The sequence below is a fragment of the Chenopodium album genome, chromosome 20, assembly GCF_948465745.1.
Source record: "Chenopodium album chromosome 20, dcCheAlbu1.1, whole genome shotgun sequence".
In the NCBI taxonomy this organism is placed as follows: domain Eukaryota; kingdom Viridiplantae; phylum Streptophyta; class Magnoliopsida; order Caryophyllales; family Amaranthaceae; genus Chenopodium; species Chenopodium album.
The window spans coordinates 2,799,721-2,941,749 of NC_137853.1; the positions used below are offsets into that span (position 1 = coordinate 2,799,721).

Sequence of the window (142,029 nt, forward strand, 5' to 3'; positions counted from 1 at the left end):
TTGACCTTTTATCGCCCAGAAATAAAAATTACCGAGATGTTTAACATGGTCCCTAATATCCTCCGGGAGTCAAATTGGGTCGGTGGAACCATCCAATATGCCCTTAAACTGTCATTTTACCCGTTTACAACTTGAAGTGATTTCGTAAACTCAAACCTACCACGGACGTTTATGACAACATATAATGATCATATATGGTTTCAAACGACATTATGTAACCCCGAGATGTATCCCTTAGAGTTTCAAGGTTTTTCGCCACCGGGCCCGAAACCTCAAATTTTCCTCAAAAAATGTGGATTATAGCCTTCAATTTTTTGAACTTTTTTCACCCGGAAATAAAATTGACCGAGATGTTTACCATGGTCCCTAATGTCCTCCAGGAGTTAGATTGGGTCGATGGAACCATCCAATATGCCCTTAAACTGTCATTTTACCTGTTTACAATTTGAAGTGACTTCGTAAACTCAAACCTATCACGGACGTTTATGACAACATATAATGATCATATATGGTTTCAAACACCATTTTATAACCTCGATATGTATCCCTTAAGGTTTCAAGGCTTTTCGCCACTAGGCCCCGAAAACCTCAAAACTTCCTAAAAAAGCGTGGATAATAGCCTTTAATTTTGTAATTCTTTGACCTTTTTTCGCCGGGAAATAAAAATTGTAGAAATGTTTACCATGTTTCCTAATTTAATACCCTCCGGGAGTCAAATTGGGTCAATGGAACCGTCCAATATTCCCTTAAACGGTCATTTTACCCGTTCACAATTTAAAGTGATTTCGTAAACTCAAGCGTATCACGTGACAACATATAATGATCATATATGGTTTCAAACGGCATTATATGACTCCGAGATATATTCCCTAGGGTCTCAACACTTTTCGGCACCGGACCCTAAAACCTCAAAATTTCCTAAAAAAGCGTGGATTATATTATAGCCTTCAATATTATAATTTTTGACCTTTTTTGGCGCAGAAATAAAAATTGCTGAGATGTTTACCATGGTTTCTAATACCCTCCAAGAGTCCAATTAGATCGTTGGAACCAACCAATATGCCCTTAAACGGTCATTTTACGCGTTCACAACTTGCACTGATTTTGTAAACTTAAGCCTACCACGGACGTTTATGACAACATATAATAATCATTTATGGTTTCATACGGAATTATATATGACCCCGAAATGTATCCTTTAGGGTTTTAAGGCTTTTCACCACCGGGCCCTGAAACCTCAAAATTCCTCAAAAAACGTGGATTATTTCCTTTAATTTTGTAATTTTTTGACCTTTTTTCGCCCGGAAATGAAAATTACCAAAATGTTTACCATGGCCCCTAATACCCTCCGGGAGTCCAATTGGGACAGTGGAACCATCCAATATATATGCCCTTCAACGGTCATTTTACCCGTTCACAACTTGCAGTTATTTCGTAAACTCTAGCCTACCACGTACGTTAATGACAACATGTAATGATCATAAATAGTTTCAAACGACATTATATGATCCCGAGATGTATCCCTTAGGGTTTCAAGGCTTTTCGCCACCGAAACCTCAAAATTTCCTCAAAAAGCGTGGATTATAGCATTTAATTTTGTAATTTTTTGACCTTTTTTCGCCCGGAAATAAAAATTTCCGAGATGTTTATCGTGGACCATAATATCCTTCGCGAGTCAAATTGGGTCGGTGGAACTGTCCAATATGCCCTTAACGGTCATTTTACCCATTCACAACTTGTAGTGATTTCGTAAACTCAAGCCTACCATGGACGTTTATGACAACATATAATGATCATATAGGGTTTCAAACAGCATTATATGACTCCGAGATGTATCCCTCAGGGTTTCAAGACTTTTCACCACTATGCCCTGAAACCTCAAATTTTCCTCAAAAAGCGTGGATTATAGCCTTCAATTTTGTAATTTTTTGATCATTTTTTGCTCGGAAATTAAAATTGCCGAGATGTTAACCATGGTTTCTTATATTCTCTGAGTGTCAAATTGGGTCGGTGGAACCATAAAAAAAAGGTCAATTTATCGTTCATAACTTGAAGGTATTTTGTAAACTCAAGTCTATCAAGTACGTTTATGACAATATATAATGATCATATATGGTTTCAAACGACATTAAATGACACTGAGATATATACCCTAGAGATGTATCTCTTAGGGTCTCTAGGATTTTCGCTACATGCCCCGACCCTAAACCTTAAAATTTCCTTAAAAAGCATGGATTGCAAGTCTTCAATTTTGTATTTTTTTGACCTTTATTCGCCCGGTAATTAAAATTACCAAGATGTTTATCATGGTCCCTAATAGCCTCCGGGAGTCCAATTGGGTCGGTGGAACCATCTAATATGCCCTTAAACGATCATTTTCCCCGTTCAACTTGCACCGATTTCGTAAACTCAAGCCTATCACGTACGTTTATGACAACATATAATGATCATATATGGTTTCAAACGGCATTATATAACCCCGAGATGTATCCCTTAGGGTTTCAAGGCTTTTCGCCACTGGCCCCAAAACCTCAAAATTTCTTTAAAAAGCGTGGATTATAGCCTTCAATTTTCTAATTTTTTGATCTTTTTTCGTCTGAAAATAAAAATTGCCGAGATGTTTAACATGGTCCCTCATAGCCTCCGGGAGTCCAATTGGGTTGGTGGAACCATCCAATATGCCCTTAAATGGTCATTTTACCCGTTCGTAACTTGCACCGATTTCATAAACTCAAGCTTACCATGTACGTTTATGACAACATATAATGATCATATATGGTTTCAAACGGCATTATATGACCCCGAGATGTATCCTTTAAGGTCTCAAGGCTTTTTGCTACCGGGCCCCTAAACCTCAAAATTTCCTCAAAAAGTGTGGATTATAACAAGAGCTGTCAAAACTGACCCGACCCGATAGCCCGACCTTAACGGACAAAGATCTGAACCCACCTGTACTCGAACAATGGGGTGAAACTAGTGACTTGTAACCTGACCTGATCTTAACCGAAAACCCATTTGATCCAATACTTTATGACCTGAACCTGCCCCCGACCTGATAGTAACCGTCAACCGATTTAATCCGACCCGAAAACAATCCGATCATGAAATAGTACCCGACCCAATTAAAACATGAACCCGAGTCATGGAAAGTTTAATAAAATTTTATATACCTTTTATTTAGCTTATATACTAGTATAATTCTTTAAACCCTTAATCCGATTTAATAAAATCTTTTGTTCAGCTTATTTAACTTTTGTTCTCTATTCTCGTATTTAGGTTAAATAAAATCTTGATGATGCTTGATCAAATTATGGAAGGCGTAATTATATAGTTCAACTTGGCCGCATCGATATTTATTAGAATCTAACTTGAACCAGAACCCGACTCAACACTAACCTGAACCCAAATGTACCATCTTGTTAACCCATCCAAACTCGACTCAACACAACCCGAACCTGAAATTGAACCCGATCTGATTTTAACTCGAATAGGCTAGAACACAACTTATATCTGAAAAGTTGAACGATCCGTTATAACTTGAACTTAAATTGATCCAACCTGAACCTGATCTGAAGCTAGATTGACCCGACATAACCTGATCCTGATTGAATCCGAGATTTAATTTGACCCGACCCAACCCCGACTTGAATACCCGAATTGACAGCTCTAGCTATATCCCACTAATTTTTTCTTTTAAAAATCAAAATGTTTAAGATACTCCGTAGTTTCTTGTTGTAAGAATATATCCCCTGCGGATATGTCAAATTCGTTTCATTTCGTAATAGTTGTAATAATTTTGAGTTTTATATAGGAAATAATCCCTTGAGATTTCCATTATTGAAAGGTGTATAAATACAAAGGTTACACAAAACACTAAGCTATGATTAAGGAGTGTGAACAAACAATTAATAAATGCAAAGGGAGAAGGGGAGTGAACCTAGAGAATATACACCTAGAAAATACGCAAGTATTTACATAGTCTAATACACCCCCGCAGTCGTAGCGGGAGGTTTATGAACGCTTAGACTGTTACGGAAATCTTCGAAAAGAACCTGAGGGAGACCCTTGGTGAAGATGTCAGCAACTTGGTAACGTGAGGGAACATGAAGAACACGAACTTGACCAAGAGCAACTTTTTCGCGGACAAAGTGAATGTCCATCTCTATGTGCTTGGTTCGTTGATGTTGAACCGGGTTGCCGGAGAGATAAACGGCACTAACATTGTCACAATAAACAACCGTGGCTTTCTTGATGGGGCAATGAAGTTCAAGAAGAAGATTGCGTAGCCAACAAGACTCCGCAACAACATTAGCAACACCACGGTATTCGGCCTCCGCACTTGACTTGGAGAGAGTGGGTTGTCGCTTAGCCGACCATGAGATCAAGTTATCACCTAGAAACACGCAGTATCCCGAGGTTGAACGGCGAGTATCGGGGCAGCCACCCCAATCCGCGTCTGAGTAAGAAATGAGGCCGGAAATATGGGATGAGTACAAGTGCAGCCCGTGAGAGAGAGTGCCTTGGAGGTACCGTAATATGCGACGGAGAGCGTGCATATGTTCCTGTCGAGGGTCGTGCATATACAAGCAAATTTGCTGCACGGCATAGGAGATATCTGGGCGGGTGAAGGTGAGATATTGAAGGGCTCCGGCAAGGCTTCGGTATAGAGAAGGGTCGTCAACTGGGGGTCCGGATGTGGAGCTTAATTTTGCTTTAGTGTCGACCGGGGTGGCTGAAGATTTACATGAAGACATATTAGCACGAGAAATAATATCCGCAGCATAAGATTTTTGAGAAAGAAAGAGCCCTCCGGAATGGCGAGTCACCGAAATACCAAGGAAAGAACTTAATGGGCCGAGGTCGGTCATGGCAAATTCAGAGCCAAGCTTGGTCATGATGGACCGCCGAAGAGTGGCAGAAGAGGTGGTGAGTACAATGTCGTCGACATACAGTAGAATGTATGCAAAGTCCTTGCCATGAGAATAAATAAATAAGGAGTTGTCGGACTTGCTATGAGAAAATCCAATGGTAGCCATAAAAGAAGCAAACCGATGATACCATGCCCGAGGAGCCTGTTTGAGACCATAAAGAGCCCTTTTTAGAAGACAAACATGACCCGGATGATCGTTGTCACGAAGACCAGGAGGTTGGTGCATGTAAACTGTTTCCGAAATATCACCATTCAAGAAAGCATTTTTGACGTCCATTTGATGAATGGACCAAGACTTGGAGAGAGCTATGCTGAGGACGGTGCGAATGGTTGCCGGTTTGACAACCGGGCTAAATGTCTCATCACAGTCGATGCCAACCTGTTGATTCCTGCCATTAACCACAAGTCGGGCTTTGTGCCTCTCAAAAACACCATTAGCATTCTTTTTATGTTTAAAAAGCCACATACAAGGAATCACATTGACATTGGGGGGGCGGGGCACCAACTCCCATGTCTTAGTTTTAATAAGAGCGTTAAATTCATCCATCATGGCATTTTTCCAATTCGGGTCGGAAAGGGCAATTTTTGGATTTCGGGGCAAAGGGGAAGGAGTAGTTTGGCAATTTAAATCAAAGATGACTTTAGGCTTAAATATGCCACTAGAACTACGAGTTTGGACCTGCAAAGGTGGGGGAAGGGGCCTGCTTGGGCGTTGGGCCGCAGGGGAGATGGCGTAAGTGGGCTCAGAACTGGAGTGGGCCGAAGGAGATGGGCCGCTGGAGGGTGAGGTAGGAATAGAACCAAACATTAGGGGAGTTTGGTGGATTTGGTTGGGCCGATTTGGAGAGGAGCCCATTTGAGGAGAAGGAGGGGGTCTGTTTGGAGAGCCGAAAATGGGAGGTGTTTGGGCCGGCGTGGTGTGGGCCTCAGAGGTAGGAGAGAGAGTTTGAGTTTGGGCTGGAGGTTGAGAAGTGGGCTGACTGTAGATTTGATGGAGAAGAGAAGGGGAAAATCCATCCTTTAGAAAATCATAATCAGTGGGTTTTGGGGTGTGAATTTTGGCAAAGGGAAATTGAGTTTCGTCAAAAATCACATGACGAGAGATAATGATTTTTCGAGTAGAGATGTCGTAGCATTTGTATCCACGATGATTAGGGGGATATCCTAGGAAAACACATGGTGTAGACCGGGATTGGAGTTTGTTGATAGTAGTGGAGGGGAGAAGAGGGTAGCATAGACACCCAAAAACACGAAGGTGAGAGTAAGACGGATTTTGTTGGTAGAGAATTTTTGTTGGTGAGTCATATGCAAGAAGTTTGGTGGGTAGGATGTTATGGAGATATGTAGCCATTTGGAGAGCATGGTGCCAAAAGGAAGGAGGGACGGAGGAATGAGCAAGAAGAGTACGTATCATATTGTTGATAGTACGGATTTTTCTCTCGGCCTTCCCATTTTGAGGAGAAGTGTGAGGACAAGAGAAACGAAACACCATTCCATTTGAGGCACAAAATTTTCGAAAAGGATCATTATCATATTCACCACCATTGTCACATTGGAAACATTTCACATCACGTTCAAATTGAGTATGAGCAAATGCATTTAATTGTAGAAAGAGATTATGCACTTGAGATTTTCGAGCAATAGGAAAAGTCCAAAGAAAATTAGTGAAATCATCCAAGAAAAGCACATAATAATGATGGCCGGCACTACTAAGTTTAGGAGAAGTCCATATGTCACTATGCAAAATGTCAAATGGCAAAGTAGTGCATGAAGTAGAAGAATTAAAAGGAAGTTTCACATGTTTTCCAAAAATACAAGAAGAGCACACATTAGATTGTGAAATCCTATTACACTCAATAAAATTATTCTTCTTGAGGGAACTCAAAACTTGTGTCCCGGGGTGGCCAAGACGTTCATGCCACAAAGAGGAGGAGAGGGCGGCAAGGGCGGTGGGAGAGGAGTGAAGGTTGGCGGTGTTGTAGAAGGGGTAAAGTTCCCCCGAGCTATCACATCTCATACGGGTGGTCCCCGTCCGAAGGTCCTTCACACAAAAACCAAACGGATCAAATTCTATGGAAACATTATTATCACTAGTGAATTTTCGGACAGAAATTAGATTTTTTATGAGGTTAGGAGCATGAATGACATTTGTTAAGGTGAAGGGAGGGAGGGAAGCATGCCCATAGCCACGAATTGGAATACCACTACCATTGCCAACAATAATATTTTGATGATTTTTGCTCAAATTAAAATAAGACGAGAGGTTACCTTGGTGCGATGTCATGTGAGAGGTAGCCCCGGTGTCCATATACCAATTCTCATCGGGAGGAGTGAGAGTGAGAGTATGAAGGGCAGCTTCAACATCTGTGGGAGCATATCCAACTGAAGATGGGGCTTGAGCAGAGAAGGCTTGCTGCTGACCATGTTGGGGTCGAGGGCCAAGTATCCCACTTTGTTGAGGTCTGGGCCCAGCAGAAGGTCGAGCCCAAGGAGTAGTTGGGTAAGGGCAAGGAGGCATAGCCCAAGGAGGAGAAGCCCAACCACTCCAAGGGGGGGAAACTGCCAGGCAGGGGAGTTACCCCACTGCCAAGCCGACGGTGGCTGCTGTTGTTGCGGTTGATGCGAGCCGCGGCTGCCACCACGACCTTTCCCCTGGCGGCCACCATTGCCACGACCCCTGTTCTGACCACCGCGGCCACCACCGCGGTTGTTGTTTCTTGAATTGGTGCGCTGATTTTGAGAAGGAGAAGAGTGAGGATCGTGCATATGAGATGAATTTCCCGCAGCCATTAACGCAGAACCTACAGCATTTGCCTCGTTAGATGCTTGATTTGCTTGCCTCGATTCCTCTAACAGGAGCATAGAACGAGCTTTTTGAAAAGAAACAGGGGGGTCGGATTGTTGGAGAAGAGCAGCGATGTTATCGTAAGCCTTTGGAAGACCACGAACAAGGGTTATAACAAGGCGGTGATCGGAAACTTTAGCCCCAACATTGGCTAGTTGATCCGCAAGCATTTTAATATGTTGACAATAGGCAGACATATTAGAGAAATGGTTCAAATCGACTTGGGAGAATTCGATTTCGAGTTGGACAGCCCTGTTGGTTTGATTATCCTGAAAAACGTCCTTCAACCTTCCCCACGCAGCAGCAGCAGTTGAATCAGGGACGAGAATTGTGTTGAGCAAGTCATTGGATATAGTGCTATATATCCATTGGAGCACAATTGCGTCGAGGCGACGCCAAAGGTCGGGATCGGTGGACTCAAGAGCAGAGGCAGCACCTTCTTGATCAGAGGGGAGGATGTGTTCAAGAACTTGGTGTGCTCGAGCGTTGATCTTGAAAAGTTCAACCCAAGAAATGTATTGGGCACGATCCATTTGAAGGGTAATGGGGATAACACTTTTGATGTTGTTTACAGTGAAAGCGGGGTGGAAAGCGGAAGCTTTTGGAGCTTTGGGTGAGTCACCCATGGTGATCAATACACGGCTAGAGAGAGAGAGAAAGAGGGGAGAGAAGATAGAGGGACCTAGCCTGATACCATATAGGAAATAATCCCTTGAGATTTCCATTATTGAAAGGTGTATAAATACAAAGGTTACACAAAACACTAAGCTATGATTAAGGAGTGTGAACAAACAATTAATAAATGCAAAGGGAGAAGGGGAGTGAACCTAGAGAATATACACCTAGAAAATACGCAAGTATTTACATAGTCTAATATTTTACACTATTTTTCTCATCATTTGCTTACTTTGACCATACTTTATATCAATATATTAAAAAAAAAAATATTTCCATGTAAAATATTACACTCCATATTAATCTTTATAGTTCTTAATAATATGTAATTGCGAATATTAATAGTCAAAGTCATATATTAACATATGCCTCCGTCAAAATGCTACGATTATTCTCATTAACCAAAAAAAACGAGAATGTACCATCTATCTATATCTATACTTCTATACTTAGTATTTAAAAAAGCAAACCAAAAAAAATGTGTCATCATTCTATTACACTTCCCTATCTTCTTCTTCAACTCAACGTGCCACATGTCGACATGTCGTTTTACATTTTTTATTTTTGATTATACAATTTTTCTTAACTATTTCATTAAACACTTCATCTTCATCTCCCCTCTTTAATTCAACCTTTTTAATTTCTCTTTAGTCCCTCCATCTTCTTTCTATTAAGTCTCATTTCAATTAAAGTCCCAAAATTTTTATTTCTTTAATTATATTTTCTTTTTTTTTTTGTTGAAAGAATTTAATTATGTTTTCATTTACATATTACACTCATAATTATTTATTGGTATTTTCTCACTCATCTCTCAATGCAATTTTCTATGAACAAGCCGTGCATTGCACGGGCCAGAAGACTAGTTATTATAAAACGGTTATAGGTGCGATATGCAAATATTCCGTATTGAATATGCCAAAATAAAACCTAGTCGTAAAAAACAAATCATACAATTAACTCCCAAGTATATCAAGTACCCAAAGGATAATTCTACAAATACCCCTTGATATCCACCAAGTTTAGCAATTGACAAAACCTAAATTGGTAATTTAAAATTGCGCAAATAAATGCTTGCTTCTTTTGAGGAGGAAAGAAAATACAAGGGTTTATATTTTACAGTAGACCATTTTTCTGGATGAGCAATTTACCAAAAGACTGAATTTTTATCGGGCTTTGTAATAACGCTACAAAACCATTGTTAGATAGATAGTTTAGAGAGAGAAAAATCCCCTTTTTTCTGTGTCTTTCCTCTCTTTCAACAGGTACGCCACTCTTCTTCTTAACCCCCCATTTATTTTTGTATATAAAATTCAAGATTATATATTCTATTTGTTTGTTGGTCTATATATTTTAATTTCTTGTTGTTGGGCTTAATTTTATGATTATGGGGTTTTCTTGCTTTTTTAATTTATTGGGTATTTTTGATGATTTTGGGAATTGGTTTTTTTTGTTGTTGTTGTATGATTATTATGGTAGGTTTCTATGCAGCTGTGATTTGTTGAGGGTAACATTTTAGGCTTAAAGTTTCCTAAAATGGAAAGTGATGGAAAGATGGTAAAAACAAGTAAAACCCTAGTTCAGTTTGATCAGTCAACAACAATTATAAGCACTTCCTCAGTTGTTGAAAAGGAATCTTGTGGTTTGGATTTGACTAGTTCTTCTTTAATGGGTGCCCGTGTTTCAAAAAGTCAAGCCAATGGTTCTGGTGTTATTGGGGAAGAAAGTGTCCATGATAATAATTCGATTGATGGAGGTGCCGCTGTTGGCGGTGCCGGTCCCGGTGTTGGGGATGCTGTGAGTGTTGCCAATGAATCGTTGACGACGGATGTCTCTAGGGTCGGGATGATTGTGGATGGGGAGAATGGTGCTGATGGTTGTGTGATAGATAAGGGGATTACAGAATGCAAAATTGATGAAAAGGTGGATGGGAGTGTGATAGGGGATGTTGCGTCTGCTGATTCAAATAAAGTGTGTGGGAAGGGTTTTGGGGCGAAGTTTCAGGGTGGGAGAAGCAGTTCTGAGAGGAGACCTTTAGGTGATGTATCGAGTAGCATTGCGCAGAGGACGAGGAACAGGGCTGTGACTGGTAAAAAGGAGGACATTGGTGATGTGGTTGTTGGGCAAAAGGGGAGCGAGGTTGGTGATGAGGATGATGAAGAAAATGTTTTTCGTGTGGGGGATTTTGTTTGGGGAAAGGTTAAGAGTCATCCTTGGTGGCCTGGGAGGATTTATGATTCTTCAAACGCATCTGAGTTTGCGTTGAAATACAAGCATGAGGGGCGGATTCTGGTTGCGTATTTTGGGGATAGGACTTTTGCTTGGTGTGATCCTTCTCAACTGAAATCTTTTGAGGAGAATTTTGAAGAAATGTCAAAGCAAAGCAGCTTGAAGACCTTTGTTACTGCTGTAGAGGAAGCTCAGAATGAATTTGGTAGACTTGTAAAGCTACAAATGACTTGTTCCTGTGCAAGAGAAAGCCAAAGTTCTCTGCCGTTTGTAGTGAATGCAGGTGTCAAAGAAGGGGTTCATGTTCCTGAGAACGGAATTGCCAAGTTTTCGGTTGCTCAGCTTAATATGCCAGCAATGCTTGCTGATATCAGACGTATGGCCATATTTGATTTGCTAGAAGCACTTGAGATAACAGTGTTAAAGAGTCAATTATCGGCTTATTATCTTGCTAAGTTCGGCTACTCGCTACCGATATATTGTGATCCCATGGGAATTGAAGACCCTGTGAATGAGCAGGGTGTACCTAGGGAAACTTCATTTCGAGGTCCAGATGATGGGGACTGGTTTATAGGCTCTGAAGATCAGACGCTGGGACAAAATGACGTGCAGACGCCACCACATGATATGTCACATAGAAGAAGGAAGACGAAGAGCATTGCTGACCTGTTGGGAATGGACACAAAAGATGAGTTGGAGAGTAACATGGATGGAATAGAAGAAAATTCACAGATAGAAAAGTCGGTAGTGAAATCTGGGAAGAGGAAGAGGAAGGTTGCTGGTGAGGATCAGCCATCTATGCCTGTGGCAAATGGAGATGATGGTTTTTCTAAAGATGAGGAGCATTTAGGAAAGCAGGTTTCAATATCTAGTAGGAAAAAAAGGAAGACTGTTGATGACATACAAAAGCATGTAACAGATGATTCGATGATTACTCGATCAAGCTCAAGGAAAAAGAAAGAGGACACTGTAAAATCCCGATCAAGCTCAAGGAAAGCGAAAGAGGACTCTGTAAAATCCCAATCAAGCTCAGGGAAAACGAAAGAGGACTCTGTAAAGGCCCAATCAAGCTCAAAGAAAACGAAAGAGGATTCTGTAAAATCCCGATCAAGCTCAAGGAAAACGAAAGAGGATTCTGTAAAATCCCGATCAAGCTCAAGGAAAACGAAAGAGGACTCTGTAAAATCAACTACCTCTGACAAGAAAGCTTCAGGTGATAGTGGTCGTGAGGTAAAAAACAAGCAGAAAATGAATATTGTGCCTCAGGTGAGCATTAATGGTGGATCTATGGCTGAGGAGGGTTATGAGAGGATCTCTCCAAGAGAAAGGAAATTGAGCAAGTACTTGTCTCCTCCCTACACAAATTTGCTGCAGAGGCAAAGAAGTTCATTATCACAAACAAGTTCAGAAGCAAGAGGTCTTGAGCTCTCTGATGTTGCTAATATGGGCGAAAGGATGGCCAAGACAGCTGGCAAGTTAGTGGACTCTACTCCGTTAGTGAAATGCAGTGCTGAAACACTTCAGAAACCTTCTAAGGTATCGGGTTCCAAGCATGAGAAAATTGATCATCTAGATCAGAACAGAAGCAAGCCAGATCTGATTCCTGAGGAAAATGGTCCTGAGAAAAGTATTGATTCTTTGAACTGTGTCCTTCGTGAAATTCACTCAGCTGCTCTTGATCCACTATGTACAAGGAGGGACCAAAATTTTGATTCAATCAAGGGATTTGTATCTTCATATAGGAGCTCAAACTACAGAAATGGACCAAATTATAAAATCTATAAGAAAGGATTGGCTGATGATCAACGGAGAAAGAGAAAAAGAAATTCGTCTGGTACCATGCACAGGTCAGACTCAGAACATAAGGTTCTGAATGATGTTGATCAGCGGACCCCCAGGCGGAAACCTTCTAAAAGGAGTGCAACAAAGAAAGAACAGAAGTCGGAGTCAAAGCCTGATCATGAAGTATCGTGTGAGCCTTCATCATCAGCTATCCTTGTGATTACATTTCCGGCAGATTTCTCCTTGCCAACAAAGGAAGATATCACAGGAATGTGCTGTAAGTTTGGTGACTTGGACGAGTCAAAAACTGAGGTGATCTCAGAGTTATCCACAGCTAAGATAGTTTTTGTACAGAGTTCGTATGCTGAAGCTGCTATGGACAGTATGCAGAAGAGTCTTCCTTTTGGAACTGCGGAAGTTAGCTATAAAATTCAATATCGTGCAGCTGTGTCTTCTAAGGGTAAGCAAGCGAATGTGCAGAACAAGAAGAAAATGAAATCTACTGAGTCACCAGTAGCCAAATCACCTGACAAACAGCCTTCCGTGTCACCGAACTCACCCACACCCGAAGGTGAACCTTTGGCGGTCATCTTTATAAAGCAGAAGCTCGAGGCAATGACATCAATGTTGGGACAGACTGATGGTAAGATGTCAGAGGAGATAAAATCTAATCTGGAAAATGAGGTGAAGGAGCTTTTAAAGAAGGTGAAGAAGATGACTGCTACTTCGTCTTAGTTTAATACAGTACAAGTAATACTTAGTAGTCTTTTATGATATATTTATGATATAGAGAGGTTTTAGACTGTTTGTAAAGATTGCTATCTGTTTACTTTCTTCTCTGCATATAGTAGACCTTTTTCTTCTTTTTTTTTTTTGGAGTAGCACACTCAAATGCTGTGGCTAAATGGGTGTTCTTGTCAATGTTGTGGGACTTGAGATGTGAGAAATTACCTCTATTATCCGGTTATTCATTTTCACATGCTCTTTTATATGGTTTTCAATTTTCGTGCATCTTACTTTTAAGCAGCAAATTTCATTAGCATGAATATTTCTGCTGTGGGGTTTATAATTTTATTTCAGTAATAGGTAACTTTCTGACTAGCTCTTGCTCATCAATCTTTGACTTGCAGTAATTATCTGCAGTCTATTTTTTTCTTTTTTTAAAAAAAAAAGTAAAAATACTTGACAAAAGGCAATAGTTAGCAGTAGCAAGCTTACAGTACAGACTAACAGTCAAGTATCTACAAGCAGACTAGCAGGTTGTAATTGCAGATCTTAACAAATTACATAATTTTTTGTTGTATCACAGTTGGATTGGTATAATTCCTTGATTCTAGAATAATAGTATCAGATTTGCATATTAATGAGCTGAGATGAGACTAGAGTATGAGACCCACATAATGAAAAATGCAGCAACTAATTGTCAGTTCCTCAAATTCTTCCTGTTTCAGTTGAAACAAGAGCAGTAAGGCTCCCTTTTTTTCTTTTTTCTTTTTTTTTTTTTTCCTTCTCTCGAATTAATGTCTATCTATGCCAACATTCATTCACTTGTGGTTTGCTATACAATGCATAATCTGAGATGCATTTATGATGATGGAAGCAATAGAGACAAGGAGTTTTACTGGGAATAGATTTTACTAAGACAAAACAAAAGGCAGCCCTTAAAATCAAGCCCTTCATGACATTCCTGGCAGAGTGGCAGCCAAAGAAGAGATCCTCACATCTTAAGAGAGAGAGAGAGAGGAGGAGCAGCAGCAGCAGCAGCAGCATTTAAAGTTCATGAAAACCATTGTGTGACGTATGAATTGTATTTTGGAGATTGACAACAATGAAAAGTGAGATACATAATGCTCTTCCTAAGGCTTTCAAAGACAATAAAAATTCTGGCAGCCTACAGAAGGGCCAGTATATTACAAAACGTAAGGTAATATTAACAGCTTCTAGCTCTTAATTTAGGCTGTTAAAGCTGGGGAGGGGACCCTAGATTGTGCCCATGATACTATATCATCTCGGGTTGCAACAAAACAACCCACTCTATCATCACTAAGCCTAAATGGTGCGGCCAATTCTTCTATATGGGAAGCAAATGAGCTAGCTAGACCTTGAGAAAATTTGTGAGTTCCTGCACCAGTATAGGCGGAAAATAACTCTGGCAGTGCCTCTTCACGCTCTACAATATTCGATAGACTTGTCATCCACTCTTCTAGAGCAGTGTGAGCTGCACCCACAGATAGTGACCGCACATTCAAACTCCACTCACCTGCGGTTTTCTTGTGTAAACCTGGGTACAATCCAAAAATAGTTCCTAGATACAAAAGCTCATGAGCTCTTTCTTGCAAATTTCTTTTCCTGCAGATGTCAATCAGGCAATTACAGAAGGGTCTTCTAGATTCAAGTTGTGCATCAGTTAGTATAGCCTTGAACTCTCCCTTCAACGTCTCGAATTTAGTTCCCTCTTCAATTAGCAAACTGATGAAGGAAACCAATTTCGGGTTAGCTCTTCCCAAACAACCAAGAACCAAGTCAGCATCTTCAGTGTTGTCACAGAATGACATAACGGAAAGTAGGCAACCACAGAGTCTATCATCTGGCCTGATACCTCTCTTAATTGAGACCTCAAACACTCTAACCAAGTCATCAATTCTCTGACTCTTTCCTAAGCACTGAATCAGACAAGTTAATCCCATGACATTAAGATCAACACCTCTTTTCGACATTTCCTCAAACAACTCCATTGCCCTATCAACTTTCCTACCACTACCATACACGTTTAGCATTGCCGTGTAGCTAAAGCTATCTGGTCTACAATGCTGGGACTGTTTCATATCTTCAAACAGCCTCTCAGCCTCCTCTTCCAATCCAAGGTCTGCACACATACTCAGCAATGTGTTATACAGAATGAAGTCCATAGGCCATCCATTAGACCTCATTCGCTCCCACAACTCCAAAGCATCCTTACTCCACCTTGCCTTACCATAGACTTTGACAAGTGCTGTTAGGGTTTTCTCATTCGGGGTAACCCCCGATTCAACCATTTCCTCAAATAAACTCCGAGCCAAGCCAGGCTTTCCAGCCTTACCCATTGCCTCTAACAAAGTATTGTAAACTATCAAATTAGGCTGTACCTCAAGAGACTTCATCTCCTGCAATACAAACCTGATACCATCATAGTCCCCTGCCTCACCAAACATCTTACAAAGAACAGAAAAAGCTATATGATCAGGCTTCCACCCGCTCGCCCTCCCTCTTTCGTACAAACTCATGACCTCCTCAACCTTCCCTATCTTGGCATACACATCTAGAACAGCTGAATAAGTAACCTCATCAGGCATCACACCAGTTTTATACATCCTCTCAAACCACTCCACAGCTTTATCAAACAGATTACACCTCTTAGCACAAGTAATAATCGTTGAATATGTAATGTTATCGAGCTCGATACCATTATCAATCATCTCATTAGCAAGACCTTCTATAAGGCCAAACTGCCTGCCAAACCTCAAAGACTTCATAGTAACATTGTAATAAATAGTTTCCATAGGAAACAAATTCTGGGTTTTCACCCAATTGAAGAAAAGCAAAGCTTTTTCCCATGGTTTCAGAGAATTAAGCATCAAAAGAGCGTTTTCTTTAGTAACTGGATGTGGGATTTCTTCAAGAATTGAAAAGAAAGCTTCATCAGAAGTGTAATCAGAATCATTAAGCTTCTTGGCAAAAAACTTAAGGTCCCTAATTTGGGGATTAAATGAATAAGGAGAGCGTTTTTGGCGTTGCAGAGAAAGAACAGAAGGCTTAGGTTTAGTGGGATTGACCCAAGTAGATTTGGGCGGTTTAATGAGAAGTTGAGCTTGTTCTTTAGCGTTTTCTGATAAAATTGTTTTAGAAAGAGGCTTAAGTTGGTCAGAAAGTGAAGAATTTTTCTGGGGTTCTTCCAAATTTGGAGGGGATTTAGAAGAATTGCAGAAAATGGTGGATTTTCTAATTGGGTATCTGGAAATTTTGGGGAAGAAATTGGGGTGTTTGGGTTCAGAAATATTTGAAATATTCATATTATAATGAAGATCCATAGACATGGTGAGAGGAGCAGCCATTAAAATTGACAAAGAGAAAAAGAGAGAAAAAAGGGTGTATAAATGTAATACCTTATCCTATTGAAGGAAGCTTGATAAACCCTTCATTTTTGAGCCTTAAACCTTTGTTCTTTGTATTCTGAGTGCAGATAAGGAGTGAGAATGTAAGAGATAGACAGTAGTAGTATCGGCTGTATAACTGTATAGGGGCTGAAATTTGTAATAAGGCGGAATCCCACAAAATTTCTCAAAAAGCATGGATATTAGCCTTAAATTTTGGAATTTTTTTTACCTTTTTTCATCCGGAAATAAAAATTGCCGAAATGTTTACCATGGTCTCTAATACCCTCCGAGAGTCCAATTAGTTGGGTGGAACCTTCCAATTTGCCTTTAAACGGCCAATTTATCGGTTTACAACTTGCGCCAATTTCATGAACTCTAGCCTATCACAAACATTTATGACAACATATAATGATCATATATGGTTCCATATGGCATTATATAAACCCAGGATGTATCCCCTAAAATCTAAAGGCTTTCCAACACCAGGCTTCGAAACCTCCAAAATTTCTTAAAAAACATGGATATTAGTCTTAAATTTTGGAATTTTTTGACTTTTTTTCACCCGGAAATAAAAATTGACGAAATGTTTACCATGGTCCCTAATACCCTTGTCATTCCAATTGGGTGGGTGGAAACATACAACTTGCCATTAAAGGGCTAATTTACCGGTTTACAACTTGCACCGATTTCATTAACTCAAGCTACCACAAACATTTATGGCAACATATAATGATCATATATGGTTCCAAACGACATTATATGACCTCGAGATATATCCCCAAAAATATCAAGGTTTTTCGACACTAGGCCCCGAAACCTCCAAAAATTCTCAAAAATCGTGATATTAACCTTCAATTTTGGAATTTTTAAACTTTTTTCGCCCGTATATAAAATTGCCAAAATGTTTACCATGGTCCCTAAATACCCTCCGGGGGTCCAATTGGGTGGGTGTAATCATCCAATTTGCCTTTAAACGGCCAATTTACCGTTTTATATCTTGTACCGATTTCATTAACTCAAGCCTACCAAAACACACTTATGACGACATATAATGATCATATATGGTTCCAAACGGCATTTTATGACCCCGAGATTTATCCCCTATAATCTCAAGCCTTTTCGACACCGCGCCCCAAAACCTCAAAATTTTCTCAAAAAGCGTGGATATTAATTAACCTTCAATTTCAGAATTTTTTGACTTTTTTTCGCCCGAAAATAAAAATTGCCAAAATGTTTACCATGGTCTCTAATACCCTCCGGTAGTCCAATTGGGTGGGTGGAACCATCCAATTTGCCTTTAAACGGCCAATTTACCGGTTTACAACTTGCACTGATTTCATTAACTCAAGCCTACCACGAACATTTATGACAACATATAATGGTCATTTATGGTATCAAACGACATTATATGACCCCGAGATGTATTCCCAAAAATCTCATTTCTTATCGACACCAAGACCCGAAACCTTCGAAATTTCTTAAAAAGCGTGGATATTAGCCTTCAATTTTGGAATTTTTTGACTTTTTTCGCCCGGAAAGTTAATTGTCGAAATGTTTACCATGGTTTGTAATTCCTTCCGGGAGTCCAATTGGGTGGGTAGAACCATCCAATTTCCCTTTAAACAACCAATTTATCGGTTTACAACTTGCATCGATTTCATTAACTCATGCCTACCACGAACATTTATGACAAAAATAATGATCACATATGGTTCCAAACGAAATTATATGACCTCGAAATGTATTCTTTGGAATTTAGAGACTTTTAGACACCGGGCCCTGAAGACTCCAAAATTTCTCAAAAAGGTGGATATTAGTGTTCAATTTTTGAATTTTTTGACTTTTTATCGCCCGAAATAAAAATTGCCAAAATGTTTATCGTGGTCTCTAATACCCTCCGAGAGTCCAATTGGGTGGGTGGAACTATCCAATTTGCCTTTAAAAGATCAATTTACCGATTTACTACTTGCACCGATTTCATAAACTCAAGTCTACCACAAACATTTATGACAACATATAAAGATTATATATGAATCCAAACGACATTATATGACCCCGAGATGCATCCCTAAATTTTTAAGTCTTTTCGTTATCGGGCCTAGAAATCTCCAAAATTTCTCAAAAAGCGTGGATCTTTGCCTTTAATTTTGGAATTTTTTTAATTTTTTTTTCGCCCGTGAATAAAAATTTCCGAAATATTTACCATGGTCCCTAATACCCTCCAAAATCCAATTTGGTGGGTGGAACCATCAAATTTGCCTTTAAATGGCCAATTTACCGGTTAACAACTTGCACTGATTTTATTAATTCAAGCCTACCATGAACATTTATGACAACATATAATGATCATATATGGTTCTAAACGGCATTATATGTCCCCGAGATGTATCCCATAAAATCTTATTGGTTTTCGACAGCATGCCCCGAAACATTCGAAATGTCTAAAAAACATGGATATTAGCCTTTAATATTGGAAAATTTTGACTTTTTTTTTCGCTAGGAAATAAAAATTGTCGAAATGTTTACCATGATCCCTAATACCCTTCGGGGAGTTCAATTGGGTGGGTGGAACCATCCAATTCGTCTTTAAACGGCCAATTTACCGGTTTACAACTTGCACCGATTTAATTAACTCTAGCCTACCACGAACATTTATGACAACATATAATGATCATATATAGTTGCAAACGACATTATATGACCCCGAGATGAATCTCCTAAAAACTCAAGACTTTTCAACACCGGGCCCTGAAACCTCCAAAGTTTCTCAAAAAGCGTGGATAAAATCTTCAGTTTTAGAATTTTTAGACTTATTTTCGCCTGGAAATAAAAATTGCCGAAATGTTTACCATGGTCCCTAATACCCTCCGAGAGTCCAATTAGGTGATTTGAACTATCCAATTTGCTTTTAAACGACCAATTTACAGGGTTACAACTTGCACTGATTTCATTAACTCAAGCCTACCACGAACATTTATGACAACATACATATAATGATTAAAAATGATTCCAAACGGCATTATATGACCGCGAGATGTATCCCCTAGAATTTTAAGACTTTTCGACACAGGGTCCTGAAGCCTCCAAAATTTCGCAAAATGCGTGGATTTAATTTTGGAATTTGTTGAGTTTTTTTCGCCTGGAAATTAAAATTTATGAAATTTTTACTATGGTCCCTAATACCCTCCAGGAGTCGAATTGGATGGGTGGAACCATCCAATTTGTCTTTAAATGGCCAATTTACCAGTTTACAACTTGCACTGATTTCATCAACTCAAGCCTACCACGAACACTTATGACAAAAAAATAATGATTATATATGGTTCCAAATGACATTATATGACCCCGAGATGTATTCCCTAAAATTTCAAGACTTTTCAACACCGGCCTTGAAACCTCCAAAATTTCTCAAAAAGCGTGGATATTAGACTACAATTTTGGAATTTTTTGACTTTTTTTCGCCCGAAAATAAAAATTGCCGGAATATTTACTATGGTCCCAAATACTCTCCGGAAGTCCAATTAGGTGGGTGGAACCATCCAATTTGCCTTTAAATGGTCAATTTACCGATTTACAACTTGCACTGATTTCATTAACTTAAGCCTACCACGAACATTTATAACAACATATAATGATCATATATGGTTCCAAATGACATTATATGAACCCGAGATTTATCCCATAGAATTTCAAGACTTTTCGACACTGGGCCCCGAAACCTCCAAACCTTTGCAAAATGCGTGGATATTAGACTTCAATTTTGGCATATTTTGACTTTTTTTCGCCCAGAAATAAAATTTGCCGTAAAGTTTAGAATAGTCCCTAATACCCTCTGGGAGTCCACTTGGCTATGTGTAACCATCCATTTTGCCATTAAACAGCCGAGTTACCGGTTTACAATTTGCACCAATTTTATTCACTCAAGCTTACAACAAACATTTATTACAACAAATAATGACATATATGGTTCCAAACAACCTAATTGTCAATTTAGCCAATTACTGACACACGTCTCGTTGTTGACTTAAGGTCACCACAAGAATTTATGTATCTGTTTAATGAACGTGTAGAGTTGTGAATAATCTATTACTACGTATAATCCTAGATTGATGCATTCCTCACCATCATTTGAGTTTTCGACACCGCCTTGAAAACTACAAAATTGGTTCATTTTTATGTATTATAGCCTTCAACTTTAGCCTTCGAACAACATTTGTGCTCCAACAAGCTATTGCATTGAGGTACTTCTCATGATTCTCAAAAGTTTCTAGGACATTATATCTTCGAGCTCATGTCGTGTATTCATGCAATTATTAGTTAAAACTTTCCAACGAGTTTCAGTTTCCCAATTGTTAATACTAACTTTCTAACGAGTTTTAGTTTCCCAATTGTTAATACTATCTCCAATTCTTACTACTAACAAAAATAGAATATTGTTTTGTTTGTGTGATCGTAAAATTGCTTTGCAAGTTGCAGTTATGAATCAATTTGTTTGACTTATAATTAAGGTCATAGGACTTCCAAAAAGGTCCAAAAAATTGGGTTATAAGATCCACCGAAGTGGGTAGCCTTAACCGGATGTGTATGTTACAGGAAAGCCCGAAGGCCATTCCCGTCCCTGTCAGGGGAGATGCCAACCATCTCTCCTTTCTACGAACACAATCTTAGTTATCACTATCTCTTCTATATAAACTAATATTCTACCTTCTAATCTTCCGATGTGGTGCAAATCATTTGTTTTCTTAAAACAAACTTAAAAAACTAACCCACCCCTCTTCTTTCAACGAGATACATCCTCTTATACTCGCGCACACAATTAGCCCACCAAGTGTTCGACGAAATTCCCCAACCAAACAAACCAGGGAAAAACCCTTTCAAGAACCAGAGATGGGTAAACGAGGTAAAGGGAGAGAGAATGGCGCTTCTTCTTCATCTGGGTTTCACACATCTCTCACTCTTCGAGAAGAAGCTAGTGGAAAGAAACAATCCCACAATTCTAAAGCAGTTCAAAAACACAAACATTTACAGAGTTTGGCTCAATGGGCTTCTGGGTTAGGGCAAGGGAGAGGTAAAGATGAACCTTCAGTTGGTTATTTGGGTGCGTTTTTTGGTCGTCGTTTGGCTGAGTTTGGGGAGTCCCTGGGAATTGCCCCTGACCCTTCTCTCTTTTCTTGCCAAAGGTGATTCCTTTTTATTTGATTCTGTTTATTTGCTTTGTTAATTTTATGATTGTTGTGATCTGTGTTAGTGCTTTGTAATTTGTATTGCAATTTACAATATCGTTGCGGCCGGTTTTGTAGTCGGTAATTGATGATTGTAATGGTAATTGTATTGGAATTTTTGTGTAGTTTTGCTTGATTTTTTGCTTCAAGCAATCAATACTGGTTAACATTTTGGGTTACAAGAAGAGTTTAGTGAGTGGGAAGAACAATAAACATGTTTGGAATCCTTAGACTCCCATTGATTTCATTAGGATGTTTTATCTGCTTTGTATTTGTTTTTATTCAGATTGTGTCTACAATTCAAGAACTTTGAAGCTTTTGGTTGAGATGGTCCTTTAACATGGTATCAAGAGCCAGCGTGACACAAAGGTCAAGGGTTCGAATCTCATCCACCCCCCACATTCAAGTGGAATATTAAGCGCTGGGTATGAGGAAGGCCCATGCTGCATCCACACTTCTAGCCCAAATGGGCTCTCGTGTGAGGGGGCGTGATAGAGTATAAAAACATATTCCTGGGCCTCAACCATCAGTTTAAGCTTTTGGTTGAGATGATCCTCTAACATGGTATCAGAGCCAGCGTGATACAAAGGTCACGGGTTCGAATCTCATCCATCCCCACTTTCAAGTGGAATATTAAGCGCTAGGTATGAGGGAGGCCCATGCTGCATCCACACTTCTAGCCCAAACGGGCTCTCGTGTGAGGGGGCGTGATAGAGTATAAAACATATTCTTGGGCCTCAACCATCAGTTTAAGCTTTTGGTTGAGTTGGTCCTCTAACAGCTAGGATGTTAAATGCTAGAGTAGTTCATAGAACGCGCGTTTGAAGGTAGTGGCTATGCGTTGGCTAGGGAGTTTCTGTAAGTTATAAAGATTGTGTTTGAGTTGCTATTGTCAAGGGAATAGAAGGTAGGCTTGTTGTAAAGGTGAGGGGAAGGGATAAGTAATTTCCCATTTGGATGCAAAACATGAGGGAAGTAAATGTTTGAAAGGGAAGGGAATGAGTTCCTGATGTGATCGGAAATTCGGAATGGTTAGATTCTCAAAGCACCTATGATTTTCTGCTGGTGGGGAAACTCAGGTCAAGGAAAGAGTTGTGAAGCCAATGACTGTCGTCTTATGCCTGATACAATAACTATTTCATTGCCTTGTTCATATACCATATTAATGGAAAAGAAGATGGTGATGGGGCTGTTGTGGTTTATAGCCAACTTTGGAAGGATTTAGTTAAGGGGGAAAGTGGGACCTCTAATTCCCTTACTTTCCCAAAGTTAACCTGATAATCATCCAAATAATGGAATATAAGTCCCATACACCATATTTGTCATTTCTTCTATATTCTCTTATATATACATAGTGTATGGTTTGCTTTATTTAATTTTCACCTTGTTAAAGAGTTAGCTCATATTATTTTGAAGCAAAACCAAGTAAAAATGACTAATTGTCTATTTACATCTTTTTAAGTGGTTTGTTCGAAGAGATATGATCAGCAGATGGTGAAGTGTAGGTTTAGCTGTTTGATTATCTATCTTGGTTCTTGGAGCATGTTTGATGTATAGGTATTAGAAGCGAGATCTAGAAGACTAGAAGTGTTGCTGTTTTTAAATGTCTCATATAATAGTTGCTTCTATTACCCAATGACCTAAAATGTAATGCATCAGATACAGGGGAAGGGAACTTTAGGTAATGGACTAATGGTGAACTAATTAGTTATTATTAGGCTGGGGAGGAAGGCATGTAGGGAGTTATATGTATATAAGCTCAGTTTGAGTGAAGACATAAAGAAAAATTGTGATGAAGTGTTGATCACTTTTGTTGCGTTGTTAGTTGAGTGTACATCCACTTCAAAGCCTTGGATTGTTGATTCATAGTATGCTCAATCTGATGATTTGATTGCATCGACAATTTGTCTGGTGGATTATAAACTAAGTCAATCTTCATTTTTGAATCAGTAGCTACAGATCTTCTGGGGAAGCATGGTAGGTAAAAGGTTGAAAATGTTTTTGTTCATGGCTGTTACAATACCTGTAACTATTATAGATACTGTAGGATATTGTGCATCAATCTTCTTGGTAAAAACATTGATCATCTGAGGGGGTCTGTTTCAGCTTCTATCCTAACATGTTAGTTCTAGCAATTTCCTATCCGTTGGGTTTCTTTGCAAAGGAAGTTGACCTAGGGCCTGAAGTTAGTAGTTGGTAGGTTAGTACCATTGCACATTTGCACTGTCCTTTTGTAGGCTTGTGGTCTTTTAGCTTAATTCTGTTCAGAACTTGGCATTGTTTAATGGTGTGAATGTGTGATTGGGTATACTATCCTCTGTTGTGAGGTAGTTTGTTATTTTGTTTAATGAATTCTATTGCTATTTTTGCAGATGTGAGACGATTCTCCAACCTGGCTCCAACTGCACGATTCGAATTGAAAAAAATCGAGCCAAGAGTCAGAGGAGAAGCAAAACTAAGACACCCACACAGAATAACGTTGTTTACACATGCCACTTCTGCTTGCACCGGAATCTAAAGCGAGGAACCCCAAAAGGACATATGAAAGATCTAACCCCTTCAAAGCCCAGATCTTCAAAGCCTAAATCTGTAATCTCTGTAAAGAAAAGTAAAACTAATATTAGCAATGTCAAAATTGGCAAGGAAGAGATTAGCAAGGTCATAACTGCCAAGGCAAACGAGGAGAATTTAAACAAGGTCATAACTGACAAGGGGGACAAGGTGAATTTTAGCAAGGTCATGACTGATGAGGCAACTGAGGCACCTGCACCAGCAATAAGCAATTTTTGTTCTTCTCTTACAGATGCTCCAACTAGTTCATTGCCCGAGAGTGGTGCAAAATTATTGGATAGTAAGAGGAGGAAAAGGAAAAAACCAGGGCTGAAGAGATCAACAGAGGAGACTATGGTTAGTTCAGCCCCAGCAGAGATAGAAAAAGGTTGCGGCGCTTTGAAGAAAAGGAAGAAGTCCTGGACTACTCTGAAAGATATTGCAGAGAGTGAGAAGCATGACAGGAATCAGAGGTTTACTAATTTTTCAATTCCCTTCAACTTGTAATTGTGGTTATGAATCACTGAAATAACAGTGAGCTCCTATAAGTTTCAAGTGAAAGGATTTATAATTTTGATGCTGCTTTGAGCGATAAGATTAGCTGATAAACTCAATTATGAGATCTTCAGCAGACATTATCTTGTCTGCTTGAATCTCTTAATCATACCAGCGTACCTAATACCAATCAGAAGTAATATTGTTGTAGATTTGTCTTGATTTGTAGTTTCAAAACACTCATTAGTTTTCATAGTTTGATTATATGCATTGTAAATTTTTGCTTATATATAAATGTAAGTAGAAAACCGTAACAAGCCAAATGGGATAAACATTATAAAATGGAAGGACTCAAGGGTAAGTTACGAAAGTATTTTAAACAAGATATGTCTTACTATTCAATTAGCAAATTATTAGAGACTTACAGAGTATCTATATTATCTTGCATGAAAAGAGAATTGTTGGTACAATGTAAAACTTGTATATGTATCTCTACTATGCACAGGTTATCCAAAAAATTCTTAAAATAATTGTTAAATTGCTTCCACTTTTCGTGAGGGATTTCCCAAAATAATGTAATAATATAAACTAATTCCTTATATACATTCGTTTAAAAACTATTTCCCGCAATACTGTACATGTAGGCTCGATTTTAAGGTTTGGTATTTGCAAGTATAAAACCGCTAACATTGTTGGCAGTTTTAACTAATATAGAACCTCTAATGGTATTAAAGGTTTTAAGCATAGAACCTCTATTGATATTAGCGGATCTATGCATAGTTACTCTATTGGTATTAGCAATTCTTTATACACGAACCTTGAAATCGAGCCTATATGGACGGTATAGTGCCTCGCCCCAGATCAGTAGCTACTCCCCCAGTTTTGCTTTTCATGCACGCCGTGCAGATGTCTGCACGTCTGTGTCAAACCTTCGCACGTCCGTGAAGACCTGTAATTGACCCGAATTCTTGTTTTCTCCGTCCTTTTTGTTTGGAGGTAATATAAATACCCCTTTTAGGGCTCATTATTGTAGGGTAGTTCTAAGTTTTTAGAGCTTTTCTCTTAATTAGTTTGTAATCTTTTCAAAAACTCTCAAATAAGTAGTTAGCTTTTAATTCTTAGCTTGGAAATCTCAATCCAAATCATTGTAAAAGAAGAACTCCGCCATTGTTATTCAAGTTTGAAGCTTCTTAGTAATTATTTCTTACTATTTTCTTCTATCTTCTCTCTACTTAGTTGCTAATTACTTGCTTAAGTCTTGTATGCTTAGATTGTTAATTAGTTTAATTCTTAGTTTAAATTTTTTCATGAATTGCTTGAAATCTTTAATTACTTTAATTCATGGATTTTGAGTAGTCTAATTTCTAGGGTTTTGGTAAAACTCTCAATATAGTCACTAATAACTTGTTGCATGTGATAATTTGGTAATTGTGGGATATGTTAATAGTTGAGATTAAGTGATTTCCTTGTTAGTTCTTGCATTTGGCCAATGGTAGGACTATTTATCCAAACCGCTTTCTCAACGAAGGATTAAGAGATGAGCTTGAGTTAGATTCCTTATGCTTAATTGACTTGAAATGCCATGAGAGTAGGAATTTTCAATCAAGGGAATGTTTATGTCATCATGATTATGCTTATAACCACGAGAATAGATTGTTTTCAGGATTCAATCTAGCTTGAGAGAATAGTTGGGTGCCTTAAATGACTTCCCCTATTTTATCCCCTAATTTACCTTGATTATTGTTGCATGCTAATTGTGATTTGTGATGAAGTTAAAGAGTATAACCTTAGCCCTAGATTCCTCTTAATATTGTTGATTTCCTCTTGCCTTAGTTGAATTGAACTAGTAGAAGTTACTTAAAACCAACCCAAATTTGTCTTACTTTAGCTTATTTAAACAGTAGTATTTCGGTGGATGTTTCAACGCCTCTTTTGGGTTTGACCCTTTCTTACCCTTGCTATTAGTTAGTGAGACCAAAATAGGATTGTCTTTGGTAGGCTCGACAACGGCCTATCAACATCTCAATTCCCATTGTTGGCTCTAATTGTGTCATTGTTTCATGGTCCCTTAACATCGCCACCAACCCTAAATCGCTGCCAAATGCCAACAACCCCAGCAAAAAAAATAATAATAATAATAATATAATAATAATAATAATAAATCTATTTATTTATTTTTACCAATTTTCAACCCTCCTTAATGTTCTGAATTATTAACCAATCCAAGTCTGGGCTAGACCGACCGACCGGGCCAAAGATCCAAAATTTGAATTTCAATAATCAAAAACCAGAATGATTAAGCTAGGACCAAACTTAGACCGGATAGGAAAATCGGTCAAAAACCCTAACTGGACTGGTTTTAGAATAAAGGAAAATACAAAAAAAGTAATAAAATTTTGCAAAACTAGGAAGAAATAAAGGGAAAACAAATTTTAATGTCTTTTCTTATAGGTCCATTAAAAAAAAAAAAAAAGCTCATAATAAATTGAAGTTTTTCCAACTTAAAGGATTATCTTAATCATTTTCAAATAACGTATCATAATTTAAGTAAAAACCTGTGTGGTCCGCCCAAGATCGATTTATTAAAGGGTAATAGACTAGACTAGGGCGGATAAAAGATCAAAAAAGTTTTTTTTCTTAACCCAAAGATTAGAGTAGCTGATTAGGTTCGGTTCATTATTCTAGTACGGATTAGATTTTGAGCACTTCTACTCGTGGCGCCCAAGAACATCAGGCATATGCATTCCCAATACAAATAATCAAAGGGGTTGGCATTGTTTCGCACGCCCCTTGATTTATTGTAATTACGTTATAACAAACTTTCCTTAATCAATAAGATTTCAACGTTTACACATACATGGCCAAATTACCGGTCTTAAGTAAAAGTTTTAATATAAAATCATTTAAAACAATCCTCATTTGGATAGTATATAATTTATCTTTTTTATGTGAGAACACAATCTTCTAATATCTTTCATTTAAGCAAAGCATTGACCATATTATAATTAAGGAGGACTGAAATAATATCCTTTATATATATATATAATACATACTTTCTTATTTTCTTAAACCTAAACATTAGCACTGTGTCGCCGCTACTCTCCAAATCAATCGCGTCGTTCTCAATTTATCAATTGGTTTTAGATTCCAAACCTTTTCAGCATACCATACAATTTCTGTAGTAGCACCATCATTCGAGTGATCTACATTTAAAACTAAGGTAAAATTCATTCACTATGCTTTACATTGCTTATGAGCCAAAAAGGAGTATTCTAGTTACCATTTCTCTCTATTTCAATAAGATTGTGTACATTTTTTTTTCTCTAATTATTCCTCAATCTAATTAGGGTTTTTTTTTTTTCAAAAAAGAATTAATTCGTAAAATTTATGCATTTGATGCAGAATTAAAAAATTTCTGATAATTTTTAAGGATTTGGGATTAGTAATTTTTTTACTTTTTTTTTTTGAAATAAGATTTGGGATTAGTAATTTTTTTTCTTTTTTTTTTTTTTTTTGAAATAAGATTTAGGATTAGTGACATATCTTGTAATAGTTTAAATTTGTGGTTTTTCACATAATTTTATTTGTAGATACTCTAATTTAATGATTTTTTACACACAAAAAAAAAACAAAAAAAAAAGAAAAAAATTGAATAAGTGATTTAGAGAATGCCCTTGGATTTGAAATTTTTTTTTTTCAAGTAGAAAATAAATAACTAATTTTTTAATCAATATCCTTTTTATTTTACTTTTTCTTTTTACTCACCACTCATTTTGACTTATTATTCACCACTAATTTGTTTCTAGGAAAAAAAATAAAATAATCAAGTGAGGTCTTGTTAGATTTTTCTTGATATCTTTTATTTTATTTATAAATTTATGTATATAAATATATTATTGACCAAAGTCGTTGCTAGCACAAAAAAAATATTAAAAAATAATAATAAATAAACCGCTTCTAGTCAGATATTATATGTGGATTTAGCTTCTCTTGCAACAACAATGTTGATGTAATTTTTTTTTTCTTTGGGGGGTTGGGGGGGGGGGGATTTGGGCCTTGGGATTTTAAATGAATCATTAATGGTAAAGGTAGTCCAAAATTCTTGCACCATTGTTAAGAAAAATTAGGAAAAGTTGGTTTGAATTATCTTAACTTAATTTAGGCCATTTGCTTTTAATATTTGATTATTTTTTAAACTTCGAGGGATATTCGCTTTCTTTGGTCCCAAATAACCAAAAACTTAGGGTTCGTTTGGCATTGTTGTGGTTTTCAGTTTTTTTGTTTTTTGTATTTTAAAATTATATGATATATGTCATATAATGAATCAAAAATTAGTCAAACTTAATAAAATCATGATAATTTTGAAAACTGACAACAGAAAAGTGGAAACACCTTTTTCTTTTTTCCTGTTTTTGGTTTTTTGTTTTAAAAAAAAATGAAAACTGGAAACAAAAAACAATGCCAAACAAGTCCATTTAATGGTTTTTTTTTTAAATTTTTTTTTTTTTTTTTAAACTTGTTGACCACAACGACCAACGTCATTAAGAACACCCACTAGGGTGGTTTCTCAGCATTGCAGAAATTGGGGGGGAGGGGGAGTTTAGGCAGTGAGGGAATGTGAGGAGTTGTTTAAGCGCGAGGGGGGGGGGGAGGGGGGTTGGTTTTGATGGTTGGGTCCAGTAGTTTTCAAGGGCGATCGCGGTGGAATGAGAGGTGGTCGACTATGAAAGGAGGATGGTCCTCTTGTTTAAGTGAAGGGGAAGGTGGTCAACGATTGGCCGGAGGGGTTGTATTTTTGTTAAAGTTCGGAATATTAAAAATCATCGATAATTGAGATCATTAAATCGAATGACCTAAAGTTAAGATTATAGACTTGAGCAAATCAAGCCTGGGCTGATTTTCCAAAAGATAACCCAATAATCCATTTTTAATTAAATTTTTGGTCCTACTTGATTTTAGCCCGAAAAGCCGCTATATGTTATTGGCTTGAAATAGCTGGTTTGGGCATGACCTTTTTAGATGCAGCCTTAGCCCAAACTGGGCTGTTTTTTGGGCAAAGCCCAATCTGGCTCTTGATCACCTTCACTCACATGCTTTTTTTTTTTTTTAAATTTTTTTTATGAATAATTATTCACATACTTTGGATAAGTATAATAATAAATAACATATAATCATTATTAATCAAGTTAAATTTTAATTTTTGAAAGTGTAATTGTTATTCATATATAAGTATAAGAAAACTAACATATACAATAATTAGTATGAATAATTGATATCTATCTAATACGTACCCGTGTTGCTCTCCCTCATTTATGAAATCAATCGTAAATAACATTGAATATAATTTATCCATTATGTATAGGATCATCAATATTTCAAGATTTGTTGCGCCATTAATTTGAAAATGTTAAAATTTGTGATCAATACATAATTAAAGAAACCTATATTTCAAATACAAACTTTTATTGATTACTGATCAATAGTATACATTTCTAAGGCAATGTTATATGTTTAGGGATATTGCATTAGTGGCTTATGCTTTAGTATATGTACAGCATTTACTTCTTTCATGGGCAAGTTTTGTTATAAAAAATTCTAGAAGTCCCCCATCAAAATAATAGAATCCTTTTTTCTTACAACTTCCCATTAATCCACTCTTTTCTTATCAACATTGAATCACAGCAGCAAATTCAGACAGAAAGAGAAGGCATAGTGATGGAACTAAGGGAAGAGATTTCATGGAATTCAAGAAGCTCGCCGAAGAAAACGCAGGGCCAAAAGAGGAAGGAACACAGAAGGACGTGGTGACTGGCAGTAAGGAGGCAAGGTCCAAGAAAACACAACACAAAAACAAGGAACACATACCGGTCAGGCCCATTGTGCTGGGGCTTGAAGCGAAAAAGGAAGAAGAAGAACAGCAGGGCCGAAAAGTGAAGGTTAACAAAAACAATAGCCCCAGAAAAGGCCGGGTTCAAGCTAGTGCAGGAAAAAGCGCCAGAAAAGGTCAAGTGCAGGCTAGTGCAGGAAAAATCCCCAAAAAAGGTGAAGAACAAGCTGGTGAAGGCAGAAGCTCTGGAAAAGGTGAGGTTCAAGCTGGTGAAGGCAGAAGCTCCGAAAATGGTCAGAAACAAGCTAGTGAAGGCATTAAGATCTTTGGTGCGCTTGTATTGCCAAAATGGTAAGGGGGGTTCCTTTTCAAAGCCCTCCAGTCGGCCATGCATTAGGATTCATCGTGGAATGGCAGGGGACTTAGGAACTTTAATTAAGCAGACAATACTATAGTTTCATTTCTAAAAATTTTGTGCGTTTGATCTTTGAAACAGTTTTTGTTTATGTAAGACCATTCAGTCTCTGGAGTACTTAGATTGCCTTCTATACAGTTATGTTTTTTTTCTTTTCTTGATGGCACAGATGGGGTCGCTTGGAGTAGGCACCTAGCAATATCGTAAAGTTCTATGTTAGGGATATCTATTATATGTGTTGTCTTTGTTTATGGAGCTCAGGACGTTAAGTCCAGAACCCAAGTTTCAAATTGGGTAGACAGGTAATGACAAGCAGGGAGGTTCTACTACTATCCAAGGGTGGGATGGCTGCATATGCCGGAAGATGTCCAATTAGCTTGTTGATTTCCTATAAGGGGGTGTCGATTTACACAGTGGAATGGGAAGAAGACACCATTCGCATTCGAATCCTATTAACTTCCCTACCATGCTATCTGACCATGCTCCTATTACATTCTGAATTGGTGGATGGACATAATCTATTTAAGGAGATTCTTTCTTAGGTTTGGAATGGGAGGTACGGTAGAACAGTAATGTCTATGCAGATGGATAGGTGAAGCCAAATCAGGAATATTCATATGGTGCACGGATTTTGCCCTTCACAGGCAGTCTACTGTCATGCCCCCAGTAGAAATTATTGAGCACCTAGGTTTCAGGCCAGAAAGTTTCTGGTCTGTGACTCTGTGAGTTACCCAGGTTCATAATCTAGCAATTAATGCTACAGGGTACAGATACCCTTGTTCTGTTTCTCACATCAATTATCAAAATTTTCATCGTTTCTGTGATTGCCAAATTAAATCACATCGTATATTTTTTTTAAATAGGCAATATAATACAACAGCATATTTTGCACATATGTGAAACTTACAAAAGTGTACAACATATGGAGAAACTATACTTTCATCACATGAAGCAATTGGTATTTACCTATCCTTTCAAAAAAAAAATAAAAAAAAATAAAGAGGGAACTGAATTCAGGAATACATACACTGTCAAAATTAGAATGACGCAGACAACTTTATTTTGCATCTGTTTATGGATTCATCAAGCAATAGATTTTACAGTGGGAACAAGTAACTCGGCAATGTGACTCTTCGCCTTTTCCCTCACATAAGCAATAGGAATGCGATCAATTACCTCAGCCCCAAAAGAGTAAATAAGCGCCTTTCTAGCAGTCTCCAAGTCAATGCCCCGAGCCTGGAAATAAAAGAGCTGATCCTCTTCTAGGTCACTTATAGCAGCACCATGAGAGCACTTGACATCATCTGCAATTATCTGGAGATTGGGTTTCACATTTACTGTTGCCTGAGGAACAAGGAGTAAACTCCTTGTCAGTTGGCCAGCATCTGTTTGCTGAGCATATCTGCGGGGAAAAAAAGAGTTTTAAGCAAAAGAAGCAAGTATAAGCTGTACAGACTACTGCTCAGAGATAAACTAAGACACATAACTGCAAGTAATTGATGAAAAGAGTAGCATGACTAGCATCTCAAGGGCTTGAAAGGCAACAAGAGATATTATACATTGAAGCTGTAAGAAATCATCTATATTTTGGGCATTAGTTGGTGGATATATACACTGGTGCATGGAACGATGATAATAAAGAAAAAGGGCAAAAAAAAAAAAAAAAAGAATAGGATAAATGATAGAGCAAGGAAAAACGGGTTGGCTTAGCTCTTCAAAAGTCACTCTTTTTAAAGGATTAAAATCTGACTAGATTTAATTTCCCTCAGTTTAAATCTGACTAATGCATTAGCTTGTACTCCACAAATTCATCACACAACAATTTAAGCATATACGAAACACTAGAAGTTTGATAAATTGGACATTATTCATCTACACTCAACACAAGAATGCAAAGGAAATGCAATACTCAGCAAGAATGGACTATCAAAGTTAATCTCCGAGAATATACATAATTCTACTTGAACAGCCATGGTCAATATTAACTATCTTCATTAGACTCACAAGTCATTCGTTGATGATCTAACATTTGGAGGGCGGGGGGAGGAGGGTACTGTTCCGGCAGTTCCTTTAGGCTTTCAGGGCAGAGGGTGGACCGGACCACTGGACCCTCTAAATCCCATGATGGCACATTCCAAGTTTCTAAGGACATGCTTTTCAGAACAAACAGCAATAGAATCAAAGAAGGAATCCAATAACTTAGAACTAATAGAAAGCTCATACTGTCAAGTAGAGACCAATAGCAAAAACAGATTGACAAGACTTCTTCGTGGGCGGTTCAAGACACTACAAGCTTCTGTGAAGGTGCAATATACCTCAAAAAAAGAGATTTGACATACAAGTCACATTAAATAAGGAAAAAAAAAGGAGTTCTTAAATACTACCTCCGTTTTCATTTAGTTAACAAGTTTTGACTTTAGCACTATTCACACACACACCTCCCTTTGACCGTGTTTTGTACTTTATACGTAATGAAAAATATAGTCATGTGGGATCTTGTTAGATTCGTCACGTTATATACTTTCAAAATATCAACTTTTCACAATTTTTGTTTATCGATAATTAAAGATATTAATGATTGAATAAGTGCATTGGCAAACGTGACTAAAGAAACGTGCCAACTAATAAGAAACGGAGGAAGTAGCTTTTTCCTTGGTTGTAAAAAAGTATAGAAGACTAGAAGAATATTCCTACAGCAATTCTTTTAGAGATTTATACAAAGTCAAAGAATATGAAAGTTTTTCTTCTCTTTTGACAGGAGACATTACAATAAACCATTAAACTTTTTTCAGGTTTTGTTGCAAAAGGGTAAAAGTTGATTATTTATGATCCATGAGAGCTCGACAATTAGCTTAGCTTCACATTTTAATTCAAAATTATCTTACCAATGATAGTACACAACCATTACTACATTTTTGTCGCATCTTGTTTAGTAGCACAGGAACATTATATGAGAGTAGAAATTCTGAAAAAGTGAAGCTAACTCAACGCATTGCTGGCCAATATGTTTGCAATATTTACTTTGCTATTTCTTAAATACAGGAAAAGGTTTTGCATTCAGGTAAAGTATGATATACATGCTATGCATATTAAAGAAGTGTAAATCATGGATGACCAGCATCAAGGACTTGAAACTGAGTATGCCAAGAAACATGGACAATATCTAACCCATCATCTGAAAATTGGATTTGGTTTCTATGACAAACATGAAGGTGTGAGAGATTGACAAAAGAAAAAGAAACAAGATATGACAGCTAGAATTCCTACGCATGCCAGAGAAGAATAGCAAACTTACCTATTAACTCTTACATTCCCATCAAATACAGCTTGTCCCCGTGGATGAGCCACGATGCACTTGTGAAGTTGGTTGGTGTAACCGCGTGGATGGTCCAAAATCAGACTGCTGTGCAAATCCTGCGTCTGATCATTGATAGATAGATGCAGTGTTGACAATTCTGTAACTGTATCCGGGCCAACTTGCTGAACATGAAGATTGTGTCGGCTCAGTTTTCCACCAGAGCTGAATTCTACAAGCTTATAGGTGCTAGCTGATTCCTGTGGAGGCAAGTACCAAATTTAACTTAAAGAACCCAACATTCAATCCTTCTTCCAAAACAAATGTTTTTAAAATATAATGCGTTGAAAAAACTATACTCCATAACAGGTGGTGCAGAGTATTCACACATCTTATTTACCCATTTCTCACCCCCTCTCACCTCAGTTCTCAATTACAACTCACAACCCACTTCTTTCTCCCTACTCACATTTCACCATGGAAGCCACCATAACCATGACACACCACCATCAAAAACACCTTAATTTCTCCTCATCACCGCCACGGCACCACTACTCCTCCCTTCTCCCCTCAAGACCAGTCTTACAATCCTCATAAGCAGATTTCAGCCATCTTATGCAGTTGACTCTTCTAATCAACATTCAGCCCCTATTTCACAATAAATTTTGTAAGCTTATAGGTGCTATCTAATTCCTGTGGAGGTAGGAATCAAATTCCTCAGAATCAACAGGGTAGCCCCTATAACTACCTGATGCTCATAGGATCTTCCCCAAGAGAGAGACACAGAGGCTTTAGCCAAGGAGAAAAAAGGAAGATAATGAATCCCCGCAAAACACCTCAATCTTCATAGAACAGCCAATGAATCTTTCATTCTTTCTTGCTTTATCACCTTCCAATCCTTATAGGGAGAATTCAGCCATCTTAAGCATACAAATCTCCTTATAAACAGTCTGCCCTAAGTATTCAAAACAAAAATTGCTCTTTGGTGAAAAAATTATTCTAATTCCATTACTATTACACCACTATAATGAGACCTATTTACAGCAAAAACTTGTATCCCAGAATGAGGTTATATTATGATTTATTAATCCTACATGTGATGAAGAGATAGCTTGAACCCAGAAATTATAAATGATTCTATGTGACCTGCCAGTGTAAATATCAACTGTCTTTCTTTGACTCACAAGTTTTAATTATAAATGCTCTAAACTCTGAAATAAGTGTGATGGATTATCCTATGACCCGACCCCATACAAGTGTATACCCGGAGATCCAAGGGTAGCAAGACAAGAGTCAATGGTCAAGAGATCAACATTCAACACCAAGAACAACAGCCAAGAAGTCAGCAGCAACAACAACAAAGAACAAGAGGACAAAACCCATTAAGAAGTAACTAAGGAAAACAAGCAACAAAACTTCCACTATGTCTAATATGGTTTTGCCATTTTAGTTAATATTCACATGTATCAACCTAAGAATAGTTCTATAAGTATGATAGTAAACTTAGTAGTATGTATCCAGAAATTGAGTAACCTCAAGCTGCTTGGTGAGATTAATAGTCTCTAAGCTGCTTGGTAAGATTAATAGCCTCAAGCTATTGTTATCTTAGTTCGTAATCAATAAAACACTCAAGCCTTCCTTCTAGTAAATCGTATTATAACTTGCATAATTCGTAGTAGTCTATTAAAAATTGGTATCAGAGCGGCAGCTGCAACCACCGTCCGTACACCATGGATCCTAATACACCTCGGGAGTCCATTTGGGTGGGTACAACCATCCAACATGCCTTTAAACGGTCAATTTACCCGTTCGCAACTTGTACCGATTTCATAAACTCAAGCCCTCCATGGACATTTGCGACAACATATAATGGTCATATATGCTTCTAAATGGTGTTATATGACCCTGAGAAGCATGCCCTAGTATCTCAAGACTTTTCGACACTGGTCCCAAAACCTCCAAAATTCCTCAAAAAGCGTGGATAATAGCCTTCAATTTTGGAAATTTTTTGACTTTTTTTCGCTCGGAAATAAAAATTACTAAAATGTTTACCATGGTCCCTAATATCCTCCGGGATTCCATTCGGGTGGATACAACCATCCAATATGCCTTTAAACGTTTAATTTACCCGTTCGTAACTTGTACCGATTTCATAAACACAAGCCCTCCATGCACATTTGTGACAACATCTAATGGTCATATATATGCTTCAAAATGGCGTTATACGACCCCGAGAAGCATGCCCTACTATCTCAAGACTTTTCGACACCAGCCCTGAAACTTCCACAATTACTCAAAAATCATGAATATAGCATTCATTTTGGAAATTTTGACTTTTTTTCGCTCGGAAATAAAAATTATTAAGATGTTTACCATGGTCCCTAATATACTCTGGGAGTCCAATTGGGTGGGTGGAACCATCCAATTTGCCTTTAAGCATCCAATTTACCTATTTACAACTTCTACCGATTTCATTAACTACGCTTACCACGGACGTTTATGATAACATATAATGATCATATATGGTTCCAAACGACATTATATGACCCCAAAATGCATCCCCTAATATCTCAAGAATTTTCGACACCGGCCCCGAAACCTCCAAAAATCCTCAAAAAAACGTGGATAATAGCCTTCAATTTTGGAAATTTTTGGACTTTTTTTTTTGCAAGAAAATAAAAATTAACGATATGTTTTCCATGGATCCAAATACCCTACGGGAGTCCAATGGGTGAAACCATCCAATTTCCCTTTAAGCATCCAATTTACTTGTTTACGACTTCTGTCTTTTTCATTAACTAAGCCTACCACGGACGTTTATGACAACATATAATGATCATATATGGTTCCAAACGACATTATTTGACCCCGAGATGCATGCCCTAGTATCTCAAGACTTTTCTGGCCCCAAAACCTCCAAAATTCCTCAAAAATTATGGATAATGCCTTCAATTTTGGAATTTTTTGACCTTTCTTTGCCCGAAAATAAAAATTGTTGATATGTTTTCCATGGTCCCTAATATCCTACAGGAGTCCAATTGGGTGGGTGGAACCATCCAATTTGCCTTTAAGAATCCAATTTACGTGTTTACAACTTCTACCGATTTCATTAACTAAGCCTACCACGGACGTTTATGACAACATATAATGATCATATATGGTTCTAAACGGCATTATATAACCCCAAGATGCATCCTCTAGCATCTCAAGACTTTTCGACACCGGCCCCAAAACCTCCAAAATTCCTCAAAAAACTTGGATTATAGCCTTTAATTTTTGAAATTTTTTGCCTTTTTTTTACCAAAAATAAAAATTGCCGAGATGTTTTCCATGGTCTCTAATATCTTCCGGGAATCCGATTGGGTGGGTGGAACCATCCAATTTGCCTTTAAGCATCCAATTTACCTGTTTACAACTTCTACCGATTTCATTAACTAAGACTACCACAGATGTTTATAACAACATATAATGATCATATATGGTTCTAAACGGCATTATATGACCTCGAGATACATGCCCTACTATTTTCGACACCGGCCTCAAAATCTCCAAAATTCCTCAAAAAGCATTCAATTTTGAGAATTTTTTGACTCTTTTTCGCCCGGAAATAAAAGATTTTTACCATGGACCCTAATATCCTCCGGGAGTCCAATTGGGTGGGTAAAACCATCCAATTTGCCTTTATGCATCTAATTTACCTGTTTATAACTTCTATCGATTTCATTAACTAAGCCTACCACGGACGTTTATGACAATATATAATGATCATATATGGTTCCAAACGACATTATATGACCCCGAGATGCATCCCCTAGTATCTCAATACTTTTCTACATCGACCTCGAAACCTCCAAAATTCCTCAAAAAGCGTGGATAATAGCTTTCAATTTTGAAAATTTTTTTACTGTTTTTTTCCCGAAAGTAAAATTTGACGAGATGTTTTTCATGGTCCCTAATACCCTAGCCAATTTATTGAGTGAAACCATCCAATTTGCCTTTAAGCATTTAATTTGCCTGTTTACAACTTCTACCGATTTCATTAACTAAACATACCACGGACGTTTATGACAACATATAATGATCATATATGGTTCCAAACGGCATTACATGACCCCGAGATGCATCCCCTAGTATCTTAAGAGTTTTCGACAACGGCCCTGAAACCTCAAAAATTCCTCAAAAATTGTGGATAATAGCCTTCAATTTTGGAATTTTTTGACGTTTTTTTGCCCGAATATAAAAATTGTTGAGATGTTTTCCATGGTCCCTAATATCCTACAGAAGTCCAATTGGGTGGGTGGAACCATCCAATTTGCCTTTAAGCATCCAATTTACGTGTTTACAACTTCTACCGATTTCATTAATTAAGCCTACCACGGACGTTTATGACAACATATAATGATCATAAATGATTCCAAACGGCATTATATGACCCCGAGATGCATCCCCTAGTATCTCAAGACTTTTCGACATCGGCCCCGAAACCTCTAAAAATCCTAAAAAAAACGTGGATAATAGCCTTCAATTTTGGAAATTTTTTGACTTTTTTTTGTCCGAAAATAAAAATTGCCGAGATGTTTTCCATGATTTCTAGTACCCTACGTGAGTCCAATTGGGTGGGTGAAACCATCCAATTTGCTAGTAACCATCCAATTTGCCAGTAACCATCCAATTTACTTAATTACAACTTCTACCAATTTCATTAAATAAGCCTACCACGGACGTTTATGACAACATATAATGATCATATATGGTTCCTAACGGCATTATATGACCCCGAGATGCATGCCCTAGTATCTTGAGACTTTTCGACATCGGCCTCGAAACCTCCAAAATTCCTCTAAAAGCGTGGATAATAGCCTTTAATTTTGGAAATTTTTTTACTTTTCTTTGCCTGAATATAAAAATTGCCGAGATGTTTTCCATGGTCCCTAATACCCTACGGAAGTCTAATTGAGTGGGCGGAAGGCGTGGAAGCATCCAACTTGCCTTTAAGCATCCAATTTACCTGTTTTTGTACACGTCTCTTGTATTGGTTATAAGCTTTCACGGAGCCTTTATGTAGCCGAACAATGGTCACATATGGGTCGAAACAATATTATATTACCCGGGATACATCCCATAGTGTTCCGTGAAATTCCGACATCGGGCCCCGACACCTTCTAAATTGATCTGATTTCGTGTATTATAGTCTTTATATTTGACTTCCGTATATCATTTTTTCACCCGGCGAGATTGTGCATCCAAGTACTTCCATGGGTTCCCAAATGGCCTTGGGAGTCATAAATAGTGTGCGAAACAATCTCATTCATCCTTAATCATCAAGTCTTAAGGGAAAATCGACATACCCTCATATGACAAAATATCTCCACCTTATCCTTGGGTGCACATGTCTTGTGCACATGCCACACACCCCCTTGCACCATCCAACATCCCAACACTTAGGCTTTGTGACTTATCTTTATCTCATACTTAGCATTTTTTAGCATATAAGATGCAGTGCTAACCTCGTTTTCCAAAATATAGGTGTTTTTAGGGAATATGGTGTGGGGAGGGATGAATCGAAGTGACATAGGGCTGAATCTCAGTAGATCGTGGCAGCAAGGCTACTCTGCCACTTACTAAATCCCCTCGCATATTTAAGACACTGTTTATTTATATATATATAGGCAAATCGAGGCTCAGATGGAAAAAAAAAAAAAAAAAAACCCAGGAGGAGACATTGAAGAAATTAATCGAGGAGGCCGTTCAAAAACTTAAAAGGAGGATAGATCAATTTCGTGCTCAACAAGAAGCCGAAAGAATACTAGAGAAAGCTGAACAATTGCATCGAGATTTGATTGCAGGCAACCCAAGTTTCCTAGACCTCCTCCACTCTTTGACGAACTTCAAGATTTGATTTCAAGAAACCGTAATGATCGGAGATGGAACCAGGTAGATCAGTGGAACGACGAGAATCGTGAAGATCAAGGCGTAGTTGGGAGGTGGAAGCACAACAAGCTCGAAATGCCGATGTTTAAAGGAGCAAACCCCGATAATTGGATTGTAAGGACAGAAATGTTCTTTGAATTCTACAAATAATTGGAGAAGGGGAAGCTATAAGCAGTCTTAGTCGCCATGAACGGTGCGGCATTGAAGTGGTACCAATGGGAGAACAAGAGGCGACCGTTGCTGGGTTAGCTGGACCTCAGGAGAAAGGTACTTAACAAATTTCGACCAACTAACGCTAAAGCCTTCCACGAACATTGGCCACCGCCGTAGTGGACTATCGCCCTGTTGGAAGATGTCTAACAGAATTTGATGTTAGGTCAATTTATATATGGTTTGAGGGAGGATATTAGGTCAGAGGTCCGTTTATTATGCCTGGCTTCACTAAAGCAAGCTATGGATTAGGCCGGGCGGGTTGTCGAGTCAGCCAATTAAGGAAAGTGGGAGTGGGGTTGGATCCGGTTCGATAGCAACAAGGGAGTAGATCCAAACACTATTAGGGCAACTAAAGGTTGGCCAAAGCCCCAGAGTCACAAGGGTCTGTGTGGGCCGACCCACTACGAGTTCCACCAGCTAACCCACCACCCACCAGAGGAACGAGAAGACTCATTAAGTCCGAGTACCATGATCGACGCGCGAAGGACCTGTTCTTCCAATTGCAGCGAGAGGTGGGGTGTCGGCCAATGGTGAAAACGCAAGGAGTTAAGTGTGTTGATGGTGGCCGGTAGCGTAACGGAGGACCAGGCGAAGGTGGCGAAGGAGAAATCGAGCAAGAACCAAGAAGAGGCTACCATCGAGGTTTTCTTTTGTTCCGTGGTAGGGCTTTCCAACCCAAAAATTATGAAATTAAGGGGACGAGTCAGTAGACGAAAGATGGTGGTGATGGTGGATCCCGACACAACCCAGAATTTTATTTCTTCCACGTTAGTTGAGGAGTTGGGGTTAGTGGTGGTCGAAGATGGAGAGTTTGGGGTGGCATTAGGGAACGGTGATACCGTTAAGGGTAGGGGTGTGTGCGATGGTGTGAAAGTGGAGTTAGACGGCGGACTAACGGTGGTGAAGAGTTTTCTTCCATTACATTTAGGGGGCGTCGATCTGATTTTTGGGAGTTTAGTGGCTTGAAAAGTTGGGCACCGTGGCCACGAACCGGAAAATTCACGTCATGAAGTTCACACTCGCCGACCTTGGAAAAAACCCAAATATCCTTAAAGGCCATGGTATGTAGCTTGTGGAAGGATAAGCAAGGGATTTAGGTTGAGATTAATAGGCTGGATAAGAAGGAAGGAAAAGATGGGCCAGAAAATGTGGAGGCCCAAATTCCAACATTTCTAAGTGGGCTGATAGAGCAATATAAAAATAGTGTTCAATATGCCCACTGAATTGCCACCTTGTAGGGGATGAGAACACTCCATAGTACTCAAAGATGGCAGCAACCCCGTGGGTGTCCGACCATACCCCAAATTCAAATAAACGAGATAGAGAAGATGATCGGAGAAATGTTTGAGGCCGATATCATACAACCCTCTACTAGTCCCTTCTCTAGTCCGGTCCTTTTGGTGAAGGACGGTAGGGGTGAGCACGGATCGGATATCCGATGCAAAAGCACATTTCAAATCGGATATCCGATGCAAAAGCACATTTCGAATTGGATATCCATATTCAAAAACCAAATATTTGATATCCGATCCGAAAATTTCGAATATTCGATTTTCGAATATCCAAAAATTTCAGATCGGATAGTCTGGATATTCATATCCGACCCTTTTTATAATATAGTTAAAATTTGTAATTACCAACTACAATTATACATATTTTTGAATCTATTAATTCCACAAGTTACAAAATGTGATAATCCCAAAATTTTAGAATCAAAAATTAAAGTATAACGCATAAAAAAAACCCAAATGACAAACCAAATACGAAGTATTAATTTTGCATAAAGAACCCAAAATAATGTAAGGCTATGTATAGAACAAATAATCATTTAAAACCATTTTCAATTACAAAAAATCAGCAAATATTGTAGATGTGTCCGTTGTCCATTGATGCGAAGCTTGAGACTTTGAGTGAGAACGGTCGATAAGTTGCCGCCTGAGAACGAACGGTGAGGTGTGGTTGTAAGATGAAGCCACGGAGGTTGTAAGAACTACCAGATGCACATTAATCTCTTTTGATTTGGTATGAACTTATGAAGAGGCTTCTATGAAAACAGGAGAGAGAAAGTAGCGAAGAAGGAAGTTTAAGAATGAGGGAAGAAAAGGGCGGAGGTGCAAAGGTGAAGGAGAGAGAAAGAGGAGAAAGAGAGGCGGGTGGGGGGGTCTAACTGTATGAGGATTTATATTGGGGTCTCAAATTTTAGGGTTTGATATGTTTTATAACATTTAAAAAATGATACAGTATAATCTCCAATCCGATATCCGACTTTTTTTTCAGATATCGGATAGATATCCGATCCGATACCCAATTTTTTCGGATCGGATATCCATAATTTTCGGATGCGGATCGGATAAACGGATTTTTAGATTTTCGGATTTTCAAATAATTTTGCTCAGCCCTAAAGGACGGTTCTTGGCAATTTTGCATAGACTATCGGGCCTTAATCAAAGAAACCATTCCGAATAAATATCTGATACCGGTTTTCAATGAGCAACTAGACGAGTTGCATGGAGCTCAGGTTTTCTCAAAACTCGACCTCAAGTCCGAATACCACCAAATCCGGGTCAAGGCCGAAGACACTCACAAACCGCGTTTTGCACCCATGAGGGTCACTACGAGTTTCTAGTCCGAATACATTCCAATCGTTGATGAACGACATATTTAGGCCATTTTTAAGCGGTTTGTGTTGGTTTTCTTTGATGACATCCTTGTTTATAGCAAACAAGAACACTTGCTATATCTACAACAAGTGTTGGAGTGCTTACAACTTTATGCCAACATGAAGAAATGTGAGTTTTGCAGGAACGAAATTGCATATTTGGGCCATGTCATCTCCCATCATGGAGTAGCCATGGATCAAGAGAAAGTGAGGGCCATTCATGAGTTAGCCATCCCACGAAATCTAAGAGAGCTTAGAAGATTTCTTGGGCTCACGGGCTATTACCGAAAATTTGTGTCCAAGTATGCCCATATTCCAGGCCCATTAACGGCCACTTGAAGAAAGATTGTTTTGGGTGGACCGATGAAACAACAAGGCCGTCCAAAGGCTTAAGGAGGCTATGACAACCACCCGGTCTTAGCCATATCGAATTTCCACAAGGAGTTCGTGGTTGAAATCAACGCTTCGGGCTACGGGTGGGTTGGGGCCATGTTAATGCAAGAAGGTCGGCCCATAGCATTTTATAGTAAGCTCTTAGGAGTTAGAGCACGGGAAAAATCAATATACGAGAAAGAGTTAATGGCCATGTACTTAGTCGTAGTTTGATGGAAGCACTACCTTCTCGTGCGACACTTCGTGATCGGACAAGCAAAGCCTACGATACATTACTCAGCAAAATGAAGTGGGTGAAGACTATCAAAAGTGGGTAAGGAAATTAATTGTTGAAGTCCAATACAAGCCTGGCCCATCCAACAAGGTGGTTGATGCCTTGTCTTGCAAAATTAGGCCTACAACTCAATGCCTTAATGTGCTTCAGCAAGCAAGTCAGTTGGCATAAATTAGAAGAAGAGATTAAATTGGACCCTTGGTTGGGCCAAATCAAATTGGGCCTAATGGAGAGGGAAGAATAATTGAAGGGGTTTGCTTTGGAAGGGAAAAGGGTGTTGTACAAGGGTCGAATTGCGATCCCAGGAACTCCCATATCATCCCAACTCTTCTCTTCGAACATCACGACTTCCCCACCGGAGGACACGACGGCGAAGTAAAAACCTATCTCGGATTGGCGGCGGATTGGTTTTGGCCGGGCATGAGAAAATAGATCGGCGAATATGTGCGCAAATGCGCGGTGTCCCAACAAAGTCCGATGGGATTGTTACAACCAATAATTCCGGAAGCGATTTGGAAGGATATTTCGATGGATTTCATCGAAGGATTGACACTATCGAAAGGTGTAGACTAGGTGTTGGTGGTGATGGACAAATTGTCCAAATACGCGCATTTCGTGGGGCTTAAACACCATTATAATGCACTTAAGGTGGCAGACTGTTTTATGCGCGAGGTGGTGAAACTCCACGGGCTTTCGGTCAACATGGTATCAGATCGAGATCGAGTTTTTATGAGTCTATTTTGGAAGGAACTATTTCGCCTTCTAAGGTACACGGTTGATGCGAAGTACATCATATCACCCCCAAACCGACGGTCAAACTGAGATTGTCAACAAAAGCCTCGAGGTTTATTTGCGGTGTTTCACATCCAATCTGCCCAAGTGGGCCAAGTGGGCCAAGTGGTTGCCATGGGCCGAATAATCCTACAACATATCTCCTCACACCGGGTGGCTGCAAGAGTGAGATTGGGTTCTGGACGAACTTTGGGCCAACCTCAGCAAGTCATGAAGAAGAATGCAAACCAAAGGCGATGAGACAAACAATTCGATGTTGGGGAAGTGGTTTATTTGAAATTACAACCTTACTGGCGACGCTCCCTAGCCAAGAGGCCTTATGAGAAGCTAGCAGCCAGGTACTACGGCCCTTTCACCATTCTCGAGAAAATTGGGAAGGTTGCATACAAGTTAGAATAGCTTTCATCAAGTAGAATCCATCCGGTGTTCCACATTTCTTAACTAAAAAGGGTACTATGGGAAATATGGGTCAATCCTTCGATCCCGGAGCAATTAACAGCGGACATGGAATTGGTGGTGGAACCCGTGGAATTATTGGAAGTCCATTATAGGAAGATTGGGGGAAGCCACACTTAGAAGTGTTGAGGGTTACCACGATTTGAGGCGACTTGGGAGGAGGGGGCAGCCATTGTGAAGAGATTTCCAGCTTTCCTCCTTGAAGACAAGGTGAATCTCGAGCCGGCGGGTAATGTGATGGATCATCCTATGACCCGACCCCATACAAGTGTATACCCGAAGATCCAAAGGTAGCAAGACAAGAGTCAATGGTCAAGAGGTCAACACCAACAACAAGGGCCAAGAAGTCAGCAGTAACAACAACAAAGAACAAGAGGACAAAACCCATTAAGTAACTAAGGAAAACAAGCAACAAAACTTCCATTATGTCTAATATGGTTTTCCCATTTTAGTTAATATTCACATGTATCAACCTAAGACTAATTCTATACGTATGATAGTAAACTTAGTAGTATGTATCCAAAAATTGAGTGACTTTCATGGAGAGTAGCAGCCTCAAGCTGCTTGGTGAGATTAATATGATCAAGCTATCGTTATGGACGTTATCTTAGTTCGTAATTAATCAAACACTCAAGCCTTCCTTCTAGTAAATCTAAAAATTCGTATTATAACTTGCATAATTAGTAGTAGTCCATTACAATAAGCTGGGCACAAAAATTGACGCAGAATCTTTAGACATTTACTTTGTGTAAAGCTTGCTTCATATTTCATGGGGTTATCATAATCGAGCTTCAAGCTACTTTCAGCCATCTTGTCCAACCAATTCTTTTTTCTAAGAACACATCTACCCGAATTTAGAAAAAACATATTCTTCTAAATGTTTGATTTATCACTACCCAATGCTTGCTTCTTTATACAAGAATACTACCAAAGAGGATTCTTTGCTGCAGCACGTTTTATTCTACATTTTATCTTTTACTATCAAAACACTTAAACAGCCTTTATAAACAAATTCAATCTTTATAGGAGAGCAACTGGATCTTTCTTGCAAGCTAACATATTTTTTTCACAAAAAAGTTTCAACTCACCTGGTTCACAATTTCATAGACAAGCAGCCTCACCTACATCTCCCTTACAAATGTCCCTATTCATTCGACAACTTCCTTACTATTGCAACATCATACAGAAATAACACGGAAACATTATCAATGACTACTAAGGAATCTTTGCCACAATATTTTCATTCTAGAATGAGACTCTCAACCCTCAGTTCCTCACAATACTTCCAAGTTAAACAAATGCAGTATTGTTGTATCTTAGACAGTGCCCAAAAACATGATTCAAAAGAGCATACAAATTCATCCCAAAATTCAGTCAAAACTGATGCAACTATTCAGGTACTTAATCAGTTCTCAGTCTTCTCACTTCTCAGGAAGTGCTAATCTGTATATCTGTATCCGCCAGTTCATGTAGAGTTTCCTATAACTCCATTATTTCATATATCAGTAGAACCTACATATACTTCTCAGTATTCAATTGTTAGTTTCGGTTTTACCTAACAGTGACAATAAAGGTGCAATATCTATTTCGGAACCAGTTTAATTAAGGCTATCATACCACCAATACAGTAAACAGTATCACACTGAGTGCACTTTAATTACTAAATGCTTGTGCACTAACAAAAGTAAAAGTAAAGACATTTACATAATAATGCACTTAATCCAAAATGCTAATGCACTAACAAGAACAGAAGCAAAGGCAATTACATAGCATTATAGCAATGCACTTAATTCCGAAATGGTACTGTTATAAGTAAAGGAAATCACATAATATAACTGTTGCCCATATTAACACTTAAATCAACAACAAAACATAATAAAAGCAGAACCAAATATACCTGCCTAATGGAAGTCCACTTAATATGGGCAGCTCCCAAAGATTGTGTTTGTACATAAGAATGGCTAAATGTTGCTCCTTCACCAATGATCACCTCAAGAACAGAATTAGTCCAATAACACTTATTACCATCTCCACCCACAAACTCCTCAACTATACCCACCTCTCCTCCCTTCTCTACCAACACCAATACTCTCGGGTTCGAAACCGGCAATGTATTCGACCCGACATCACTCCCTTTAACGGAGCAATACCTCAAATTCAAAGGGGCATCAACTCGGCACCCTTCAGGCACATAAACAACAATCAAATCAGGAGCTCCAACCCCATTTAAAGACCAAAACAAATCCCCTTCAACATTTGACACAAATTCAGATACCCTTTTCAGAATTCCCTCAGAAGATAGCTTTGACAAGCTACCCACGTACACACCCTCGGGTAAACCCGATAACCCGGATAGAGTTTCCACCAAATACCCATCAATTATTGTGAGATTGGGCAAATGGGTATCCTCAGAAACACTGGAAATGTCAGAATCTTGAGGAGGGTTAGTGATAGGTTGAATTTCAGATGATTTAATGAAGGAAGTATCAGTAAATCGATAGGGTTCGTCTTTTCGAGTAGGCCATGAGAGAGAAAGGAGGGATTCAGAGGAAGAATCCCTTAGTTTCTGCAAAGGTAAAGGTGCTGAAGAAGACGAGGAGGAGAGAGAATCTTCAAAGGTTTCTGCAATTTGGAGCACAAAAGGGTCAGAAAGAGCTGCATATGGGGTTAGAATTGAAGGTGATTTTGATGAAATTGGGTGTTTTGATTTGCGATTGAATAGAATTCGAGAAGTTGAGGGTGTTTGATGATGAGAGAGAGAGTGAAATTGAGTGGAGATGGTTTGAAGAAGATTGGGAGTCAAGGTAGAAGAAGACATTGGTTATGGTGGTGTAGCTCGTCCAGAAACCAGCATCAGATTGAGGCCACGCACAGCAGTAAAGAGAGAAAGATTTCTTGTTCTTCGGCTTCACTGTTTGTGGAGGCTAAATAAGTCATTTCCATTAGGAAATTTGTTAATTTGATTGTGAAAGTAAATTTTCAAAGGATGTTCCTAACGAGCATCTCCGAGTGTTAGATATATATGGACTTACGGAGTACTCCCTTTATTTCTTTTAATGTCTCATTGGGACTATTTGCATTATTCACTTGATCCACTTTGATCAATATTTGTGAATTATATTCTTCCTCCGTTTTTTTAGTTGACACCATTTGACTTTTACACTATTCACAAACCATATTTTAACGGACTTTTGTGCTTTATGGTTACGATAAAACATAGTCATTTGAGATCTTGTTTGAATTGTCTCATTATATATTTTATTAATATCTACTTTTTATAATTTTATAATTTCAATAATTAGAGATATTAATCGTTAAAATTGTGCATTGGTAGCGTGATACAGAGCATCTCCAATGGTAAGCTAATTCTCAAATAAGCTTGTAATGCCACATAGGATTTTAATCTAATTTTTTGTGTAGCTATTTTATGCCCCAATGGTTAGCTGATAATGGCTTGCTATTTAAATGAGCTTAACTTTCTCAATTATCTTTAAAAGTTAATTATATTAGTATATTAAACTCTAAAATTTTAGAAACTTTTTTCAAAAACAAATTAGCTTTGGCCAAGCTAATTGTATTTTTTAGCTCCAATGGTTAAGGTAATAGCTAGAGACTTTTGGAAATTACAAGTAAGTCTCTAGCTACAATCATTGGAGTTGCTCTAAGAGAAAATTGTCAACAAATAAAAAATGGAGGTAGTTTAAAAATATATATATAGTCTTATGGGTACTTATTGAAATCTTCTCAATGAGTAGATTACCAACATTCAATTGTTGTAATATTTTAGTTAAACATTGCCAATGAACATTGACCTTAAAAAGATTGAATGTCCATTTTTTATGAAAAAATGTTTGGATTATAGGTCCATGGCAAATTATTTTATGCTACCGGCATACTAGGATGATACTCCTAAGCTCCTTGTTATTGAGGCTCTTCGATGATAGAGTTATGAGAAAGAGAATGTTGTCAAATTTCAATTATATTGAAGAGTATACAAGAGTATTTATAGTACATAAGTAAGCATTAGACAATGACTAGATACATTAAACTATATGTCTAGGTACATTAGACAATAGATAGGAAAATTTTTGACAATCAATCTAATTGTGTAAATTAAGGAGTAAATCAAAGGATAATGATATTGCTAATATCATTATCCTTTACATTCGAATCTTCAATGAACCTACATATCGAGAATTATACATAATAAACTTTAAATTAATTTTAAATCATTGATAATTGATACTATATTGATTTTAGTAAATTGTAAGGCTACCAAATTTAAATTTAATACAATTACTATTATGACAATTCAGTTTTAGGGTAATGGACTAATGGTCCAATGAATCCAAAATGGAGGAAGTAATAATGTTGTCATTTAGGGATCCATAACTTACATGTTCACGACAAGGATGCAACATAGTGTCCTAAAATAAAACTTATAATTTATCAAATTACATGAAAATATATGATTATCAAACTATAATACCACTTAATATTATATAGCATGTCCTACTTATAAATATGCGGCGAAAGGTAGTTTCACATATAAATATAGTCCAAATACCATGCATGCTAGTTTGATAATGGTGGCCAAAAGTTTTTCAAAAATTATCCATTAACACACAAAATTTGACCAAAATTTTGTGTTCATGTTTGGATTAATCTATACAGTATATCAACAACATTATTAACATACTTCTAATGATATATGTGATCGAATATGGCTTCACATTATTTATTTGTCCACAAGCGACTACAATTTGATACTGTGCACAGTGGAGTGTGGACCTACAAATAAACAAAAATGCATGACATTCATGCACATTAATTAGTCTATTACGTATTAATTTATTATTAATCAGGCTAAATTGTTTTCCATTATAAAGCAAATTCAAATCCATATAATTCTACGTCAATTCCTTCATTAATTATATTAAATTGGTTAATTAGTGACATGATTCAATCATTCAATAGTCAACATTTTTATTTTTTGACAAACTAGCAATCATCTTAAGACAATTGAAAGACTGATGTGCTTTTATTTTGGTTTAACGTGAGAGATTAAATGAACTTGTGATAACTGATAATACATAGTACTACTAGTATTTAGCAATTCATAAGATTTCTTTATGTGTGCTATGTTGTACCCTCTCCATCCTTTTATTAGAGTCCCATTTCTAACATTTATTACTCACATAATAAAGAGAAATGAGACTCTAATAAAGGACGGAGGGAATACTTCAATATGATGATTCTTAATATATAGATCATATTAGACTTAACAAACAATACTTAATTACCTAATTCAAAATTTAAACTCTACTCAAAATCACTCATCAATATACCTTTTTATTTTATTTTTTATTATTATTAACTTATGCATATTTGAACTCATTCCAAAATCAACTCGAACAAATCTTACTCGAAGATGACCCAATCCAAAACATGATTCAAACTACCCTATTACCACCTCTAAATTCATCATTAATTAATAACAAGGACGGTGTGTCTGATATTATATTACTAATTAAAAATCATCATGAAGCATTGCTTTAATTGACAATGTCGTCTTAATTACTTGTAGTTTGTAAAAAAAAAAAACTTAGAAGTGGCGCCTATATTTGGAATTGAATCTTGTCCATGCTACCTTGGATTTATCTAGCAGACTAGCACACCCAATTAAGGGGGAAATTTGTGGTCTTTTAGGGCATCTTTCTCAACTAAAAACATTGTGTCTTATTAGATCAGATACTGCCAAAAATTATGTAATCAACATGAAATTAAAGTGGTTTAATCTCTTTCTTTTTGTCTTTCCACATCATGCAAGTAACTATATAAGAACAGTTTCAACCCTAAAAAATTGTTCATGTTCAGTGTAAAAGTTTTACGCTCTTCCAAGATAGTTCCTTAACATGTTTCTTTTTGGACGTTAATGGAGAGCCAAATGATAGCATCATTCTCATATGTCTTCTTCATCTCTTAAATTATTAGTAACTTTCAAACCAACATGTGTGAAATTATTAAAAGTGGCAAACACGATGATCACAGTTGTTATTTATCTTGCTAGCTAGTACAACTACCTCTTTCTGTCTCATTTTAGTTGATTGTTAGTTTGTTACATTTATTTTGATTTTCCTAATACGTCATCAAAATATATCTTTAATCATTTGATGATTAAATTCATTATATTATACAATAGTCCTTAGTAATAAAATTACAACAAATTCTTGATAATTATTATGAATAATTGAATATATTTAATCCATACATTTGTTTCTTTAAGTTAATTTTTATAATTTTTTATAATATGTGTCTATATTATTTGTTAGATTATGTAAATAATCTAGTTTGTAATTAGTTTGTAAATTACTCATGTACCCTTAGCCCTAACCTAGTTTACACTTGTATTATATATTGACTTATGATCAATGAGAAAGGCACGGCAAATATTCTCATATTCTCTCATGGTATCACGAGTTTAGGTTTTTCAACCCTAATTCGCTTCCGCTCATCTTCTTCTTCTACCTCTTTTCTTCTTCAATTTTGGTTATTCATCAATGGCCGAACAAAAGATTCACCCTGCTACACTTGTTCCTAACATCAAAACTTGCATCCCTATTGTTCTTGATTACAGTGGTACTCAATACAATACTTGGTCGACACTATTCCAACTCCATTGCCGTACGAATTTAGTGATCGAGCATATAATCCCTCCGGTTGTTAGTGACAAGGAGAAAGCTCCTGAATCTTCTTCTTCTGACCCTGCACTATGGCAAAGACTTGATAACATCGTTCGACAATGGATATACAATACCATCTCGACCGATCTCCTCGATTCGATTATCGATCCCGATGACAAGGCTATCGATGCTTGGAAAAGGTTGCAAAATTTCTTTCTCAATAACAAGTCAGCCCGTGCTCTTCATCTTGATGCGCAATTCACGAACACTAGGCTCGATCAATTCGAGGATGTTAAGCCGTATTGCACTCGATTGAAATCTCTTGCGGATAGTCTCCGGAATGTTGGTGATGCAGTTTCTGATAATCGTATGGCTTTACAATTATTGAAGGGGCTCTCGGAAGATTACAAGGCCTTCCGCACCTCTGTTCGTCACCTCAATCCTCTTCCCAACTTTGACACCTTGCGTTCTATGCTAGAATTGGAGGAGCAGGGTAATGCAACTGATGTTTTAGATTCCGGTGAGGAGGCTCACCTCTCACAATCATCATCTGTCGCATTCAATTCGCAGCAGGGCAAGGCGAATTCTGAATCTCCTCGCAACTCACAGCCTGCTCGCGGTGGTCGGAAACCCAAGGGAAAGGGAGGAAAAAAGGGCGGCGCTGGGTCCGGTGGACGGAGCAACCAGCCGCCGCAGCAAAAACCGCAGCAGTCACAGTCGGCACCGCATCACTTCTCGGGTCAGCAGGGGTGGCAATATCCACCTCCTTGGGCATATTGGCCTACACCTCCCTGCCCATATCCATCGCAAGCACCTGGCCCGATGCAATGGGCTGCTCGGCCCAGTCAGTTAAGTCAGCCACAACCAGGTCTTCTCGGGTCCAGACCACAGCAGCAGGTGTACTACATGTCCGGCCCACCTTCCTATTCTTCGGGGTATGTGCCAACCAACATCGAGCAAGCTATGCATACAATGTCACTTGCCGATCCAAATTATTATATGGATACCGGAGCTACATCTCATATGACGAACTCTCAAGGTAACTTGTCATCATATTTTCATTTGAGCAAAAATAATAATAATACTATTGTTGTTGGTGATGGTAGCAAAGTTCCAATACATGGTTATGGTCACAAATCCCTAAACCGAAACACACTTCACCTCAAAAATGTCCTCCACGTGCCTAAACTTGTCAAAAATCTAATTTCTGTTAGAAAATTCACTATTGATAATCATGTGTCAATTGAATTTGATCCTTTTGGGTTTTCTGTGAAGGACTTGCAGACGGGGAGCAAAATAGTGAGATGTAATAGCAGTGGCGATCTATATCCCTTTTTCACAGATCGTCAAGTCATTTCCAATTCCATTCCGTCAGCTTTTGCAGTTATTTCTCCTAGTGTGTGGCATTCCCGTTTAGGTCATCCGGGAAATGCAATTCTTAGTTCTTTACGTAGTAGTAATCTCATTAATTGTAATAAGGCTTCTAAGCACATTTGTCATTCTTGTCCTTTGGGAAAATTAATGAAATTGCCTTTTTATGATTCAATGTCTCATACTACTATGCCTTTTGATATTGTTCACAGTGATTTATGGACCTCTCCCATTGTTAGCTCACTTGGTCACAAATATTATGTTCTCTTTCTTGATAATTACACGAATTTTCTATGGACTTTTCCTATCTCTTCCAAGTCTCAGGTCTATGACCTATTTATTCGTGTTCGAACATATATTAAGACTCAATTTGAGAGGGAGATTAAGGCTTTCCAATGTGATAATGGAACGGAATTTACCAAAACTCCTTTTCAAAAATTTTGTGAACAAAATGGCATGACTTTTCGCTTCTCTTGTCCATATACTTCTCCTCAAAATGGCAAGGCCGAAAGAAAAATTAAAACGATCAATAACATTGTTCGAACTCTTCTTTGTCATGCTTCAATGCCCCCTACTTTTTGGCATCATGCTCTTGAAATGGCTACTTATCTCCATAATATCTTACCGACAAAAATTCTAGACTATAATTCCCCCACTCAAGTTCTATATCAAAAGATTCCCGACTACTCTCATCTTAGGGTATTTGGTTGTCTATGTTATCCCCTCTTTCCATCCTCCAAAATTCACAAACTTCAAGCTCGTAGTAGTCCTTGTGTTTTTCTAGGATATCCATCTAATCATCGAGGGTATAAGTGTTTTGATATGTCCACTCAGAAAATTATTATAGCTAGACATGTTTGGTTTGATGAGTCGGTTTTCCCATTTTCAAAAATTCATACTCCCGAGCCACATTCTTATGATTTTTTGGGTAGTGAATTGAGCATGCTTGACAACCCTTCTCTCCGTCACACTCTCACTCAATCCGAGCCCCAACCTCACCCTGTCCACGCTGCTACCACACAGCAGGCTCCGCGGGCAAGCTGCGGTGAGGGAGCACAGGCCGCGACCCCCCCGCGGAGCCCCCTGCTCTTTCCTTCTCGCCTTCATCCTCTGCTGCCTGGCTTTCCCACGCCTGGGCAGCTTCTTTCCCCTCAAAGACAGCACCCCACGCCCCCTCGCTCTCCTTCCCCAATGCAAACACCCTCCCCCTTTGTTCAGCAGCGTGGCATTACGCCACCTCCTGCTAGCCCCGCCGGGTTAAACGCGGACAATGGTGCGGGGAAGGGTGAGGCCGAGCATTCTCTATCTCCTACTCTCACTCATCATTCTCCTCCCTCTTTCATTCCCGCACCATCCCTGATGCCTCCTCATTCCATGGCTACTTGTAGCAAACATGGCATTGTCAAACCGAATCCCAAATATCAAGATCAAACACATCATACTACTACCTCCATATCACCCATTCCAAAGAACCCGGTTACCGCCCTTCGTGACCATAATTGGAAAATTGCTATGCAGGAAGAATATGATGCTCTTATTGAAAATGGTACTTGGAAATTGGTTCCGCGGCCACCGAATGTGAATATAATTCGGTCGTTGTGGATTTTTCGGCATAAGACTAAGTCTGATGGGTCTTTTGAGAGACATAAGGCTCGTCTTGTTGGTGATGGTAAAACTCAAAGGGAAGGAATTGATTGTGATGAGACCTTTAGCCCGGTTGTTAAACCGGCTACTATTCGGGTGGTTCTTAGCATTGCTTTGGCTAAGTCTTGGCAAATTCATCAATTAGACGTGAAAAATGCTTTCTTACATGGTCATTTGAATGAAACGGTCTACATGTATCAACCTTTGGGATTCAAAGATCCTGAAAAACCCGATCATGTCTGTTTGTTAGAGAAGTCACTGTATGGTCTGAAACAGGAACCTCGTGCGTGGTACAAGCGTTTTGCAGATTTTGTGGCTACTATTGGTTTTGCTAATAGCAAATCTGATACCTCTTTGTTCATTTATCGCCATGGCAATGATATTGCTTATTTACTTCTCTATGTTGATGATATTGTGCTTACTGCTTCATCGGAGTCTCTTCGACGACATATTATTTCTCGGCTCAGCTCTGAGTTTGCTATGAAGGATTTGGGTCCTCTGAGTTATTTTTTGGGTATTGCTGTTACTAGAGATAAAAATGGTTTATTTTTATCTCAAAGGAAGTATGCACAGGAAATTTTGGAAAAAGCAGGAATGGCGAATTGCAAGCCTTCGACCACTCCTGTTGACACCAAAGGCAAATTGAGCACTCAGGAGGGTGCTTTGTATGCCGATCCTACTTCTTATCGGCGCCTTTGTGGTGCTTTGCAGTACTTGACATTCACTCGCCCAGATATCTCTTATGCAGTTCAACAGGTTTGCTTATTTATGCACTCACCCCGTGTTGAGCACATGGATGCGTTGAAACGCATTCTTCGATATATTCGAGGTACGACATATTTTGGTTTGCAGTTGCATAAATCTCCTGTTTCTTCTCTTGTGTCCTACACGGATGCAGATTGGGGCGGGTGTCCGGATACTCGTCGTTCTACATCAGGGTATTGTGTATACCTTGGTGATAATCTGATTTCTTGGTCTTCGAAACGTCAACCCACTTTGTCTAAATCCAGTTGTGAAGCAGAGTACAGAGGGGTTGCCAATGTGGTTTCAGAATCCTGCTGGATTCGCAATTTGTTGCTCGAGCTCTTTCTTCCTATTTCGAAAGCAACATTGGTTTATTGTGACAATGTTAGTGCGATTTATCTCTCTAGTAATCCGGTTCAGCATCAGCGCACTAAACACATTGAGATGGACATACACTTTGTTCGTGAGAAAGTTCAAAAGGGTGAAGTTTGTGTCCTACATGTACCGTCCCATTACCAGATTGCAGACATCTTCACCAAAGGTCTGCCTAAGGTTTTATTTGATGATTTTCGGGACAGTCTAAGCGTTCGTTGTCCTTCCGCTTTGACTGCGGGGGAGTGTTAGATTATGTAAATAATCTAGTTTGTAATTAGTTTGTAAATTACTTATGTACCCTTAGCCCTAACCTAATTTACGCTTGTATTATATATTGACTTATGATCAATGAGAAAGGCACGAAAAATATTCTCATATTCTCTCATTATTAATGTTCAAATGTATGTACGATACAAAGGGAATATTAAATTATTTATTACAACCATATAATTAATTTATAAGGTTGTTTGCGAAGTTAGACATATAGATTATTAGATTAAAGTAGGAGGAGATCGAGTATAAAAAACGATTTTGGCATAATAAAATGCTGCTAGCTTAAGCCTATAAGCTACAACATAAAAGTTGATACAAGTTTTGAGTATTTATATGAAATTCATATTGCAAAATATAAGCATAATCAACTAAGGATCTATTAGATTAATTGATACTTTGTATTACTTTTCAAATTTAACTTCATTTTTGCTTCAAAGGGTATGTATATATTCATTGTTTTTACTTGTGTATGTTAGTTGTAAATCTAAAATGTGTATATAAAAAAATAATAGGGTGAATTGAACAGTTAAGTGCTCTAGTTTTATCTTGAAATCATGACACGTAAACACAAAAAAATGCAGGAACACTTAACTATTGTCTTTATACAAGTATACATTTTTTTTTGTGTTTACGTGTAGAGTAAAGTGTATATAAAATCAACTATTGTCTTTATACAAGTACAAGTTTTATAAGAAGGAGAAAAGAAAAATGCGCTAATTAACCCCTTTTGCAAGCACATAATACTAGAAGTACATTAAAGTCCTTAAAGAGAACAGCAACAATCCCCTTCAAACCAAATAAACTACCATCTTCAACAACCAACTTAAGACTAACGAATCAACAAATTAATATTATAATCACACTTTATTTAACACAAAGACAAAGTGGTAACTTATAATTTTAACGCATAAAAGTTAATTAAGTTTGTGTTTAGCAAAAATAGTGCGTGGAAGTAAGAATGTTGATTTATAGGCTAAGTTGAGCTAGTTATTAGACTTCCATGTCATCAAAGGAACAAAAGGGGCCGAAAGCATATTGATGAATAGCGACATGATAAGTATGGTGGTCCTTCAACTTTGTAGTTTTTCACTTATAACTATAAAGCCAACCTTTAAATTCTTAAATATTTTTCTAATTAATTTTCTTTTTTTGCATAAATTTCATCATTTTCACACCTTGTCTTTGGAATATACGGTATACTTAATTTTAGAACGTCCATTATAATTGCTTCCTGTAATACACGCAATTTAATAATAGTTGATTAACCCTCTTTTAAATTCTTTTCCTCTTATGTTGTCCATTGTTCAAACACTCTTGGCATATTTGTCCCTTAAACCATGAACCAATCGATGGAAAAGGGGAAAAAAAAAAGGAAATTTTGAATGCTTTCCTAGTTATAGATGTTGATCTATTCTTTGCGTATTTGACGATAGTAAAAAATTAAAATATACGAGTAATTGTTAAGAAAAAAAATAATAACATGAAACACATTTTAATTTGCTGGTAGAGTGGTAAATGTTTAAAGTAAAATGCTTTTTTAAGGTTTAGATGATAAAAAGTGTCTTGATCGACTTATAATTATGAAATGAGAAATTTTTTACTTTCTTCCATGCATGTTGATAGTCTTGATACTGTAATTACTATTGTTTTTTTAAAGGGTATTTTATTTACCACAGATATATATAAACTGACTAAGGATTCAAAAATAAAAAAGTTTAAGATGAAATAATAAACTATGGAGTATTAGGGTAAACTGAAATTATGGGAAGTACCAACTACCAAGCTACCTTCAGCTTGGTTTTTTCAATTCAAGCCCCATAAACTTAGCAGTTGCAGTAATTAATTATTGTAAAATATCCCTTAATTAGATAGATTACTCTAAACTCATAGTTTTATAAAAAGAAAAATTCTCTGATTCCCAAGTACCTTTTTTGCAATGTAAAGGAGACAAAATCAACACATAACCCACTTTTGCCATGTAATTGAATCATCAGCAAACTTTGTAGTAATGATGATATTGCCTTAAACAGCATTTTAAAGAGATTCAATTCAATCAATTATTCACAAGTTCACATACAAACATGATTATAACAAACCTTACTTACACTTGAAAAGATTATTTCTAGTATCTTCAAATCAGTGCAAATGCATGCAACCTTTCACTTTTGCACATTCTCCAAACCTAAATTACAATTGGCCGCATAACATGTATTATTGTAAGGTTCTACTCTCATTCTTTTTATTTAGTAAACTAATCTTTATATGTTAAAGTAGTAACCTCAAATAATAATAAATGTTACTTGATTAGTATATAGTAAAATCTTAAAAATTATTTATGTTCATCAGCAAGGTCATGGTCTCTCCAGTCTCCACCTCAATAAAATACGAAGTAAACTTTAGCGGAAATAAATTTTGATGAGCAGTCATATTTAGTTTTAGTTAATTATATATAATTAACTAGTAACTTGAACTTCACATTACCACATTACATAATGAGCTAGTATAGAACTAGTTTAATTTAGATTGCAAAAATAACTTGCAATTACGTAAATATCGAATTTAATCTATAAAACGTACGTAGTTTAGTTAGTAACAATAATTTCAATTTACTAAAATTTAGGTGAAACGAACAAAGCTTTTGACTCTTTTGTATTCCTTTCTCAAACCCTTAACAATTAACTAAATAATGCATTTAATATCAAGGATAATCATTTTTGCAACACGAATGCTAATACGAATAGACGAGTAGTACTTAATAATTGAGTTAGTAATAGCTTTTGATGAACCCTATACCCAAATTAAAGTAGATAAGTAGATAATGCATTAAGTCACTTGTAAAGTAATGTTATATTAGCAAACTTTTCCTATTTTGTTAATCTTAATAGGAAGAAGATATTAATGTGCTTTTTGCTATTATGTTACCCTAACTTTAATCCATGTAATTAGCAGTATTTTTAAGGAACTTTCTAATTAAACAAGTTTTAATTAGATTAAACGAAAATTAAGATTTAGCTAAAACGAGTAAGAAGCAAATCTTTTTGTGTTTCTCATGTGAACTTAAAAAAAGTGTGATTATTTGGCGTGCTTGGTGCTTTTATAAGTCTTGAAAAGGTTATTTTTAAAAATGGTGTTTACACACTTTGAATTTTATGGCCATTATTATTTTGGGCCTGGGCCCAATGACGCTAGCACTTTAAAACCAAAGGTAAAGAAAGTGTTTTTGTCCTACTCATGATGACGTGGAAGGTACTTGGACTTCCATGACTTGACCAAGAAAACCACTTATTCCCTCCATTAGTGTATCCAAAGCTTCAAACTTGTATTCTACAAATGAGTTCTACCTTTTTACAACAATTGTACTTCGTAGATGATTAGTTGGTATGTCAATTTGTAGAAAGATTTGAGTTACCAAAGCTTTATTAGTCCGATATGCTAAAAAGTAATCGACCGATATCTTTAAACTTACATAAATGGTCTCAATCAACGAAAATGCATTGATCAAGTAAAATTCTCTAATTAAATATATATATATATATATATATATATATATATATATATATATATATATATATATATATATATATATATGTGAAAGACAATGCATAATTCATATTAGTAAAACATGAGATGTCATTTTAAGTCATATATAATACAAACATAATAACAGATGACAAGTAATAGTTACATACTCGATTCTCATTAAATTTAATAAGATGAACTACACTAACAATTGCAAGACATGCATAATTAGTTATGCTTCATGAATCACTATGGACATGTTTATTGGAGAAATAAGGGGGATAAGAAAACAAATTCTTAATATCTCGAATAATAAAACCAATCATATATTGTAGCATTTGTTCCTTAAGCAAAGTCTGGACATGAGATTTGAATTTCCAAACTCAATTTAAGACTCACGTGAGTCTTTGACTTTACTACAAGAATCTTGAGCAAGACTCATATTGAGATTTGAGACTTTGCTCAAGACTTGCAATAAACTCACCCTAAGGTGATAAACCAACTGATTACCACATTCATTCCCAATAGAAACATTTTACCTATAGAGCTTTTATTAACTATTTTAGCCTTCTTTGTCAAAATCGACCCATTTTCTAGTAACAACTCACTTCCTAACCTGAATCGAGTTACAATTATGACTTATAAATCGATTGCCTCGTGATCAGCTCTACGTCTCTACTACACATAATGTTCCGTATTTTTTTTAAAGGCACTATAAATCTATAATGAATAATGTGAACAGGGTAAGAGATGCTTATGAGAGCAAAGGGTCCCACAAGCTTGGAATTTTAGAGGAGCACTCCAGACAAGCAAACTCTTCATTCTTTCGGTGTTGCAAAATTGGACTGCCTGTCCCCCTTCTCCATCACCTATATATACCTTCTTCCTCCCTCTCTTTCTTCTCCTCTTACACTCATCTTTTTTCTCTCTTCTTTCCCGCCTTTATTCTTCTTCATTTTTCTTACCTTGTAACCGCAATTCTGCACTTTCAGCCGCCAAATTTAGTCTAAAAACATTAACTTGAAAGTTTTTAGCTTCTGGGTACTTCAAAAGTTTGCAACTTTGATTAATTTAGCTAAGTTTTCATAGCTTATAGCTGAATTAAACTTGTGGGTATTGCTTAAAATTTAGAATTTTTTTGTAATTTGAAGAGATTTTTTTTTGTTTTAATTGGTTATAATTGGGGATTTAGTGGGGGGATTATTTCTTGACCCACTAAAAACTTGGACTTTGCCAGAAAATGTTATTGTTGCGTAAAGGATGCATTTTATGGGAATTATTTACAATTTCTGAGGCCAAATTCTGTATCGGGAAGAGCTTCTATTTTTGGATTTTTAAGATTGTAAACAGGTGTAACATGGGTACTTAGCTATAGAATAAGACACCCACCAACTGTTTGTGGAATTGCTTCTTTGAGTGAGTGTACTGTTGTGTTTTCTTTCCCCATTGATAGAGTTTAACTTGATAGTTAGAGCTTTTTTTAGAAGGAGTGACATAATGGAAGGTGCGACATTACCACCCGGTTTTCGGTTTCATCCTACTGATGAGGAGTTGGTCGATTACTACTTGAAAAGGAAGGTTGAAGGGCTAGAAATCGAGCTCGAAGTGATTCCTGTGATCGATTTTTATAAGTTTGATCCTTGGGAATTACCAGGTAATATAGCTCATTACCATACATTTTTCAAAAAGTTGATGCTTAGTGTTGAATGTTTTATGTCATCTTGCCAGAAAGATTTTGTCAATTGCATATCTATTATGTATCAAATTTCAAATGAAGCCTGCTAAAAAGCATGTTTTAGGCTGAATTTAAATGATACTTTAGATTACTCATTACATACTAGATTATTTTTAGGTGGGGTATCAAACTTTCTACTCCTAAAGCCAATTGAATCGGCTTTGTTTTATTCTTCACTTGCTTTGCATATGATTATGAAATATTTATAATCATAAAAAGAGAAAGTTCTTTAATCCCTATTCACATTTTGATATGTTTTGCATGATCTGTAGACAAATCATTTCTTCCCAAACGCGATATGGAGTGGTTCTTTTTCTATCCAAGAGATAAGAAGTATCCAAATGGCTCACGCTCGAATAGAGCCACCAGGGCTGGCTACTGGAAAGCCACTGGAAAAGACCGGAAAGTGGTATGTGAATCCTCTGTGACTGGCTACCGGAAGACCCTTGTTTTCTATCAAGGGCGTGCTCCTTTAGGAAGTAGAACTGATTGGGTGATGCATGAGTATCGCCTGTGTGATGAAATGACACCAAATACTAAAGTAAGAAACTCAGAACAGTTGGTATCTCCTAATTCTAACAGAGTTGATCAGCTGATGAACCATATATTAATATCAATCCTTTGTGTGAAATTCCTTCTCCCAGGGAGCTTTTGCCTTGTGTCGTGTGGTTAAAAAGAGCGGTTTCAATGAAGAGGTGAAATCTAAAAAGGCTGGAAGCAGTTCAAGCAATAGAGAGTACATGCCTACTGAAGTTTCAAATGAGCTCTTGAGCGGCTCCAGTGACAATCAGTACAACAGCAGCAACTATTCCACCCCTATTTCTTCTCCTTACATCACACCAAGGGCAGATTTCGAAACAACTGCATCATTGAGCTCGCAGTCTCCAAGCATGTGGGTCTCACCTGATTTGATTCTTGATTCCTCCAAGGTAAAATATTGGTTTCTGTTGTAAGAGCTATTAGTGGTTTATTTCCCGGCTTCCTGCATGTACTTTTCTTTCTTGGTTGATAGGATTTTAAAACATGTTCCTTTGGTGTTGTATGGCTTAATACAGGAATTCTCTCAAGGACAAAGAATGGCAACTGATTACATCCCGCAATGCGACTTTCAAAATCCAATGTCTACATGGCAGCCTCACCAAGGTATTTCTCCAAGCTCATCGCATGCAACTTTCTCCGAGATTGAACATGATCTTAGTCAAATTGGCTGCATGTCACCCTACTCTGCTAACATGGATTACATGGGATATGATGGAAATGTGGGTATGCTTTATGATGGATATGACACAATCAATGCCATAACCTATCAAAATCCCTTCTGAAACCAATAGGAACCATCACAGCTTGTGTTTTCTGTACGTCCAAATGATAGAGGTTTGGAATATTGCTGGATCATTACTCGGTCTTTGTGGCTCAAGAGCATGACCTAAACAAGGATGCCTGACTCAGTTTTATCTTTTACTGCTATGTAATATGAATATCATCCAAGACAACGCCTTTTTTGTGTGTTCTTGGTTTGTCATTATTGGAGCTTGAACTTACAGTATGCATGTAACTTTGTAAGGTTACATCAGTTTGAGTACTTTATTATGTGTTCAAATCACTAGGAAATATGTCTTGTGACAATCGCTTTTACAAATCGCCTTTAGAGATAATTAGTGGTCCTTGTATGTCTTGAGACTTAACTTTCCTTTGGCTACTATTTATAAGCTTCATCAACAGAAGCAGCTTATGTATATTTTTCAGTTTTCTGAATTATTGTGTATCTGATTTTCTAGTAATCTAAATTGTTATTGTTACTCATTATTTTCTATGGCAACAACCCTGATTTGTCAACAAGCATGTCTGGCTGTCTGCTTTAACTTGACCTTTTGCATTCTAATAAGACAAATTATTCCTTCAGTCAAACCTATTTTACAACATTTTCAATTTAGTATAATGAATAGTCAGGCAGTATTATTGCTGATTATCAAAAGTTATCTTCAGTAAGCATACACTAGTACACCCCGCGACCCAGGTGTAACTCAAATTAGGTACACCCACAAGCAAGATTTAGATCTTCAGCGGGTGTATGTAAGAAATTGTAATGCCATCATAGGTTGATGGTGAACTAGACTGTGCGGGTGAACAAACTCTTGTATGAATTGGTCTCACAATAACACAGTGATACTAGAGTGACTTCATCTATTTCAATGGATGACTAACTCGCTTAAGGATAACCTTTAGTGTCTCACAATGAGTTAGTGTGTATGTGAGACTGTCACACCAAGAGTTGCTCGTCTGAGTGAACTAGTTTCCCTAAAATTTTCTCTTCTGTAGATTTTTGCTGATAAACATTAGTTGTTTTTAACTTTGATTGTTGAAAAAGAACTGACCTTTCTATAGCTGTAACTTACTAAAGCACTGACATATATTTTCCTGACTACTTATAATTTTGGAGAATTCATATAGACCACAAGACCAATCATCAGCAAGCGAATTGACAAATGTTGTTTCTCATGGGTGGATAGTATCTTGGCTTTAGCCCTTCAAAACTTTTCACTGTTATAATGCCCTCATATCATGGAATATGGAAGCCTATGCCTATGTTTGCAGTTTGCACACCCTGTCTCAATCATTGAATGATAATTATGCAGCACTTTACTCAAAAAAGCAACATTTTGGTTGAGGCTGTTGTATTTAACTTTTTTTTCTTGTTACTCGAACTTGAAGTTGAGGTCGGATACTATGTATGAATGCAGCTGGAAAGAAAATAACTCTATAAATGAACTGTCCTTCAACTTTTCATGTTCTTTAATTTCCTCACAGTTTTTAACATATTATGACAAGATTTAGCATTAATATACTTTATCTTTTCCTTTCTTTTTTTATCCCATATCCTTTTACAGTTTAGTTTGCATGTTTTTCATAGTAAAAATCATTCATGTAAGCCCCATCTCCCCAATCCCTTTTATATTTTCCCGGTTTCTTTTCTTCTTTCTCCTAGTCTTTTCTCCTTTTGTCTTTTTAATGTTGAAGATTTAGCAAGATTACACTTTAAACCCTTCATAACGACTATATTAGCTGTGGTGATAAATAAGCTTTTCGCAGAACTTTGGTGTGTTACTGTAACATTGTTAGTCTGTTACTGCAGTCTGCAGGCATTGTTTCAGTAAGGGCCAGCTGAGAGAGCTCTTTATATATCTTCTGTATAACATCTCCTACACTTTTCATCTTATGTATCTTGTGTTAATTGAAATCTGGCCCTATTGTCAGGCACATGTATATTTGTCAATTGCCCATACCCATGAACTGAAGTGCCAAGGATCTGACATAAGTGCGTGAGGTGATATGAAGAGTCTGAGTAACATAAGAATAAACACCCTAAAACCAGTGGTCCTCTAGTCATAATCAGGCAAAAACTTCACCATGATGCTGCTTCTATTGTAACAAATTGCATCAACAAACACTGTTTTGCATGAGGAATCATTGCTAAAAATGAATAGAAACTAGCCAATGTATGCATGAATAATAAACTTTTGTCCCTGCCTTTTCTAGGTGGTTGCCATCCTCAGAGTCACTGCAGGGGCCAAATATAATACTGAACCATCAGTCCAGCTGCAGTAGTGGTGCATCAAATTAAAAGGTGACATTTTTGTTAAAGCTACTGCTTTCTCCTTTTGCATTGTGACTAAACACTAAGTAGCCTCACTTAGTTAGTGATCAGTGTATGAATGCAGGCTTCAGGAAAGCACCGAGGCTGTCATTTTCAAGTACTCCAGTCCCTTTCTTACTTCCTTTTTCTTTTTTATCTTTATTTTGCCCCACAAAACCTCACAAGGAAAAATTAATTTTTTTTAAGTAAGATTTATTATTGCTTTATCAATGTTAATATTTGTGCTTAGTTAATGTAAGTAACCCTGACTTGCTAGTCAGAAAAAAAAAAAAAAAAAAAAAAAAAAAAAAAAAAAAAAAAAAAAAAAAACAGGAAATGCAGCATTAGCATGATTTTAAAAAATGGTAAGTTAAACTTGTCTTGCTGGTGAAATATTTGTCAAATTTCTACATTTTTAAAGGTGTGAACATAATGTTTTCTATTTAGGATTTCAAACTTAACGTCAAAGACCAATTGTTTAGTGGAAGAGAAAAAGGCAATGCAGCAACTCGTTTGTGTCATGAAAAAGCTCTGCTGGCCCTAGGATCACTCAGGCAAGTTATGTCATATTCTCTATAAGTTGAAGTTTCCTCATTATTCCACTTCCCCCTTCTTTTGAACTCTCCTTTTAGCAAGATTTTGATTAAAGAATTTCCAAGTAATGGACTTAATTAAAAGCACTGCAAAAGGGCTACATTACTTAACTCTTTTCTTCTAAACCCTCTAAAGTTTTTTCAAAGTTGGATTCGCCTGCCTCTAAGAACTCTTTCCACAAGACCTATATCCTACTGCTAAAAGTCATGGAATAAGTTTGGAAATCTCTTTTGCCACATCCTTCATATCAATTTTGTTGTTTGAGGGAGGCAGGGTGATGTCCTTTTCGTGGAATTTGTTTAATCTTCTGATATTTTTATAAAATGAAATCTGGTATCAGACTAATAAGAGTGCAATCCTATCTTTTTGGACAATGTTAGAACGCTGAATTAATTTAAGTAATGTTGTACATGCTTCTGCTATTATTAGTTAATCCACGAAAGTAAAGTGAAGTCTAGGGAAGTTGGCCACCCATCTAAAAAGCTATTGAAAACTGTTAGTGCAAAGAAATAAAAAGCTCTAAAATGTCTTCATCCATTGATTAATTATCTTGCTGTACAAGGAGGATAATAAACAATACATTAGTATAATCTTGCAATGTCTGGACTGCAGAAGACTTGGACCTCTTCAAGGGTTGCGTTGGATTCATCCCCGAAGATAGACTCCTTTCCATCAGGTCTCTTAGCATAGGATAACCCCAGCCTAGACTTAGCTTGCCTGAGATCACCTGCACCTGAACTCGGATCAGGTCCTGTAAACACACCCATGACAGGAGTTAGGGGTGGGCCGATGAGCAGTCCATCGGAGCCAAATTGTGGCCCCCCACGGGCATAATCGAAAAGGGCAGCTCCACTGCCCCCAACTTTGGGTAGTATTATTGGATCAGGTTTCCCATCCTCTTGCCAGTAAAAAAGGAATGCATCAAAGGAGTCATAGTAATCATCTGTGCTTCTATAACCTTCTGGATTGAATGCTCCAAACTTAAAGGGCTTGTTGTTTGTGTAACCTATTATAACACAAGGGCCCTTAAAGTCACAGTATTTGTGGAAGTCAATTGCATTAAATCCATCAATGCTTGCTCTGTAACAGCATTTCAGTTCTCTTCCTGCCAGTCAATATTCCCAAAAAATTATAATATTAACTGGAGTAAGATCAAATTAAGTATCTGAATTACTTGTTTAATACTTCCAACAAACCGATCACAAGATATGACACTAGTGTGACTCCAGATTTAAAAATGTCTAGATGTATGCAATGTTATCCTTAATCAGTCTATACAGATGATAGATAATACGAAGTATGTAATACATATGGGTTTAAATTCATTCATATGAAATGGGAAGTTAAAAGTTTACTTGAAATATGTCATTAAATCATAGTTAAAATTATGAAATAAATATCAAGCATTTTGATGATAAAAAGATAGAGAAAAAAGAGGAAACAGTACCATTTAGAAAGGTTTTGGAGACCAGAGAAGGTGGGAAAGGAAGATCAATGTCATGGTACTTAGGCTGTGGTTTCTCATCAACTTTTGATTTTCGAGTGTTCCATCCAAATAAGTTCTTTGGACTTCCTCTCCACCTGTAAAATACAGTGTTTGAGACACACCAAGCCATTAATTTTCCAGATAGATAGCTGACCACCCATTTTTTATACTAACTTAGATGTATAACAAAAATATCTTATCTTTATGTGTTTGTTGGTTATTTTGTCATTGTTCTCCTCTCTTGTATGATTTTATGTTGTAAATTTGTAACGAAACATTGGTTGCTTGGTCCTTACTATTTCTGAACTTGGCCTCTGGTTAATTGTCCTGTGTTCAAAAAGAGATTGTTGGATGGACTTTTTACAGTTTTCAAAATATATATCTTGGTAATTTTTTTTAGATGTTTATGATTATGATAGATACATAAAAATGTGAGTTTAAATCTCATATTGCTACTATATGTTGGAACAGGTAGCCAAAAGCCATGTAAGAATAGATTAAGCTGATGTCCACACGAGTACACGACCGTGCCACGACGCCATTAAGTTCAGATCAGACTTGGAGCCTAGGAGGTATATATGAGAAACTTACTACTCTCTTTTATGCTCTATTATTCCTCTTTTCTCTTAATTTATCATAAGACATGATTGGTTTGATTAGTAAGGAATTCACCACCTTACCTTCTCGTTAAAAAAAAAATAAATTCACACTTAGTGTATTTTATTTCAATCATTTCATAATAAATTACTGTAATATTATTATGAAAGTTTAATGTATTGCCTATTATAAAGTATAATCAAAGTTAATTTACATTGGCAAGATCTTAGTTTGAAAGTGTCTGTTAGTGTGAGGTATATCGCATAGTCATATTAAATTAATATTATTCTATGAATTAAACAATAATGGGTCCATAGCTCAGTGGTAGAGCAATTGACTGCAGATCAATAGGTCACCGGTTCGAACCCGGTTGGGCCCTTCAAATTTAATTTTTTTCTTCTTTTTTAAAAAAAAAAAAAAATCCCTTTCAGAGTTTAAACTGTAACTCTAAGGACTTTTAACTACTTCATTTACAGTAATCATTATCATTAATTACAGACACAACTTCAATGAATTCCATACTAATCTAGTACACATTGAAGTACATATTAAATACAATTAACTAGATATCATTCTTAAATCCATTAACCAAAACAAAGGGAAGGCAGATTATTATGATAACCATTATTAATTGGCTTATCATCACACTTAACAACAATGTCATGCTCCCAAGCCCTTCTACCTCCTCAATGACACGATCCAACCTAGCAACCGCTCTCCACTAGCATTGATGCAAAGGCCGGCGAATGGTAATGCCTCAGCAAACTCTAGGCTTGTGATGGCTGTCTTGCTCAACGTGGCCTCAACATTTTGCTGTCTCCTCCACCTTCCTTCTCTTTAGGTGTTATAGCCTTAGTAGGCGTAGCAGTCTTCTGATCTCGCTCATCTTCCACTCAAGTAGGGCAGAAGAGTCGGTCTTCTACCTTAACCTACTGATTTATTATTGGCTACAAACTCAAGGAAAAACGCCAATGATCCAGCCATAATTGTCCCAAGTCCTCTGTTCAGTACCTTGCATAATGTTGCCCAAGAAAGCTAGAAATCATCTAAGCACTCGCATACAATTTTGTTTTCTGAAAATGAAAATCAGGCCTTGTTCATTTTCTCTGTGAGATTTAAAGTATTGAGGTCTTCGTCAGTTATTAGTTTTGTTGTCAGTTTTCAAAATGAATACGACTACACCAGTAGGCAGTAGCATAAATACGACTTCTAACTAGTATCAAGTTCACCGCTTTGAACATGGTTAGGCCCTTAAAAATTCATTTTATTGAATCTCAAGTCAACTGTAGGTATCCATAAAAAATTCCATTCAACATATCACGTCAACAATTCGAATTATTCATCAAAATACTAAGAAATGTTACACACTTACACCGTAGTCTTCACACTATCAAGACCCGGACCACTTGACCATGAATGGAATTGATTAGTCAACTCCTTACAATTTTACTAATACAGAAGGCCTACATTATCATCTTCAAGTCCTTGATCTTTCTTCACAACGATTCACTAAAAATAAATTCTGATTTCTAGAGAGAGAGAGAGGCAAATGGCTGAAGCAGTACTGTTTGGCATTGCAGAGGAAGTCCTAAAGAATCTGGGATCAACTGCTGTTAATGAGATTGCCTCGGCATGGGGCTTCAAGGCTCGGCTCGAGAAGCTCAAGGACACCATCAACACTATCAAAGGGAAGCTGTTGGACGCTGAAGAGAGGCACGCTGATAATCATCCTGAAAGCCATGCTGTTCGTGGTTGGCTACAGAGGCTTACCACTGTTGTCTACGATGCTGATGACTTGTTTGATGAGTTCGTTACCATTGCCTCACGACAACGGCTCATTGACGGAAACACAATGCGTAAGAAGGTACAAACATTCTTCTCCCGCAACAATCAGATAGCCTTTGCCTTCCGTGTTTCCCGAAGGATTAAAAAAATTCGGAAAAAGGTTGCTGACATTGTCAGTGATGGTACACAATTTAACTTTGTGCCCTGCTCTAACAAGGTAATGGGTAGGCCAATGAGCGATCAGACTGATTCTTTTGTTCATGTTGAGGAAGTTATTGGTAGAGAAGATGATAAGAAAGTCATCATAGACATGCTGCTTGCTTCTTCTTCAACTGACGACGAGCACAAGCAGAGAGACAAGATGCCCTCTGTCATCACAATTGTGGGAATGGGGGGTATGGGAAAGACCACTTTAGCTCAACTCATATATAACGATCATCAAGTTAAGGAGTGCTTTGAGATGAGATTATGGGTCTGTGTTTCAGAGAGCTTTGATATTGAGGACATCACTAAAAAGATCCTCAGGTCTGCAACCAACACAGAGATTCCAGAGTTAGATATGGAACAGCTACAAGGTCGAATGCGGGAAGAGTTGGGTGATAAAAAGTACTTACTTATCCTAGATGATGTTTGGAATAATAATCGTGAGAAATGGTTGAAGTTAAGAGCTTATTTAAAGGTTGGTAGAAAAGGAAGTAAAATCGTGGTAACTACTCGATCACGGGAGGTGGCCGAAATAATGGGAACTTTTCCTCCACATGAGTTACACGGTCTATCTGAGGAGAAGTCTTGGGAATTATTTAAAAATATGGCATTCATTGAAGAAGCTCAACAAAATCCACAACTAGTGGAGGTAGGCAAGGAGATTGTTAAGAAGTGTGGGAAACTTCCTTTGGCCATAAGAACTGTAGGCAGTCTGCTTTATGGTAAGGAGGAGAGAAAGTGGTTGTCAATCAAGGAAACAAGTCTAGCAAATATACCTGAGAGCCAAAGTGATATTATGAGCATTCTTAGGCTTAGCTACCATCACCTATGGTCACCATTGAAAAATTGCTTTGCATATTGCTCTTTGTTTCCGAAAGACACTAAACTGGACAAAGAAATGTTGAAAGAGCTATGGATGGCAGAGGGTTTCATTATTCCAGAATTCAATGAAAACCAAAGTCTAGATGAAGCTGCAGAGGACTATTTTCAAACTTTGTTGCAGAGGGGCTTTTTCCAGGACATAATAAAAAACGAATGGGGTGCTATTACGGGTTGCAAAATGCACGACTTGATGCATGATCTTGCTCAAGAAGTGGCTGGAGTCAAGTGCAAGGTTGCAAAGTCTGCAGAAAGTGATTTTGATGACAAAATCCTCCACTTGTCATTTGCTTATCATTTGACCTCCTTGCGGGAATTCCCAAATGACATGCTTAATTTGAAGCTACTGCGTACGTTTATTTTGCCGAAGCAAATAAATGATGGGTCTACCTTCAGCAAATTCATATGCCAACATATAACAACGAGGTTTAGCAGCTTGCGGGTGTTGGATCTACATAATCTGAGCCTCAAGAGTTTGCCCAATTCAGTTGGTAAGCTTATTCACTTGAGATTCCTTGATTTATCAAATACACATATTGAAGAACTCCCTGATTCAATCACAGATCTTCAAAATTTGCAAACACTAAATCTATATGGGTGTTTACAGCTTAGAACACTAACAGAAAATATTAGAAAACTTGTTAATTTGAAGAGGCTTGATGTTATAGATTGTTATAAATTAACTCACATGCCATCGGGGTTAGCAGAATTGACTTCGCTGAATAAGTTGCCTAAATTTATAGTAAATTATAAGCATTCTGCAGAATTAAGGTACAAGCCCAACAGTACTGCTAAATTGAGTGATTTAAAGGAACTCGATAATTTGAGAGGTTACCTGCGTATAGAGATCTATAGAGATTTTGAAAAGGATATGGTAGGAGAAGCAATGGAAGCAAAGTTGACCAAGAAACAGGAGCTGACTAAATTGATTATAGCCTTTTTCTTAGCTGATAATGACTGTAACCATGATGAAGCTGTGCTGGAGGGCCTCAAACCGCATTCTAATTTAAGGAAACTTTGGATTCAAGGGTACAAGGGTCAGACGCTTCCAAGTTGGGCAAGGAGGGGTGATTTGTGTATTACTCTTCCAAATTTGGTTGCGATTAGACTTAACAACTGTAGTTGTCAACAAGTCCCTATGTTTAGTCAACTACGTTTCTTGAAGCGTCTTGAGATTATGTCTATGGAAAGTGTGGAATATATGGAGAATGGTGTATGTGGCACTTCCTTGCCATCATCAAATTTGCAAGGGATGCAAACTATATTCTTCCCATCTCTTGAAGTACTTGAGTTGAGGTGTATGAAAATCCTAAAAGGATGGTGGAAAGAAGTAGAAGCAATTGAAAGTACAGATGATTCAGAAAGTACATTGTCACCGGAATTAGTTGGGACAGGCCAAGAGTATGATCATAATCAATCATCCATGCAATTTTGTAATCTCTCAGAATTGGTTATACAATATTGTCCGGAGTTGAAATTCCTGCCACTTTGTCCAAAAGTGGAGGTTTTGACACTAACAGGCACCAGTGAGAGGCTCTCAGTATTGAAGAGGGCAACAACTCTATCAACAACAACCACATCTTGTTCTGGTTCGGGAAAGGTTGATTTGAAGTTGAAGGAGCTGACAGTGGATAATGTGGAAGATCAACTTATGTCCCTCCCTAAACAATGTCTACACCAGCTTTCTTCATTAACTGTTCACTGGGATCGCAAGCTGGTGAACACTAAAAGTCTAAGAGAAGCGTTTGCAACTCTATCTAATTCTCTCCGACGATTGGAATTCTTTAGCTGCAATAGCTTGAGAAGCATATCTCAAGGCCTAGAACATTTGACTGGATTGGAGAAATTGACCTTTTGGAATTGTCCAGAGCTTGAAGTATCGGTAAATGAACAACCAACGCCAAGTAGAGAGGGAGACGAAGATGGCAGAAATATGATGCCATGGAAAGCCTTCAAAACTAATCTTCGCTCTTTGGTTTTTGAAGGACTTAAAAAAATGTTTGGTCTTCCGAGTAGCCTTCAACATTTGACAAACCTCCGTTATCTGAATCTATCAGGAAATAAAGAATTGAGGGAAATTCCAGAATGGATAAGTTGTTTGTCCTCTCTTGAAGATCTGTATTTGCGGGGTTGTCCCAAATTGACATATCTACCAGAAGCCCTTAGCAAGCTCACCTCCCTAAATAAACTCAGTATCATTGAATGTCGAGGATTGACAGAAAGATGTCAATGCCCAAATGGTCTAGACTACCCCAAGTTTCAGCATGTCCCTCTTGTTACTGTAATAGATTAGATTATTTTAGTACTGTTGTCTGTTGGTACTTGGTACTTGATACTCTCCTGCTCTGTATGGTATATTGTAGGAGTGCAGGCTAATAAATGTATTTTCCCTTGGATTTGATTTCATGCCGGAGAACTTTGTAATGCATCTATACTCTTGCCCTTAACTAATTAAGGTCACCTTTGTACTTAGTTAGGGTCACTTTTTCTCTTCTGTATGTAAGATCACTTTTGTCCTTGGTTAGGTTACTTCTGCCTTTGAGTATGTTACTTTTGGTATGGGTCAAACTTGTCTTGGATTGGGGTCACTTTTATCCAAGGTTAAGATCACTTTTACTATTTGGTTGCTAACAATTGTTTATAACACAAGAGCACTCAGACATCTTCCTAGCTACAATCTTAACCAAAATACATCATACCATGAGCTATAAGCAAGCAATACTTATAGTCTACATAAGCTATGTAGGACTTGAACCCACACCATGTACAACTATTGCACATTGCTCTATCATTTGAGCTAATAGCCTTGAAATCAAACAGTTGTACAAGCATTCAAAGACCAACCACATGCAACCAAACAACCGCATACAATACAACCATTTTTATTCAAGGTAGCTAACAAAAGTATTTCTCAACTACATAAGTTTATCTCCGATATACGAGTATATGATTGAAAACCCACATGCAAAAATTAGAAAATGAAACACTTACAGAAGTTGATAAAACAATTTTCTTCTGCTCGTCTGCAGATCCCAAAACCTTTGCCCCTTCTTCTCCAATTGGCAATGCAAAATTGAAAATCACCAAGTCTGCCATAAGCACAAAAATGATAATAAATTATAATCCCTAGAATACTTCATTCTCCGTCTTGCGTCACTTCCATGACCACCTCCCCACCATAATTCCTCTCTCCTTCAACCAAGGTTCCACCCATTACCCTCTTTCTCTATCATCAGATCTACCCAATTATTCCTTTCAATTTTATTTTTTTTTCCTTTTTTTTATCTTCAAACCAAAAATAAAGAGTGGTGGTGGAAGGGTGGTGGTATTTGGAGATGGGTGGTGGTTTCCGGTGAGATTGTGATCCCGGCGAGGGTGGTGGTTTTGATGGGGAAGGTGGGGCTTTAATGGAGAAGGGTTGAAGGAGCAGGGGATTATTACTTATTAAGCATATGGTAAGTGGGGGCAATTAAGTGTGATTATGTGAGTTTGTAGATAAAAACTTTCCATTTATAGTATAGGTCAAATATTGTGACGTTTTCTTTTTAGGAATATTAGTCATCTAAATAAAAATGGAGGAAGTACAATTTAAAAGTTCAATAACCGACAAAAAAAAAATATCAAATGTCCAGTAACAATCAAATCATAAATATCGAGAAACAAATTCTGAAACCGAAAAATCAATTTATAGATAGATTACCTCAATTTTAATCGAAAAAGAAAATCTTCATAACTTCCAAATCTATTGAATTTCTTTCCGCCTTTGAAAAATTGAAGTAGACCTTGATTTTTTGTATTTCTTTTTTAAGAAAGACCTTGAATAAAGGTTTGATATTTGGAGAAATTGCATTTAGTTGATTTATGTAGAGACGTTGTATCGATTGTTGGTTGAAGATTGCAGATTTGAGCGCAAAAATCTGTCACCGCAAATTTTCTCTATTCACCCTGGGTTTGCAATGCATTGTAAGAGTAATTGTTTCCGATTTTTTCATTAACGCCTTTTAGCCCAAATTTTCCTTTTCATATCCGACCAAACCAAACAATGTAAAATAAGGAAAATACTTTTCCTGGAAAAGGTTTTCAACCCAACCAAACAGGGGAAATTCCCCTAAGTTTCCACTTTATTCGCAATATATTCATCAAAATGTTCAAATTCGCCATATGCTATTAAGTTTAACAAAAAATGTCGCCCCATGTCCTAAGTTTTAACTTTCTCTCTCTTTATATCCCTAAAAAGTTTCTCAAAAATTCCTTATCTTTCCTCATAAGTATGGGTAAAAAAAAAAAAGGACATCTTTTATACATCACGTGCATGTCACATGATGGTTAACATCGAAAAAGTGAAGCTAGTGGCCATATTCTAATGTTAAGGTGCATCACAACAAAAGTGACTTAAATATCTCTATCACCACTACAAACATATACAGTCCTTTTTTACACAAAAAAAAAATAAAAGAAAAATAAAAATCAGCTTAATTTTAGTTTAGCTCTTGATTTTCTTCTCTCATTTAGTTTAGTTCAGTTCAGCTTTAATCATTTAAGTTCAATTTCAGCTCAGTTTAGTAAATCAGAACAGACCCTAAGTGTATCCAAGACTTGAAAAGTCGAGAGGAAGGGATTGCTACGGGGCAAATTGTTAGGCTTTTGTTGGGTTTTCTTTCTTCTTCCTCCTATTCTTGTTTAATTTTCATCTCAACTCCAAGTGTCACCAACTCTCGCTTCTCCACCTCCATGCCTCCTTCAAAATATCTCAAGTACTATTTTCCTGCAATATTATCTCTCACCAAAATTAATTTGAAAACCAAAATGAATTTCAATAACTACATGCAAATTAAATCAAAACTAAGTTTTTTTTAGAAAAATCCCCACCATAAAAGAGGAAAAAGAAATTCAACTTGAAATCACTTTCATATACGATTAACTATTTATTATGATAAATGGGATGTTCTTCATCCAATTTGGGCCTGCTTGTTTGCAATAAGTTATAAGGTTTTTCCCCAATCATCCTCGTATTATTAGTTGATTTTCTGCAATTTTTATATTTTCAGTTTTCTGTCATTTTTTTAATTTTATTTTGGTAGTCATTTGATTCCTAATCAATGTTGTTACAGATGGATAGATGATGGAGAGCAAATGAGCAATGACTGGTATGCCTTTTGATACTATATGTATGTACTGTACTGATGTTAGCTACGTTTTAACTTAATATATTGCCCACCGTAACCAAAAAAAAAAAAAAATGAGCAATGACGCCTGTTTTTATAATGCTGCCAACACCAAATCAATAAGGTGAACTATCAATCACCTTGTTTTTTTTTTTTTTGGAAATTGGTTAAGTTAAACTTGTTTTGTTGTTGAAATGTTTTAATTTGTTTAATCTTCTGATATTATACAAAGTGAAATCTGGTATTAGACTAATATGAGTGATATCCTATCTTTTTGGACAATGTTAGAACTCTGAATTAGTGTTAGTAATGCTGTACACGATTCTGCTATAGTGCTATTATTAGTGTTATTTTTGGACACCCATCTAGGACACTATTGAAAATTGTTAGTACAAAGACATAAAGAGCTCTAAAAATGTCTCCATCCCATTATATAATTATGTTGCTGTACAAGGAAGATAATAAACAATACATTAGTATAATTTTGCTATGTCTAGACTGTAGAAGACTTGGACCTCCTCAAGGGTTGTGTTGGGTTCATCCCTGTTGATAGACTCCTTTCCATCAGGTCTCTTAGCATAGGATAACCCCAGCCTAGACTTTGCTTGCCTGAGATCACCTGCACCTGAACTCAGATCAGGTCTTGTAAACACACCCATGACTGGCATTAGGGGTGGGCCAATGAGCAGTCCATCGGAGCCAAATTGTGGCCCCCCACGGGCATAATCGAAAAGGGCAGCTCCACTGCCACCAACTTTAGGTAGTATTAATGGATGAAGATTCCCATTCTCTTGCCAGTAAAAGAGGAATGCATCAAATGTGTCGTAGCAATCATCTGTGCTTCTGTAACCTTCTGGATTGAATACTCCAAACTTAAAGGGCTGCTTGTTTGTGTAACCTATTATAACACAAGGGCCCTCAAAGTCACAGAATTTGTGGAAGTCAATTGCATTAAATCCATTAATGCTTGCTCTGTAACAACATTTCTCTTCCTGCCAGTCAACAAAAGAATTAACAGGAATAAGACCAAATTAAGTATCTGAATTGCTTGTTTAATACTTCCAACAAAACGACACCAAGATTTGACACTAGTGTGACTCTGGATTAACAAAGGTCTAGATGTATGCAATATTATCCTTAATTAGTCTATACATACAGATGATAGATAATACGAAGAGTAGTTTTTTTAGATGTTTATGATTATGATAGGTACATAAAAATGTGAGTTTAAATCTCATATTGCTGCTATATGTTGGAACAGGTAGCCAAAATCCATGTAAGAATAGATTAAGCTGATGTCCACACGAGTACACGACCGTGCCACGACGCCATCAAGTTCAGATCAGACTTGGAGCCTAGGAGGTATATGTGGGTAACTTACTACTCTCCTTTATGCTCTATTATTCCTCTTTTCTCTTAATTTATCATAAGACATGATTGGTTTGATTAGTAAGGAATTCACCGGTTTACCACCTTGGCACCTTACCTTCTTGTTAAAAAATATAAAATTCATACTTCGCGTTATTTTATTTCAATCATTTCATAATAAATTACTGTATATTATTATGAAAGTTTAATGTATTGCCTATTATAAAGTATAATCAAAGTTAATTTACTTTTGCAAGATCTTAGTTTGAAAGTTTCTGTTAGTGAAAGGTATATCGCATAGTCATATTAAATAAATATTTTTCTATGAATGAAACAATAACGGGTCCATAGCTCAGTGGTAGAGCAATTGACTGCAGATCAATAGGTCACCGGTTCGAACCCGGTTGGGCCCTTAAAGGTGAACTTTTTTTTTTTTTTGGCTTTTTTGGCAGAATTTTTATCCCTTTGACAGTTGAAACTCTAAGTCTTTAAGGACTATTAACCACTTCATTTACAGATGATTATGATATTACCAATTGGCGTATCATCACACTTAACAACAATGTCATCCCCTGCCTTAAACTCCTAATACTAAACTGAGCCATCCTACCAAGCTCTTCTACCTCCTCAATGACCCGATCCAATCTAGCAACCGTCTACACTAGCAATGATGCAAAGGCCGCAAATAGTAATGCCTCAGCAAACTCGAGGCGTGTGATGACAATCTTGCTAACATATTTCTGTCTACTCCACCATCCTTCTCTTTAGGTGGAAGACCCTCAATCAGTAGCTTTAAAAACTCCCCTACCATAGTCTCAAGACTCTCAACAAATTTTGCCATACCAAGTTTAAAGACAGACTCTTCTGCCCTACTGAGTGAGTGAAAAAACAAGACTAGAAAATAATTTTCGATTTACCAAAATATTTACTTACTATCAAAGCAAATATTTTCATTTACTAATATATTTACCTACTCTCAATATAAATATTCTCATTTTACATGACGTCTTAACCCCAAGGCCTTTTTTTTTAACACCCATGTAAAAAACCAAATGTAACCGTATAAAAGTGATGGAGGAAATACGGATTATTGAGCCGTCAACTCTCAAGTCATATTTAGATATCAAGTCTTTCGTACAAAGTTAGTCTTATCTTTAAACTCGAGGCCAGGACCTCTTTTCCTAGCATGGAGTTGATTAGTCAACAGTATACTCTTATACAACTCTGTACTTGATTGAGTTATTACAGATGGCCTACATCATCATCTTCAAGTCCTTGAACTTTCTTCACAACCATTCAACTTAAATCACCGAAAAAATGATAATCTTAGCTTGCATAATGTTGCCTCTACATCAACCATTTCACTAAGTAAATAAGACAGCTAGAAATCATCTAAGCACTTGCATACAGTAAAATTTTCTGAAAATGAAATTCAGGCCTTGTTCATTTTCTGTGTGAGTTTTAGTGTCTTGAGGTTGTGAGTTATTAGTTTATGTTGTCAGTTTTCAAAACAAACACGAGTAGCATTAATATGAATTGCGACTAGTATCATGTTCACCTCATTAGGTCACCGGTTTGAACCCAATTAGGCCCTTAAAAAGTTCATTATTAAAAAATTATTCACTAAATATGTTGAATATTCTCAAGTAATTGTTAGATACAGTATACACTAAAATTGACTGATTGCCATTCAACATATCACATTATCAATTTGAATTATTCATCAAAATTACTACTCCGTAGAAAAAGTCAGTCTTCAAACTCAAGGCCGGGGCCACTTGTCCTTGCATGGAGTTGATTAGTCAATATCAATAGTATACTCACTTGTCCATACTAACTTCACTGATTGAATTAACATTAATGGCCTACATTATCATCTTCAAGTCCTTGATCTTTCTTCACAACATTCACTTGAATCATCAAAAATTCTGATATTCTATACCGAAAAAAAGAGCGAGAGAGAAAGAAGCAAATGGCTGAAGCAGTAGTGTTTGGCATTGCAGAGGAAGTCCTGAAGAGTCTTGGATCAAAGGCCCTTGCTGAGATTGCCTCAGCTTGGGGCTTCAAGGCTCGGCTTGAGAAGCTCAAGGATACCATCAACACTATAAAAGGGAAGTTGTTGTATGCTGAAGAGAGGCAATCTGATGATGCTGTTCGTGGTTGGCTTGACAGGCTTACCACTGTTGTCTATTCTGCCGATGACTTGTTTGATGAGTTTGCTACTACTGCTGCACGAAAACAACTCATGGGTGGAAATAAGAAGGTGCAAACATTCTTCTCTCGCGACAATCAGATAGCATTTGCCTTCCGTGTTTCCCGAAAGATTAAAAAAATTCGGGAAAAGCTTGATGACATAGTCAGCGATGGTACACGGTTCAACTTTGTACCCTGCTCTCATGAGGAAAGGAGAGTAATGAAGAGGCCTATGAGAGATCAGACTTATTCTTTTGTTGATGCTGAACAAGTTATTGGTAGAGAGGATGATAAGAAAGTCATCTTGGACATGCTGCTCGCTTCTTCTTCCACTGATGGCGAGCACGCGCAGAGGGACAAGATGCTCCCTGTCATCACAATTGTGGGAATGGGTGGCATGGGGAACAACTTTAGCTAAACTCATATTCAATGATCTTCAGGTTGAGGAATGCTTTGAAATGAGATTATGGGTCTGTGTTTCAGATGTCTTTGACATCAAGGATATCACTGAGAAGATCCTCAAGTCTGCAACCAACAAAAAGATACCCAAGCTAGAGATGGAACAGCTGCAAGGTCAATTGCGGAAAGAAATCGGTGATAAGAAATACTTGCTTGTTCTAGATGACATGTGGAATGAAAATCATGAGAAATGGCTTGAGTTGAGGGACCTTTTGAAGATTGGTAGGAAGGGAAGTAAAATCGTGGTAACCGCTCGATCAAGGGATGTGGCTGAAATAATGGGCACTTTTCCTCCTCATGAGTTACCAGGTCTATCAGAGGAGAAGTCCTGGGAATTATTTAAAAAGATGGCATTCAATGAAGAAGCTCAACAAAATCCACAACTGGTGGAGGTAGGCAAGGAGATTGTTAAGAAGTGTAGGAAACTTCCTTTGGCCATAAGAACCGTAGGCAGTCTGCTTTATGGCAAGGAGGAGAGAAAGTGGTTGTTAATCAAGGATACGAGTGTTGCAAATATACCTGAGAGCCAAAGTGATATTATGAGCATTCTTAGGCTTAGCTATCATCACCTATGGTCGCCATTGAAAAATTGTTTTGCATATTGCTCTTTGCTTCCGAAAGACACTGAATTGGACAAAGAATTGTTGAAAGAGCTTTGGATGGCAGAGGGTTTCATTATTTCTGAAATCAATGAAAACCAAAGCCTAGATGAGGCTGCAGAGGACTATTTTCAAACTTTGCTGCAAAGGGGCTTTTTCCAGGATATAATAAAAAATGGTTGGGGTGCTATTACGGGGTGTAAGATGCACGACTTAATGCATGATCTTGCTCAAGAAGTGGCGGGAGTTAAGTGCAAGCTTGCAAAGTTTGGAGAAAGAAACTTTGATGATCGAATCCTCCACTTGTCCTTTTCTTATCGTTTGACTTCGTTGTGGAAAATCCCAAATGGCATGTTTAATCTGAAGCTGATGCGTACGTTTCTTGTGCTGGAGCAAATATATGATGGGTCTACATTTAGTGAATCAGTTTGCCAACAGTTAATAAGAAGATTTCCTGCTTGCGGGTGTTGGATCTACATCACCTTAGCCTCAAGAGTTTGCCCACTTCAATAGGTAAGTTGATTCACCTGAGATTCCTTAATTTATCTAGAACAGATATTGAAGAACTCCCTGATTCAATCACAGATCTTCAGAATTTGCAAACACTAAATCTAAGTTGGTGTTCACACCTTAGAACTCTACCAGAAAATATTAGAAAACTTGCTAGTTTGAGGAGCCTTGACGTTAGAAATTGTGCTTTGACTCACATGCCATCGGGGTTAGCAGGATTGATTTCGCTGAATAGGCTGCCTAATTTTAAAGTAATTTATGAGCATTCTGCAGGGTTAACGAACAAGCCCAACAGTAGTGCTAAATTGAGTGATCTAAAGGAACTCAATAACTTGAGAGGTGACCTGCAAATAATGATCTACGGAGATCTTGAAAAGAACATGCTAGAAGAAGCAGCAGAAGCAAACCTGGCCAAGAAACAGGGGCTGACCGAATTGAAAATAGACTTTGATCAATATACAGATGTTAATGACTGTAGCCATTATGAAGCTGTGCTGGAGGGCCTCAAACCGCATTCTAATTTAAGGAAACTGGAGATTCAATGGTATAGGGGTCAGAAGCTCCCAAGTTGGGCAAGGAGGGGTGATTTGTGTTTTACTCTCCCATATTTGGTTAAAATTCACCTTTACAGTTGCAGTTGTCAACAAGTCCCTGTCTTTAGTCAACTACGTTTCTTGAAGCATCTTTCCATTTGGTATATGGATAGTGTGGATTATATGGAGAATGGTGTATGTGAAACTTCCTCGTCATCATCAAAATCGCAAGGGATGCAAACTCTATTCTTCCCATCTCTTGAAGTACTTATGTAGTGGGGAATGAAAAAACTAGAAGGATGGTGGAAAAGAGCTAGAGTAGAAGCAATTAAGAATACAAATGATTCAGAAAGTACATCGTCATCTGATTTAGTTGAGGCGGGCCAACAACATGATCAACATCAACTATCCTTGCAATTTTGTAATCTCTTGGAATTAATTATATTCCAATGCCCAGAGTTGAAATTCCTGCCACTTTGTCAAAAGTGGAGGTTTTGAGACTAATTGAGACCAATGAGAGGCTTTCAGTATTGGAGATGGCATCAACAACCGCATCTTGTTCTGGTTTGGGAAGGACGGATATGAAGTTGAAGGAGCTGACAATGGATAATGTGGAAGATCAACTTATGTCCCTCCCTAAACAATGTCTGCACCAGCTTTCTTCGCTCACTGTCGAATTAGATGATAAGCTAGTGAACACTAAAAGTCTAGGAGAAGCATTTGCAACTCTATCTTATTCTCTCCGACGTTTGGTATTCAATAGCTGTCGTAAATTGAGAAGCATATCTCAAGGCCTGGAACATCTGACTGCATTGGAGATTTTGATCTTTTGGAATTGTAAAGAGTTTGATGTATCAAAAAATGAACAACCAACAACAAGTGGAGAGGGAGATGAAATGATGCCATGGAAAGCCTTCAAAACTAATCTTCGCTCTTTGGCACTTGGAGAACTTCCTAAAATGGTGACTCTTCCGAGTGGTCTTCAACATTTGACGAACCTCCGTTATCTGCAACTAAAGCAAAATGAAGAATTGAGGGAAATACCAGAATGGATAAGTTGTTTGTCCTCTCTTGAAGATCTGGAATTGATTTATTGTCACAAATTGACATATCTACCAGAATCCCTTAGCAAGCTCACCACCCTAAAGAAATTCACTATCATAGAATGTCCAGAATTGACAGAAAGATGTCGACGCCCAAATGGTCTCGACTGCCCCAAGTTTCACCATGTCCCTCTTGCTATTGTTAAAGACAAATAGGATTTTTTTTAATTTCACCATTTAAATGTATTTTCACTTTGATTTGATTTTGTGCCGGAGACCTTTGTAATGATTTAAAGGGTTTTTTTTTCATATATAATTATTATTATCACGTCCTCATTCTGTTTCAAAATAGTCTTCTCACTTTTGTTTTTGTGTTTTAAAATGATCTTTTCACTTTCTATCTTAATTACTCACTTAATCAAAAAAAAAAAAAAAAATTAATGATCTCAATGTACTTTATTTCAAAAAATGATGGTTTCATTGTATTTAAAGGCCCAAATTGTTCATCATGTTCTTCATTAATTCATTGTTCTTATTTTTCATTGTTAAGGAGAGCCCTACCGAACCAGAACCTCTCACAAGTCCTCCTAGTCCGAGCCCGCACTTTCAAAGTGTCTCTAGTGGGATTTGATGCAAACTTTACCACCAGATCAATCTTTGCTAGGTAACGTATTTTTTATTTATGTATCTTAGGATATCGTAAATTTTTTTTTTAATACGAGGTACTTTCTTAATAAAAAAAATACTTACTCCATCCTACATTTTTTACAGGACAAAAATATTATTAATAATAATAAGTCATACAATATCTATAAGGACTATAACGATTGTTAAAACAATTAATTTAAACGTACTCAAACAAAAACATTATCTCCACTGCTTTAAACATGATGCAAACAATATTTTTCGATGTTTTTGCATCTTTTTAGTTGGAGGCTTTCACATTTTTTATTTTGTCTTATAATTGTTTGTTTCGAAAAATTGATGTCATGAACTCATGATATATGTTGGGGCCTTATAAAAGAGTTTTTTTTTTTTTTTACTATTTTGATGCTCCAAGTTTCACAGACAAAATGAAGTTTACATTTTAAATTTTAGGCCCTTTTTCCACCACATCTGCACTAACCATCAATAACAGCAGACACAATTTCAATAAATTGCATAATCAAGTTCAAATTGATACATACTAAGTACAATCAGTTAGAAAGCATTCTTAGCATTTAATCAAAACCATGAGAAGGCAGATGGTTATTATGATAGCCATTACCAATTGGCTTATCATCACACTTAACAACAATGTCATCCCCTGCCTTAAACTCCTTAAACTGAGCTATCCTACCAAGCTCTTCTACCTCCTCAATGACGCGATCCAACCTAGCAACTGTCTCCACTAGCAAAGATGCAAAGGCGGCAAATGGTAATGCTTCAGCAAACTCTAGGCTTGTGATGGCAATCTTGCTTAATGTAGGCCTTAACATTTTTCTTTCTCCTCCACCTTCCTTCTCTTTAGGTGTTAGAACCTCAGTAGTAGTCTTCTGATCTCGCTTATTCTTCCACTCGAGTAAGGCAGAAGAGTCCGTCTTAAAACTTGGTATGGCAAAATTTGTTGAGGCTATGGTAGGGGAGTTTTTAGAGCCATTGTTGGCAGAAGTTGCTAAGGCAAGAAAGTTGGGTGGAGCAGGGTGGTGGTTATCAAGTGTAGGATTAAGAAAGAGCCGAGGTTGAGATTTTAAGGCAGTATCAAGGTCTTGCAACGCTTCATGGAGATGGTCTGAGAGGATTGATGGAGAGCAGTGACGCCGGTTTTTTATGCTCCTTGCTAGTTCTCTTAGAACTTTTGAGACTTCTGCTGCAAGCCGGAAGCAGGGGTCCTTGAACAATGCGCGAACTGCTTTTGGAGTCTACAAAGGTAAAACATCATTAAGGCTACTTAGAAAAACTTCACCTAGATTAGCATAGAAGGGCTACTCTAGTGATTAATCAGAAATGTAACTGCAGTACCTGTATTTCAGTCTGCAAACATCCGTGCAAGGCAACCACAGTATAGCCAAAATGTCGAAGAACTGCTCCTACCTTAACATACTGCTTCCATGGGAACTGGTAGCAGTACCTGGATGCCCGAGGTTCCCAGCTCGCGTATAATGCCTGAAACAACCAGAATTTGGCAAATAGCTCATCTTAGAAGTAAAAATATGTACAGAGAACTGTAAGCAGCTGTTCAATAAATTACTGTCCTTACCAAGGCCTCATCTGCAGATTTTGAATCCAAAATTTCTTTATAGATTGGATCGTCAGACAAATTATCTTCTTCAGCTTCTGATTTTGAGTCACTGAAGTATTGTTGGACACATGCTGCATCAAAAACAATAGCAAGGTACTTAATGTAACTACTGATCATGCTGATAGAAAGAGCACCTCAAAACTTGACTTTCATTCACATATATCATGTGATCATACACTATTTCCCTGACTAAGACCATGTTGTCTACTACTTTTACGAAACAGGTATACAATAGAAGTTAGTCTTAATCAGTATATTAGTACTTACTACAGTTTAATGAACATCAACTGAAGAGTATAGGAGCCAAGTCATATTATGTTACTTTCGTAAGTCTGTAAAGTGACTTGAAATCTTGGGTCGCTTTTACAAGCCCTGAAGTTATATAAGGGAGAAAGACTTGGCTCGGATACTACCTCAAGTGATCCCGTTTATGTTACACCACAGAAGTTGTGATCTGTTATCAAGCTGCTGTTCTAATCATCATTAATAGCTCACATGAAAGGATGAACACAGATTTTGACATGATTCAGTTATTTATATCATCAGATTCAAGTCTATATTTACTCTTTACCTTCAATAGAGTTAGCAAGGCCCTCAAGTTTGGAGACAGTAGAATTGTGTAGATCTTCCCCTGACCAATGTGGAAAAACCAAGAGACTCATTAAGAGGCAGATCCCACAGCCAATGGCAATGGTATAGAGCCGCTGTTGTGCTATGTGCAGAACATCATGGACACGATAGCTAGACACCGTGATCAAGTTAAATGTCAGCAAAAATATCACCACCCCATAATCATAATTTTTCTTTATATATGGAAAGAATCTTATATATGTAGCTGATGTTCCTGCCAAGTCCAAACCATTAAGGTAAATCATCAACCCAACCACTTTATAAAAACAAGAATGTTTTAACAGGATTGGATAGATGATCATAACCTACCAATTAAAAAAACTGCAAATGCAATGAAGATAGCACGAAAGAGATGGTCAGATTTATTGGCAACAAACTCAATGAAAAACGCCAATGAACCAGCCATAATTGTCCCAAGTCCTCTGTTCAATCCCTTGCATAATGTTGCCCCTACATCAACCATTTTGTTGTCAGTTTTCAAAATTAACACGAGTAACATAAATATGATTTCCAACCAGTATCAAGCACATTATCAACAAACAGACCCTATAATGATGCTATCAAGTATCAAACAAGCAAAAAACTAACCTGCAGTAAACTCGAGAACAACAACAACAGTCATAACAGCCCAGATAGCATTTTGTCCAACATTGTTGAACAAAGGCTCCAATAGATACAACAATGACACCGATGTCAATGACAACCCGACTTTGAAAGCATGGATCACGCGTCTAGGGTCCTCTCTACCAACATCCAAGAATGTTCTGTATACCAAACCTACAAACCTCTTTAACCTCTCTTCATAAAATCCCATCTTAATACCCTTCTCATCCTTCCATCCTTTCAATGAGCTCGAAACCGGACCTCCTGCTTTAGCATCCATGCTATCAATCCCCATACTCAAGTTCACAAAGGAGCATACTTTGCTCCTTAAAGGCTAAGATACAAACAAGAATATAATCAAATGACTAATAATAATGCTCAACTTTGATCTTAAGTAGTGTATATAAATGAATATGTTACTATATAATATAAGGTATAATTATTATATAGGTTTTTGGTGGCAGATTATAGTAGTTTGGAGAGTTTATGGAAGTTCTAGAGTTTTGATGAGTGTCACAAAATATAGCTAGATACAATATAAGGGGTGGTGTAACTTTATGTGAACAATTGAGGGTGATATAAATTATAATGCTTCTTTTCTTATATATTCACATGCATTCTATTAAAAGTATGGTTTGATATGAAAGGATGCTTAAGGTACGGTGGTTGTTTTCATTAGATAGTTACTTATAGGAAAGTCAAAGGGCATGAGAAAGCAAATTTTGTTTTATTATTTACCACAATTGCTAAAGGGATACTACTTCATTCGATTTGTGTTTGGTTCGAGTCAAGTCTAGTTATCTTCATTTATTGGGTACATATTTGTTAAATATACAATTAGTTTTAATATTTTAATCTTTGAGTCGGATCAGGTTAACTAATTTGTGGGACGGAAGAAGTAGTTAACAAGATTTGGAAGTCAAGATGTTGACCGTACGTGATGATAAGGAAAATGATTATATGGATGTTGATTATTATTACCTACGAGTACTTGATTTATTAAGTTATTATTTATTATATAGAGTTTAAGCCAATTTTTACTTGTCAAAACTAATCACGAACTCACGATTACCTACTTTTTTATATCAAGTTTGAAAGTCTCACTTATTGTATGATTATAATTGGTAATAGGTATAGATGTCAACTAGCTGTGAAAATTGTAGACTAATCTCGTTTATTTATACTATTTGGCTTTTATAGCTCTCTGATCTCTACAATAACCAAGCAAGCCTAATCAATTAATCATTCCTTTATGGTCGTATGCATTATTATTGCAGCCAACTATTTTTTTTGATTCATATGAGCCACAAGGGCGGGTACAACGGGGGGCGGGGAAATTCCAGCATATGCTGGGGGCAAGGATCGATCCCGTAACCTCGAAGTTACGAGATGGGAGTGCTACCATCAAGCCAACTCCACATCCTTATTGCAGCCAACTATGGTGGTGCAAGTTTCACGAGTAACAGATATTGACCTCACCTAACACTACTGTTCAAAGTTCAAATTTACCATGAAACAAAGAAGTGAAATCTTCCCTTTTTTTTGCTCTTTTTTCCTTCCTTTTCACTACGCAAAATGGGGATCCATTTATTTTACATTGCGCGATTTATTTACTTGATAGGTACTTATTTGAATTTATCTTTTCTTATTATAACTTAGCTAATTCAAACTTATCAAAACTTATTAAAAATACTTCGTAATATTTAGTTATAAATTGAAATTGATAATCCCTATCAAAACTTATTTCTATGTTTGAGCTTATCATCTAGCATGACCGATGAAATCAATATACTCATCCTGATACTGAATTTCATTTACATCATTAACCTTCACTGACTCCTTCCGAAGATCCTCCAGTTAAATAAATATAACACGCTGCTGAAAATTTGGACTCAACAATACTTCAAATTGACCTAGCCTAACAAAATTCACTGATAACTGGGTTTCCTATAAGATTGAGGCTGAATGGCTAACATATAACAGCCATCTAATACTCAACAATAGTATAGCAAACTCTTTCTCAAACCTAAGCAACCTCCAAGTCTCCAACATCTATTTCTTGGTTAGTGTACTTCCTACTCTAGTACTAAGTATTACTTACAGCAATCATCATCACAAACAGTACTAGTAATAAAGAACAGCAACAAAACATCACTGCAAATATATCGGAATATTATCAAGGCCGAAGAATAAAAGCAATCACAGGCATGCAAAAGAACAGTATATTTTACCACAATTTTGTCTACCAGAGGCTACAACAACTTAGCATCAAAGTATTAGCTTTCCCTTCTTAAAAGGGTTATGTAATATATACCATTTGTGAAGTTTTAAGTATAGTCAAACATCTGGTAGCCATGTCGAATCACCTTCCTGGTGACTTATTTTATAGCATTTCATGCTTCGATAGTTTGAAAACAGAAGCACATAACATGGATTTTCTGCTCCCCACCCCCTCTTATTTACATACATTGTTTCCTGCAGAGTGCACTCACCTGTAGAAGTCCGTGCAGGAAAAATGTTTCAGCCACAAACTGAGTGTCTATGAGCTAGCACCAAAAACGTGGATCTTCTGTTCAATGGGACACCGGCAACAGGGACAAATCGCTTTACCCTTCTTCCCATAATCCTCGCCACAGTCAGCACACATTACTTGATGTGCACAAGGGAGGAACACAACGGAAACTTCCTCTTTCATACAAATCAAGCATTCTCTCTCTGACCCTTCCTTTTCAGGTTCATCCAATTCCCGGAGAAGCCTTGCAATAGTCCCCCCTTGATTTTTTGCTGCTTCAGGGCGTCCTGTAGCAAAAGCATCTGAAGAATCACGATGTGGCTCAATGAGATGTGCACTTGCTTTCAGGCGGGATAGTTCCTGCTCAAGCCTTTGGAGATCATCCTTGTGACGCTGGAAGTCTATATCTATCCTCATGCGCAAGGCTTCAAGTTTTCTCTTGTTGTTTCCCTCTGTCGCTTCCTTGGAACGTCTTTCGTCCTCCACCTGAGTCATCGCATGCTCCTTTTTCTTCACTTCCTTCTTCCACTTCGCCTGTCATAATATACTTGATTTAGTAAATAGATAATTTCAGCTGGAATTATAAGCAGCCAACTAGAAGAGATTGGCATCACCCTTCAAAATATTGTGTACTAGCAATAAACAGCTCAGACACCAGATAAGATTTTAAAATAAGCTACTAATTTGCCACAATTTCTTCCCCTTCGTTTCAAAATCTCTTCCTTCATTCTTTTTTGGGGCTGAGGGGAAGATGATGGACAGGTTAAACCAAAATTATCAAGAAAATAATTAAAACAAGGACAAACAGGTGCAGAAAAACAGATAATAAAGCACACTTACACATAGTAATGTACCTGCAAGTGCATTACAGCTGTTAACTAAAAGCCGCCTTCAAACAAATGCTTGGTTCAGAATTAAATCCAATGAAAAACGTATCACTTAAAACTTGATAAACAAGCAAATTCACATATGATCACAAGGCCAAGTACAGAATACAAGGCGTAAACCTCAATGGAATCATATATAAATGATTCAAGGCTATATCGATTCATCTATAAAGATAATAGTCCCATTCTATGGGAGAAATTACCTCAGAAATACAGTCCTTAATTCTGTCCAACTATTCCATTCAGTTAGTAAACAGGCAATTTTTTTACATAGCTAATGTCAACATTCATCTAAGAACAATGCATGTACATCTTTATCAACTGTATATTAGTGAAGCAAAGCTCAGGAAATTGCAGAATCACATTAAATGAATAATCACGAAAACATACAGAACAAGATTAAAAAATAAAAAAATAAAATAAAATGTAAGTGGGAATAAAGGAAGATAACTGATAAAATAGAGTACTTAATAAAATGGGCTACTTTTCAGTTAAAAAAAAGGAGTGAAAGATTTTTGCAGAAAAATCAGCCATCTTCTTTCTATTCCCTTTTGAGTTGATAAGAGTTAATCAGGAACCCTTGTTTCATAAAGTACAATTCAAGTCTTAGAACACAACATGAAAAATAAATTAGATTCTTAGAAGCATACACATAACATAAACAAACCCTTCCTCTCATTTCTGAAGCATGCAGGATTTTTTTTCCCACAAAAATCAACCAATGCTCAACACCAAAGCAGCAAAGGTTATTGCATAAGTGATTCAAGGCTATAATACATACTTCGTATGATGTATATTTGACCTACTTTACAAGTAAATTGAGCAGCTTACACTTCTGCATCATGTCAATTAATGGAATCTCAGTAACATTAACAGTACACTTTCTCCGTTCTTTTTAATTACAGAGTTTAGACTTTAGCACTATTCTATACTAAGTTTGACCATATCATTTATAAACATATAACAAACGTAATTAAGTAACATGTTACTTTTTTATAATTTTTTTGATGAAAGGTATTTTTTATCATTTTTAAGTGAATTTAAACTAATGCAAAGTACATAATTAAATATATAAATTAACGGTCAAAGTTTTGCGTTTGCGTTAACAAGCGTGATAGAAAAAGTGTTGTGATTAAACAGAGGAAGTACATGACAATAGAATATCCTATATAACAGAACACTTTTATTGTTTTTTTTTTCTGTAATTAGAAAAGATAATGTGAGATGCACTATAGAGAAGATAATACATCTTGGCAAGTACAATCTCCATTTGTTTGGCCAGTATCCTAGCATGCATTGGAAATCAGTGTCATCTGAGTAACTGATATAAAAAGGTAATTCATGAAAAGATTCCCTAAGTGATAGTATGACATCTCACGTGACATAAAATAACCTTTACTATTCCATATCCAAGGTTTAGCTAAGCATTTCATATCAGTAAAATTCATCCTCCCACAAAAATGAAATGCCAGATTATAAACTCCAGATATATTCAATGGTAAGTCAACAAAAGCTAATCAGCAAAGATTATGGTAAAGAAGAGCTTCACCCTTGCTCAGTTCCCACTTCTACCAGAACTCTGGAGGGTGCCACCCATTAAAAATGGCACTGAAATCCTTTATTACTTATGTTCATTTCAAACTAATCCCTAGATCTGAATAAATTTTAAATTTTTTCATGATTTCATGAACAAACAAATTAATCTGAGGGGGATCAAGCCAGCAATAAAGGAAGAATTCTGATCTGAGAGACAGATCACCCTCCCTTTAACCCCACATTCCAAAATCATACCTTGTATTAGATTGAGGCAATGCACAAAACAAAATATCATAGCTCAAAACCCTGAGATACATGCTTGCTAATTCCTGATGGAGGATAGATAATTTCCTTGCTAAATAGCAAAATAAAAAATTAAAAAAAAAATAAAAAATAATTAGAAAAAATACAGAATACTAAGAACAGTTATGAAATTTCCATGTGTAGTATGACCTCCAAATATTATACAGGCCATGATGTAGGGCAAAAGGGTTATGAATTTGGCTTCATAAAGCTAAACAGTTAGAAAAAGAGTACTCCTTCCTATGAGACATATTTCTTCAACCATGACAAACATATATAAACTGGCAAAGGATATATAGTATCAATTTAGCTCAATTGTTAAGTAGAATGGAGAGAAATTGTTAAGTAGAATGGAGAGAAAAAGGTGTAAACAGAACTACATCTAAGCAAATTAGGTCATCAACGTACTGATAGTTTCCTACTCTTGAACCAAGCAGTGACATAGGATATTAGGATGAGACAATTAATTGCATGAAAAAGCGCCATTACGAAACCCATGTCAAACAGATAAGTCCTAGATTCCTAGTTACCCTAGGAAGATCGTCAAGAGAGTCTAAGTAAGCATGGAAGAAAAAAAATTCATCACAGCAGCAGCATTTCACTGATAGAGAGTAACTGCAGCAAAAGTTGACAGGGAAATTTTGTGCACATAAAAACAGCACTTAACAAAAATATAAGCAATTATTACACGTTTAGTCGTTTACACACCTCAGCTTCCTTCTGATCTGCAAGAATCTGCAGATATTGCTGTTGCAAGTCAGCAATCTTCTGTTTTTCAGCAGCAATTTCCTCTTGCATCTTCATTTTCTGTTTCTCCCATGCCAAAAGTCTCTTCAAACACTTCTTCTCTCTCTTAGCAACCTCCAAACAGGTTGTGACTGACTCTGATGCACTCAGCTTAGAAGCCTCCATCTCTGCTCGAATTTCAGCATTCTCAACCTCAAGCTGTCTAACAGCTGCATTGGCACGATCAACCTCACTGCTAGCCTTCCTTAGAGAATTCTCCATTTCAGATAACCTCTTCATGGTAGAATCTTCCAGGGTCTGCTTACCCTTTTTTAACCTCTGAGTCTCCTCTCTCTCAGTTCTCAATATCTTAAGCTCTGTCAGATCACTGCTAAGTTTTCTAGCAGCTTGCATTGCCTTCTGATGAGCCCATTCCTTACGCTCATTTACCTGCTTCTCTAAATCCTTTACTTGATGCAACAAAGTCAAGATTATCTCATCCTTCTGATCCTCTGTAACACACTCTAAATTCTCATCAAGATTCAAATCTTGAAATTTACTCAACAAAGAGTTCACAATGTCTTGATTATTATCATTAGATTCCACACCAGGCTCACTTGGCACATCAGTGGCGGGTGCAGTTTCTTTTGTTGAATCACCACTAACTACAGAGCTGGTGCAAGGTTGAGATTGCATTTGTAGCTTCTGCTTGGAGCGGAACCCAGCAGCAAAGGCTGCAACATTCCTCTTCAACAGGGACTTCATCGAAGGACTGAGATTAAACCTCTTAGCACAATCAATCTCTCTCTGAATGCTAGCTTCTGAATACGGGAAAAAGCCACCAAAATCATTACTAGGAAGCTCTGAATTGGGCCCATTTCCAAAACCCCAACCCCCATGGAACTTACACAACCCAGGGGGGACACTAACTCCAGAACCAGAGGAGTTGGTACTAACACTTTCCACATTGCTCACTGCATTACTAGGTGAAGAAAGCATAGGAATGTCAATAGTACTCGCCCGACCCACATGAAGATCACTCATAAGGAGGCACCACATTGCATCCCCTCGACTCAAATTGGGACGAACTTGCTGCAACAAACAAACCATACCCGCAAGGGAATACTCTTCCAAATGCCTCAAATCCGTAAAAATAAGCTCGGCCTCCTCATGACCCCCATCATTTCCACAACACCCACTATTCAAAAAAGCCAATGAATTATGCAAGATATTAGTCAGCACATCCATACCCCCATAGCAATGTCCATTCTTCAACACTGCTTTCAATGCAACCTCCTCATCATACCCTAAAGAAACAAGCTTCGAAAGCGCCTCATTGTACAAAAACTCCAATTGCTTCAACAAAATCTCCTCTAATTGTTCCTCAGTACAATACCCCCATCCACAATCATCAAAACTAGGGTTCTGGGGATTACTAGAATTTGGGTTATTATTAGGGTTTGAAACAGCATTTTGCATAGAATCATTAAAACCCATGTTATACGCCCATGGTTTAAACCCAGATTCAAGCATAGACTTAGCCAGTGCAGAAGTTCTATCATTAAATAGAGTTTGATTATGATGATGAAGATTATCAACATCTGTGTTTGTGGGTTTCATTGATCTTGATCTTCTACTTGTTCTAATGTGTTTTTCCCTCACAGTACAACCCATTTTCAACAACAAATTTTATGCTTCAAACCCCACTAAATTGACTGAGATTATAAAGATTCAATTAAAAAGAAATAAGAAAGATACAATTTTTTTGTAATCTATTCTAATTTGATACAAGATTGAACGAAATTAAAGGGGAAATTTCAATGAAAAGGGGGAAATTGAGAAATTAACTTAGGGGGAAATTCAATCGAAAGGGAAATGAATAAATGAACGAACTCACAGATGAGAGGATTGAAGATCGTAACGTCAATTAAATTTGTGTGGTCCGATGTTGTTTGCTGTAGCTGCGCATGAACAGAACCCGCAGTAGTGTGTGAGGGTACCAAATACCAATGACTACCAATGACAGGGAATATTTATATATACTTGGTATAAGGGTTCATAATAGGGGTTGTAAATGTTGTCATAAGGGTTGTAATGAGGCATCGAGAAATTCACCTACTAATTTTGAGGTTACACATTCGAGCATTGATCGATAAGAAGCAATAAGCATTGTTTAATAAGGTAATTTATCAATGGTTAACTCACATTTATGACTCTGAATCGAAAAATTAGCTGTAACCCTAGGCAGACAATTGATAAGAACTTAACAATCGAACTAGAATAGCATCATCTTCATATATGTAGCTACTCACAAGCTTCACCCTTAATGGAAACCCCTTTTTCTACAATTTTTTGTGCCAATGAGCTCTAATCCTTGGAGCGGCAACAATTAGGCCTCACCATTATGATTTCAAGCCACAAAACAACCATGTAACATGCCACACATTGTACCACTCGGCCACTCCTATCTACTAGCAACCTCCCACACCCTCCCTCTTCACACCGCTCCCGTACATGCATACGGTCAAAGACAGCGTGATAAGTTGACAACACACGATTAGTTAGCCAAACCACTCCAAGGGCAACTAGCATTTTCTATTCCAATTGTTTAGGACCTCAATTAACTTAGATCATAAAAGAGGGGAAAAATATTACGAGTAATGAATTTTTGTCCTAGTAGGTGAAGAAAAGACAATTTCAAAGAGAAACATTAAGAAACCTAATAGAAACAAGAACAAAAGTGAAAATGGCGACGACGGGAGGAAGAGGACGAACCAGTAGAGAAGGGACGGCAAAAGCAACAGTGGCTGATCAGATTTCACAGTCAATTCAATCAACCTCCAATCTTCTCCAACTTATGCAGAATTCTTCTCCTTCTCAGGCATTTCTCTCTCTTCTTTTCAACTCATCTTCTATCTTATATACTTCCTTTTTGTTTTGTTTTTCTGGAAAATTCCAGTTATTTCCATGAATCTGACAAATTCATGCTATCATTTATTGTTAGGAGGGTAATTTATCTTTTTCCCCAATTTTGATTTTCTAGGGTTTTGGAGCTGAAATTTTTAATCTTTATTTGACTGTTTTTAGGATTGATCATGTTATATACATTGTTCTTGAATCTTGATTTTAGCTAAGTATGTGGATTTGCTTCTAATAATTTGGAAGGCGGAGACCCAGGTGATCAAAGTAAATTTTTGTTTGCTATTCGCTCTAATACTAAGCGAAGTTATCAAAGTTATTATATTTTGAGTGTTAGGTGATATATAATGGTGTTTTATTCTTCATGTATCAATTGATTATATGGATGAACACACAATGGTGATCGAACATAAACCGGAATTAGATTATTGGATAGAGAAATGTATCATAAGGGTCCAATTTAGGCCAAGAAATTGATAACCTGAGTAGGATATCAATGAATTATGGAGTAAAAAGAAATCTACTCCTACTTGATCGTGTGGGAAAGTTGGTTTTTTTTGCACTTTTGCTTGCTAGAAGCCTATATTGTTATGTTTGTTCATTGGTTTGTACATACGGTATTGTGCATAACTAATACCCTAACTGGATTGTGTTTTTCGTTTTGGTGAATGAACCTCTTAGTTTAGCCTTTAGGGTACCTACAGATTAAGTCATTAGCCCATTACTGTATATACGAACACTTGCTGAATCATGAGAATGGAGTCAATGAAGAATTATACTGTAGTTCTATTGCATTGATTCGGTGGATTGTAGCAACAATGGACGCAATGTGGAAGGATGATATGAGATACGAGTAAGTTGAAGTAAGGACTAAGGATATTAATAAATCAAGTTGAATTATTTTTGAGAAAGTATAATTAACCTGAAAGTAGCATTAGACACTTCAAAACCTAGGTAGAGTAAGGAAAAGGATGTTCCCCTAGTTTATGAGGTATAGGAAGCATTTACGTACAATTTTTTGGGGGTTTATGCTGGAAATGTACCAAAGGTTGCGCCTGGTTAAGTCATGTGCATTTAATCATACTAGTGAAATTGAGATACAGAAAACCTTAACATAGTTTTGTCAATTCTAGCATATAAGTTGGTTAGTTATGTTGATTTTGTTTATGTGTAGGCTCACCTGGCAAAGCTTCCCAAGAACCTTTTGGCAAAGACAGATACCATAAAAAATACAGGACAAGTATGTTGTTTCATCTACTACGTATAAGACTCTTGTAAGCAGAAGTGCCTAAGCTCAAATTTCATTCTTAGTCACTTAAGAAATGATGCAGGTGTTGCAGCAGCTGCCACTAGTAATTTCCTCACTTGATGCATATATGGAAAATGGTTTGCAGAGGTTTTGTATCTTATAATTTCGCCTCTGTTTTTTCAAGGAATTGGACCTTTTGTATCTATCAATTGATCATTGGGCATCCTCTCTGTGTTTCCTCATCTTGTTGGTTTACATGTATGCAGCATTCCGCATTTAAATACTGTTACTCAGCTGCTCACAAACATGGAAAGCTCCCAGCTCAAGTCTTCCTCTCAACCCTCTGAACAGGTAAGTCAAGTCATCTCACCTTTGTTTCCCCCTGCCACCCACTTTAAATTGGTTTCTTAATTATGCTTTTATGATGAAAATCACGGGGTCATTCTTTAGAATTTAATTGTGATATCTGGGTTGAACTTATGCTACTGGGTTTGGCTTAGATTTCCATACATGTCTGGATGTCCCTTATCCAAAGAGTTGGATTTGGCTGTTCTTACAGATGAGTTTATCACTTTATCAGCCTGTAAACTTCTAGAGTATTGATGGCTTTTTCTCATTGCAGTCTCGTGAAGGGGCAGCAAACCAATCGTCAGGGGAGCCTTAAACTACCTGGCTTGAGAGTGGTAAGAGGAGTTAATCAGTGGAGGGGTATTCTGCAGAGACTAGAAAACCTCTTCAGCAAGGCTTTCCAGCCACTCCAAGGTATCCTTTTAACATTGAAGTGATATACTTCGTATACACACTCCATTTTGATGTACATGGCTCTGTTTTTTCTCTAGAGGTAGGGTGGTGTGAGAGTGAGGGGTAAAGATGAAGAAAATGAGAATTGGAGCCGTAGCCTGCATTTGTATACTTTAGAAAGGCATAGCATTTGTGGTATTCCAGCTTACTATTCAAAATTGTGTTACACTCTACTGACTGGCAATCGATTTTTTCCTGCTGAAGTGATCATCTTAAAAATGGATGAGAATTCTCTATATCCAAGAGGCTTAGTTTTTGTCCTGAAACAAGAGAGTTGTTGACAAAATTATATGAAGTATTTGATTGGACTGCTAAATTTCCAAACCAGAGCTCAACGCGTTTGTTGTGATATCATATGTAGCTACTCCATAATAAGCAGTCAATCAATTAATCAAGTAGGAGATTGTGTGAATCTAGTGATTATTCTATGTAGTAAGCAGTTCATAGTACTGGTGTAAGTTGATGCTTACACCTATCGTGACGCACCAAAGGGACTAAAGCTCAGTATAGATGCCTAAACGGCTAAACTTTAAAATCGCCAAGATCCCAAATGGACAAAAGTAATACATAGTGCGACCTATATACAAGGGGGAGAACATTGTCCTTAAATCATGAGTCATTTTTCATTTTTGTTTGGAAAGCTTCTTAGAAGGACACTCACAAACAACAATTTGTATTAAAAGTTTAAAACTAGTCTACAAAACTAGAGTGGCTAGCAAAGTAGCAATAATTGTCAATGTACGACTATGCAGTTCAACTGTTGAAAAACTTAACTACAATATAAGCACAGCAAATGACTAATTGACATTCATGACACACAAAAACATTTCTTATGCTCCTGTATATTTTTTCCAAAACCTGTTTTAAACGTTTTTTTAGACATTTGTTAGTCTTGTGAGTAGCTTTCAATATTTAACTTACTCCGTAGTAGTTTAATGTTGATAGTTGTTTTAAAAAAAAAAAAAAGGTTTAATGTTGATGTAAACTGTTCTCTATTTTTTTCCTTTTTTTATTTATTTTGTTTGATAACTACTGGACCTTTTGTGTGACAATACTTAATCTCTATCAAGAGAAATACTTATTAAATTGAACAGTCGTAGCATTAAAATTGGAAGTAACTTTAATTGCATGCATATAAAAGAACATTTTTTTTAATTGATGGGCATAGATATGACTAGGTGCATTGTCATCAATTGCACGAAATTTCATGGTTTGGGGGTAAGAATATATGATACGTGACAAATAAATTAACAAATTTGGCTGATTAGGTCTTTAATCTTATGATCTTATCTCAAGTGGATAATGTCATAAACTCATAATTATCATGATGGATCAAGCTGAGCAAATAAAGATCAAGTACAATGAAGATAGATGTACGATGCATCCATCAATGTTTAAGGTTGGAACAAGTTCAATCGAAGTCGCGTCTTGATATACATATTTGGTTAAACAATAACACTTAAGAGTGTACAGAATGATTACATCGATCTGATAAATATATAAACCCAATCCGAATCGTTACATCACATGATCAAGCGTGGTCGGTGGAGATTTACTCATGTCAAATGATTGCATACCATTCATTCAAGACCAAAATTCAATCATGGAATAAAAACCATAAAGCTAAGATTAATACAAAGTACTAATTCCATTTGACTAAAGAAGCTAGGATAAATTTGTTAGAGAATATCACAAAGAAGATGACAATGCTTTCTCATTTCCATGTAATTGATGTAATCTTAGAGCACTTGGCAAACTACCAAGAAAATAGAAAAAAGAGTATATTATGTGGGATGGGCCCACCTCACCACCGAATGATATTCGGGTTGCCACTAACAAGTCCAAGTCCAAGTGGGGAATTCATGGTTGGTGTACGTGTGTGTTTTGTGTTTTGCCTTACAAATTCTCGTGTCTCTTTAAAAAGTGTACTTTCATGGTTTTACAACACACCTCTGTCGATCCAAATATGTAGCACGAGTTATAGGCTTACACGAGTTAAAGACCTGGAATGCGTTTTCTTTTTTTAACAAACTAAAGGATGGATGCTTACGTTTTCTTCTCATCTTCTAGATTAATGTATGTTCGTAATCAATGTATGAATGTATCTAATCCGTAGTACGTACTTCAATTATTTTTTTATTTTTTTTTGTAGCTACTAGAGAAAAGGATAACTATCCTAGTATCATCTAACTCAATACAATTAAAAGTTGTGCGGGTTAATGATATTTACTATCTTTACGTGGTAACGACGTTGAACTGTTAATATCAACTACTTTAGTTAGAATTTAGATGTAACATGATACTCTGCTAAATTTATAATTTGAAAAGAGAAGGGTGGATGTGACGTGAATCTGTTACTTTCTTGCCGCGATAGCTTTTGATATAATATTTTGAATATATGACTTTTTGTTGTAATGAGCTTTGATTTAATAATTACCATGTCAGCCAAAAATTTAAGTTAACAGGTAAAGACATGTGGTTAGTTTTACATAGGTAGGATTAATTATTATACTCGATTAATAATACATAGTATATACCAATTGGTTGTTGGTGCTGTGGTGATTGAGACTACACTTAGGGCCTGTTCACTTCAGCTTAAATTTAGTTTAAGCTCCAATCAGTTCACTTCAATTCAGCTCCTAATTTCCCTCACTCATAAAATAGTTATTTCATCTCTATTCAGTTCAGCTCAGCTCAGCTCCAATCAGTTCAGTAAATGTGAACATGCCCTTAATAAGAGAACTGCGTATTCGATCCCCAACAACATCAATTGAAATGGAACTAGAACCTAACCACAACAATAAAATAAAATAAAAAACACAATCAATAAAATAAAAGTATATATTTGAATAATGATAGTAACAAGTCATTGTTTATAATTATAAATTGCATGCATCATGCATTATAGTAAGGTGTGCATCTTTTATGAATTTGATGATTCTTTTATTAACCGCAGTTGGACTTTACATTCCTTATTACTATTCCATAACCATTGTTTGAGAATATGTACAAGTATTTTGAAGGTTTAATTACAATAAGCATTACCGATTTTTTTTTTTTTTGGTTGTAAATGTCTATATGAATTTCGTTCTATTACATCTAACCCCTAAATAATAAAAATATTAAGAGAATGGAGTATATTAAGAAGTACATGAATATCATTTTTTACAAGCAGGTAATTTCATTAATTCAACTCAAGCTCCGCCAAGGCTAAGAGTCCTTGGAGAAATAAGTCCATACAAACATCGAAAAAATGATCTTTAGTTCCTTTTTCAAAAAAATGATAGTATTTAACCCTTTTTCTAAAAAACATCAAAGCTATGAGATGAGATATTCGAAATACGTAGTATTATCATACGTAACTTTCAACAATGATATCTCCTCGTCTACATAAAATTTACCCATAAATCGATATTTTTTTTTTCTCAAGATCTACACCAGCCATACCAAGATCTCATATGGTTCAAATCGTTTTAATAGATCATTTACACCAATACAACCTAAACCGAAAAGAATTTAGTTAAGTGGTCAAATAAAATATACGGCGCAGTGACCTGCTCACCCTAACCCTGTCCACATACAATAGTAGTAGTCTCAATCCTCTCCTAGTAGGCAGGCAAAGAGGGGCCAAGTCCTAGAAAAGCAAGTTGCGCAAAGTTACGACATCACAAGAAATACATATTACATACACCCCGACTCTCCGCAGAAAGCCAAAGCTCTCAGCAATTGTAATTTGTAAGAGAGAGAGAGAGACTGCTACCGCCATTCAAATTCCTCTTTCTTTCTCTCTCCTCTTTTTTTTTTAATTTTCCCTCCGTGAATGTCAAAGGTCGCTCTACTCTAACCCTAATTCTTCAATTTTCATCAATGGCGTCAATGGCTCTTCGTTGTTTGTCATCTTCTTCTTCTTCGTCTTCTTCTACTTCCTTTTGCCCTACTTTTGCCCCTCCTCCTCGCTCGCCGCCTTCTCGCATCTCACTCCCGTTTTCCGTTGTAAGTCTTTTTTTTTTATTATTATTTAATTGTTTTTTTTTTTTTTGATATATTCAATTTATTTTTTGTTGCGATTTATATGAATGTTATCAATTCTGAAATCCAGAACTCTGGTTGTATATCTGATTTCTGATGATTTTTTCTTTGTTTTTAGGTGTCAGTTTGGTATAATGCATGGTATTTTTTATATTTTTTTTATTTTTTTTGAAGAATGTTATAATTCAACTTTATAATTTTCATCAAGTTTGTGCGACTAAATTGATGATTAATTTCATTACTTTTAAAATTTGCAGTTATGGAAGCTGATTGAATTATATTTTTGCAATAACAAAAATTCTTTATATTTTAAGTCTTCAATTAATGATAACACCTGCTCTTGAATTATAATATTTACTGCTCTTATTTATTTCGGAATTAATAGTGACATGTACTGTATTATTTTTAACTATTAGAAAAAAAAAATGTCACTTTTCATAATTTGGTATTTGTTTGAAACTAGTTTTAATTACCAAACTAGTGAGTAGCCCGGGCGTTGCCCCGAGTTGCTACTGTCGTAGACGTGCAATCGATAAATTTTTTAAAAGATTTTTAAAACTTGTATAATAATTATTATTGTCAAACTAAAATTGAGTTTTTTTTTAAGTATATTTTATTTTAATTGAACTTGTGGTTTGCACTTATATAATTTTTTTACATATTGATAATATACTTGATAAGTGGCTTAGATGGTGAAATGGTTATTTTTGTTGTAAGAGATTGAGGGTTCGATTCCCCTTATCTTTATGTTTTTATATTCAATAATGTTGATTGCTTGGGTGATGTGGCACTATTTGAGGGATGATGTGGCATCATGAGACATTGGGAAGATGACGTGGCGCAACAAAAAAAGGACTGCGTGGCACTTCGACGTTCTTAGGAACGCCTTTTAATATATAGTATAGATATCGGTTATATTAGATTGTGTGGTGTGTAGTTTAGGCTCGAATCGAGTTTTTTAAAATTGTGTTTTAAGCTTAGTTATTAGGAAGCAGGACAGGCTTAATCAGTTAATTGAGGTTGAATTCATGATAAGCTTTTGTGATATGTAATATGTTGTAACACTGCCTTTGCATCTCTTGTAGAAATGTAATGGTTCAGAGCCGTTGAAGACGGTTAATGGACGACCATCTATCCCAATCCTCGACGAGCAATCTCTGCCAAAGTTTCTGCACTCGAGACGTTTGGAGAATTCTGTAAATAGGAGTGATACAAGGCTGAAACTGTTTTCAGGGTTGGCAAATCCTGCTCTGGCTAAGGTCAGTTCGTAGTTTATATCATTGTCCTTTTAAATTTCATGTGTTTGGCTGAAACAATGTTAGTTATGCTTATGTCGGTGTCTATAATCCCAATTTGTCACTGTATGTTGTCGGTTATTTCATTTTGATGCTTGTTTTGTTTAGGAAGTTGCTTGGTACATGGGTCTGGAGCTGGGAAAAGTGAAGATAAAACGCTTTGCAGATGGCGAGATTTATGTGCAGCTGGAAGAGAGTGTCAGAGGGTGTGATGTATTTATTATTCAACCCACAAGCCCTCCGGCAAATGAAAATCTAATGGAGCTTTTAGTTATGATAGATGCTTGTCGTAGAGCATCTGCTAAAAATATCACTGCAGTGATCCCATATTTTGGATATGCTAGAGCAGATAGGAAGGCAAGTAATTCTTGTTTTTTTCTATAGTGAACTCCTTAGTTATTTTGCCTATTGATATTTGTTGGACTTTTATTGAAATTTAATATCAAAATGAAGAGATATTTGTGATTTGAGTTGGTTATTAGTGTAATTATGGTTCAGTTGATGTGCTTTGCAGGTTGGATTTACCGGTGTCAAGTTTTTTATTTACTTGATTTACTTTGTGTCATTATTCCTATGTCATATCTTTTGAGGTTCTTACCTTGTAATATATGATGTCTCCTGTTGGGTACTTCATATGATTGAAGTGTAGAAAACCATATTGTCTGAGTCTACCTGTTTATTTCAGACTCAGGGCCGAGAATCCATTGCTGCCAAATTAGTTGCAAATCTCATCACAAAGGCAGGTGCTAACAGGGTGCTAGCATGTGATCTCCATTCTGGGCAATCAATGGGATACTTTGATATTCCTGTAGATCATGTATACTGTCAGGTAACGCGATTGATGGTTTTGAGTACATGCACTGATGAATGTTGGTGACATCTAGAGACGATCATTTGCAACTTCTGATGCTTTCATTTATTTGCATGCAGCCCGTGATACTTGATTATTTAGCCAGCAAGGGTATTGCTTCAAGTGACTTGGTTGTAGTTTCCCCTGATGTTGGAGGAGTTGCAAGGGCCCGTGCTTTTGCCAAAAAGCTGTCTGATGCACCTTTAGCCATTGTTGACAAAAGACGGCATGCACACAATGTAGCTGAGGTAATTTTCTTTATTAGCAGTGTTGATAGGAATTTTAGTGATCTGGCATATTAGTAAATTGTTTCTTAGCTTTGTCTTTGTGGTATTGTTTTCTGGAAGTTGGCAGTCCTCTGTTTGATAAGTGATAAGAGCAGTGAGCTTTTATTGTTATTCACAAGTTGCTTAACATGTTAGTTGTTAGGGGCAAGCACTATGATAGTATGAGTTTGAGGAGGTGTTTGAAAGTAAATTCATCTTCATGTATTAGAATTTATGCCTCTTGTTCTCGATATCTATAATACATTACTTCATACGTAGTTGTTTTTATTATTGTTATGTGCCTACTCTTATTGTTACCCTGTTTGAATGTTATCATAGAGGAAAGTAACTAATGGCACTTTAATATCAATTTCTTCGGGCAGGTGATGAATCTTATTGGTGATGTGAAAGGAAAAGTTGCTGTAATGTTGGATGACATGATAGACACTGCTGGTAAGCTGTTCTGTAAAAGGATACATTTAGCAACCTATAGTGTTTTGTTCACTGCTAGAAGTATTCTACGGAGTACATGATAAATTTCAGCTTACTCTCTTGACAAATTATCCTTCTTTGTTGTGTACTAAGTTAAAATATCTTGAATATCTCCTATGACTTATTGTTTCTTGGAACTTAGAAGTGACTAAAGGTATTCAATGCTCATTTCCTACTTAGCTTTCCTTATCTGGAAACTGGAGGGCTTTGTTTCTATGTCCATTTAATTTATTTATTTATTTTTTTTTCCCTATTTTTACTATGTCCGAATGTAATAGTAATCTATGTCAGTAACAGCATGTTTTATTAGTATATTTCTGTACCATTGCTCATTGTTCATGCCATATTGGGTCTGGGGATCTGCACTAGCAATTGGATAGTGTTATATTTGGTGTAATGACTTTTTAATGGCCACAAATTTTGTTTGTTGAAGATAGCACCATTGTAAGGTTTTGGGTCTAATGGTTAGCCTTTTCATTTTGGTTTATGCTAAATCATTTTGGCATTTCTTAAATTTACATCTGAAACTATGTTTATATGACGACTAATGAAAATCTTGACTGTAGGTACTATTACAAAAGGTGCAGAATTGCTGCATGAAGAGGGGGCTAGAGAAGTCTATGCATGTTGCACTCATGCTGTTTTCAGGTAAAAGTTTTTTATATTTTTAACTTGAGCTTCTTGTTTTGTGAAGAGTTTTTTAAGTGTGGAGTCGTAAAACCACCTCATCACTATTGGCTAGTCCCAAAAAGGCCTGATAATTGGGATTTTCTTAATGCTGCATACGACTGATTCATTTCTTACCTTGCCCAAAGTTGTAGCCTCTTTGGAGATGCAATTTTCTACATTGACGTGTTGTTATTTTTGTGAAGAGGCTCACTGAATTGCCTTTTCTCTTCTGAGCTTGTTCTTTAACTCTGTGAGTCTTGGTTAGTAATTATCCTATTTTACTCGTAATCAAGTACTAGATGATGTATGCGAACTCTGTAATCAACGCTTTTATTAGTCACGAGTCTCACGACTCACCAGAGTTGTTTGGTTCCTCAATGGTTATTTTCCATTGCCTCTCCTTCGTTGTTTTCTTGACAAGACTAGCAGATCGTATGGCTCCTCCATTTTCAAGGCTTTATATTCATCAGAAAACTTGTACCTAGGCGCTTATAAATGTGTTTGTCCCAGTACTTGGCATTTGAGTTGCAAAATGATTACGTTTAATGCTTTGAGAAACACTCATGGTCTTACACAATATCACCACTTAACCAGTTGCTAATCTGATCTATTGATGTTTCTTTTGCAGTCCACCAGCAGTTGAGAGATTGTCCAGTGGTTGTTTCCAGGAAGTGATCATAACAAACACAGTTCCAGTGGCAGAACAGAACTTCTTCCGCCAGCTGACTGTCCTTTCGACAGCAAACCTTTTGGGGGAAACCATTTGGAGGGTTCATGACGACAGCTCAGTTAGTAGTATATTTCAGTGAAATTAGTCAGTCCACCAACATAGTAGCATATCCTATAGAGCCAAATCTTTTGTAGGTGCCTTCTGTTTCTTTGGTGTCCTCATTAGTTTCTTGCCTTCATAAACATACAGGGTCAATGTAAGCTAGCTATTATCCGATGTAGTACAAAGAGTAGCATAAATATTGTCGGATCAAGTTCCCCTTGGGTGGTACTGGTAACAGGCATTCCTAATTATCTAGGATTGCATTTGTATATTTTAGTGTCACTTACAGCTAAATTCTAGATTTGAGTTGAAGCCCAGGGTTTTATTTTTGGTTGCAATTTGAATAATCTGTGACGTTGAGATCAATTTTATCTATAGAGCTAAATAAAACTTTGATAATTACTCAGCAGCAAAAGATTTCTAACGTGTCTACAAGTATTCAACATTGATTGCGTATGGCCTATATCTGGCCCTAGGGGTGAGCAAAAATTCCGGGTTAGGAACCGGCGGGTCCGGAACCGAGATTGGACCCGGTGGTTCCAATTCCGGGTAATAAATTAAGGACCCGGTTATAACCAATTCCAATTCCAATTCTCAACTTTTTGGACCCGGAACCGGTTGGGTACCCGGTTACCCAATATATCCTAAACTAAATAAATTTTAAATAATAAAAATATGTTAAATGTATCTAATTTGTACAATAAAAAAAGTATTATTAATACCTAACATGAATACAAATAGCTTAATGCATATATAAATATAAGTATTACACACTAATAATGATACTAACTAAAATAAGAATTATAATTTGTATTATTATTTTAACAATTACATACACAAGTGGGTACCCGGAACCGGTACCCGGTGGTTCCAATTCCAATTCCTAAAATTTAGGACCCGGTTAAACCAATTCCAATTCCGGTTCCAAATTTTAGGACCCGGTTCCAACCAATTCCAAGTCCGGGTCCTAAAATTTTGACCGGGTACCCGGTTTGCTCACCCCTATCTGGCCCAATGACAACTATCGAAGTTGAATGTGGATATCAACTAGATTGAGTTGATTTTGGTCCTGGAGAAGTCAGCTAATTCACAGTGAGGCCACACCAAGTCTTCCAGAGTCCACCTTAGCAAGTCAATTCTACACACTATCCTTTTTAAAGCTTTTGACAACAATGCACCATTGTAAATTTGTAAGTGAGTATACTCCTGATATAACATTGCCCTAGGTATTGTTAAGTGGTCACCATTCACAAAATCACTACATATGAGAAGAGTAATAACATATTTTCTTAACCTGAAATTAAGTGTTTTTATATGGATAGTGTATATGGTGTTATATAAATTGATTTCCTAAGAACTTTGATCGTATATGTACAGTACTACTTATAAAAATAAAAAAAAAAAAAATTAAAAAAAAACCTTAATAACAACTCATAGCTTGTTAGACCTATATGAGTTTATTAAAATATTAATATTTTTATATTTTCTCAGTTTTTCTTTTAATTACTTCGTATATCACTTTCCTAAAAAAAAAGCTTTAAATTTATCACTTTCCTACCACATGGGCCCAATATATTTTTTTCACTCTCCTTCTCTCTACTTCAAAAGTTGCTTAGAGTCCTTAAAAACAACAGCGATGCAACTAAAAAATGGAGTTATATATATATATATATATATATATATATATATATATATATATATATATATATATATATATATATATATATATATATATAGGGGAGGGATCCGGTGAGAATAGCTTCATATGTGAGAATTCATACTTATATGAGAACTGATTTAAAATTTAGAACATGTGAGTAAAAATTTAGAACATGTGAATAAAAATTTAGAACATGCGAGTTAAAATTTAGAACATGTGACTCAAATTAAAATTTTGAACAAATGAGTAATAACTTAGAACATTTGTGTGAGTAATAAGTTTAGAACATCTGATTTAAGAATTAGAACAAGTGATTAAAAATTTATAAAATTTGCTTTATGAAATTTTAAACATACTTGTAAAATTTAGAATATCTGATTTAAGATTATGAACATGTGAATAAAAATTTAGAACATCTGATTTAAGATTATAAACATATTTAGAACAAACTAATATAGAATATAGAAAGTGTGAGTAAAGTATTTAGAACATACGAGTTAAAAAATAGAACATATGCTTTGAAATCTGGAACATATAATTAAAATTCTTAGAACACACGTTTTAAAATTTAGAACATATAAGTTAAAATTTTGGAACAAGTTATTTAAAATTTATGACATAAACTTAACTAATTTATGGTTTAGAACATGTGAGTACTAAATTAGAAAATTTGATTTAATTTAGACTACCTAAGAAAAAGTTTAGAACATCAGATTTAAAAGTTAGAACATTTGAGTAAAAATTTAGAACATAAAGAGTGTTCTCACATATGAAAAATTCTCACATAAGAAAAATTCTCACGAGAGCCTTCCCCATATACATATATATATATATAAAGTGAAAGGGGGTTTTGGGTGATAAATTTCACTTTCCCAAAATACCCCTTTAATCTTTTATAATTTTCAAAAGAAAACTACCATAATTTTAAAAATATAACTACCACTTTTTTTTAAAAAAAAAAAACAAAAAAACTACCATCCTTTAATTTATTTTAATTTAATTTTTTTTTTCTTTTTTTTTTGAGGAAATTATAATTTGCATGAACATTATAATGAATCTTACCTTTTAACCTCTAGATTTCATCGATTTATAAACCCACTAATATATTTTTTTTTATTAGAATAAGGTAGATAATATTCAGGAAAAAAAAAGAGAGAATCGAGCCATGCATATTAATTTCTTATGTTGCACACGCAATTTGCGTGTGTCTCACAGCTTGTATATTTAATGCAAATACTAAGTAGTTTAGTTAAAATTGTATAAGGTGGTACCAAAGATTGAAATCTAATTTCTTCTACATAACACAATCTAACCCATAACTTTAACCTTTTGCAAACTCTCTAACCCACACTACTCTATACTTCTATATTAAATCTATACTTCTATACTAAGTACATACGTCATTACCAATTAACAAATCATTCCAACTATTATTGATAGACTAATATAACAAAACTTTTGATGGGTTTCGCACAGTAGACCTCAAGAAAACAAGATCTAATTCCTTACCATCTTAGCAAATAACAATTGGTTTCATCTATACATATAAGTATAATTATAACTGACATGCACCAATTAAAAAGGAAATACGAGATAGGCATTTCGAAAACAAATTAAGAGGAATAAATCAACATTTCTCAAACAATAGAGAGTTAAAAATTATCTTTCTATACTCTTTATTACTCGTAATAAGTAACATTATGTTTAACATTTATGCATAACATACATAATCGATGATAATATATACGGAGTATTATAAAGAAACTATTTAAACAAGTGGTAACCCGGTGCAACGCTCGAGCAGTCGAGCCGTTAAAATTTTATAAGGTGGTTCCAAAGATTGAAGTATTTACCTTAACCAAGTTCAGCTTAATGGGCCAACATGCAAGGGGTCAACCATACAGGCCGGACCCAAAACCCAACATAAACCTCAAATTAGGGTTTCCGCTTCACTCTATTTAGGGTTTTAGGGTTTATAAATAAATCGTCTTCTTCAATTTCAATCAATCAATCAACTGAATCTCCCAATTCTAAAGCTCAAATTTCTCCCTATTCAACAATTGGTTTGTATCTCAAATTTTCTGAATTATTTGTCTCTTTAATTTCTGTTTATTTTTTAAAATTTCGCAGCAATGAGGAAAAAACTTCGTGTCCAGAGTTGGTCTTCTACTGAATTCCTTCTATGACGGTAAACACAACCTCTAAGAAGTTCTGAGCTCAATTTCATCTATTTAACTTCCGATTTTTCTTTTCAAATTTTTTTTTATGTATTTTTCGAAATCTAGGGTTTCATTTTTCCTAATTCAATTGGGAAAAAAAAATAAATGAGATGAAGAATTTTATTCATAGTCTGTCAATCCCCTGATCCCAGTTTACTGGGTTTGATGACACAATGAATCCCAACAGGTTCTGATCTTCTGTCAATTTCTCTTCAAATTTCAATTTTTTTTTTCGCTTCAATTTAATCGTCGCTTATAAAGTGTCAAATTTTAATTATTGAATTGTTGGGGGTATATGATGAATCCCATTTATCTAATGGGTATTTTGCGTCTGATTTTCTGTGATGCTTTTTCACCTTGGAGAACTGATCCCCTTTTCTTAAATTATCTTTTCATTTTTATGTAAAAATCTTATCTTTTTGTTGTATAAAAACTTAAATGTTTTTTGATGGGTGAATTAATTTGATTGATCCTTTAATTGAATAATCTGGGCAACTGAGGAATCTATATCGTTCAAATGGGTAATTTGCGTCTGAATTTTATTGATGCTAACCTCGAGATACTGATGCCTATAAATTTTAATTTGATATAAAAATTTCATTTTTTTCTTAACTTAGGAATTGCGATGTATCTTTATGGGTCAATGATGTCTTTTTAGTACTGAAAATCCTGAAATTTTTAATGTTGATAAATTTCAAAATGCTGAGATCCCATCAAGTTATCTCATTTTTGTATCTTATAAATTAATGTTTTTGAAAAAGTAATTTAGGGTTGATTAAATTTATTGAAAGATTGCAATGAGGATACCAAGCTCCCTCTTCTGAGTTAAAGCTGAGGACAATTGCTGGCAGAATCGAACCAATAATATCAGCCACTACTGAGCAATCTCTTAATATTTATAAAAATGTTTTTATACTATAATGTTGTAAGTGAAGCATCATGTGATGAGATTGGAAAATTATCTTAGGACACCTTCCAACACAGCCTAATTTGGCTGTGAATGAGAAAGAAAATCCTTTCTGATGATGCTTTTCACTTTTAAGTTTTTATGTATATTTTTTTTTTTTGAAAACAAGTTTTTATGTATATTGTATCTGGTTATTGTATGCAAGTAATTATGGGTATGGATGCTTGGCATTTCGTTATGTGTTAGAAATCCTGGTGATAGAATGGAATTGAGGACATTGTTATTGTGGATTGTATTTCAATTTACATTTTTAAACTTAGAAATATAATGAATTTGGCAATGAGGATGAATTAGCACAGCTTAATGCCAGTTCTGCTTCAGAAAATTCTTGATTGAAAAGCTGTTTCATTTCCTGAGCTAAATGAACTTCAAATTTAAATATTGGATATTGTTTTATGCACTTTTAAACATCTTAACGGAATAACATCGGGCTTATACAAAGGATGTAAAGAGATTACAATGAGGATAACAAGCTCCCTCTTCTGAGTTAAACTTGAGGACAATTGCTGGCAGAATCGAACCATTAATACTAGCCACCACTGAGCGATCTCTTGTTGCATCTACATTCTTTAGAAACTATTTTAAACTTGTTTTGCAACTACATAGTTGAGCTTCATGTGAAGAGATTGGAATATAATCTTAGGACACCTTTCAACACAGACCTTTTAGGCTGTGGATGAGAAAGAAAATCCGTTCTGATGCTTTTTACCATTCTAATTGATTTTTATTAAGTGTGACATAGTTTATGTTGTGTGTATACTAGACAAGTTGTTTCAGATCTTTATTATTGATGATGTTGAAATAATAATAGTTTAGCAGTTTTGTACTAGTTCATTTTCTTCTTCTCAGTTCTTCGAATGGCAATTTCTTTGACACTTCTTTGCAGTTGCATACTTGCATTGTTTAGTTGCAAACCATTGTTTAATCTGCATGTTGCACCCAGGGTTTCCCCAAACAATCACGATGCCAAGCCCCAATGTGCGCGTTATACCCATTCACCCTAAATGGCTGTTTTGTGTCTATTCAATGGCTAAATCATTCTCTTTTTACTCATTAAGTATCAAAATTAATCCAGTTTTAATTTGAACAACTTTTAGGCCATGATTACATATTTATCCGCGCTTCTGAGATTTACTCGGTGAAGTACAGGATTAAATTTGGTTGAATTTCTTGATATGAGCCTATGAATCCTTAACATAACATTTCAGTAAACTTGATGCTTTGAATGGCACACTTGCTGCTTCAGAAGATAGAAAAAATGTTTCAATGCCAAGTTCCTAATTACTTCAATAATGTTGGTAATCTCTATTTATGGACTCTTGAAGTATGAGTATTTTGTATTTAAGTATTCACAAATCTACAATTCTTCCTAATTTCACCCTTTTCCCCTGTTAAAACATTAATATTGCCCATCTTGATCATTGAACTAGCAAAAGAATCAAAGAAAAACTCTCTGTTAGAGGCGTATGCCCAAACTCTCTGTCGTATGTCTCCACCTTCGTCTTCAAGGAACAGCACATTATCTGAATGTAACAATCCTTTGGATTCTGCCAAGTTTTCGTAGTAGTGGTTGTCGAAATATGTGGGTGTACTATAATCAAGGGGTGTTAGCACATTATCATTCCCTGATCTGGGACATATTGAACTCAGGGTTTCCTGGAAACTTGAAAACCTTTCGTAGATGTTTTCTTGAAAACCAGCATCGTAAATCCTTTGCCTGAAGCTTACGCATCTTGCCACTCCCATAGTGTGGCTTCCTGTCGAAAATAGTTGCTTGATTGTTAGTTTGACATACACTATCATTGAATTATACTTAATCCTCAGATGGTTTAAGCAAATGGATTACCTGATAACGCGACCAAGTCTTTGGTTTCCAAACCTTGTTGCTTAAAATTGGCAATGAGAGCGTCTAGTGATAGGTTTGGAGTTGGGATGAACTTGTTTGCACCATCAAAGCTAGCTGTTAAGGAATCTCTTCTGCCAAGCCAAACTTCCCACGATGGCCCTCCTCTCTTCAAAGAACCAAAACATTATGAATTCATACACTTGTTCTTTTGGAGCTCCTAGTGAAGCAGGGTTATCTACTATTGTGTCGAATTTAGAGGTGGCTAACGGGTCATTTAGATTCAGTCCAGTTTTAAATGAGTTTGTCTTAGCTTGGCAGTTTTAAATTCTATCCTATGTTATTGTTCTAGAGTAGCTTGAAATTGGATATAGTGCTCATGTATGTGTTGAAAATATAAAGAGGGGGTAAGAGGAGGATGTACCAGAACAACGGAATCACGAGCAGCAATAGCAACAATATCAGCACAAGAGACTGTCCATGGACATGCTTTTTCTACTGCAGCCTTAATATCATCAATGACATCGAAACCTCTGAGTGAATCTTTGTTTGGTTTTGCTCCCTTTTCGCTAACAATCCCACCATTGCTGTCCAACAATACCGATCCATCACATCCCTTAAACAAATTTAACAAGGTGCAAAAGTAAGACACCCATAATGATTAGTGATAACTCAATCTTCAATAATAATAGTTGAAGTTATTAGGTGGAGTTTATCACCTGAAGTTACCTGCACAAAACAATCATGGAAATGCAGCCTCAGTAATTGAGCCGCTACTCGAGGCTCCCTTAGCACTTTAGTCTTCACAACGTACCTCACAATGTCTTCCAATAAAGGGCAGGATTCCTTGTAATAGTCAAGCACAAGATTTTGGCTCGAGAATTCGATGTAATTCATTACAATCAAAATTACCAATAGTAGTTTCATGAAGGCCATTACAGTTTTAATAATGGTAAAAGAATTTAATTGGAATATCAATGTTAAGATCTTTAAGCTATGTATATAAGTAATTACCAATTGACATATTTTAGAAGAAAGTAATTATGTTTTTGTAATGTTTTACATGTCTTATATGTATGAATTCAAACCAAACTCCATTGTTGATGGGATTTGCTTAGGTTCTTGGGCTTGAGATTGAGTATAGTATAATGTTTCTGTGCTGTATATTTTGTCTGCATCTTGGTACTCTGACCTGCATATCATATAGTAATATTTCTGGAATCAAAGTTTGATATAGCTAACTTTACCGAACGTTTGAGTCAAAGTAATTAAATGTGTGCTCAAGTTGCTCTTAACTTCTTTTTGTAACCAATCTTTGTTTAAACAATTTCTCTAACATAGCGTCACACGCACTCATATCACTCTACTTTTGCTCACTAAAACTATGAGCGGGTTCAATTGATGTTACATTTTGATTTTTACTATAGTAACATTTTCAGGCGGAAAATACACACTCATAATATACTAAGTACTAGTATAATAAAAGACTTATGGAGAACAATGATGGGTACCCAAAATATAATTTGTATCATCAAATAACCTTATAATGAATTAATGATATTTATTTTGGAGTATGATGTACTAATTAAATTACAAACCAACATTATAGACTTAGTTGTTGTGAAGTTGTTGATCTTCAAACACAAAGTACTTGAGTTAATACACTTAACAACTTCCACTTGCATAGTTAAATGTAATCACAATAGTAAGGTGACCACATCTAACCACCCTAGCATTTTCTAGTGGGAGCTTCATTGAAAGCCACACAGTAAGTAATCAAATAATAACCACCAACTGATAAGAGTGATATGTATGCAATAGTGCTCTCTTTCTTTATCCGCCTCTCTAAGAGTTGAAGAGCTAATGTAAACAAAAGCGATGGAAACTCGAACCAAGAACGAACAAACGATATATATATATAATACAAGCTCACAAGTAGTACAGATTTTACAAAACTGGTGCACCTGCATACTACTCAAGTACATTATTTATGTTACCTTCTAAAACAAAAGAATTTCTATAACTTTTTCCTGTACAATTTTTGATTGCTTTAAACGACACTGCTAATGATGTGTGAACTGCGCGCTATATAAGTATGTATAATCAAACATTACACAACATACCTCACAATTCACACCTTTGTTTATATGATTTTTTTTTTTCTTTTATGTCCTTAACAACGATCACACACCCAACGCACCAGATTTCACCTACAAGTCCAGGAGAATGTCGAAAATCTCTAGTCAGATGACTGATCACTGATCCGAACTCTCCCATTTACAGTATAACATTACATAATTAGTCTTCTGAACAATGCTCACCCTGCAAGCATATAAGAACAGCATTGTCAGAATTTCCTTCAAAACAGTTAGAAATGGACTGAAATTTTCGTGTATTCAATAAAACAAGCTGATGCATTTACCTGTTATTTTGGAATACACTACAAGATATCGTCCTCATCAGGGAAAACCTCTGGATGTATTGCTGCAGTGTTGTAATGCAGAGTTCTTTGTAGTTTTCTCGGGTCTAAAACTTCAACTTCGATTGAGAACGAGGAACTAACAGGACGGTGATCTGATATCTTTATTTCTGCTCTTCTGTAGAAATGCTGTTTTATGCCCTTTCCTGACCACAGTATCCTGTCACACCTGCACAACAGCAAAGAACATCTGTTATCATCAAGATCCTTTTCGATAATTAAAAACGTATTGCAGAATCAATCTGATCTAATCTAATCTGATGTTGTCTGATATAAAGATTAGAAGCACGAAATTACTCAAGTTCTGAAATATGTTGATTGACAGTTTTTTGTCAGACTGACAGCAGGTTTGCTTACCATGCTGGTGATCTCCTCTTCTCCCCTTCTTTTGGGTTTTCGCCAACATATCTATCTGAGTTGATGCCATACTTGTATGTAGGCGGGAAAGTTATTGGTCCCTCTTTCCATCCATCAAAAACACGCCCACGACGAAGCTCTGTGCTAAGCTGTAATTTTCACTCAGAATGTCAGTATCAGCAACTCAAGTTTTATATTTAATCACAATGCAGTTGTATTAGATATTGTGTGTGATTTGGTTCTGTTTTGCTGATTACTGCGTAAATTTCATTCAGAAACCTGACCTGATCACTGTTGATGAGCTCATTCCATTCTTTGTTAGCAACACGCTTTCTAATTTCATGGTCTGACATATTGAGACGGTAATTCAAATCGCCGAACCAGAATATTTGGCTGTCAACAGCAGAATCCATATTAGGAATCTCATAAAACATACAGTAACCTCAGACTCATAACACCAACAAGACTAATGGAGCTTAGAAAAAAATGCTTACTCATGAGATGGAATGTTATGTGGCTGGTTATCTTCAACGATTGATGTGAAACGAGTACGTTTAATGATCTCATATACATTATCATTGCGCCTATTTTGATCTCCATCCTTGTGCCCAGATGTTAGATGAGAGCAAACAAAGCACATACGCGACTGATACAGAGACATGCTAACAGATATTGATCCCTGCACACATAAAAAAAATCACATTGTTATTCGTCTGCTTATATATCAATGTAATATTACTTGTCAGTTTTAAATACGAATGTATAATAACCTCAAAAGTCACAAGTTAAATTACCTTGTTTCCCATGTAACCCATAAACCCGACACCAACAGGAAAGACCTTCAAGTTGCTAATGTGTCTTCTCAACTTCTTGCGAACCCAAACTGAAACATATATACCAACCATCTGCTTGCTGACAATTCGAACATACTTACGACGAGTATTACCATTAGAGAAACTTGGTGGACTATCCTCTGGCAAACCAAATAAAGAATCATCTTCATCTTCTTCTGCAGAAAATTCACCAGAAGCATCTGATGCAGAATCATGAGAGTCTTCAGACCTCTCAGGCTGTTCCTCAATCAGCAAATTCGCGAGACTAGGATGAATCCTTTTTAACCCTCCATTATTAGGTATCAAGTTAGGATCAAAACTTAAAGGATTTCCCATCCATGAGACTCCTGACATTCCTGAACTGCTCAAAACTCGGCGTAACTTCAGAGTTGAAGTAGAAACATTTGAAGGCACTGTGACTAATGAATGTCCAGGCCAATCTATCCTTCTGTCACTGTCAATTCCATAAATCCTCTTAATTAAGGCCTTTGTTTCCTCACTGTATTTTCCTGTAAGTTCATGTCTTCCCAAGTCAAGATCAGGGTTCGGTTTCTTTAAGGATTCCTCGTTTGCTAGACCGAGGGAAGGGACATCAACCTCAATTGCAAGACCATCTAAGGTAGAGGATGCTCTTAAGATTGGAGAAGGGGGAGCACTGTAACTTTTGTAGTCTATTTCAGGTTCAGATGTTTTGTTCAGGGTTTTTCTGATGAATGACTCCCATTTCGAAATTGGCCTGTTATCCTCTGCTCCTAGAACATTACCAGGATTCAGGGGGATCACCTCCTGGAAACTGCAAATTACCATACAAAAAATGATCCCAAAATTAGTTCTTTGCCCCTTAGATTTAAGGTACGTCATAGATTCATGGGTTACAATTGTATTTAAATCAAACATGGGTCGTGATCACGCATCCAACACATAAATATATTGCTCGTTTCCATTCACTAATCAATTTTATGACGCGAATGAAAATGAAAATTTATAGTTATATTACATTACCAAGAACTGTTGGTTGAAGTTTGTTCACAAATTTAGGTGTAACATTGTCATTTATTATCGCATACCAAAAGACTCTAGAGAGACTGTCTCCACTAAAATGATTATCGTAACACGTACGTGTTAAGAAAAAATCCTAGTCTAAATAAATTGTATACCACTACTTCTTCAATTGAAGAGCTGTTGATTACAATTTACATTGATAAGATCATGAGTTGTCACACCTAAGGAACAAGAACAAATTAAAGTATAGCATGCCATTAATTAATAAATTGAATTGAATTAGTGGGACAAATAAGCTAGTTTTTGTCAATTATAATACGTGTTTGATTACAATTACGGAGTAACTACCAATTCAAGTGCTTACCAACAATAAGGAAGAAAGTGGTATCCCTCCACTTTTAACTTTGTAAGTTGTAATACAAACATTAAGAGAAGGTACAAAGATATGAATGTCATGAATTTATCCACACAAATCTACTTTTGGGCGGCAAAAAGTTGATGATGTATAAAAATAGAATGGTCTAAACACGGTGAAACACCTAACATAACTACACAAGAAAGTTTCCTACAAATGGATAATTATGGGTAGCTTTTAATCTTTTTTATGTTATCTCTCGGTCGTGGCTTACCTAGTCTCCCTAAGGTCAACGAAACTTTTACGGAAGTAGATATTTTGATTTCTAACCAAAAGATAATACTTTGGAGTTAAACCTTTATGGATGTTGAAACTTTCTACAAACGACCACTAACTATTAATTTATTCTATAATTGATTTTCACTATAGTATATGTTTTTCTACTACAAGATGGCCGGATGAAGAAAAAAAATGTGTTGGTGTAAGAAAAATGAAATATAGAAGTCAGTATCGTGATGAACTTTCATGTGATTTAAAGTGACTAAACTTTATATTCATTATTTTATTTAATTCATTATTTGTATTTAAAATTGGTGATTTATTCTATCAAGTCTCAGCAAGACAAATGGCTATTTTTAATCTATTTGTTCACCGCCGAATACATGCTTTATTGTTTATGAAAATTTGGCCTCAAAGCTAGCTTAGCTAAATGCTTTGACACATAATTAATTATAAAATTTAAGCCCAATTGACATTAGGCATCAATTTGATTCTTCCAAATTCAACGCGGAACTTGGTAATATTATAGTGAATGGATGTATAGTTTTAAACAGCTTGATGCTATAGTACACATGCACAATTAATTTTTTTTTTGTTTAAAAATGAACAAATACGATGAAAAGACGAATCAACTACTAAACAAGCTGCCCATTGTCAATATATATACGTATAATCCTAAGTGTTTGTTTAGTTGACGTATACTATATGGTTGGTTAATTATTATTAGATCGGATTAAGATCTTTAACAGATTTATCATGCTACACAAGTCTAAATCTTCCTAGAATAGATCGTACTTCCGATAAGAGAAATACAAATATCTGCTCATGTCCTACCAAACGACCACTAAACTTGAAGCACCAAATACACAAGATTAAGACGCAACATGAAGTCCCCTTTGTTCTCAATAAGAGATGTGAACAGTTATAATTCAAGATATGCTTTCAGATATAAGGATTATAATTTTGAGATTACTGGGACCACATGTATAACCGGACCACTATTTCATTATTTCATACTTGTCCAAAGTAAATAATTAACAGTCTAAATAGTAGCATAATTATATAAAAATTCATAAAATTACCCAATAATATAGATATCTGCTGGTTCTTCCATGCAAAGCCAGTCATCTATGTCAAGACCATCCGATGGAGATCTACCCGCTACATTCCATGTCCCAATTGTCACTCTACATAACATAACATACCAATTGGTTAGGGAGCGACGCGTAAGAATATATAATAACTCCTCTAACTTATAAGATGATTATTTTATCGTGTATCTTTTTTTTTCTAATAATGGGCAACTTATGTTAACAGAATGCTTAATTGAGACTCGACGATGTTAAAAAAAAATTATTAAAATGACGGTATAATGTCTAGCTATGTTTTATACATGAATTTAACATGAGCAAACTTACGACGATGATCTAACCTCACATCTTTAGTTTTCATGTATTCAACTCGAAGCGTTTCGGAAATTCCTCTTCTGTGTCTTAATTGAGAAGCACGTTCACTAGGTAATTTGTCTGAACAGAGATGGAAACAAACATATGGTCACAACATGTACAAATTCACATTTTAGGCGAAACTTCCTTTTTTTAGATATATATGCATCTATATATATGCAGCAAATTACAAAGGAAAAAAAAATAAAAAATCATGTCTCCTATAATTATTACTAGTTTCATTTAGCTCATAAACAGCTAGCCATTCAACTTAGTTGAATAGCCGGGTTTCGGGTATGAACACAGACGCGTTGTTCATACCTGAAACACTGTCAAAACTTTAATATTTAATTAAATTGGAACAAAATTAAAAATAAATTCCAATTATTACTACCTGAAATTTGATCTGTACTACACATGGAATGCGATGGAGTTCTTTCAGGTCTATGTAAAAGGTCTTTAGCATCCTTGAGGTTGGATTCCTTGTAAGTAAATGCTGAAAAATTTCCCAAAACAATAAAATAAACACCAACTTAGAAGAGAGAGACACCGCGAAAATAACTAGTAAATCGAAAAATTAAATTGACATGAAAACACACCATCACGATCATCTTCGCTTTCAGTCTCAGTATCGAAATCATCCTCGCTAAATTCATACTCCTTAGGCTTTATATTAAGCCATTTCTTCATAACCAGGGAAGGCCAAAATGCCTATAAAAATGAAACAAATTACATTAAAATTATTTATCGACCCTGGAACAAAAAAACAACATATCCATCCCTTGGTAGAAGCTAAGGTCGGACATACCTGATCTGACCGCCTTCCCCGTCGAGTCCTCATATTATTATTTCTCGACCACACGAATGTGTGAGCTCTCAGTAGCCACTAATAAAAAGGAGGAGGAATTGAGAAAATTAAAGGAGTTTAACACGACGACGTAGTGAACAGAAAAAGAAATTATGGGACGAAATATATATCACCCGTATATATGTAACACCAACCAGCAAACGTACTGTTTTGGGTCGTTTCGTGTCGAATTATTTTTTTTATATATATAAATGAAAAGTAGGAAGATCAATAATAAAAAGGCTAAAACCGTTAATATAACAAGGGATTACATGCAATAACTTCGAGGAAGATACTCGCAAAATAACAAGTATGAAACGACGACATTGTTTAAAGCCATTATAACAAGCTAAATGGTGCGGGACAGACAGTACACTTCATGGTTTCAACTTGCACCTTATAATTAGTATTTATATTATAACCCTAAGTTTTTATAAATTAAACTTATGGTCCTTACCTTTCTTCTACGTTTGAATAATGACCAAACATAAATATATAAAACCTTGGTTTTTAGTAGAAAAACCAATCAAATTTGTCACATATAATACAGAGTATATAATTATTTGTATAACAAATTTGTTATGTCGTTTTCAATGAACTAAGATTTCAACAGTCCTAGATCAGTAGGCACACATATTTTGCAACCATTGCTTTCAATAAAATTGGTGGGTTTATTGGTTGGACACTACCCTTTGTCACACATACACAATATCACATAATTTTAAGTCTTTTTATATTCAGTATTATATATACAAGTCTCGTTTACTGTTGATACAAGATGACGCGTAAATCTGTGGTTTTTGAGGGAGCCAACTCATAATATGAGGAAATCTCATGCCAATCTAATGGTTACGAATATTTGGAAAAAAAAAAAAGTTAGGATCGGACTCTAATTAGGAGGAGTAAGTTTGTCCATTAAGATCCCACATGATAGTCGAGAATACATTAAAATACAAAGAAAATAAATAATCCATACTAGTTGGAAATAAACTTGAAGATAAATAATGTCCACCATAAATTAAATATCTATTGAAAGGGATCTATAAGCACTGTTAAACCTCTAGCTCATACGACATTAAGATTTGCCAATTGCATAACCATGGTGCAATACATGTATTAATAATTGGAATTATTTTTAAAGGTACAAAAAATAATAATTTTATACCCATGCTTAAATAAAGTAATGAAATAATTACAGATGGATTATTGATAAACGACAATAACACCATTACGTCCAACCCTCACAATGACCCACTCGTGTAATTGAAAATTTCATAATAACCGTAATTTAACAAACCTAACCATAGGTCAAAAAACTATATAGTATATAATATAATAGGATTATTAATATAATCCAAGGTCTATATGTCATGAATTAGAAAATTAAATCTAAAATTATAAAGTTAATTAAAAGAGGAAACTAATTAGCTACCAACTCCAAGTAAAAGCATGTAACAAAAAGTCGGTATAAGATTAATTAGGGTAAATAATGATTATTGTAAATATAAATGGAATTGTTTAATTTCTTTTTTGGTGAGGAAAAATAATAAAAAAAAAAAAGAAAAGGTAGAATAAACCATAAGAGGTTAGAAAAAGGGGACCCGTAAAGGTGAGAGAAGTGGGGCTAACAAGCGCACCATAAGTGGAGGTGGAGAATGATGAAGGTACCAGCCGACTCATTTTCAATTGAGGTCAGCCATGCAATTAAAGTAATTATACTTAAAACATCACCATTTTTATTTGGTAATTTGAGATGAAATTTTACTAAATTTGTTTTAGAGAATGTTTAGTTTGTATTAACAATTTAGTAAGCCTTGTATTCTCGTCATACATGACGCTGTAACGGGTGAATATATATAAAAATATTATGTACTTTCTTATCTATTTAAAATAAATGCTTCATTTTAACTAGATATGTTTATTAATGTACAGTTTGATCGATAAAACCTTTGTTTATTAACAAATTAAAAATTATTAAAAGTTAATATTCCAAAACTCTATCTTGACAAGATTCCAACCTGATCAAATTTCGTTAATTATATGAACAATGTAAAAGGTCAAACATGGAGCATTTATTATAAGATGAAGAGTAAAGTGTTTAGGTTATTTTCTTTTCATCTTAGTTCAACTATTCTGAGGTCTAATCTAATCTAAGTAAAATGTGATTTAAATTTTATTTAAAGGTAAAACAAGTACAATATTGAAGGCTATAATCCACGCTTTTTTTAGGAAACTTAGAGGTTATGGGGTCCGGTGGCGAAAAGTGTTGAGACCCTAGGGAATATATCTCGGTGTCATATAATGCCATTTGAAACCATATATATATGATCATTAAATGTTGTCATAAACGTACGTGATAGGCTTGAGTTTACGAAATTACTTCAAGTTGTGAACGGGTAAAATGACCGTTTAAGGGTATATTGGACGGTTCCACCGACCCAATTTGACTCTCGGATGATATTAGGGACCATGGTAAACATCTCGGCAATTTTTATTTAATTTCTGAGTGAAAAAAGGTCAAAAAATTACAAAATTAAAGGTTATAATCCACGTTTTTGAGGAAAATTTGAGGTTTCGGGGCTCGGTGGCGAAAAGCCTTGAAACCTAAAAGGATACATCTTGGGGTCATATAATGCCGTTTGAAACCATATATAATCATTATATTTTGTCATAAACGTCCGTAGTAGGTTTGAGTTTACGAAATCAGTACAAGTTGTGAACGGGTAAAATGGCCGTTTAAGGGCATATTAAATGGTTCCACCGACCCAATTTGACTCCCGAAGGATATTAGAGACCATAGTAATCATCTTGACAATTTTTATTTTCGGGCGAAAAAAGGTAAAAAAAATTACAAAATTTGAAGGCTATATAATCCATGTTTTTTGAGGAATTTTGAGGTTTCGTGGCCCTGTTGCGAAAAGCCTTGAAACCCTAAGGGATACATCTCGGGGTCATGTAATGTCGCTTGAAACCACATATGATCATTATATGTTTTCATAACGTCAGTGGTAGGCTAAAGATTATATTACGAAATCACTTCAAGTTGTGAATGGGTAAAATGACCGTTTAAGGGCATATTGGATGGTTCCAATGACCCAATTGGATTTTTGGAGGGTACTAGGGACCATGGTAAACATCGCGGCAATTTTTATTTCCAGGCGAAAAAAGGTCAAAAAATTAAAAAAAATTGAAGGCTATAATCCACGCTTTTTGGGGAAATTTTGAGGTTTCGGGGCACAGTGGCGAAAATCCTTGAAACCGTAAGGGATACATCTGGGGGTCATATAATGTCGTTTGAAAGCATATATGATCATTATATGTTGTCATAAACGTTCGTGATAGGCTTGAGTTTACGAAGTCACTACAAGTTGTGAACGGGTAAAATGACGGTTTAAGGGCATATTGGATGGTTCCACTGACCCAGTTGTACTCCCAGAGGGTACGGTATTTGGGACTATGGTATATATCTAAGCAATTTTTAGTTACGGGTGAAAAAAATGTCAAATAATTACAAAATTCAAGGCTATAATCCACGCTTTTTGAGAAAAATTTGAGGTTTCGGGGCTCGGTGGCGAAAAGCCTTGAGACCCTAAGGGATACATCTCGGGGTCATATAATTCCGTTTGAAACCACATATGATCATTATATGTTGTCATAAACGTCCGTGGTAAGCTTGAGTTTACGAAATCACTTCAAGTTGTGAACGGGTAAAATGACTGTTTAAGGGCATATTGGATGGTTCCAAGCTTCCAACCACCCAATTGGACTCTCGGAGGGTAATAGCGTAATAGGGACTATGGTAAACTTCTCGAAAATTTTTATTTTCGGGCGAAAAAAGGTCAAAAAATTACAAAATTGAAGGCTATAATCCACGCTTTTAAAATAAATTTTGAGGTTTTGGGGCACGGTGGTGAAAAGGGGCAAAATTGAAGGCTATAATCCACCCCATTGTTCGAGTACAAGCTGGGTTCAAATCATTGTTGGACAAGGTCGGGTCCTCGAGTTGGGTCAGTTTTTGACAGCTTTAGGGTCTCAACACTTTTGGCTACCGGGCCCCGAAACCTCAAAAACTGTGGATTATATAGCCTTCAATTTTGTCATTTTTTGACCTTTTTTCGCTCGGAAATAAAAATTGTCGAGATGTTTACCATGGTCCCTAACACCCTCCGAGAGTTTAATTGGGTGGATGGAACCATCCAATTTGCCTTTAAATAGTCATTTTGACCGTTTTCGTACATGCCTCTTGTGTTGTCTATAAGCTTTCACGGGGCCTTTACGTCACCGGATAATGGTCATATATGGGTCCACACAATATTATATGATCTCGGGATTCATCTCGTAGTTTTTCGTGAAATTCTAACACCAGCTCCCGACACCTATTAAATCGCTCCGATTTCGTGCATTATACCGATGAAATTTCTCGGAATAAAAAGAAGTTTTAATAAGTAAAAACAAGTGATAATAACTACGACGTTATTTGACTTGAAACTAACTTTAATTTTTTATATTCTCCGTACAGCGGGGCTGTTGTCTACATGAAGTTGCAATTATTCTGTGAAACTTTATGCAGGTGAGCATCTGGTTGATAATGCGCAGCGTATAGTAGCGTGTATGATTTGTGAAAAAGAAAGGAAAAAGTTAATGGGATTTTATTAAAGAAGAAGCAAAGCAAAGAAAGATATGAGTTGTAATAGAGTGGGGTTTTGGTACAAGTAGCTGGAGAATCAGCTAACTGGAGTTGTATGGTAGTTTTTGCATTTGCACGGGCATTTTATGTACCTTTGTACGTGTGTTGGTAACTTTTTAACTAAGGTTGGTAAAATTGACATCTAACTAAATTAGCTTACTCATTAATTGATGTTATAAATGGAAGTCGGAAATTTTTACATACGCGGTTTTAAGACAATTAATTATCTAAATTGACCAAAGATGGACATACTATTACTACTCCGTAAGTGACTACGTACTAAAATAAGTTGTACTTAGATCTAAACCTATTATGTTTGCTAAAATAGAGCTAATAAAAAGTTGAAAATTTAAACCCAGGTGCCGCTTTAAAAAAACTACTCGTAGCTTAGTTAATTAGTATTCCTTTTGTTTTCTACACTTATATGCACATACATGTTATGTGATCGATCTCATTTTCAATTCTTTGACCATTGATCCTGTAAATGTTATACGACCAACTCAACCAATAATTGCTTTTAAGCTGGTGGTTGTGGCTCGTCTAGGATTCATCTATGTATCTATAACTAACATCCTTTCATGTGAGAGTTTGTTGAGCTTAAAATGAGAATGTGGAAGCAATGAAGGTGGACTAAGTCAACCAAATTTTTAAGCTTATGGATAAAGTCCATAATTGATTTATATATACTATATCAGTAAAACTATGAAATCCCATATGTAGTGTCGTATTATACTTTTATACCAATGATATAGAGAGAATATCGTTACGTACATATAAAAGACTGGAATGAATAGATCGAATGTACCTACACATGACCTAAACTCTATACATTACATGAAAAGGAGAGTGTGATCGATCCAAGAGAGCCAATGGGACAAGATATATTACTTCAATTCAAACTACAGTGTAAAGTCAAATAATAATTATTTGGTGCAAAGTTATAAAAGTCAAATATTAAGATGAGATTGGTAATATGTGGTTGATAATTATAGTGTGTGTTCATGAATCCAACCATCTATCCAAGTCAATATTTGCTTCTTAATTAATTGGTGATTGTACATTGTATATATATATTAGTGGCGTGGTACCATGCCTCGTTAATCCGACTCACCTGCCATTTCAACATTTCTACCAACGAGCATAGACTAAATGGATAATGTATGTACCTAGTGAACTTTTGTAATACGTACCAAATTAAATGTTAATTGCATGACGACAAATTTGCCCTATGTTTTTTTTATAGACAAACAAGCCTCAATTTTAATACTCATGTATGTGTTTGAGCAAAAGAAGAAACTCATGCATTTATGTGACTTGGAAAATATTCAGAATTATTAAATAAACAGCGTGTGTAGCATAATATCTGAGCTGTACATCAACATATAAGATGAGATTAAGTGTCAGGAACTCAAGATTATTTCTCACTCAGTGACCTTTCCTCTATCGTTGGCTTGTAATAGGCTTAGTAATGATGTAAGAATTACGTAAACGAAGAGCGGGGGGTATGAATTTGAACCAACTAGCCATATTTTTGAAGATAAAATTTACTAAAAGTTGGACGGATCATAAATACAACAAAAAGTACGTTGTCAAATCAAAACCTTCTCCGTCCACCCTCTTGAAACTGAAAGAAAAATAAGTCCAACATCGTAACTTCAATGTACAACAACAACAAACGTAACTTCATGACAATGAGCCATCAAAGTTCAAATACAAATATGTTAAATTTCCATATAAACATATTGTTAAAAAGACCAAAAATACATACATGTCTGCTAAGCTGTCTTTCATTATAAAATAATATAATATAAAACGGCTATTAATTAGATGTGGTAGTCCTTGTTGAAAATGATTCACAATTATTATTGACAATTAAACTTGTACACGTGTGAAGGGTTAATGCTTGAATAGTACGTGCGAAATGCATGAGCTTATTACATGGAAGTAATTGAAAGAGAGAGATGTAAGTGGGATTATTATTATATAAAATTGGTGACAATTATATCCCACTTTTTTGGAGTTATTAATTAACTAAGACAAATGTACCAAGCAGACTTATTATATTGCTTCTCTTGGTTGGATTTGATTGTTCCATTTTGTTGGATAAGAGTTATAAGACAAATGTAGTGGTTAAGTTTTCACAACCCGTATACTAAATAAAGTTATTACCATATCTGAAAATATTATTTTACCGCCATTAGTACCGTCGCATAATAATGTTATGTTATTCGTTTTGTCTCTAAAAATTCTTTCTTTTTAAATGTTAATTGTTTCACAAGAGTCTAGCTAAAGAGAAAATACTTGCTTTTAAAGGCGAAAAGAGTGATCATAAATTTGTAATTTGTAATGGACAAAGTTAAAATAGATCTTGAAGTCAAATTTGATGAACGCTATTCAAGAATTTGTAGTGTAATTTTCATTAATACATAGTAGTATATTATTTATAAAAATATGAATAGATACTTAGTCACTAATTATTTGATTAGTAAAATATAAACAATACGAATCACTACGTAGTTATTAAAAAGATGGAATTAAAATAATATAGTACACCAAGTGGTACAATATGTTGAATACTAGTCATGACACACAAGTCCTTTTCACGTACCATTAAATTTTGTCAACTCCTTCCTTTCTAGAGCCCAATGATAATGAACATAATAATCAAAAATAAATAAATCAGAATACCAGTGAAATAAATAAATCATACTTAAAAAATGTTAATATATAGGGTACTTGAGATTAAAGACACAAAATAATCAGAAAAATTGTATTAGCAATAAATAAATGTCATGTCATTTAGCGGGGCAGCTCAGCTAAGGAAGGGCTGCTAAAATCCAACAAAACTTCTTTAAAATTTGATTGGCCCAAACTGTGTGGTCGGTTTCAACTTGGATTAGGGTTGTACCATATTTCTCCTAATTACACTATTAAGGTTTAGGTACACAAATAAATATTATTATGGTTTACTATATTTAAACAGAGGTAGTTAAACCCCCTTCTTTTGAGGGTCAAACTATTTTATGATAATAAAGTTGTGGATTATGTATGCAAACTTTAATGTACGTACCAATTAGTCTAATTACAATTATACATGCTGTAACAAAAATGTTCGATCAACATTACACATGTTTATATACATGCAATTCAAAATTATTCAGTTGAATAGAGCCACTTCTTGTAAGTAACACAACACTATATCTATGTTGAAATCAAAATATTTGAGACTAATATTGAAAATAGCGATCTTAATAGATCATGAGTACTTGGTGAAATAGGCTAACACATTTTTGTCAATCCAACTTAAATTTTTTACATCAGATAACAATAAAAGAAACAAACTCACTTCACTCATCATTAACGACAAAATACATTCGAAGTAAATAACAATAATAAAAGAAGGGATGGAAATTGTCAAATATTGTACTGTAGGTTAGGATGAAAAAGGAAGAACATACAACTAGTTCAATTAATTGACAAAACCGTACCATTTGAATATTCGATGGAGAATTTTAGTCTTACAAGTCATTTAAGAATATTTTGTGGAGTACATTTCCATGCCAATTAAATTTCTCAATATTAACAGTGATTACTGATAATTAGAACAAGAAAAATGTGGACTAATTAGGAATTATTTTCTAATTAATAATCATGTTGTTCTCTAGATCCTTCCCTATCCGATCCCTAACAAGTAACACAAATATTAGACTTGTACGTAACTTTAGTTTTGGAGGACCGTTATATTTAGATGTGATGCATGGGGTGCAAACTATTACATCATATCCAGTTATGCATTCACGCATTACCCTATTATCACATTATTAAACTTAATAATTCGAAATCTTAAATTAATTTTTCAAATAGTGCGAGTAACATGAAAAGATATGTTTTATAAGGTCTGTAAAATTTTAATTTAAGTAGTCATAATTTAGCAATACACACGGTGTACACCAAACGATCTGCTTACATCATAAGTTGATCGAATTATTATTTGACTGATACAATCGTTAGAAACAAACCAACTATAGTAATATAACAATTGTCTTTGATACAATAGCTCAATCAAATTCTGGGTTCAAATCAATATAATTTTCATGTTCAACTTTTAGGTTAAGAAAAACAATAATTGCAGGCCCCCCAAATTAGTCCATGTAAAATTGCGACCATGGCAAATACAAGATCAAGGTGAAAACTAAGAGATGTCATAATCTTAGCTGGATAGCAATATCATACACTCCATATCTTGTACGGAAGAAATAAAATGGAGCAACAATTACTCATATTATTAACATTTGTATTTTTGTGCATATAGATGTATTTTAGTGCATAAAATTATTATGATTGTGTCAATATTATAGAAAATCATGTGGAAATACATATGAAAAGTCTATAATCACCAAATTTTGTGGCCAAGTCTAATCAAACTAGAAAGTTCTTAGTATCAAGTTGATAGATAAGATTATAAGAAAATCTAGTTGCTCCAACTTTATGGTCACACTTGTATATTCAATTTCAATTGGGAACTAATCTAATTGAACAAAAAAAGCAACATTTTATGGCTTAACTTTTCTTTGAAATGAAAAGGCATAATAAACTTTAAATTTGTATTATTAATATTTGATGTGTAAAAAGATTGGAATTTTAAATGCAAACATGCATTTTACTAAAGTTTATGAGATCTTAATTGGTTTTATCATTTTATAGATTGACCTTGTTGATTAAGAGGACCCACCATGCATGCATGTATGGAGATCAATGCCTTTATTTGATGAGAAAATAAATGATGAGATAAAAAAAACGTTCCTTAGCTTGTTATTTTAATCTTTGGGCCACAAAATATACATTAAATTGGAACATGTGTGGTTATATAACACATATTGTCGTAGTTAGAGAGCTCTAGAAACTTGCATTTATTTGGAAGTGTTTTAATGTGCGTCACTTATTAGCAATGGTTGCAAAACATGCATAGTCCATTATTGTTATTGTTTGATATAATATGAAATGGAGCTTGGCAATTCGAACAAAGAGGAAGAGAGTTTGGTCCACAAAAGAGATTTCATACTAAAACCAATTGGCAATAATAGGAGTAATTTCTCGACCTTAATTATAAAGTGACTGTAGAAGGAATAACTCCTCAATCTTATAAAGTGGCAATAGTAGGAGTAACTCCTCAATCTAATAAAGTGGAAAAATCCCTCTTGTTTCTCCAATGTGAGATACTCATCACAGAGTCACAGGTGAGCTACAATGAGTTTCAACAACTATTTACACCCACTTAATATTGGAACATGTATGGACGGATATATATTACACACATTGTCGTAGTTACAGACCTCTAGAAACTTGCATTTATTTGGAAGTGTTTTAATGTGCGTCACTCATATATATCACCAGTAATAATGGTTGCAAAACATGCATCGTCCTGAATCCTGATGAGTGTTATTTAAATTTACACCCACTCAATACAACATAGACACGCAAATAACGATGCTGACAACACCAAAATAAGTTTTAGGGTAATGTTGAGTAAAGAGGGACCTATACAAATTGAAAAAGCATAGGGAAATTTTGCTCTAGAAACTTGTAGTGTAAATATAATTTCATTTTGAAAGGAATGTCTCAATGTCCTCCATGAAAGGTGTATACAAACCCCCACACTAGGGCTCGCAAAACCACAAGCAACATCTTTTTAATTGGTATTTAATTTACTCGTCCGCTACCATCTTTTTCCAACGCTTGTTAATTAATTTAATTTTCTATAAACTTATTTGGTATTTTATTCATGCATTCGAAAAATGCATAATAACAAGCAATTGAAATGGTATTACACTATTACTCATTAGTTTATACGTAGTATATGTAAGTTTGAAGGAAAAACTTGGGGTAATGTATGTCTTTGCATGTTAATTTATCAGCTAATGTTTTTCAAGGGACAATCTTGTAATTAGCATGTGATTTTATTAATGAAAGAAAAGATGGGAACAGTTTAGTTTGTTTTTTTTTTTTTTTTTTTTTTTTTTTAAATGAGATTAAAGATGCAGGTGATCGAGTACATATAAATTCAAGTTCAATTTTGCCAAAATTAAATTAGTACTTCGTACAAATATATTAAAAACAACCGCATATATCCCATCTAGCAACTAGTGAGTTATCGTATCATCCATACTCGACTCTTTCATGAGATTGGTTTTAATAAAAATGCATGCTCAATAACGTAACTTTAATATTGTAAATTATAGTATATAGAAAAAGATTCCAAGAGTTAGGCCAGGGTAACTATAATACCAATTAATCATATAACTTTTATAATACCGTTAGTCTTACCACATTGTTATATCTATGTTTGTGAAGAAAATGATATAAACGATAGAAAAGTAAAGCCAAAGCCAAAGCCAAAGAAATCTATACTATATATACATTTCACATGTCTGGTTGACTGATACTTCAAATTGAAACATTAGGCCTTCCAAGAAAAATAGGGGGGAAAAGTACAGATTACATAAATATCTAGAAATAAAGTGTTTAATCCTTTCAAAAAAAAAAAAAAAAAAAAGTGTTTAATCTATATGGCTTTTCTTCTAAGTTATTAACAATAACAAAGTTATTAATTAATAATCTTGAGTCTATGGTTCTTCTATATAGTATTCTTTACTAAGTTCTCGAACATACTCTTTTTATTACATCAGGTGTCTATAATTTAAATTATAATGATAATTAATGTGCAATTGGGAGACCGAAAGAGATAACATTATCCTTACCTTTAAAATTGTAGTACAAACTAATTCATATTTTATTTTCTATAGTAAATAACTACTCAAAATGATAATTTTGTTTATATATGATGTCAAAACTTTGACCTAGATGTCCAATGACAATAGGTGCTTCAATTACTATTTCTATATTAAAATCTATTTAAGGAAAATTTCATAATGATCCACATTATAGATTAATTATAAGAAAAGAAGTCTCTAATCAAAAGTATACACATGTACTTAAAGTTAAATTAAATTAATTAGTGTCATCCACAATTAATTGTAATAAATTGAATGATTCCTTTGGGAAGAAGAAGTAAGCAAAAAAAATAGATTATGGCAAAAGTCGAGGAGAAAAGCTCATCACCAATATTATAAAAATGGTCCCTTTTTTTGTTAATATTCTAATGTCAAAAATACGAGTATAGTACATAATTATATATTAAATGTATATAGTATGGTCCCAAAAGCCTATTTCCTCAATGTATGCGACCCACTTATATATTGTGTATGTATTATGTTAATTTCACCTTAATGTATGATAAAATGACATAAAAATAATTAAGTGCTTATCTTTTGCTACTTGTTCCTCGAGTTGGATGCAATAAGGCCAAAACCCAAGAATTTCCTTGTTTTTGTAGGTTAGTATATATTTGTCGACACTTTACTGTACGGGAGTACTAGTATTTATGTGTCTATGTGATGAATACGGAGCACCTTTGGTACCACTTCCTCTGTCGCAAATTACTCGCGTTATTTTGACTTTTTACGATTTCTATTTAGTTTGACCATTAGTGTATATGTTTTTGGCGTACGTACATTTTTACAATATATAATTTTTATATACATTATTAGACTTCGTATAATTGATTAAAATTGTACATTTTCAAATATGCTTTAAATTTTATCATTAATTCGTTATTATCCCCTCTTGCAAGTTGGTGGGAATCATGGGATATTTGAAGAATGAGAGCTTTCGTAATGAGTTCTCCTAATCATTGTTGCGAAGTATATTATGAATTGATGTTTCACTTTTTTTGATATGTTGTTGTAATAGTATTGGACTCAAATTGTGATATTCTCTTAAAAAAGAACATAGTAAGGAAAATTGTAAATTGTAAGCATTCTATGGAGCACTAATTTTATAATTATACACTTTGTAATTTCTATATATATATTTTTTAATTAATTTTATTTTTTTTCTATTTGGGAGATTTTGGCAAGTTAATTAGTGGGTTTTCAGGAAATACATATTCATTAAATTAGATTAATTATATTATCCTACTTGTGTGTGTCCATAGAGTTAGATTATAATGGAAGAAGCTCAACTATTTGTACAAAATGAAACAAGACATTTACAACAGAATATTCTTGGAATATCCATTTTTTAATCTTCATTATGTTATCTTCAAATACATTAATCTTACTACATACTGAATATAATATAATCTTGTACTATACATTGTGACAAAACGGTTTTTATTTCTTTTTTTTGCTCACTAAAAGAATTATTAATATCGCTGCGATTTGATGTTTTTTTTTTAACAAAAGGAGGAGATATATAGATTAAAAGGCTATAGCCTTAATATTTACAACAAACATCATAAAGTTTTCACATAGGAAGTTGATGTTACTACAAAAGATAATAAAGTTATTCTTAACCATCCCCCCATTGCTAACTAAACTCCTAAGGAGTTGAATATATACAACATTTACAAACCCAAAAGTGATCCACATTCATACCATTAACCCAAAATACTGCGGAAATCCAAACCGAAGATAACTTGAACATCAGTTTTGCTGATTAGAAGAAGAAGCAGTGCGCACTTGTTCCTTTTCCACCTCGTATAACTCTGAAACACAATCAGGAACTAGGTAATGAGTCTTGTACCCTCTGCGATTTGATGTATGTATATAGATTCACAAAAATAAATAAATTATAGCATGATTATTTTAAAGTAAAAGATTTGTTGGATGTAAAAGTATAAATTAAATATGAAAGTTGCGTGACATGGAACGTTGTTATAAAAGTAATATTTCTTTTTGCCACCCTAGTTTTTATAGGAGGTAAAGCTTCATTATCATTGGTTGATTAAGTTATACAATAAGATGAAAGAAGAAAGTCTCTATATTAATATTAAGATAACTTAAATAAAAGGAAGTTATTTTTAGATGTTTCTAGATTGTCATTGCTTGTTTCCTGGCTCCTTTCCTTGAGTTCTTACCAAACCTTTAAATTACTACTACCTACGTTGTTACTATTATATTAATTAGTATAGTCTATAACGTTCGTGTTTGACAATTTGAGTGCATGCACATCGCAAAACCTAATATGAGATCCAAACATCCAACTATAGAATATTAATGTTTTAAACATATATATATTTGTGGTTTTTATTATACGCATGAAGTAAATCTGATGATATGTTTAAGAGACTTGGATCATTTTATTATTCCATATAAATATTTAACGGAACAAAAGTTTTCAAATTGGATTAATTATAGATTATATAACTTGATACGTACAATACACGTCCTAAAAAGCAATTAATCAACAAAGGCATCGATTCAAGATGTGATTGTTTAGGCATTATATTCTCGATACAAATGACATGTTGAAAGAGAATTAATTAGGGGTAAGAAAAAGGGCAATTGTATGTAGAACAAAACGAGTCATAATCAATGGTCATTCATGAAAGCATTATATATTCGAATAATATTGTAGATTTGTAGTGTGAGAAATATCTACCTTAACAATGATATTGCTTTCGTCAATTGTGGAATAAAGTTGATTGGACACTAAAGTGAGGTTAAAAAACAAAATGTATGTTGTTCTTTTATTTCTTTGATTTTTTTTTTTAATTTTATTTATATTCTTCTCTTTAGTACTTAGCTGCATGAAAACAAGCATAAGTATATTATAGATAAGGTGATACAAAAATAGGATAACAACGATCAATATACAAAAAATAAGGGACATTATCACATTACATATACATTATACAATGTATTGTTTATCAGCATAAATTTTTTTTTCTATGTATCTTTTTTTTAATGCGGCTAATAATTTAATAATTCATATTTAAGCATAGGCATGGTAAATTAAAAAGTACTCGTATATGATAATAATTAAGCTAATTAAAAAAAATTGAATCGTGCATCAAAAAAAAAAAAAAAATGAATCGGCTTTATTTAACAAGTATTAACACTGATATTCAACATGTAAGGCCTTGAGGTTAATGAATATTCAACTGCCTTTCTATTAAAAATATTTAGCAAAGAAGCTTATTACAATTTTACAATAATGGCTTTTTAGGGTTTAGGGCTTATTCTTTTGAACGTATTTAAAAATTTCAGTTCAACTTCAATAAGTTTATTATTACTATTTTCAGTTAGATATAATTTATTTTAATTCAACTAAGTTTAGCATAATTGAATATAATTTAGTTTGATCTAGCTGCATTAATCTAGATCAGTTTAATTTATCTCCAACCAGTTTAAATTAGAGAACATAAGCTTTAACTGTTTAATTCATATTAGGAAGCGTATTTTAAATCATCGCTACATATTTGAAAGATAAAAAAATAAAAAAAATAAATAAAAAAAGTCACACATCTTATGTGTTTTTGCCAATTATCTTTGTATAGGATATACTATTGAAAATTTCACATTGAGATTTGAGAAGGTATGGTTAGTGTTTCAAGTAGGAATATCTCCACCCAACAAACCTTTGACACGTCTCTAATCCCCAAGAAAACAAAATAAAATTAAACTAATAAACCACCTAATATGTATGTGAATCAGAAATGTACTATAATTAACTTTTTAATATTGATGTTTAATGTTAATGGAGCGTGTATTATTTGGTAACATTCCAAAATAAAGTAGGTGTCTTCTAACTCATTTATTAAGATCTTACATTATAATCCTTATTATGCCGACCATAATTCTAGGATATTTAGTTGATTATCAAATAATTATACTACAACTTGCCTTGTTTAATGGTTAGATACTTCTCTACTTCTCTTAATTGACTTGTAATTTTGGATTTCAACATTTCTTTTTGTTTAAAAACTAAATTTATGGCAAGATTTTTATGAATGGTATTGTCACCTTTATCAAAGAATCGGTGTTTATATTTGAATGTGTACTTTAATTTCTTACAAATATCTAATCAACCACTATTTAATTTCCCCAAGTGATGGTTGATTCAAAAACGTTAATATGGATATAATTAAAGTACATAGAAAATTATTAAGTTTGGATAATAACATTTGTAGTTTTTAAAGGAGCACCTCGTCAAACAAAAATATCTCTATAGTTTTCAACTTTCATTTCATAGAACTTTTTGCTTTTTTATACAAGTATATATCAAACACTAAAATGGATGTCTATTGTGCATGATTTTATTAATGAGTATTTAAATCACTTTTTCATAAGATGGACCAGAAAAAATTGACGCATTCCAAAGTGAGGTCAATTTTTTTAATTATTTTTTTTTTCAAGGGTTAGTAAAAGACCTTAATTAAACTTCAACCTTCATAATTTGTTTGGTTCAATATTTACGGGTCAGACACTTAGATCCCTATTTAGCAAAATATAATTATAAAGGTGGTTGTTAATTGTGATAGTAGTTGTTAGCCGTATGTGTAGACGTGTAGTTACCTTTGTTAGCTGTGAAAATAGATAATTAAGTACGAATGTTTAGTTAAATAGTTGTTGACAAATAAGGGGGAAGGACAAGGAATCCACAAGTCCTCAACCCCAAGTACCGCTAGCCCGCAACTAAGAGAATTCAACCATGTGACCTCAAGCATTAGCATTGCTTGGTCCAACATGAGGTCAATTATTGTAATTAGTAATCTTAAGGATTCAGTGTCTACATTAAAGATTCACATCCTTCTCTAATGACGTGAATTCATGCACTTAAACTCATAAGCCATGATATAATTAGTAAACGCTTTTAAGATAATATCATTTCAGGGGGAATGTCTATTCAAAACTTGTATTCGTAAATAATACAATATGGTATAGAAACTTCCCAATTTGCCAGAATTTAGTAAACTTGGTAGAGTTGTTGGAAAACTCAACTTGTGACACAAATCCGGACCCCGCCAACTACATTTACTTGGGAGTAGGGGGATTCCCTTACTTCCACCCTGTACTCTTTAAACACTGACTTGCAGAGCTACGCTAGCTTCATCTGTGAGAAATGTTGATTCAGTAAGGTCCTTTATCACACTTTTTATTTTATTTTTTATTTTTTATTTTTTTTTTTTTAAGGCGGATTTTAGGGTTAGATTTGAATATGGATTTGAGTTTGGTTTGTGATGTGCACAACTTATGTCTTATGTGATGCATTATCAACTTCGCATTCATATTGGAAAATTTCGGCCCAACTGATAACACACCAGTATAGAATTCCCATTGCAATTAAATGTCCCTTTCTAAATTCTAAAACTTTATGGAGCATTATTTTTTTTTTTTTTTTTTTGGTTTTTTTTTTTGGGTTTTTCTCCCTTTATTGTGGGGGGGGGGGGGGGGGGGGGGGGCATATCCATTAAGGACTCCCGATAATAACTTCCCATTCAAGTGCTGCGGTGCGGGTATTTATCAGTCCATTATCGAGGTGGGGATTCTACTTATCAAATAGGCATGATCGAGGAAGTATAACAAGCATGTAGATAAGCCTTTGCAGGCCATCAAAACCAACAGAATTGCATAAAATTTACTCATAAAATTAAAAAACAGAACTTTTCTTGTTGAATTAAGGATCAGAAGTCCCCGTCAAAAAAAAAAAAAAAAAAATTGATCAGAAGTCTTAGAAGCGAGTAATGACTCAAAAACGGGACCATAACACAACTATGTGCACATTTTACACCAAATGAACTGTACTGAAAGGAAGATTTTCCCGGTCTAGGTAAAATCAGATGAGGAGAAAAAAAAAAAAACACCTGAAAATGTGAATTTTACACACCAAACTTGTCAAGTTGATTTTGCCCTGATACAAATGGGAGCTTTTCACACCATTCTTGAAGGATCTCAATTTCGGTAATATGCCAGACTTGCTCAGCAACACAGAACAACGCTTCACTTTTTTTACATGATGGAGCAGCGGCCCCCTTCTGATGGTGCCTGGCCAGCTGGCTGCTGATACCGGCCTGACTCTGATGGGTTGTAAGTGAATTCCGAAGTATCAAGCCCATACTGGATTTACAATGAAAAATGAGGAAAAAAGGAACAGAAGATATAAAGATTAAATAAAATATATAAATAATCCCCCCCCCCCCCCCCCCTTCAAAAAAAATATATAAATAATCTAAAAGGAAAATCTCTAAATTCAAAAGGCATGTTTTTAGTCACACCTTTTCCCTCATACGTGCACTCCAAGCATCATTCCTGCCAGGCCTCTGATCAGCAAAACCAGTAACAGGTACACCAGTTGCAGGAGGTGGTCTGTTAATAAGAGGCTGCTTAACAGTCTGCCTTGGGTTGATGAACTCCTCATCACTGTCGTAATCAGCAGGCCGGTTCATTGATCTAACAATGACGGTTAACAAGAACAATACTGCCTGGAAAATTAGAAAAATTCAAAACATCAATGCATGGAATAGAAAAGGTTATAGTAAATTTAAAATAATATTAATAATAACTCGTAATATTTTCTAACACTAGGAGCACCCAAGGGTGATGGAACATAAAGCCCATGGCCGTCATTGATCTGAGCTTTTTAAACAAACAAACTAGTTTTCAAATTCCATTCAGTCAATTACTAGCTCAAATTGATGTTATCTAATTCCTACCCCTAAATCCCTAATACACAGATGAAAAAAATGATTACCAGTCCTCATTCAGCTTCAGCCACCTACATGTGGGTGTCAAGGTAGTAGTAGTAGTAGACAATGCAAAAAAATTTAACAAGTGTAGCATTAGCAACATTACTAACACCATTAGGCAGCAGTTTGTACTTTCTAGTCAGAATACATCAGCAGGGATGTCCAGATCTATACCAAAACTTGAAATTCTGATCCGAAATTAATGTACTAAGGGTATGTTCTGTTCACCTTATTTTCACTTATTTTAGGTGTAATAAGTTCAGATTAGTTCAGATCAGGTTTGATAAGTTTTGATAAGAGTTACCTAAATACAAATTACAAGTAAAATAAGGTCTAATAAGATCTGATAAGTTCAGATCGGTGAAAATCAGGTAAATAGAACAAACCCCAAATCATAAACTTCTTTCAGGAAAAATACCCAATCGACCTTTCAAATTATCGCAAGTTGAATTTAGTTCATGTTTGAAATTATTTCAGGTATCCGGTCCCAAAATGAAGTAGCATGACTGAATCAAGGAGTTTAAGGCCCTGTTTTGTTCACCTTATTTCTACTTATAGTTCAGATAAATTAAGATAAATTCAAATAAATCAGATAAGTTCAGATAAGTAAAAATCGGGTGAATAGAACACCCTAAGAGTTACCAAGACTCTTTGTTCATCTGTTGTTATGCTCAAAAGAGTTGGTAATTCACATTATAGTACAATTATAACAACGAAGATACCCTAGTATACCCTCCTAGTATGTACTAGGCATTTCTCAATTTTTTCCTCTGACAGCCTTGTGTGTCCCTCCTGTTCAAATCTCTTCTCTTGTCCTTTTTTTTTAGTGCAAAATCCAATCTCACAAGCAATTTAAGGAGTGTAGCATTGTAGTTCTAGAAGATTCAATCCTCTACATGATAGTCTCCATCTCTTCTTACTGATAGGCAAGCCCAAAAGAGTTTGAAACTTGTGAGATGGTACAAAACAATGAAAGCTACCTGACATGTATAAATAGTACTTCTCACTTCTTAGACTTTCAGTATTACTTAGTAATCTTATGACTCCTCTCATTTTATTCACTTCTCTCGGCTGTACCACTTGCAAAACCCAAATCTCACAAGGAACAGAGAAGTTCAGCACTGTGACTCAAGAACATTCATATTCAACTAGTCATCTCTGTTTCAATTAAAAAAAAAAAATTTAAAAAAAAAAAAAAAAAAAAACTACTCATCTCACTTCCTCTCCACTAGATGCACATTCTTGCTAAACCACTTATCCAGAAAATTATGCTTACCTTTCTCTTTACATTTCTTTATCTCCTCCATTTTGTTTTAGAGATGTGCAGTGTTTGAAAAGGCATGCCTAGGCGTTAGGGGTCTTACGCCTTTAGTGGTCGAGGTGAGGCGATTTTGATAAGGCGCACAAAGATTTTTTCAGGATTTTTTTTATTGTTTATTATATATTTATATGCGCCTCACTTCAATGAGGCACGCCTTAGGTGCAGGAAACTCTGAAACGCCTTGATACTCCTTGAGCTTTTTAGACAATGGAGATGTGTACACAAAGAGGTTATCACTTTCGAAAGACAAATAATGAAATAAGTATAAGCAAAATAGCATTTCTGCATTGACTGCATACAAAATTTGGGCTCATAGGAAATTGGACAAATAAACAATTCCATGTCACCAAATTCCCTCAATAATTTATAGGTTTTAGTTCCTGTATTCCTATATACCCCACCACACACCACTGCTATTTTGGGATAAAGTTTAAGCTGTAAGAGTTCCATTTGAAAGAAAAGTTTTTGATGTATTGAAGAAGCACTTACCTCCAAAACAACAACCCCAAGAATAACCCACTTGGCAATAGACCAATGATCATCCAGGAAGTCATTAATCATATCAAAGGTTCCAGTTTTGTCTGTGGGGATTTTCTGAAAAGCAAGACAAGAGTTAGTTCAGACAATAAACAATAGTATTCATTACCATGAAATCAATCTAAAGAGCACTTACATGATCCCAATCTTTGTCGAAGAATATGAAGGCTGCACATCCAAGCTCCAACAAAATCAACAAAATTATGAACACAGCATACTATGTATGGTTAAGGAATACGACATTTGTCATGCAAATCAGATTAGAGGACTATGTACTTAAAATAATGAGAGGGACTTTCATCTTTCATACTAATATTACTAGTTACCTGTTTTAGACTAATTAAATTGAGTTGATTGTTATGGTAACTTAGCATAGGTTATGCATAGAACACATACAATAGGGTACCAGGATGAATACACAGAAAATGTGAAGGTGCCAGGATGATATCGACTCAAGCAAAACGAATAGAAAATCTAGTGTTCTTTTAGTCCATCTAATGAGAGAGAAATTGAGAGATACACCCAATAGACAATAGTGAGGTAATAACATATACAGAACCGGAATAAAAGAAATTTAATCAACCCGGTCCTGGCAAATAAGCCCTTGGTGCCAAACAAGAAGTCCAAGCAGCATAAAACCAGCTAGATGGTAACAGGTAGCTCGCCAATGAAATTAGCACAAATAAGATCAAAGAATGTTAATCAGTTAGATAATGAATTCCTAAAAATTTAAATGTTAAAATTAATTTTCAAGGATACAGTAGAGAGACAGCACCCATTCTTTGTCGAAGCTCCTATGCAGCCAAAACATGATATAATAAAAAGAACAGCTCCGACACCAATAAATAAGTATATGAACCTGCAAGATAATAGATAACATTCAAAGAACATGAGCAACAAACAGGATAAAGGAAGAGAGCAATGCACATCAATGCTTGCAATGATGATTCCAGATTATTAATTGGACTAAATACAAATAATGAATACTCCACAGCCCCAGAACTCCAGAAGTGATGGCACAGTACTTTGAAGCTTGGGCTATCATGCAGACATAATCATCATAAATAAATAGTGGCATTATTTTTAAGCTTAAAATCTGCAATAAACAAAGGCATAGGTTTGGGTTTCCTAGCACTAATCATTAGCCTATCACCTAGTGGGACTAAGTGACTAACCCACATGAGTGATCCCCCCTCTTAAGATTTTGTTGCTATAATACAATGGGAAAACATGAGTGAATGTTTTAAGTACCTAGGGTCGATCATCCAGAAGAATGGTGACATTGATCAAGACGTGACCCACAGGATTAAGTCAGGGTGGCTTAAATGGAGAGCGGCCACGGGAGTGCTATGCGACCGCAGCATTCCCTTAAAGTTGAAGGGAAAATTCTACAGGACTGCCATAAGACCAGTGTTGCTCTATGGTACAGAATGTTGGGCTTCTAAGAAAGAGCATATTAAAAAGATGAAGGTTACGGAAATGCGCATGTTAAGGTGGATGTGTGGAAACACTTTAAGAGATAGAATCAGAAATGAGGTTATTCGCAAGAAAGTAGGTGTGGCGGGCATTGTAGATAAATTAAGGGAAAATCGTCTGCGTTGGTTTGGACATGTAAGACGGAGACCCGAGGGTGCACCGGTGCGAAGAGTGGAAGAGTGGGACCATGGAGGGATTAAACGAGGAAGAGGGAGACCAAAGATGACTTGGTTGGAAGGAGTGAGGAAGGATATGAAGTGCATGGATTTACGTGAGGATGAAGTTTTGGATCGTAAGGGATGGAGGAGAAAGATATATGTTGATGACTACACGGAATAATCAAATTTGGTTCATGTTAGCCGACCCCACTTTTGGGATTAAGGCTTTGATTGATTGATTGATTGATTGATTGAATACAATGGGAAAACAGATCTTATCAGCTCATAATTGAGCATTGGCAACTAATTTGCCACATTCACACTATATTTATAGTATACGTTAGCTGTTTTGATAAGTAACAGAATTCCCAAAACTGAAAGCATCATCGAGGTACAATCATGAATAGAGGAAGAAGCACAAAGAAACCCTAACCCTAGTCTCATTGTGGAAACTATCACCAAATCTCAGGCCACCCCTTCATACTCCCTCTGTTTCCACTTGATCTTCCTTTCTTCCTATTTAGTGTAGAAACAGATTTCAAGTAAAGGAGAAAATTTGTGGAAAGTGAGTCCATTTTTTATTTTTTGGGTAGCAATGAGAATTTTTTAGAGACATAACTATAATTATATATATAAAGTAGTATAAGTGG

General features: G+C 35.8%; 14 protein-coding genes, 1 long non-coding RNA gene, 12 other non-coding genes and 2 pseudogenes across 28 annotated transcripts in view; 19 read left to right on the top strand and 10 right to left on the bottom strand.

The window, feature by feature from the left end:
* Positions 1 to 9,571: 9,571 nt before the first annotated feature.
* Positions 9,572 to 13,435, top strand: LOC145598287 (uncharacterized). Its single transcript, XM_081654620.1, has 2 exons — positions 9,572 to 9,712; positions 9,927 to 13,435. Exon 2 carries the CDS (start codon positions 9,984 to 9,986, stop codon positions 13,191 to 13,193), a length of 3,210 nt encoding a protein of 1,069 aa, XP_081510746.1. The 5' UTR covers positions 9,572 to 9,712; positions 9,927 to 9,983; the 3' UTR covers positions 13,194 to 13,435.
* Positions 13,436 to 14,254: 819 nt separating this feature from the next.
* LOC145598683 (pentatricopeptide repeat-containing protein At5g46580, chloroplastic pseudogene) lies at positions 14,255 to 16,713 on the bottom strand (annotated as a pseudogene).
* Positions 16,714 to 21,122: 4,409 nt separating this feature from the next.
* LOC145599973 (U6atac minor spliceosomal RNA) lies at positions 21,123 to 21,251 on the bottom strand. Its single transcript, XR_014104213.1, has one exon. It is a non-coding gene; the product is annotated as a U6atac minor spliceosomal RNA (small nuclear RNA).
* LOC145598836 (uncharacterized) lies at positions 21,136 to 24,943 on the top strand. The gene is made up of 2 exons (XM_081655230.1): positions 21,136 to 21,771; positions 24,186 to 24,943. The coding sequence occupies exons 1-2, from the start codon at positions 21,479 to 21,481 to the stop codon at positions 24,868 to 24,870; spliced, it is 978 nt and encodes a 325-aa protein (XP_081511356.1). The 5' UTR covers positions 21,136 to 21,478; the 3' UTR covers positions 24,871 to 24,943.
* Positions 24,944 to 31,969: 7,026 nt separating this feature from the next.
* LOC145598991 (protein ABCI7, chloroplastic-like) lies at positions 31,970 to 48,033 on the bottom strand. The gene is made up of 3 exons (XM_081655403.1): positions 47,011 to 48,033; positions 34,396 to 34,655; positions 31,970 to 32,502 (listed from the first exon to the last, which is right to left on the bottom strand). The coding sequence occupies exons 1-3, from the start codon at positions 47,929 to 47,931 to the stop codon at positions 32,184 to 32,186; spliced, it is 1,500 nt and encodes a 499-aa protein (XP_081511529.1). The 5' UTR covers positions 47,932 to 48,033; the 3' UTR covers positions 31,970 to 32,183.
* Positions 48,034 to 60,563: 12,530 nt separating this feature from the next.
* Positions 60,564 to 63,186, top strand: LOC145598394 (NAC domain-containing protein 71-like). The gene is made up of 4 exons (XM_081654741.1): positions 60,564 to 61,376; positions 61,730 to 61,998; positions 62,102 to 62,386; positions 62,513 to 63,186. The coding sequence occupies exons 1-4, from the start codon at positions 61,220 to 61,222 to the stop codon at positions 62,777 to 62,779; spliced, it is 978 nt and encodes a 325-aa protein (XP_081510867.1). The 5' UTR covers positions 60,564 to 61,219; the 3' UTR covers positions 62,780 to 63,186.
* Positions 63,187 to 66,185: 2,999 nt separating this feature from the next.
* LOC145598731 (uncharacterized) lies at positions 66,186 to 67,324 on the bottom strand. Its single transcript, XM_081655117.1, has 2 exons — positions 67,133 to 67,324; positions 66,186 to 66,790 (listed from the first exon to the last, which is right to left on the bottom strand). Exons 1-2 carry the CDS (start codon positions 67,299 to 67,301, stop codon positions 66,267 to 66,269), a joined length of 693 nt encoding a protein of 230 aa, XP_081511243.1. The 5' UTR covers positions 67,302 to 67,324; the 3' UTR covers positions 66,186 to 66,266.
* A 751-nt stretch (positions 67,325 to 68,075) lies between these two features.
* On the top strand, positions 68,076 to 68,147 carry TRNAC-GCA (transfer RNA cysteine (anticodon GCA)). The gene has a single exon. It is a non-coding gene; the product is annotated as a tRNA-Cys (tRNA).
* Positions 68,148 to 69,317: 1,170 nt separating this feature from the next.
* On the top strand, positions 69,318 to 72,929 carry LOC145598092 (disease resistance protein RGA2-like). The gene has a single exon (XM_081654398.1). The coding sequence runs from the start codon at positions 69,318 to 69,320 to the stop codon at positions 72,927 to 72,929; it is 3,612 nt and encodes a 1,203-aa protein (XP_081510524.1).
* Positions 72,930 to 76,231: 3,302 nt separating this feature from the next.
* On the bottom strand, positions 76,232 to 76,832 carry LOC145599165 (uncharacterized; the record flags this gene model as incomplete). Its single annotated transcript, XM_081655575.1, has 1 exon — positions 76,232 to 76,832. A coding segment is annotated over one exon (558 nt), but the record flags the coding sequence as incomplete, so codon positions are not given.
* Positions 76,833 to 77,510: 678 nt separating this feature from the next.
* On the top strand, positions 77,511 to 77,582 carry TRNAC-GCA (transfer RNA cysteine (anticodon GCA)). The gene has a single exon. It is a non-coding gene; the product is annotated as a tRNA-Cys (tRNA).
* A 1,559-nt stretch (positions 77,583 to 79,141) lies between these two features.
* Positions 79,142 to 82,840, top strand: LOC145598093 (putative disease resistance protein RGA3; annotated as a pseudogene).
* Positions 82,841 to 83,636: 796 nt separating this feature from the next.
* On the bottom strand, positions 83,637 to 86,502 carry LOC145598094 (aluminum-activated malate transporter 12-like). Of its 2 annotated transcripts, none has more exons than XM_081654400.1 (6): positions 86,006 to 86,502; positions 85,727 to 85,867; positions 85,359 to 85,418; positions 84,746 to 84,858; positions 84,508 to 84,651; positions 83,637 to 84,407 (listed from the first exon to the last, which is right to left on the bottom strand). In XM_081654400.1, exons 1-6 carry the CDS (start codon positions 86,313 to 86,315, stop codon positions 83,727 to 83,729), a joined length of 1,449 nt encoding a protein of 482 aa, XP_081510526.1. In that variant the 5' UTR covers positions 86,316 to 86,502; the 3' UTR covers positions 83,637 to 83,726. The 2 variants fall into 2 exon arrangements, with proteins under 2 accessions (XP_081510526.1, XP_081510525.1); XM_081654399.1 differs by having other exon boundaries at positions 85,359 to 85,631.
* A 1,867-nt stretch (positions 86,503 to 88,369) lies between these two features.
* Positions 88,370 to 93,979, bottom strand: LOC145598675 (MND1-interacting protein 1-like). The gene is made up of 2 exons (XM_081655056.1): positions 91,967 to 93,979; positions 88,370 to 89,066 (listed from the first exon to the last, which is right to left on the bottom strand). The coding sequence occupies exons 1-2, from the start codon at positions 93,656 to 93,658 to the stop codon at positions 88,560 to 88,562; spliced, it is 2,199 nt and encodes a 732-aa protein (XP_081511182.1). The 5' UTR covers positions 93,659 to 93,979; the 3' UTR covers positions 88,370 to 88,559.
* Positions 93,980 to 94,573: 594 nt separating this feature from the next.
* Positions 94,574 to 97,191, top strand: LOC145598679 (tobamovirus multiplication protein 2B-like). The gene is made up of 5 exons (XM_081655058.1): positions 94,574 to 94,865; positions 96,078 to 96,143; positions 96,235 to 96,299; positions 96,419 to 96,503; positions 96,775 to 97,191. Exons 1-5 carry the CDS (start codon positions 94,731 to 94,733, stop codon positions 96,814 to 96,816), a joined length of 393 nt encoding a protein of 130 aa, XP_081511184.1. The 5' UTR covers positions 94,574 to 94,730; the 3' UTR covers positions 96,817 to 97,191.
* A 3,448-nt stretch (positions 97,192 to 100,639) lies between these two features.
* Positions 100,640 to 105,692, top strand: LOC145596512 (ribose-phosphate pyrophosphokinase 2, chloroplastic). The gene is made up of 8 exons (XM_081652690.1): positions 100,640 to 100,946; positions 102,068 to 102,241; positions 102,386 to 102,634; positions 102,963 to 103,106; positions 103,208 to 103,375; positions 103,777 to 103,846; positions 104,452 to 104,533; positions 105,183 to 105,692. The coding sequence occupies exons 1-8, from the start codon at positions 100,821 to 100,823 to the stop codon at positions 105,361 to 105,363; spliced, it is 1,194 nt and encodes a 397-aa protein (XP_081508816.1). The 5' UTR covers positions 100,640 to 100,820; the 3' UTR covers positions 105,364 to 105,692.
* Positions 105,693 to 108,782: 3,090 nt separating this feature from the next.
* LOC145598309 (uncharacterized) lies at positions 108,783 to 111,001 on the top strand. Its single transcript, XR_014103532.1, has 2 exons — positions 108,783 to 109,174; positions 109,272 to 111,001. It is a non-coding gene; the product is annotated as an uncharacterized LOC145598309 (long non-coding RNA).
* On the top strand, positions 109,114 to 109,205 carry LOC145599975 (small nucleolar RNA U61). The gene has a single exon (XR_014104215.1). It is a non-coding gene; the product is annotated as a small nucleolar RNA U61 (small nucleolar RNA).
* Positions 109,311 to 109,403, top strand: LOC145599977 (small nucleolar RNA snoR14). Its single transcript, XR_014104217.1, has one exon. It is a non-coding gene; the product is annotated as a small nucleolar RNA snoR14 (small nucleolar RNA).
* LOC145599966 (small nucleolar RNA Z101) lies at positions 109,492 to 109,582 on the top strand. The gene has a single exon (XR_014104206.1). It is a non-coding gene; the product is annotated as a small nucleolar RNA Z101 (small nucleolar RNA).
* Positions 109,692 to 109,779, top strand: LOC145599967 (small nucleolar RNA Z101). Its single transcript, XR_014104207.1, has one exon. It is a non-coding gene; the product is annotated as a small nucleolar RNA Z101 (small nucleolar RNA).
* On the top strand, positions 109,993 to 110,090 carry LOC145599837 (small nucleolar RNA R30/Z108). The gene has a single exon (XR_014104095.1). It is a non-coding gene; the product is annotated as a small nucleolar RNA R30/Z108 (small nucleolar RNA).
* LOC145599962 (small nucleolar RNA snoR31/Z110/Z27) lies at positions 110,139 to 110,235 on the top strand. The gene has a single exon (XR_014104202.1). It is a non-coding gene; the product is annotated as a small nucleolar RNA snoR31/Z110/Z27 (small nucleolar RNA).
* LOC145599954 (small nucleolar RNA Z223) lies at positions 110,444 to 110,535 on the top strand. The gene has a single exon (XR_014104195.1). It is a non-coding gene; the product is annotated as a small nucleolar RNA Z223 (small nucleolar RNA).
* On the top strand, positions 110,622 to 110,719 carry LOC145599838 (small nucleolar RNA R30/Z108). The gene has a single exon (XR_014104096.1). It is a non-coding gene; the product is annotated as a small nucleolar RNA R30/Z108 (small nucleolar RNA).
* Positions 111,002 to 111,267: 266 nt separating the features above from the next.
* On the top strand, positions 111,268 to 111,355 carry LOC145599981 (small nucleolar RNA U36a). Its single transcript, XR_014104221.1, has one exon. It is a non-coding gene; the product is annotated as a small nucleolar RNA U36a (small nucleolar RNA).
* A 158-nt stretch (positions 111,356 to 111,513) lies between these two features.
* LOC145599023 (peroxidase 20-like) lies at positions 111,514 to 112,951 on the bottom strand. Its single transcript, XM_081655435.1, has 4 exons — positions 112,745 to 112,951; positions 112,440 to 112,631; positions 112,019 to 112,184; positions 111,514 to 111,929 (listed from the first exon to the last, which is right to left on the bottom strand). The coding sequence occupies exons 1-4, from the start codon at positions 112,949 to 112,951 to the stop codon at positions 111,514 to 111,516; spliced, it is 981 nt and encodes a 326-aa protein (XP_081511561.1).
* A 943-nt stretch (positions 112,952 to 113,894) lies between these two features.
* On the bottom strand, positions 113,895 to 120,010 carry LOC145596644 (type I inositol polyphosphate 5-phosphatase 2-like). The gene is made up of 11 exons (XM_081652855.1): positions 119,574 to 120,010; positions 119,365 to 119,476; positions 119,160 to 119,261; positions 118,753 to 118,846; positions 118,403 to 118,507; positions 115,646 to 116,477; positions 115,346 to 115,530; positions 115,136 to 115,244; positions 114,852 to 115,000; positions 114,438 to 114,663; positions 113,895 to 114,337 (listed from the first exon to the last, which is right to left on the bottom strand). The coding sequence occupies exons 1-10, from the start codon at positions 119,604 to 119,606 to the stop codon at positions 114,456 to 114,458; spliced, it is 1,929 nt and encodes a 642-aa protein (XP_081508981.1). The 5' UTR covers positions 119,607 to 120,010; the 3' UTR covers positions 113,895 to 114,337; positions 114,438 to 114,455.
* Positions 120,011 to 136,768: 16,758 nt separating this feature from the next.
* Positions 136,769 to 142,029, bottom strand: part of LOC145598298 (tobamovirus multiplication protein 2A-like) — a 7,714-nt gene continuing 2,453 nt past the window's right edge. The window contains exons 3-7 of the mRNA XM_081654636.1: positions 140,505 to 140,604; positions 139,882 to 139,962; positions 139,698 to 139,802; positions 137,417 to 137,623; positions 136,769 to 137,258 (exon numbers count right to left, since the gene is read on the bottom strand). Coding sequence (XP_081510762.1) covers positions 137,151 to 137,258; positions 137,417 to 137,623; positions 139,698 to 139,802; positions 139,882 to 139,962; positions 140,505 to 140,604 — 601 coding nt within the window. The 3' untranslated portion in view covers positions 136,769 to 137,150. The remainder of the gene's footprint in view (positions 137,259 to 137,416; positions 137,624 to 139,697; positions 139,803 to 139,881; positions 139,963 to 140,504; positions 140,605 to 142,029) is intronic.

Coding starts and splice junctions, on each gene's coding strand:
- LOC145596512 (XM_081652690.1), top strand. CDS start 100,821: ATGGCGTCAATGGCTCTTCGTTGTTTGTCATCTTCTTCTTCTTCGTCT. Junction 100,947..102,067: donor TCTCACTCCCGTTTTCCGTT/GTAAGTCTTTTT, acceptor CATCTCTTGTAG/AAATGTAATGGTTCAGAGCC. Junction 102,635..102,962: donor ATGCTAGAGCAGATAGGAAG/GCAAGTAATTCT, acceptor TGTTTATTTCAG/ACTCAGGGCCGAGAATCCAT.
- LOC145598731 (XM_081655117.1), bottom strand. CDS start 67,301: ATGGCTTGGTGTGTCTCAAACACTGTATTTTACAGGTGGAGAGGAAGT. Junction 66,791..67,132: donor CTCCAAAACCTTTCTAAATG/GTACTGTTTCCT, acceptor ATTGACTGGCAG/GAAGAGAACTGAAATGCTGT.
- LOC145598991 (XM_081655403.1), bottom strand. CDS start 47,931: ATGTCTTCTTCTACCTTGACTCCCAATCTTCTTCAAACCATCTCCACT. Junction 34,656..47,010: donor AGTGGACTTCCATTAGGCAG/GTATATTTGGTT, acceptor TTGCCTCCACAG/GAATCAGCTAGCACCTATAA. Junction 32,503..34,395: donor GGGAATGTAAGAGTTAATAG/GTAAGTTTGCTA, acceptor TTTTCCCCGCAG/ATATGCTCAGCAAACAGATG.
- LOC145598094 (XM_081654399.1), bottom strand. CDS start 86,315: ATGGGGATTGATAGCATGGATGCTAAAGCAGGAGGTCCGGTTTCGAGC. Junction 85,868..86,005: donor TGTTCTCGAGTTTACTGCAG/GTTAGTTTTTTG, acceptor TGGTTGATGTAG/GGGCAACATTATGCAAGGGA. Junction 85,632..85,726: donor ATTTGCAGTTTTTTTAATTG/GTAGGTTATGAT, acceptor TGGACTTGGCAG/GAACATCAGCTACATATATA.
- LOC145598679 (XM_081655058.1), top strand. CDS start 94,731: ATGGCGACGACGGGAGGAAGAGGACGAACCAGTAGAGAAGGGACGGCA. Junction 94,866..96,077: donor AGAATTCTTCTCCTTCTCAG/GCATTTCTCTCT, acceptor GTTTATGTGTAG/GCTCACCTGGCAAAGCTTCC. Junction 96,300..96,418: donor ATGGAAAATGGTTTGCAGAG/GTTTTGTATCTT, acceptor ACATGTATGCAG/CATTCCGCATTTAAATACTG.
- LOC145596644 (XM_081652855.1), bottom strand. CDS start 119,606: ATGAGGACTCGACGGGGAAGGCGGTCAGATCAG. Junction 119,477..119,573: donor GGGGAAGGCGGTCAGATCAG/GTATGTCCGACC, acceptor TCATTTTTATAG/GCATTTTGGCCTTCCCTGGT. Junction 118,508..118,752: donor ATGAAAACTAAAGATGTGAG/GTTAGATCATCG, acceptor TATGTTATGTAG/AGTGACAATTGGGACATGGA.
- LOC145598287 (XM_081654620.1), top strand. CDS start 9,984: ATGGAAAGTGATGGAAAGATGGTAAAAACAAGTAAAACCCTAGTTCAG.
- LOC145599023 (XM_081655435.1), bottom strand. CDS start 112,951: ATGGCCTTCATGAAACTACTATTGGTAATTTTGATTGTAATGAATTAC. Junction 112,632..112,744: donor TCCATGATTGTTTTGTGCAG/GTAACTTCAGGT, acceptor AATTTGTTTAAG/GGATGTGATGGATCGGTATT. Junction 112,185..112,439: donor CTCGTGATTCCGTTGTTCTG/GTACATCCTCCT, acceptor GGTTCTTTGAAG/AGAGGAGGGCCATCGTGGGA.
- LOC145598092 (XM_081654398.1), top strand. CDS start 69,318: ATGGCTGAAGCAGTACTGTTTGGCATTGCAGAGGAAGTCCTAAAGAAT.
- LOC145598675 (XM_081655056.1), bottom strand. CDS start 93,658: ATGGGTTGTACTGTGAGGGAAAAACACATTAGAACAAGTAGAAGATCA. Junction 89,067..91,966: donor CAGATCAGAAGGAAGCTGAG/GTGTGTAAACGA, acceptor ATATTATGACAG/GCGAAGTGGAAGAAGGAAGT.
- LOC145598836 (XM_081655230.1), top strand. CDS start 21,479: ATGGGTAAACGAGGTAAAGGGAGAGAGAATGGCGCTTCTTCTTCATCT. Junction 21,772..24,185: donor TCTCTCTTTTCTTGCCAAAG/GTGATTCCTTTT, acceptor CTATTTTTGCAG/ATGTGAGACGATTCTCCAAC.
- LOC145598394 (XM_081654741.1), top strand. CDS start 61,220: ATGGAAGGTGCGACATTACCACCCGGTTTTCGGTTTCATCCTACTGAT. Junction 61,377..61,729: donor TGATCCTTGGGAATTACCAG/GTAATATAGCTC, acceptor CATGATCTGTAG/ACAAATCATTTCTTCCCAAA. Junction 61,999..62,101: donor AAATGACACCAAATACTAAA/GTAAGAAACTCA, acceptor TCCTTCTCCCAG/GGAGCTTTTGCCTTGTGTCG.